At 40.7% G+C, this 120956-nt stretch overlaps 2 protein-coding genes across 10 annotated transcripts; one reads left to right on the top strand and one right to left on the bottom strand.

The window, feature by feature from the left end:
- Nucleotides 1–2017: 2017 nt before the first annotated feature.
- On the bottom strand, nt 2018–18376 carry LYSMD2 (LysM domain containing 2). 8 transcript variants are annotated; one of them, XR_012022451.1, is made up of 4 exons: nt 17952–18362; nt 17016–17489; nt 16450–16607; nt 3871–4007 (listed from the first exon to the last, which is right to left on the bottom strand). XR_012022451.1 is itself a non-coding variant. In XM_072808524.1 (3 exons), the coding sequence occupies exons 1-3, from the start codon at nt 17273–17275 to the stop codon at nt 2535–2537; spliced, it is 648 nt and encodes a 215-aa protein (XP_072664625.1). In that variant the 5' UTR covers nt 17276–17290; the 3' UTR covers nt 2018–2534. The 8 variants fall into 8 exon arrangements, 6 of the variants coding, with proteins under 6 accessions (XP_072664625.1, XP_072664629.1, XP_072664628.1 ...); XR_012022452.1 differs by lacking the exon at nt 3871–4007 and adding an exon at nt 12674–14626 and having other exon boundaries at nt 17003–17489; nt 17952–18367; XM_072808524.1 differs by lacking the exons at nt 16450–16607; nt 17952–18362 and adding an exon at nt 2018–2577 and having other exon boundaries at nt 3676–4007; nt 17003–17290.
- On the top strand, nt 17789–94120 carry TMOD2 (tropomodulin 2). Of its 2 annotated transcripts, none has more exons than XM_072808522.1 (10): nt 17789–17931; nt 48606–48800; nt 50612–50768; nt 55312–55434; nt 59599–59685; nt 64014–64144; nt 66035–66142; nt 73688–73831; nt 83385–83529; nt 85434–94120. In XM_072808522.1, exons 2-10 carry the CDS (start codon nt 48675–48677, stop codon nt 85466–85468), a joined length of 1056 nt encoding a protein of 351 aa, XP_072664623.1. In that variant the 5' UTR covers nt 17789–17931; nt 48606–48674; the 3' UTR covers nt 85469–94120. The 2 variants fall into 2 exon arrangements, with proteins under 2 accessions (XP_072664623.1, XP_072664624.1); XM_072808523.1 differs by lacking the exon at nt 17789–17931 and adding an exon at nt 35607–35756.
- Nucleotides 94121–120956: the final 26836 nt, after the last annotated feature.

Below are 120956 nucleotides of genomic sequence, written 5' to 3' on the forward strand. Positions count from 1 at the left end.
GAGGGCTGGGGAACTTGTAATGTAAGAGGCTATTTCTCACAAGTAGGAAACCATTGCTCTTCCTCCCCATCCTCTCTAGAGTTGTAAAAATAAACAAAAACCAAAGCTTGACACCCACAAAAACTAAACTCAGTATGTTCTAGAGAAGCCAGTACTCCCTGGTGAGCAGCAAGAGGAACTAAACACACCTCTGCCCAAACTATCTTTGCCAAACACAGTGAGTCAGATTGTTTTAATGTCATCTTTGATAACATGACCAACTACTTCACCCCTGTTCTATAGTCCAAATAGGCTGCTCGTACATCAGGAAAAAAAAAAAAATCTGGCTACAATTAAAGCATTTGATCTATTTACTTTTCTACAATTAATCTAGATATCTATGCAGTCTATTTTTAAATAAGACATTTGTTTAGGGGTTTATTGTAGTTTTCTGACACACATTCATTAGCTCCCGGCAGTAGCCAAGACAAAAGGGAGATCATCAGCCCTGTTTTAGAAATGAGGAAAGTGGTTCATAAAAAGAAGGGCACAGGGTGTGCTTAAACTCGGGTGGCCAGTAAGTGGTTAAAACTGGGCCTCAAACCTGCTTTCTTGTGACTCAGTCCATTCCTCCAAGGCAGTACTAAAGTCCTCTGACCCAACACAGTTCAATTGTGGCCACAACAAATCCTGAGTTTTAAATAACTTGAAGGAGAGAGAGGTGTTGGCCAGACACTTCTTAGAGTAGACCTTAGGCAACAACGAAATACTCAGAAGAATATTTTTTAAGATGGTAGTCTTAATTTTAAATTTCTGCTTATAGTACATCTTTTAGGTAGCATTTTTGGATTTTTATCTTTTGGGTTACTCCCAAGTTTAAGATCAACTCATGTTAAACAATATGATAACTTTACATTTTTTAAAGTTCTTGTTCCTCCAGAAAGGCCTAGACCTTGCCTTGCATACACAATGTTTTCCCTTCGTTTTTCTTTTTGTTTTCTCCTCTGCCAACTAACTCCCTCTCATCAGGTAGTGGCAAAGCACGATCAAGAGATCACCCTATATCAAAGATGATAACAGCAAGAGAAGTCAAAACACCAGGGATTATGTCTATTATGAACAAACGAGAAATTCAAGACCAGGGCATTCGACTACTGTTTCCCACGCATGCACCTCAAGGGCTGGGTATGTATAGTTCTGGTCCTACAACCTCTGCTGCATTGACATCTATGGGCACCGGTTTCTTGCTTAAGGGAAGACCTGGAGGAGCAAGACGGGGAAAAGAAAATGAAGGAAGAATCCTGTTTGCCCCCACAGAAAGTACATTCCTTTGGGGATATAGGGGATATTGTGGAAGTTTAAAGATTTATCTAACCTGGTACTTGAATAAAAACTAAGACTCCGCCCCCCCAAAATTAATTGTAAATAATATTTTGCTTAAGATTTACAGCTATAACCTGTACATACATGTGATAAAAGATAAATTATGTGAATAAAAACTTAACCCTCAATCCAAATGAGCACCATGACTACAAAACACCCTACAAAATGACTTATTAGTAAAATCTAAACTAGAATTCACCAATGCATCAGAGCATGGCATTTTTAATTTCTCCTTCTGATCATATTCTATGTTTATACCATATCTCAAACAAATCAGGTCAAATATTATGAAAATGCAAAGGTTACTAATACCTATAATCGATTTGCTTTTAGATTATTGAAATGTTTTTAAAATTCCAAATATAATAATAAAGCAATTCAAATGGAGGAGAAGCTGTTACTATTTCAAAAATAATTTAAAAATTGGGACGCCTGGGTGGCTCAGCAGTTAAGTGTCTGCCTTTGGCTCCAGGCGTGATCCTGGAGTCCTGGGATCAAGTCCCGCATCAGGCTCCCTGCATGGAGCCTGCTTCTCCCTCTACCTGTGTCTCTGCCTCTCTCCTTCTATGTCTCATGAATAAATAAATAAAATCTTTACAAAAAAAATTTTTAATTGATTTTACTTTTCCATTTGTTAAAAAAATGACGACTCAAATATGAAAACATAATTTATTTTCTCATTCAGGCTTTTGTAGTTTATTTTACAAAATAGCAGACAAAATTTGGTTCTTTATATTAATACAGAATATGTAATACATATCGAAATATATATATATAGCACTTAAGTTATAAATACATAGCAAAATCAGCATCACTTAAACAGCAACCATGTATTTCACATACTTAAGATTTCTCAGACGACCAACATTGTTTTCAGCTTGAATATGTATATAGTCTTTGATGCTTTATGTTAACTAGTATTTACAAAAACTAGTCTAAAAACTACCATCACCTACAAAAGTGATGAGCTTTAGGATATAATTTTGCTCTCATGCCATAATAAAGACTTAAAATTATAGAAAGCCAGAGGGAAATAATCATTTCAGTGCAATTGCAGTAGGTGGAACTACTAAACTGTGATTTAAAGGATGTATGCTTTTGAATCTTCAGTTGTTGTTTTCGTTATGATCCAAACAGCTCTCAATCCAGGTTAGATTATCACCCTTGATCATCTAACTGTGATAGAGGGAAGTTGCATAGGGACTTTCTTCATCTCTGAAAAAAAGAAATTCAGCATAAATCAGTGTTTAAAAACGATATTCAGAAAACTAATACATATACTTATATGTAACTTAATATCCACTTGCCAAAGAAGGGTAAGAGTTTATTATTTATAATATTTTGCAGGTCTGGGAAGTTGTATGAAATGCAAATACTCATACTCATACTCAAATACTCATTTGGGTATACCATATTATATTATATTATATTATATTAAATGTAGATTATATTATCTACATTTCATTGGCATCTCAGTTATTGGAATAAGGAAGGGTACTTGTAAAAAAAAAAGAATGGTACTTGTTATATATTTATATTTTTCTATTACATTTTTAAAAAACATTAAATTATAAAATTATTATATTCATATTTGTTTATATTTGTTTACATTCCACCTTTTTCTCAAAAGGACTTGATGTGCTAACAACCAAGGGCATACATATAATAAGATGAATTAGATAGAAATAAAAAAATCAGGATTAAGGGAAGGAGAAGGATACAAATTTATTAACCATAAGAAATACTGTAGTAGTTGAACTCAAAGCCAGTTTTACTTGTAAGCTTCCTGACACCCATGGCAAAAAAGGAAATACAACAGCTTGTGCCATTCTTGGAATCATAAAGGAAAAAGAAAACCAATTCTGTAGAAAACTAGTTGCCCTAGTATCAAATTAAAGAACAAAGAAAAAAGTTCACATGAAAAACACCCAGTAACAAATAATGGACAATGTCTTTGACAAATTGCATTAGGATCATGTTCCCTCGGGCACTGCTTCCTTTGAAGGGGTAAACTAGATGTTTCGCTTGGCTGCTATCCAGAATTGCTGGCTGGACAGTTATGCTACTAAAGCAAAGAAGCAAACTTTTTATAATAAGTAACAGAGACAAAAACAAGTACATTGCAACAGATAAAGCCCTAAGCAGAATGTAGTAGCTCTTTTTAGACTTCATATGTTGAAAATGACTTTCCAGAGTTAAAGTTTTTAAAGAAAAAGAAAGAGAAGAGCAAAGAAGAGAAAACAAAACAAAACGTAGCTAAGCAAGGACATTGTAATTTATTCAGCCTCTGACATTTTACCAGCGTATTTTTACCTGCTCTCTTCTTTTAGTTTCTTGGCTGCCTGTGTTGACAACTTAATCTGCAAGTCTAGTCTCTGCAGGAAATCTCTAGCTGATACTTCTTCAGGCTGTACTGGCTGAACGTCGGATTCTTGAGGACTAGGAGGAGAGAGGTCTTCCCCAGCTGCTGTCGGCTCTTCTTCATGAGAAAAACTGCTACCAACAGTTTCACTTTCTGGAGAATCTATTGAGTTAAGCCCATTAAACGACAAAGGCTTCTCTGATATAACTGGGATGTTCAAAGTTTTTTTCAGAAATATACAATCACTGGTAAACAGTTTATTTGCCCTTTTAATCTGCTCCATCTAAAATAGAAAAAAACAGTTATATGTAAATAAATCCATTAATAGGGTTTATTACACAAATAGAACTAAAAATATCCAGGCTCAGAATATGTGCAATGCGTTCTCTGGATTCCAGATTTCTAATTTGGGGTTAGTCACTGAAAAGTCTAATTTCCCCCACTAAAATACTTCCCTTACGACAGCTTTTACCAAGCAGCCTTAGATTCCTGAAGTTGAAAAATGTAGAATTTTTAGCACTTATCTAAAAAATTCCATTCTTGTTTAAACATTTCTATCATTTGATTAAAAAAAAAAAACAGTACTGTTATTTTACTTACAGAGTACTTCCGCTGTCTCTGGAATTATGTTTGGTAAATAAAATGGATACAGGAGCTGGTACAGAGATAAACACAACATTGCACATTGCACATGCAAGAATGGTGTAGACTGGGGCTCCAGGCATTAAGAAAGGCCTCACCGAGAAGGTGGGGTTCCAATTTTGATTCTTTTGACTTTAGATGGGCCCTGAAGAACAGGTCCAAGCAGTACAGGTAAGGAAAAGAAGAGGGGAGTACATTACATACAGTATATCTCATATTGTTGTGTCTCCACCCACCCACCCATGGAGTAGCATTTTTTTTATTTTTATTTTTATTTTATTTTTTATTTTTTTGGAGTAGGCATTTGAAGATCCACTTTACAGGGATGCCTGGGTGGCTCAGGGGTTGAGCATCTGCCTTTGGCTCAGGTAGTGATCCCGAGGTCCTAGAATTGAGGCCCACATTGGGTTACTCTCAGGGAGCCTGCTTCCCCTTCTGCCTATGTGTCTGCCTCTCTCTCTGTGTCTCTCATGAATAAGTAAATAAAATCTTTTTTAAAATTCCATTTTACAAATAAAAGAAACAAAACTCAGACAGACTGTGGACCATCGAACCATCATCATAAGACTAAGAAGTGAGAATTTAATATAATTTCTATATCCTCAAACTCTTTCCTAGCCGGTGGCTGCCTCCCACAGAGCCAGAGATGGGGATGGGAGGTGGGGCTGGAAAGGGAGGATGGAATCACACACGTGGTCTCATTTAACCTTCCCACAGGCTTGGGAATCTGGATTTCAAATCCCAGCTCTGCCAACACCAACCATCTCCACATGAGCTTGCTGCTTCTTTCCCTCAGCCTATGTCCTTGTGTGTAAAACAGGTGTCACCTACCTGTCACAAGGTTGTCGGAGAGATTAAATGAGAGATCATACACATACTTGCATAGAAGAGACTGACAGACACATGGACAGACAGGATACAGGTGAGAGAAAGAAAATATTTAGCAGAGCACCTGGCAGATGATATTACGCTGTTTTCCAATGAAGAAATAAAGGCACACAACAGATGACTGATTGGACCAAGGGCCTATGGCTCTTTAAATGTGTGAGCTGGAGGGACACCCGGATCACTCAGTCAGTTAAGCATCTGCTTTGGGTTCAGGTCATGATCCCGGGATCCAGCCCCACTTTGGGCTCCCTGCTCAGCAGGAGGTCTGCTTCTCTCTCTCCTTGTGCCCCCCACCCCGCTGCTGCCATATTCTTGCTTGATCAAATAAATAAAAAAAAATCTTTAAAATAATAAATGTGTGAGGTGGGATTTCTGTCCAACTCTGAAGTCCATACAACACCAGGATAAAAGCGCATGACTAATGGGACCAAGTTATGGGATCCTTTAATGCCAAGTTGATTGTGAGTGAAAAAATTAGATTTTTTTTAAGCGCCAGAAACAAACTATAGTTGATTACTAAATGAACCCTGTATCTCCTGATTTTTTTTAATTTTTATTTATTTATGATAGTCACAGAGAGAGAGAGGCAGAGGGAGAAGCAGGCTCCATGCACCGGGAGCCCGACATGGGATTCGATCCAGGGTCTCCAGGATCGCGCCCTGGCCAAAGGCAGGCGCCAAACTGCTGCGCCACCCAGGGATCCCTGATTTCTTATTTTAAGCTGAATCTACGCAAATGGCACACTTAAAGCTTTTTTTTTCTTTTAAAGATATTACATTAACCTATCTCTTGGGTAGGGTGGGTAGGGTGGGGTGGTCTTTTGTATTCTAGTATCTGGCTAAAGAAGAAAAGGGTGAGAGAGAGGCATGGATAGGCAGGTGCATTTAGAAGACAAAATTAAAATCTGTAAATCCTAGGTATCTCTGGTCTTTGATTTGAGAGATTTAAATAACTTGGATACCTTATCCATAGCAGGTTCAGGTATATTCTACTCTGTCTTTAATACCCCTTGTTTTTTGCCAGCTAGCATCCACATCCTCCATCTTAGTCTGTGGGCTTCCAAAGGCATTGGCAACCCCCTCCACACACACTCCAGGGTGAGCTTATGACTCATTCTTGCCCTTTGGAGTGCCACAGTGTCCTGGCTTTCATGATAGGTCACAGTCCCAACATGGAACAATTCAAAGATGCAAGGAGACTTTTTCTGGGTCTGGGAGGGGAAAGGTCCTTATTTTTTCCACTGGAAAGAGCATCCATCCCTCCACTTCATGGAAACTGACAACAAGGCCATCTTGGAGGAGAGCAATCAGTCCTCTGAATCAAAGCCTGAAGCCAGAATACCCTAGGGTCTTTCAGTTCCATGAGCCAATAAACACCATTTGTGTTTGTTTTTTGCTTAAGCCAATGTGAGTTAGGTTTTCTGCCGCTTGTGAATCAGAGAGCCTTCGTGATACAGCACTCTCTGAAGTGCTTATTGGCAGGGGCCTATTCTTTCCCAGAATAATGATGGAGGACAGAAACTGACAGGAACACCAGATCTGATTGTTGAGGCAGGGCTGAGAACATCATGCATATACTGTGAGTGCCTTCAGGGCAGCACTTTTATTTCTGTAGCTTCCCTGGGGCTAAAAAGATCTTGGACACCCCTAAGTGCTTAAGATAGAAGGATGGATAGATGGATGGATGAATTAATTAAAACAGGTCAGAGAAATAGGCATAAAAGATGAACCCACGGAAGTAACCAGAAAGGGACAATAAGTCATCTGTTGTGTTACTCTCCCTCTCAACACACCCCCACCACCCCACCCATCCCCAAGTCTTCTTGAGCCTGTTTCTGAATCCCAAGAGGCTGACCTCTTAAGAGCTGCATTATCTAAGCCCCCTTGTCCTTGGAATTCTGGTGGGTGTTCCAAAGGAAGTTATCAGCAGAAAGATACAGCACCATGCAGGAGTCCAGTGGCTGCATTCCCTTATGGCAGAGTTCCTGCCAGGTATATGGTCACTCGTCCAAGGCTCCAGCCCTCCTCTTGGCAGGGACACCACTTCTTCCCCTTGCCCTTCAAGCCTAGGGGTAATGTCTCCCAGCTACTGCTAGTCTCAGATCCTTCACCATCCCTTGTTTCCATCAACCCTGCTCACACTTCTATAAATGTTCCTTAGCTAAATTCTCTTTGGCCACACACCAACCCCCCCCTGCCGAGCACACTGTTTCCAGCCAGAACCCTGACCCATACATCTATCATTAAAACAAGACAGGCCATCACAGCCAGGAAAAGGGCCAATGATGGAGCATAAGACAAGGTGACTGAGTCAACAGCTGGGTGTAGTCAAGGAGCACAGGGAATGAAGGGCAGGGCTCCCTTGGTTCCTGTGCATCATCCCATGAATTCACTCATCGATGTGCATCTTTAGCCTACGAGTTTCCTCAAGCCAGATACTGTGCCATCTCCCTGTCAGTGTCAGCAGCAAGTATGTAAGATGTACATTCACCCTATGGTCTAGACAGGACATAAGGGATATCCAGATACAGTTAGCATCAAGGTGGGGACCAATCTAAGGACTGGCAGTTTTGAGCCTGAAGATGAAAATAGGTAAATGAACTTAGTACAAGGTAGTAGTTAGAAACATGGGCTTCAGAGCCATACTTTCTGGGTTCAAATCCCAGCTCTGCCACTTTCTAATCATTCCCTCTTCTGTTTTCTGTAAAGTAAGGATACACACAATAGGATCATTATGAGGATTATGCAAATTAACTCGTGTAAAGTATTCAGAACAATACATAGCCCCCGAAAGTCCTCAAAAATGATAATAGCTACTATATTATTATTAAATTGGGTTAAAAGTGAGAAAGTAACAAGTAAGGGCAGGTCCTAATATGTATTCAGCAAATGAGAAGGAGAGAGGTAGGAATTTCTCACAATAAAAAATATTTCTCCTACAAAGTAAGAATACATAAAAATATTTTTCATAAGACCAAGCCCAGATAAATAACATTATATGTTGTTGCCCCGAGGTGTGTAAGCTTTATGTTTTTTTTTCCCCCCACAAAGGTGATAAATTTGATCTTAACTTGTTCTCCTTTACAAGTAGTGACTTAAACCAACTGAACAGGCTGCAAACTCAGGATTTGTAGAAAAGTTAAGGAATAAACCAGCCATGCAAAAAGCCAGGAAAAGAAAAAAAAAGCATTCCAGTGAGACAGAAAGAGCAGCTGCAAGACCCCAGCCAGGAAAAAAAAAAAAAAAAAAAAACAGTGTGGCTGAAGTGTAGGGAGTAATGAGCAAAACTCCAGGCCACATACGGCCTTGAATACCAAGGTAAAAAATTGGATTTTATTCTATTTATTTTTAAAGAAGTTATTTATTTATTTATTTATTTATTTATTTATTTATTTATTTATTTAAACGACAGAGAGAGGGGGCAGGCAGGGGATGGGGCAGAGAAAAGAGAATCCCAAGCAAACTCCCCACTGAATTTAGAGCCTGATACAGGGCTCAATCCCAGGGCCCCAAGACTATGACTTGAACTGAAATCAAGAGTTAGACTAACCGACCAAGCCACCCACATGTCCCAAAACTTGAATTTTATTTTAACTGTGATGAGAAGCCACTGGAGGGTGAAGAAAAGGAGTGACACAATCTGATTACAGCTAAAGATCATTCCGGCAGCTTTGTGGAAAATGAATTGGAAAGAAAAAGGCATTAATGGAAACAGGAAGCCTAGTCAGGGGGAAAACCTCACCAGCACAGACAAGAGACTAGAGATAATCTCAAACAGTGAAATGATGTTTTAGGAAGGTTATATACTTTTATCTGAACATAGATGGATCTAATGTTCTGGGAATGTCACCTCACATTAAGCTGAGTCATTAAGCTGATCCAACCCAAGGAAGCGCTGGAAAATTCTATGACTTTCCCACCTGCCCTCTGTTCAACATTTCCCAATACCCAAATTTTATTTTATTAGTTATTTATTTAGCCAAGGACAGAAGTAGCTCAGATGCTATCCTATGAAAGTTTGAAATTCCTCTGAACTTTTGTCTCCTAGGTTCAGAAATAGAAACCTGGGGTTGAAAGATCCTGTTAAAAGTTAAAATTTTTCAGATCAACTAGGTGGCTCAGTCAGTTAAGCATCCTACTCTTGATTTCAGCTCAGATCATGATCTCAGGGTTGTGAGATCAAGCCCCATGTAGGACTCTGTGCTGGGCGTGGAGATTCTCTCTCTCTCTCTGTCCCTGCTCCCCCCTACCTCTTTCTCTGTCTCTCTCTCAAAAAATTGAAAAAAAAAATTCAATACATGAAGAGGCCTCTAACAGATTTCTTCTGTGTACAAATGGGCTTCCTAGAGAAATAAAGAGGAGCCTTCATTAAATCTCATCCAGTGCACACACACTTGTCAGGAATGCTACAGAAAAAAATTTAAACACTAAAGCTCTAGAACTACTCTAACCCTGGAAGTCCACCATTACCAAGACTAAATGATTACATTAATGGTAAATGTCCCAGTGAGTTCAAATTCTGCAACTGTAATAGAAGGTCATCAAGTTTTGTTGTTAAAAACATGTAGAGAATAACTATAGTTGCCTCAAGTTTTGGATATCACAAGGATTTGATTTGTTACAGCCTTTGAAAATTGCAGTTTTCTGGCAAAGTCACAATGCAGACCTGGGTTGTGTCAGGAACACACAAAGCAAAGAGCAGTAAATTAGAACTCTTAGAAGACATTATGATCCCTTTTCTCCATTCTCCTCAATATATAATCTTTCCTCTACTCTGTTGCTAGTTATCCTTCTAAAACAAGATTGGATCACACCAGGCCTTGGGTGGATGGTGGAGAAGGGATTACCTTTGGGGAAACCATGCTGCCTTCAAAACAGAGCCCAACTCCATGGGCTTTTTAAAAAAATTATTATTCAATTTATTCAAACTAAAAAAAAAAAAAATTCACCTACTTCTCCCACCCCTCTGTTCCTAATTTCTAATACCCAATTAATGTTGAGAATAGAAAGTGTGACCTTTTTAGAGTGACACAGAACTACTCTCTATTTCTCATAGGCAGATGAATAGGGGGTAGTTATAGCAATCATATTGCTTTCATTTCCAGTCTCTCCCAACCAGGACTGAATAGCTAATAGGGAAAAGGATTTATTACTTTTCCATACTATCTCAGAAGAACATAAGAGATTCCATTTATATGAAATGCCCAGAAAAGGAAAATCTATAGATTAGAAAGTATATTTGGGGTTGTCTGGGGCTAGAGAAGGAGACAGAAGTAAGGTCAATGGCACAGGGTTCTTTTCAGAGTGATGGCACTGTTCTAAAATTCGATTGTGATGATGGTTGCACAACTCTGTAAATGCCCTAAAGGTCTTTGAATTGTACACCTAGAATGGTCGAATTTGGAGGTATATAAATTATACTTCAAAGAAACTTTTTTTTAAAAGATTTTATTTATTTGAGAGAGAGGGAGAGAGAAAGAAAGGCAGCATGAGCAGCCGTGGGTGGGTGGTGCCAGAGAGAGAAGCAGACTCCCTGCTAAGCAGGGAGCCCAATGCAGGGCTCAATCCCAGGATCCCAGGATCATGACCTGAGCCGAAGGCAAACACTTAACCAACTGAGCCATCCAGGCACCCCTCAATGAAACTGCTCTTTAAAAAGAATACATGAGGGGTTGCCTGGGTGGCTCAGTCAGTTAAGCATCTGACTCTTGATTTCAAGCTCAGGTCATGATCTCCAGGTTGTGAGACTGAGCCCCAGTGGGGCTCTGTGATGGTTGTGGAGCCTGCTTGGGATTCTCCTTCTCCCTCTGCCCCTCTCCCTCTGCCCCACTCCCTCTAAAAAAAATGAAATAAAATAATATAATAAAAAGGATATATGAGGATCTATTAAACTCCAAGCTACTAAAGGCAATTTTATCATACCTCTCACTACAATTTGCACCACTTATTTATGGTTCTCTTGCCTTTGATCAACAAGGATCGGCAATATCTACCAGCAGCAGGGGCTAACATCATGAACACGAAAGATTTACATACATTTACATTTCTAATTCGCAACGCTTGTCCCTAAAATGACAATCATTTCACCTTTTCTCAGCAAGGTAACTTCTTTTCAGGGAAGTGTTAGGAAGTGACTAGGGCTAGCAGCTTCCTGGAAGAAAGCAAGAAGATCCTGGGAATAAAACCAGACACGAAGTGATTGAGGGCGTTGGCCTCTGGAGAGGAGAGAGGACAAGTAAGCTTCCAGGAGGAAGCAAAGAAACAAAGAAAAAGTTTATGCAAATAATAGGTTCCCCTCACTGCCTCCTGTTCATTTTTCATTTGAATACTGTTCTCTGGATATTTTTTCAGGGTTTCCAAATAAAAAGTCCACAGTGGCTGTCTAGAGCCGGTGAGTTTCCTCCAGAAGCTTGCATCCGACTGAGAGGAGCAAGGATCACCACAGACGCCGCCGCCGTAGGTAAATCTAGAGCACGGGGTTAGGGAAAGGGCCTTAGTGTCTCAGTAGTGATAGGCAGAGCCAGGGAAATTCCAGCCCAAGCAAATTCAAGTCTGAGAGCTCAACTGTATTTAATAGTTTCTCAACTCAGCCCAAATAGTTTCAGTTTCCCAGACCACTTCCTCAAAAGTCTCTTCAGTAGAGATACTCAAATATAAACCTATGTTTAATTCAATGTTGGGGGGATGGAGTAACTGGGTATCGGGCACTAAGGAGGGGACTCGATGAGATGAACATTGGGTGTTATACTACATGTTGGCAAACTGATTTACATAAAATATTTTTTAAAATAGTAATTCAATGTTAAGACGTCCTGCTGGTAGAAGGTAAGAAAACCAGCACCATTCTTTCTGTAGACTGGAGAGCCAGCCTCAAATCACACTTTGCAATTCCAGTCACTCAATCCCTAACCTGGGCTCCGTCTTTCAGGGTCTGTTCAACTCCAGGACTTCATGATTTCACACCAGTCAGGCCTTGGATTAGATCTATACGTGTGGGGAGGGCCCCCCATGTGCCAGACTCAGGCTAGGCACAGGATGTACAGTGATGAGTCAGACAAGCAACCTGCTTCTCTAGTAGCTACAGGCTAGTGGAAAGCAGTTAGTAGATAAACTCACCATGAATAACAAGAGGACAGCATGTATCATCCTGTAGCCCTAACGTGTAACACAAGGACTCAAACAAACCAGGCTCAATAAAAATAGGTAAAAAATAATTTTTAAAATGCCAGTTATTAATAATTCATAATGACTTTAAAAAGGATGTGGGAAAGGTCCTTCAGATGTTTTCTAAGGCACTGACAGAAGAACTGGAGTCCATCAGGTGTCAGAGCTGGCCAGGTTCTCGAACATCTGCATTCTTCTTTCCTACAGAGAAGCCTCCTGGATCCCTGGTCCCATTTCTAGGGCAGAGATACTCAAATGAAACAGCAAATAAATAAGCAGAAAATACACAGCATATTGGCAAATCATCTAGAATCCAACCTCTTCCCACCACTGCCTTGTCTGCTGCTTTGGTCTAAGCTGCCATTTTCTCACCTGCATTATTACAAAGCTTTCATCTTATCTGGCCTCCCTGCCTTGGCACTTGCTCCACTACAGCCTGTTCTCAAAGCAGCCAGACTGATCCTCTTAATGCATAAATCAGATCATCTAATTCTGTTCAAATTCCTCCAACGCTTTCCATCTCACTCAGAGAAAGAGCCAAAGTTATTCAAGTCCTCCAAGGCCCAAAGTGATCTGGTCCAAACACACCCTATTGCACTCTAAGCACCAGGTATGCTATTCCTGGAACCCGCCAATATGCTCCCACCTCAGGGCCTTTGCACCACTCACTGTTCCTGCTGCCTGGAATGTTCTGAGATGTCTGCACACCCTCACCTCCTTGCATCCTTCTTGGTGAGGTCTTCACAGCCACACCATTTTAAATTACGGCCGGCTCCAGAAGCCCTCCTTCTCTCCCTTCCCTGGTTAATTTTCTTTCATTTTCTTATCAGTACCTGACATGTAACATATTTCCTTTGCTTACTTACGGTCTCCACTGACTAAGATATAAGCTCCATTAGGGCATGGATTTCTACTTATTCACTAATGTATTACCAAAAAGAATCTGGAAAAAAAGGAAAATGAGATGAATAGTAAATACTGTTGGGAAAACAAGACAGGGAAGGGGAGAGGGTGTGTAGAGGAGGGCTGTATATTCACAGAGAGTAGTCAGGAAGGCCTCATGGAGGAGACATGTAAGCAAGAACTTGAAGGCAGTGAGGGAGCTAGTTACAGCCAAAATCAGCTCCATAATTTGCAGGGCCTAGTGAAAAGTGCAAATGCGGGGCCCTTATTCACAAAGTATTAAAAATTTCGAGATGGTGGGGTACCTGGGTGGCTCAGTTGGTTAAGCACCTTCCTTCAGCTAAGGTCATCATCTCCAGGTCCTGGGATCAAGCCACACGCCAGGCTCCCTTGCTTAGCAGGGGATCTGCTTCTCCCTCTCCCTCTGCGTCTTCCCTCTACTCATGCTCTCTTTCTCTCCCTCTCTCAAATAAATATTTAAAAAAAAACTTTTTTCAAGATGGCAATAGTAGAGCATTACAGCAAGTACAGGGCTCTTCTAAGCACGGGGCCCTATGTGACTGCACAGGTCATACACCCATAAAGTGAACCTTCCCTGCAGCTATCAGGGAAAGAGTGTTCCATACAGATGGAACAGCAAGTGCAAAAACCCCAGGAAGGGGACGCCTGGGTGGCTTAGCGGTTTATGGCCTGCCTTCAGCCCAGGGCGTGATCCTGGAGTCCTGGGATTGGGTCTCACTGCGCTCCTTGCATGGAGACTACTTCTCCCTCTGCCTGTGTCTTTGCCTCTCTCTCTCTCTCTGTCTCTCATGAATAAATAAATAATCTTAAACAAACAAACAACAACAACAACAACAAACCAGGAAGGACAGTGCTTTGGGAACAAGAAAGAGGCCATGCTTGTAAAACATGAAGATTCCTGGATTCCTTTTCTGGGTATCCTGATTCAGTAGGCTCAAGGTCAGATAGGATTCTTTATTTTTCATTTGCCCCAGGGCATTCTCCTATTCAGGCAAGTTTGAGGAACACATCTATTCCCACATCTTGGGATGTACCCTGCTGTTGCCGGCCATTGAGCATCACTTCAGATAACCAGTGTCCAATTTGTTCCCCTGGAAACCCAGGGTTGACAACCAGATAGATCTCCATCTTCACCCCTTGTCAGAATATTTGTTCTGGGAACATTCTTGTACCTGGTTCTTAGCAGTCTCTCTGTGCTGATGGACTGAAGTTGTGCCTGGATTCCCTGCTGGGGGGCTGGACAGCTGTCATCAGCAGACAGGCTTCCCTGAGAGCTCCTACTCCTCTAAGTAAGACAGCAGAGCCATTGGCTTTTGCCAGACATGAGATGTTAAAGCCAAAGTTCGCCTGGACTGATTCTTAATTTCCAGGTGTACTTTCTTGGGTCTCTAAATCTGCAACATATCATCACCTACTCCTTTAAACAATAATTTAAATATGCTTATGACCTTGGCAGTCAATATGAGAAACTTAACGACCTCAACTTCTTTCTGTTCAGTCAGGAACAGAAAAAAAAACTTTTCTGTCTTTTTAGCTTCCACCTCAAATCTCAATAATGAATAAATTCAGCTGATATCTGCATATGTTAATTAAAGCAATACTATCACTTCACTGTGAAAGTAAGAATTATCACTCTCACTAGCTCTACGTAATCAGTGGGAGAGTCTCTAAAAATGTCATCAACTATAGTTCAGGCCCAAAGTAAGTGAAATACATGTAATAAACCAGTGGTTCTCAATGAAGAGTGAGTTTCTTCCTAGGGCACATTTGGCAATATCTGGATGGGAGTTGGGCGTCTTACAGGCATCTAACAGGCAGAGGTCAGAGATGCTATTAAACTTCCTACAATGCACACAGCACAATCCCCACAGCAAAGAATTACAAGGTCCATAAGATCAGTTAGAAGCTATTTGTGGCTATATGTTACAGTTTCCAATTCATTATACTGGAGCTTAATATCTTTAAATCAAGTCTTGATGAAAGTAGTACAAATCTGGTTTATGCTTTAACCAAAAGGGGTGATAAGGTTATGAGTAACAGGATCTGTATCAAGGGAAAACACCGATGAGAAAGCATTTGATCAAAGGGAGGGAACTGTCGTGAGCGGATGTTTAGGAGCTCTAAACCACTCTGGTGCAGGTGCAGAGGACTTTGGGCTGCAGGGAGACGGCTGTGAGGTAGGGACCAGGGAAATAACACTTTTCTAGATATTGTGGATTCCTGGCGCAGTCTCCCTGGCCCAGTAGGTATGACACATAGAAACCATACAGAAGAGATGTTCCTTCTTCAGTAACCAAGGTGCTAAGAGAGCTTTTGCTAAGACTGGGATAGAAATTGCGGTGGAAATCAGAAGTAACGTCTTGATAAAAGCAAATGCTTTATCACTGTGCTAATTCAAGCTGCTCTCAATGGATAAACATTTTCAGATAATACCCTTACCTCTCATCTGTCTTTCCTACTGTAAAAAGGTTAATTACTCCCACCTCCAAGGCTTATTAGGATAATCAAATTGAAGAAAAACAAGATGGAACAGGACATATGTAATGCCGGGCATGCAGCAAGGCATTCAGCAGAAAGTGGCTATTGATATTCCCCAACTCTGCTTCCCTTTGACCCTCATCCGAACCAGGCCTTACTGATGTACCCAAGAATTGTAGTTCTATGTTCACATTTAGAAACTCCCAGGAAGAGGGAAAGGGGCTATTCCTGGCATGATAATAGCCGTATATGCCTGCACAGTGAGATCCCTGGTCTTAAAATGTTTAAATCGTAAGACCCGCTGGATCAACATACAGCACCAAGTCAAAGGTGCAAAATAAATTAGTCTCTGTCATTCTGTGAAGGGCCAGAAAGTTTCACTTTAGGAGAAGGATACAGATAAGATCGCCTTTCTTCCCATTGCTGTCTAAAGTGTTTCAGGAAAGAACACTGGAAACTGATACAGAACTCAATGTAAAGAGGCCGTCACATGGCTCAGAGTTAATTATAAGTAATTTTAATGCGACAGTGTGTTCCCTCGGATTTCCATGTTCTTCCCAGAGGTGTAATGCAATATACCTGGGACACACACGCTTATAAATGTATCATAAGCACAGCTCTCCAGCTCACCTAGAGCTCAGTTCTGGGCTGCTGCTAAGCGACAGGTGTCACATTCACAGTTGCCAGTGAACCCAGGGGTGTAATTTCACTTCTAAATAAAGCAGCATAATCGATAGAACCAGAACCATCCTGCGGAAACAACTACCATCCCTGACTCAGCACAGCGCCTGTTTACAGAGAAAACAAAATCCTCTGGAGCCCGAGTGCACACCTCTCGGCTCGGCTTTGAGTAAACACGCACTACGGTGGTGTGATCCGGCCTGGAGATCGGGTGGTCGCCGCTCCCGGGTCCTCGCGGGCCTCGCTCACGCGTCCGGGCCGAGGCCGGGCAGGTCCCCCGGAGCTCGGTGCAGCGCCCTGGGCGGGGCGCGGGGGCTCTCGGCGGCGGGGCCCTCCCGCTGCGGAGCCGGCCCCCAGCGCGCGGGGCGAGCGCCCCCCCGGCCGCCGGCCCCCGCGCGCCCCCGCCCCGCGCGCCCCCGCCCCGCCGGCCCCAGCGCGCCCCGCGCCCCCCGGCCCGCGCGCCCCCGCCCCCGCCCCCGCCCCCGCGGCGCGCCCCGCTCACCGTGACTCCGTACTTGAGCGCGATGCCCTGCAGCGTGTCGCCGGCGCGGACCCGGTGCTCCACATGGCGCTCGATGACGCCGGCGCCCAGCGGAGCCCGCACGCTGGCCGTGCTGCCGTACGAGCGGGTCTTGGTGCGGGCCAGGCTCAGCGACAGCTCGGCGTCCTCGGCCTCGGAGCCCGAGCGCGGGCGCGGCGGCGGCGAGGGGCCGGGGGCCCGCGGCGCTCGGGGGCCGCCCTCCCGCGGGGACGGCGCGGGCGAGGAGGCCGCCATGGGTCCCGCGGAGGCCGCCAGGTCGCGAAGCTCGCCGAGGGGGCGGCGCCTCGTCCGCCGCCGCCGCCGCCGCCGCCGCCGCCGCCGCTTCCTCCTCACCGGGGCTGCGGCCGGCCGCTCCGCGGGGGCGGCGGGCTGGAGGCCGCGGCGGGGGGCTGCGGGCCGGGCATGGCGGGCGCCCCCTCCTGCGTGCGCCGCCCCTCCCCGGGCGCACCTGCAAGCGGAAGAGCGAGACGGGCTCCCGCGGCTGCCGGGCGGCGCGGGCCGGGGGGCGGGGGGCGGGGGGCGGGGCGGGGGCTCTGACGCCCGCGGGCGCGGGGGGCCGGGGCGGCCTGCCCTCCCCTCCCCCCACCCCTCCCCTCCCCCTCCCCCACCCCTCCCCCTCCCCCCCCTCCCCGGAGGGAGCCCTGCCGCGACCGCCTCCCACGTGGATCCCGGCAGGCAGGCGCCGGCCCTCTCGGCCCCCCAAGCTCTCCGGTGAAGGAGGCTTCTCTCCCCCCACCCGACTGCCCTGATGACCTCAAAGTCCACGTCACAGAGAAACATTAAGGCCATTCATTAAACACACAGTTTCTCCAGGCCCATCTCCACAGCCTAGAGGGGCCGGGCCTTGCAGCATCACAGCGGGAGGGCTAGGCCTTTCAACACTACGCCAGGTGGGTAACCTCCTACTAACCCTCCGGCTGTTGGGGTTCCACGCTTCCCTGCACACCAGTGCCAGTTGTGGTCCTGAGCGGCCTGGAATGAGTGACTAGTCAGCCAGTTCCCCAGGCTCACCGCGTACATCCATTCTCGTGGCTCCCTACTTAAAATGTGCCATCTGCACCCATCATTTTTTTTCTTATCAGTTTCCTCTTTAATATGCTGAAATCATAACTCTTCAAAGTATTATCATTAAATCCACCAAAGACCTCTTATCTGTATTCTTCATCTGAACACTCTCTCCTCAACACTCCGGTTTCTGACAGTACCCTACACAGAGTGGAGTGGGGATGCATTTACTAGAGTCTGAAGCCGTGAATCCTGTTGTACTCTGGACAGCTCTACAAGAGGAGGTACTCTACATGCAAGTCGGGAGACTGGATGTCACTGAGCTGGACAGAGGCAAAGGCTCTAGAGCTTTGGAGACACCACAAAGGATAGAAGAGCAAGTGGTCCTCACATCACTTGCTCCCACTCAAAGATCCTTCAAAGGCTCCCTGTGGACAGCAGCACTAACATCACTCACATTGGCACCCAAAGTATTTCTACTTTTATTATCCATTCTCTGGTCATATCCCATCTACAATTTATCCTGTACACATCCTGCCAGACAGAACCACTTGAACTTGCCCCCTCTTCCCTACCTTCCTGTTTGCATATGTTATACCCCCACACACCTGTAATGCCCTGTCTCTATTTTTTTTTAAATAGGCCCATCCCAAATGATACATCCTCCAAGAAATCTTTTCTGATTCTTACCACGTGTTTCCCTTCCCTAACTACTCAATTGTTTCTTCATTGAATCCCGAGGTTCAAAGGTAGTTTGTACCTCTTGTTTAGCATTTAACTTCAGCTTTATGTCATGTACTTATTTCCTCTACATGTTCTCCAGTGTGGTGTAACTAGATCTTATTCATCTTTTTAGCACCAGCAGTGCCTATCTCAGAGCCTCTAATAAAGCATCAAAAGTAGTTGGAATGAGATATAGTAAAAAGATCTTGAAAACTGAATTGGATTATTTAGCAAAATTGTCCATACATGATCTCTTGAGTGGTATCCATTGTGCCCATCGTGGAAACTATAAGAGAGCATGAAAGCCAGAGTTTTAATATGTAATGAAATCAGGAAATACCTCAAAAAAAAAAAAAAAAAAAACTGTCCTCAAAGAATTTACAACTTAGTAGTGAAAGAGCATATAGCATGTCTTCCACTAAGGAAAAGTTTACAAGAGCTGGACATTTTTGAAGATTAATGAGCTGGGTTATATGAGGTGTTATTAGGTATTCTTTGGAAAAAGTTCCATGATCGATCAATTAATTGGGGAAAAACTACAAGCTATATTTTCCTTTTGGAGATTCACAATGCACATTAGGATACTGAAGGTTCTAGAAGGCCTACAGTAAAGTAAGCTATGGGTTTGGCTTAACATTGTATTTCCCGGCAGCCCTGGTGGTTTAGAGGTTTAGCGCCGCCTTCAGCCCCGGGCATGATTCTGGAGACCCGGGATGGAGTCCCACATCGGGCTCCCTGTATGGAGCCTGCTTCTCCCTCTGCCTGTGTCTCTGCCTCTCTCTCTCTGTCTCTAATAAATAAATAAAATTAAAAAAAAAAAAACATTGTATTTCCCAAACTCATTTGACCATGGTATCCCTCTTTCTCAGAATGTCTGTTTGGGAAATGCTAAATAGACGGGCAATACATAGGCCTAAGGGATCCCTGGGTGGCGCAGCGGTTTAGTGCCTGCCTTTGGCCCAGGGCACGATCCTGGAGACCCGGGATCGAATCCCACGTCGGGCTCCCGGTGCATGGAGCCTGCTTCTCCCTCTGCCTGTGTCTCTGCCTCTCTCTCTCTCTCTGTATGACTATCATAAATAAATAAAAGTTAAAAAAAGTAAAAAAAAAAAAAATAGATAGGTCTAAGTAACCAGGAAGATGACTTTGAGAAGAAAGGTATTACCAAAAGACAGAACAGTAGGTACCTAAAATGAGGGGCAGAAAATGAGCCAAGTAGGGGTAGGGAAAAGGCTAGTTGATGATCACTTAATTCCTTTGCAAAATGATCAAGGCCTCTGTAAAAGTGAAAAAAGAAAAAAAAATACAGAGAGATTCAAAAGACATCCCATTTCCCTCTGATAAGGGCAAGTTTCTAAGCTGTCCCTGTTATTTTCCACTTCTCCTGCCCTAAGAGATCCTGGATCATAAAACATCTCCAAAACAGTTGTAAAATGCTCTGAAATAAATCCTACACCACTCTCAGAATTTTCTCCATTTTTTGTGACTCCTTTTTTGTGATCTTCACTAGTGTCCTGTAGATCTCAGGAATTAATCAGCTTGAATTAACACGTGTTTGATATTTTATAATTAGGGCTCTTTGTAAGGTTTTTTTCCTTCCATATGGGGGCTGTTGGCAAATATTTAATCTTCCTGTAAACTTTATACTGAATTCTCCACAATCCAAATAATAAAAGTTAATATCTACAATTTGTGGCTTAGAATGAATTTTATGTATATTTATTTCTCCTCCTTCAACCAGAACTTCAATATTGGTGTTTTGTGTATTTATCTACAACACAGAACAAATCTCACAATTAATGGTGAAGCATTAGAAGCATCTCCTTTGGGAGTGCCTGGGTGGCTCAATTGGTTATATATTTGAATCTTGATCTCAGGGTTGTGAGTTCAAGCCCTACATTGGGCCCTATGCTGGGTACAGAGCCTACTTTAAAAATTAATTAATTAAAATCAAAATTAAAAGTTTTTTTTTTAAATTTCCTTTGAGGTCAAGAATAAGAAAAAGAAGCCTTTAAAAAAATATTTGTTTATTTGATTGAGAGAGCACAGCAGGGGAAGGGACAGAAGGAGAGACTATCCAAGCTGACCCCTGCTGAGCATAGAACCCGACCTTAGGCTCAATCTCACTGCCCATGAGATCACGACCTGAGCCAAAACCAAGAGTTGGACCAGCTGAGCCACCCAGCACCCCAGAAAAGAAAGCCTTCTAATGCTGTTTCTATTTAATTTTATTCTGGAGTCCCTAGCCAATGCAATAAGAAAGAGAAGAAAGGGAAAGGAAGATGGGAAAGAAATAAACTGTTGATTATTGATAATTGACAATACTAAAATGTCTATAGGCAATACAAATAATGTCTACATTAGAACTGTTCAAACTTCAAAGTTATAAGACAGAAAGAACATCAATATGCACATATCAATTGCATCAATCAATCAGAAAATATAATTGTGGAAAAGATGATCTAGATACCAAAAAAAATTACAAATAAAGTTATGAAAAGGAAGGCACGTTTACAATGAAAAAACTATAAAGTTCGACTAAAAGATACAAAATAAGATGCAAATAAAGCAGATATATACCACACTTATGGGTGAGAAGATGAAAAATAATGAAAATATCATTTCCTTCCTAAACTAACATATACTCATTGAAGTTCCAACAAAAATCCCTATAGGGTTCTTCAAAGGATATAACAGTCTTATTTTAAAATAAGATCAAGAGTTAAGAAGAGCAAGACAGTCCTGAAGAAGAATGAGAAAGGGGGAATTACCTTCACAGCCATCAAGACTTACAATGCAGCAATGAGAACTACACCATGGCAGTAGTGCTGCCAGGGTAGACAAACATAACAAAACAGCAACAAAGAAAGCCGAGAAACAGGCCCATACATATCAGAGAAAGTTAATCTATAGCAATAAATGCTGTTGGCACTGTTACCATGTGAAAAACAGAATCAAGTTATATCTCTATCTTATACCATGTACCAGAATCAGTTAGAGATAGAGATTATAATTGGGAAAAAACAAACTATAACACTCTTAGAACAATATCTTTATAACCCTGGGATAGCAAAAGATCTCTTAAGCAAGATACCAAATTACAAACCACAAAGAAAAGAAAGACTGGTAAATTCTATAATCAACAATAAAAATTTCTATGCTTTAAAAGGTACCTTAGGGCACCTGGACGGTGCAGTTGACTAAACTCAGTTCAGGTTGATCTCAGAGTCATATGATCCAGCTCTGCATCAGGCTCTGCGCTCAGGGAGGAGTCTGCTTAAGATTCTCTTTACCTCTGCACTTCCCCCTGCCTCTAAAATAAATAAATCTTTTTTTAAATAAAAGGTATTTTAAAATTTGAATAGATGGGTATAAAATGGGAAAAATATATGAATACATATAACTAAATATTACTATCCAGAATATATTAAAAATGCCTATGAGTTATAAAAAGACAAACACTAGAAAAAATGATCAAAATTTTTCAGAAGCTAAAATTCAAATGGCCAACAAACCTATGGGAAGATGCTCAATGCTATCAATAAGCAGAGAAATTCTATTTAAAGCTACAATTTTATAGGCACAAAATTGGTAAAAATTAAAGAACTAAATAATTCTAAGTACTGGTGAGACTGCCAAACAAAAGGAAATCTCAACCGGTGTTAGCAATCAATATAAATTGGGGCAACCACTTTAAAGAGCTATGCATCAGTATCTAGGAAAGTTGAAGAAGCACCTATCTGGAGTTCTGGTTCTGGCAAGCTAGAGGGTCTATCTTACATGAAGTCTTCCTACTACAAGTATTTTCAATTTGGATAAATTTTTTATTTTTTATTTATTTTTTTTATTTTTTTTTATTTTTATTTTTTAATTTTTATTTATTTATGATAGTCACAGAGAGAGAGAGAGAGAGAGGCAGAGACATAGAGGGAGAAGCAGGCTCCATGCACCGGGAGCCCGATGTGGGATTCGATCCCGGGTCTCCAGGATCGCGCCCTGGGCCAAAGGCAGGCGCCAAACCGCTGCGCCACCCAGGGATCCCTGGATAAATTTTTTAAATGAAATTCATAACTAAACTGGCAATTTAAAAAAGGGACAGCCTTATGTATCAAAACAAGAAGGACCTGAAAGCTAGAACATAAACGACTTGCCTAAATTAACATATAAATATATAGAAAGTCTGAATAGTTCTTATAACCATTAAGAAACCAGATCAATACTAGAGTTAAAAATCTTGGTACCAAAAAAAAAAAAAAAAAAAAAAAAAATTCAGCCTTGCTGGAAGATTTTGTCAACCTTTTCTTTTTTTTTTTTTTTAAGATTTTTTCCCTTGTGATAAGAACTTTTTTTAAAAAAATTTATTTTATTTATTTGTTTGAGAGAGAAAGAGCGAGAGAGAGCAAAGGGAGGAACAGAGGGAGAGAGACAAGCAGACTCTGTGCTGAGCACAGAACCCCCAGGCAAGGCTTGATCCCCCTACCCTGAGACCATGACCTGAACCGAAATCAAGAGTCAAATGATTAACCAACTGAACCATCCAGGCACCCCTTCTATCAACCTTTTAAGGAAAACAATAGTCCAATCTTATGTAAATTATTTCAGAGAACAAAAGAAGCAGGAACAATGCCCAACTCAATTCATAGAATGACCACACACCCAATCTAATGATATAATCATGACCCAAACCAGCTGAGAAAGGCATCACACTCAGAAACATGGTTGTAAGATCTTAAGATATTAGGAAGCCAAATCTACAATGCATACAAAAGATAATCCATTGTGAACAAGATGACTTTATTCCAGAAGTTCAAGGGTGCCTTAATATTAAAACATTAACAGATTATATGATAGAATAGATAGAACAAAGGAATGAATCTAAGAAAAAAATGAGTAAGAATTTATAAAGAGAAAAATTTAAGTTTACTCTGATACATTAAAGAAGACTGAAATGAAAAAAAAAAACTATGCCATGTTTCTAGACAGGAAGACTCAAAATCATAAAAAAAAATACTCTAGAAATTGACCCATATATTTTATGCAGCAGTAATTAATATCGCAATATGAGTTTGCAGGGAACATGACAGGCTAATTCTAAAGTTGATGGAAGAGCAAAGACCCATAGATAGCCAAGATGCTTCTGAAGAATAAGGAAATGGAAACTCTCCTACCAGATACTGAGAATTATTATGAATATATTATGAAGATATATATATTATGAAGAATATTATGAAGATATATATATATTATGAAGATATAATACTTAGGCTGTTATTCATGCTGGAAGACTAATAAACATCACTAGTGTACCCAGAAATAGAGTCACAAATGTATGAGAACTTCATCCATGACACAGGGACACTGCAGATCACCGGGGAATGGTCTATGAAATACATGATGTCAGAACAATTGGTCATCCACATGGATGGATCTCCTACCAAACAGAAAATCTAATTTCCAACGGATTACAGACTTCAAAATAAAAGATAAGACTCATTAAACTTTCAGAAGAATATATGGAAAAATATCTTTATGATCTCAAGATAAGAAAATACTTCAGCAAGACAAAAAAGCATTATTCATAAAGAAGAAATTGGTAAGCATAAAAACTTTAAAATTAAGATCTTTTGCTAACAAGAAGATACCTTAAAGAAAAATTAAATTGGAAACTAGGAAAGGTACAGGCATCCCAGGAAACAAAAAAACTTCGAATGAAATCTTTGAATTATACTTTATCATTCAAATGCCAAGCTAGCTTTTATATGAAAATCAGGAACCAAATAGATTCTGAAATCTAGGTACTCTTCATTATCTGAACTCAGTTATCTGAATTCAGAAACTGTACAAACACTGATAATAAAGAATGTTTAATTTGTAACATACACAACCAACCAAAGTTAATATCTAGAATATTTGAAAAGCTACTTCCTATATAACAACAACAACAACAAAACCCCAATAGCGTAACTAGAATTTTATAGAAGAAAAAAATCCTAGTGGTGAAAAACACAAAAAATGCTCAAACTCAGGGTGCCTAGGTGGCTCAGTCTGTCTAGCATTTGCCTTCCGCTCAGGTCATGATCCCAGGGTCCTGGAACCAAGCCCTGCATGGGGCTTCCTGCTAGCAGGGAGCCTGCTTTTCCCTCTTCCTCTATGACTCCCCCTGCTTATACTCTCTCTCTGTCAAATAAATAAATAAAATATTTTTAAAAAGCAAATAATGATATTTTTTAAAAAGAAAAATGTTCAACCTCATTAATAATCAGAAAAATTTGCTGTAAGACCACAAAGAGTAAACATTTTACGTTCACCAGATTGACAAAAATTAAGTTTGGCAAAACCAGTTATTTTTTTTTATTGGAGTTCAATTTGCCAACATACAGCATATCACCTACTGCTCACCCTGTCAAGTGCCCCCCTCAGTGCCCGTCACCCAGTCACCCCAACCCCCCACCCACCTCCCTTTCCACCACCCCTTGTTCAAAACCACTTATTGATGAAGATGTCACTTCTTAGTTCCAGGGTTTGTTTGTTTTCAATGCTTCTTTGGGGTTTTCTACATAGACAACTATACCATCTACAAACAAAGGCAGTTTTACTTTTTCTTTACCAATCTTTATACATCTTCCCTGCAACCCTTCCTGTCTTATTGCACTAACTAGGACTTTTAGTCAACGTTGAACAGAAATGGCAAGAGGGGACAACCTTGCCTAGTTCTGATCTTAGGAAGAAGGTATTTCCCTTCTCATCATTAAGTGTGATGTCATCTGTAGAGTTTTTAAAACTGCTATTTGTCATATTAAGGAAGTTCCCCTCTCTATTCCTAGTTTACTGGAAGCTTTTTATCATGAATGGATGTTGGATTTTGTCAAATGCTTTTTCTGTACCTATTGATATGATTATATGATTATTTTCCCTTAGTCTGTTAATTTATTTAATGGATTACATTAACTGATTTTTTTTAATGTTGAACCAGACTTGCATACCTGGAATAAAATCCCACTTGTCTTAATGCATAATTCTTGTTATACATTGTTGTATTAAATCTATTAACATTTTGTTGAAACCTTTCGCATCTAGTTTCTTGAGAGATATTGGCTTGTAATTTTTCTTTCTTGTAATGTCTTTGGTTTTGATATTAGGTTGATTCTTGGCACAAGTTAAGAACAAGTTAGGAAGAACAAGTTAGGAAGTATGTGCCATGCTTCTTTTTTCTGGAAGACATTTACAGAGATTTAGTATCATTTATTTCTCAAGCGCTTGGTAGAATTCAGAGTGAAACTGTCTGGGCCATGATAAAACTAATAAAGACTATAGTAGAAATAAATTAAATGTAGACTAGAAAAACAATAGAGAAAATGAAAAAAAAAAGTTATTTCTTTGAAAAGATTAACAAAATTGACAAACCTTTAGCTAGACTGTGACCAAGGTAGAAAGAGAAAAGACTCAAATACTAAAATTAGGAGTAAAAGAGGGGATATCACTATTGACATTACAGAAATAAAAAAGATAATATTATGAAAATTATATGCCAACAAACTAGATACCTTAGATAAAATGGATAAATTCCTAGGAAGACATAAACTATTGAAAATGACTTAAGAAAAAATACATATTCTGGGGATCCCTGGGTGGCGCAGCGGTTTGGCACCTGCCTTTGGCCCAGGGCGTGATCCTGGAGACCCGGGATCGAATCCCACGTCGGGCTCCCGGTGCTTGGAGCCTGCTTCTCCCTCTGCCTATGTCTCTGCCTCTCTCTCTCTCTCTCTCTGTGACTATCATAAAAAATAAAAAAAAAGAAAAAAAAGAAAAAAAAGAAAAAATACATATTCTGAATATATGTAGAAAAAGCAGTCTGAATTAAATTTAAATTATTATTAAATTATTATTTAATGATAATAATTATTTTTACATTTCTGAATTATTTTTAAATTTCCAATAGAGAAAAGCCAATGCCCAAATGGCTTCATGAGTTAATTCTACTTAAAATTTAAAGAATTAATTAATACCAATTCTTCACAAAAACTTCCAAAAGATAAAAAAAGAAGAGGGAACACTTCCTAAATCATCTATAAGGCCAATATTACTCTGATACCAAAACTAGTCAAAGACATAAAAAAAAACACAAAACTACAGACCAACATTTCTTATGAATATGGAAACAAAAATTCTCCACAAAATACTAGCAAACTAAACCCAACAACACGTAAAAAGGATTATACACCATGACCAGATGGGATTTATCCTTGGAGTAAATAGTTACTTGAACATCTGAAAATCAGTAATAATATACCATGTTAATAGAATAAAAGGAAGAACCCCATATGATCATCTTTACAGATACAGAAAAAAAGTCTTTGATTAAATCCAACACCCTTTCATGATAAAAATATCAAACAAAGTGGGGACAAAAACCTCCTCAAACTGATAAAGGATGCTTATGAAAGAATACCATCAAGAAAGTGGAAAAAAAAAAGACCAATCCACAGAAAGTTAAAAAAAAACATGCAAATCGCATGTCTGATAAAAGATATATAACCACAACATATAGAAAAATTTTCATAGATCAATAATAAAAAGATAACCCAATTAAAAAGAAAGAGACACACTGGGTGTTATTCTGTATGTTGGCAAATTGAACACCAATAAAAAATAAATTTATTATTAAAAAAAAGAAAGAGACATTAAGAAAATAATCCCATTTACAATTGCATTATAAAGAATAAAATACCTAGGAATAAATTTCACCAAGGAGGTGAAAGATTTGTACTCTGAAAACTATAACACATTGATGAAAGAAGCTGGAGATGACACAAATAGACATGTTATGCTCACGAATTAAAATAATTAATATCGTTAAAATGTTTATAAAACCCAAAGCAATCTACAGATTCAATATAATCCCCTATCAAAATGGAATAGCTTTTTTCACAGCACTAGAACAAAATCCTAAAATTTGTATAGAACCACAAAAGATGGGCAGCCCAGGTGGCTCAGCAGTTTAGCGCCGCCTTCAGCCCAGGGCGTGATCCTGGAGACCTGGGATGGAGTCCCACGTCGGGCTCCCCGCATGGAGCTTGCTTCTCCCTCTGCCTGCGTCTCTGCCTTTCTCTCTCTCTCTCTCTCTCTCTCTCTCTCTCAATGTCTCTCTGTCTCTCTCTCTCATGAATAAATAAAGAAAATCTTAAAAAAAAAAAAAAAGAACCACAAAAGATCCCAAATAGCCAAAGCAATCTTGAGAAAGACAAAGCTAGAGGTACCTACAATCCCAGATTTCAAACTATGCTACAAAGCTATGGTAATCAAAAATAGTGCAATATTGGTACAAACATAGACACACAGATCAATGGAACAGAAGAGAGCCCAGAAATAAACCCATATTTTTATGGTTGACTAATCTAGGACAAAGGAGGCAAGAATATGCAATGGGGAAAAAACAGTGTCTTCAATAAATGGTAGTGGGAAAACTAGACAGCTATTTGCAAAAGAATGGAACTAAAAAAAAAAGAATGAAATTGTGCCACTTTCTTACATCATACTCAAAAATAAACTCAAAATGGATTAAAGACCTAAATGTAAGACCTGAAACCATAAAGCTCCTAAAAGAAAAGTAAGCAATAAGCTCTTGGACATCAGCCTTAGCAACATTTTTCTGGATTTGTCTCCTTAGACAAGGGAAACAAAAGCAAAAATAAACAATTGAGACTACATTGTACTAAAAAGCTTTTGCACAACAAAGTAGACCATCAACAAAATGAAAAAGCAACTGACTGAATGGTAGGAGATATTTGCAAATGATATATCCAATAAGGGTTAGTACCCAAAATGTGTAAAGAACTCATACAACTCAACACCAAAAAAAAAAAAAAAAAAAAAAATCTGATTTAAAAATGGGTAGAGGACCTGAAGAGACATTTTTCTAAAGAGAACACCAGATGGCCAACAGACACATGGAAAGATGCTCAACACCACTAGTCATCAGGAAAGACCAAAACCCCAAGGAGCACCTTACACCTGTTAGAATGGCTAGTATCAAAAAGACAAGAAATAACAAGTGTTGGGAAGGATGTGAAGAAGAGGGAAAACTTGTGCCCTGTTGGCAGGAATATAAATTGATGCAGCCACTGTGGAAAACAGTATATGGAGGTTCCTCAAGAAATTAAAAATTGAAATCCCACATAATCCAGTAATGCCACTATTATGTGTACTAATACTTGAAGGAAAGAAAAACACTAGTTCAAAAAGAATATGCACCTCTATGTTTATTGCAGCAATATTTACAATAGACAAGATATGGAAGCAATCTAAGTATTCACAATAGGTGAATGGATAAAGAAAATGTGGTATATACACACAATGAAATATTACTCAGCCATAAAAAAGAATGAAACCTTGCCATTTCGCAAGATGAATAGATGTAGAGAGTAGGGCAAGTGAAATAAGTCAGAGAAAGACAAATACTGTATGATTTCACTTATATGTGGAATCTAAAACATAAAACAAAACAAATAGAAATAGATATAAATACAGAAAACAAACTGATGGTTGCCAGAGGGGAGAGTTGTGGGGGGATAGGTGAAACATGTAAAGGGGAATATAAGGTACAAACTTCTAGTTATAAAATAAATAAGTCATGGGACAAGTACAGCATCAGGAATATAGTCAATAATATTGTAATACCTTTATATGGTGACAGATGGTAACTACACTTGTGGTAAGCATTTCACGCATAGAATTATCAAATCACTAAGTTTTACACCTGGAAAAAATTAGCCAAAGGATTTAAATAGACATTTCTCCAAAGAAGATATAAAAATGGCCAATAAGAACATGAAGAAATGCTCAATATCATTAGTCATTAGTGAAATACATATTGAAATCACAATGGGATACCACTTCCATTCATTAGGATAGCTATAATAAAGACAAAAAAAGATAGACATTAAGAAGTAATGGCAAAGATATGGAGAAATTGGAACCCTCATACATTTCTGGTAAAAATGTAAAATTATTCAGCTACTTTGGAAAACGGTTTGGCTGTTCTTCAAACTGCTAAACATAAAGTTACCATATGACCTGCCAACGCTATGCATAGGTATATACAAGAGAAATGAAAATATGTCTATACAAAATATACACAAATATGCATAGCAGCATTATCCATAATATTCAGAATGTGTAATCAACCTAAATGCCCATCATTGGACAAAGAAAATATGACATATCCATACAGTGGAATGTTATTTGGCCATAAAATATGAAGTGCTAATATATGCTATAACACGGATGAACCATGAAAATGTTATGCTAAGTGAAAGAAGGCAGTCGTCAAACACCACATATTATATATCCTATTTATGTGAAATGTCCAGAGCAAGCAACTCCAGATAAGACAAAATAGATTAGTGGTCACCAGAGGGGAAGAGGAAGTGTCAGCTACTGTGTATGGGTTTTCTTTTTGCAATTTTGAAAATATTCTAAAGTTAGATTGGGTGATAGTTGCATAACTCTGTGAATGTACTAAAAACCATTCAATTGTATACTTTAAAAGGGTGAATTTATTATACATTAAATATATCTCCGTGAACCTGTTTTGAAAAATGTCCAGAGGGATCCCTGGGTGGCGCAGCGGTTTGGCGCCTGCCTTTGGCCCAGGGCGCGATCCTGGAGACCTGGGATCGAATCCCACGTCAGGCTCCCGGTGCATGGAGCCTGCTTCTCCCTCTGCCTGTGTCTCTGCCTCTCTCTCTTTCTCTCTGTATGACTATCATAAATAAACAAAAAGTTAAAAAAAGAAAAAGAAAAATGTCCAGAGAATGGTTTAATAATGGCCCAACATTCAGCTTCAACCATTATCAACTCATGACCAATCTTTTTCATTTATAACCCAATACTGCCACTCTACTACCACTCTCACTGGCTTATTTTTAAAAGTAAACCCCAGTTTTATTTCTTCTTCAAATATTCAGTGTGTTTTCAGTAGTATTCAGTATGTTTTCAGTAGTATTCAGTAGTATCTTTCTAAAAGATAAAGACTTTGTTATAAAAAAAACATGGTATCATCACATTTTAAAAATTTAAAATAATATCTTAATATAATAAATATCCTATATTCACATGTCCCTCAATTACCTCATAAATGTGATTTTTTTTAACAGCTGCTTTGTTCAAATCAATATCTACTACAAATTGCATTTGGTTGTTTGTCTCTTATGTGTCTGTGTATCTATAAACTTTCCCTTTTCTTACACTTTATTTATAGGAGAAATAAGTGATTGTGTAGAGTTTCTCATAATTTGGATTTTGCTGATTGCAAAATGTCATTTAACATGATTGCTATTATATAGTGATTCACTATTAGATGCTTGCTGCCAAATATACTATAAATGTGACTTAAGTCATAGCTCATCAACATAGTTGCCGGGCCTTAGTGCTTACTAGGCGTCATATCTTTTGTAGTATACTTGACACAAATTATCTCATTTAATCCATATAACAACCCCGTGGTATTATTATCCCCAGCTTATAGATAAAGAAAACGGGACTCAGAGAGGTTAAAAAAAATTTGTCACCATCAACCCCCGAGGCAGTAAATATCTGAGTTCAAACCCAAGTCTGTCTGATGTTACAGCCCAAACTTCTATCCTTTACATGATAATATCCCCATCCTTTGCCTGTGGCTGTGGTTGTTGTTTGTTTTTATAAACTCTGAGAAATAGTCCTTCAATTCATCCAATGAACTTACTTTTACATTTCATCTGTAACACTTAGGATACTTTCAGTTTCAAGTAACAAAATGTCTCAAATTGACTCACAAATAAAAATATATATTATCTTGGGACTCCTGGGTGGCTCAGTGGTTGAGCATCTGCCTTTGGTTCAGGGCATGATCCTGGAGTCCCGGGATGGAGTCACACATTGGGCTTCCTGCATGGAGCCTGCTTCCCCCTCTGACTATGTTTCTGCCTCTCTCTCTCTCTCTCTCTCTCTCTCTGTGTGTGTCTCTCGTGAATAAATAAACAAAATCTTTAAAAAAATTTATTATCTCACATAACAAGAAATCCAGGTGTGCCTGAGTGGCTCAGTTGGTTAAGCATCTGCCTTCAGCTTCCGTCATGATCCCAGGGTCCTGGGATTGAGCCCCATGTTGGGCTCCCTGCTCAGTGGGAAGCCTGATTCTCCCTCCCCCTCTGCTCCTCCTCCCTACTTGTTCTCTCTCTCCCTCTCTCAAATAAATAAATAAAATCTTTTAAAAAAATCCAGGAGTGGGACAGCAGCAGATATGATTGATTTCCTGACTTAACAACAACATCATAGACCCAGGTTCATTCTATCTCTTTACTCTGCCATCACCAATGTGTTGGCTTTGTCCTGAGGGTCAAGTTTCACATAACACAGCCAGATGCAACAACATCCAGTGGAGATTGTGGCATGTTTTCCTCTATGTCTCTGTTTAACAGCAAGAAAGTCTTTCCCAGAATGCCTTCATCAGACCTCTACTCAAGTCTCACTTACCAGAACTGGGTTGCGTGCCCACCTCTAACCTCTCACTGACCAGTCAAGAGGATCTTATTCCCTTTGCCTGTGATAGTTTAGGAGTGTACTTCTGAGATGGTAATAAGGTCACCTTCCCTAGTGGGTGAATACCTATATAGGCTTCTGTAAAAAAGAGGAAAAGGGGTGAATGGATGTTGAGTAGGCAAGAAACAGTATCTGCTACACACTCCTAATGAGGTGTGCTACACTGTGAATAATGAAAATACTTCATGATAAGTGCCACACAGAATTTTTTACTTTCTATCAAGTGACAGTTACTGTTGACATATCATCTTCCTTGCTTACACAAAGACACTAGATAATATTATATGTAAGGTCCCTTCTGGCTTGAACTGTTTCAATTTTACATTTTCATATTTGAAAAAGCAGGGTGAAAAATTAAACCTACAAGATATGGTCCAGAAATGATGATGGGTTTCAGCTGACCAGTTACAGGCATGACTGACATCCTTTCTCTCTGCAAAAGTTTTAGACATAGATAGCAGATGTAAAGAACCAAACAAACAGATCATATCTTTCCATTAAGTTTTAACATTAAAAATAGAAAGGTTAAATGTTCTACCTTCCTGCCTCTTTTGTTAACATCTCCTAGCTTTCTAGCCCTTGTGGTATAGACAGAGGAGACAGAGGTTGATTAGAGGTTCTTTTTCACAACTTCCTTCCTTTAGTTTGGTGTCAGCATCCTCCTGGAGCTCATACATGGCTCTGGGATTGTCATGGGGGCTCTCATACCTTTGCTTTTGCTGCCAACTATGACTTTACCTTAAGAAATAATTTCTATGCCTGCTACCTTCAGAGATTTCACCTGAAATAATGCTCCATTCATTTCATCACATGCAGGCATTTTCCTTGTGGGAAAGAAGAAAGACCACTGAGTATTGTTGTTATCTCAAACCTTTGCTATGCTTTCTTCCAATATGAATAAAATTGCTTTATTACTTTCAGCTTATGCCTACCATCAACTTTCTCTGGGAAAACTGCTGGCTTGATTTGTAAGCAGTCCCGTTCCTTTTTTTTTTTTTTTTTTTAAGGATTTATTTATTCATGAGAGACACACAGAGAGAGGCAGAGACACAGGCAGAGGGAGAAGCAGTCTCCCTGCAGGGAGCCCGATGTGGGACTCGATCCTGGACCCCGGGATCACACCCTGAGCAAAAGGCAGATGCTCAACCACTGAGCCACCCAGGCTCCTATTCTTATTTAACAGAGGCTATGATTTGTGATAAATGTACAACGTAAAAAAGTCAAAGATATCATGCCTCTCAGGACATTTGGAATAACAAATGACAGGAAAACTTGGGAGCATGATTTAAGTGGGTTTGGTCACACCTCCATTTCATTGCACTATTTCCAGAGCAAATGTGTCATTTCAGTTAGGAAGCGGAGGGTACAATCCATTACCACTCTTGAAAGTGGAAAGCACTCTGGTCTCTCAGCACCTCCTACGTGCCATTGTTCATCCTACTAGTTCCAAGAGCCATAGAGAATTAACTGTTTTTTGATTCAGCCCACCTTCTGGGGAAGCCATGGCTCTCTTTTGAAATGTACAAACGAAAGGGTGCTGAGAGTGTCTCCTTGGGGAAGGCTGAGAACAAGCAGGGTGGAAGAAGAGAAGATAGGCTTAATAGTCAACTGGATGACCTTGAGTAAGTTATATCATCTCTGTGCCTCTCAGAAATCTGGGGGAAATCCTTACTCTGTATCTCACAGATTGTTGCTGAAATCAAGTAAGAACACGAATAGGGAAGTATTTTCACAAACGCAAAATTGCGTTATCATTTTCAAATATGAAATTTCCTCTGCATTTTTTTTTTTTTTTTTGCCACATGATAACTGCAGGTCATGCCAGGTTCTGATGCTGTTTCACCTCCATTCACCCTGTGAGTATTTCAGGCAGATGACAGCAGCAGTGCTCCATCCATCTTTTTGGTTTATTTTCCTTCCACTGCAACCCTGAGAGGCAAATCTCACCATAAGGTGAAATACTGCATAGGAGCTACTTACAAAACTCAACATACTTAAACTGTCGAGATAAATGCTACATACAAGAGTGGCACTAGAAGTATGCAAAGGGTTCAAAAAGGAATGAGAACACATCTAATTGGAGAAAGCTTCTGGAAGATAATTCCATTATGCCATGTATTTTAGTAATTTCAGTCTTAGTCCTATGCCACCCCACCCCGCTTTCATGCTTCAGAGACAAGATCGTATTTTCTCTATCTTTGTAGCTCCCAAGAACCTGGGGGAAAGGACATTTCAGTACGTTTCCAGGATGAAGTGAACTGGCTAAATGGATGACTAACAAGAGAGGTGTTTTTTTTTTAATTTATTTATTTATGATAGTCACAGAGAGAGAGAGAGAGAGAGAGAGAGAGAGAGAGAGAGAGGCAGAGACACAGGCAGAGGGAGAAGCAGGCTCCATGCACCGGGAGCCCGACATGGGATTCGATCCCGGGTCTCCAGGATCGCGCCCTGGGCCAAAGGCAGGCACCAAACCGCTGCGCCACCCAAGGATCCCAAGAGAGGTGGATTTTAACATTTATTTACCCAACCCAACGAGGCTCACCTCGTTTTAACTTAGTAATATAGGTAGGACTTTGCAGGCAAGAAGTGTGCCCAGGAACACCCCTGTGACTCCCAAGGAAGGAGCCTTTGTGGCGGATGTAAGTGCCTAACACAAGGGCTTTCATATGTGCACCTGATACGGGGTTGGTTAGTCCTCACCACGCGTCTTCAGGCTTTAAGCCTGTTTTACAGATGAGGATGCCAAGACTCGGGATGGGCTGCGTTGTCCAGTCTCACGCCTAGTTAAAGCCCCTGCGTGTGCATGAGCCCTGCGATACCCTAACCCCAAACTTTAAATCGGCCTGGCTAAGCCCCACCTCGCTTACCGCGCTCCCTGCAGGCATCTACCCCAGCTGCTCCTCTTTCCCGGGTCCCCGCCCCAGGTCCCCGCCCCAGCCCCCCCCACCCCCCCCGCAATAACTAGGGGCTTCCGCGTAAGGATGCTCACTCACCCAACCGCTGCTCACAGGCTTGGAGAGCCTCCGCCGCCCACCCTCTCCGCAGGAGCCCCGAGCTTCTCCGAAGAGCCTGCACCGCTTTTCCCCCAAGGCGGAGGTCCTCGTCGCCCGCAGCGCGGTGACGGGGTCGGGGCGCGGGCTCCGGGAGGGGACACCTGCAGGGGAGGACCCGGCGGGGGGTCCCGCCTCCGCGCCGCCGCGAACTACGCTTCCCAGGCTGCCCCGCTCCGCCGCGCGCCCCCGCGCCCCCGCGCCCCCGCGCCCCGCGCCGCGCCCGGCCGGGAGCCGCCTGTTGATCGCCGCGCTCGCCCCGGCCGCGGCGCCGCCCCTGCTCGGCGCTCCCCGCCGCCTCGGAGCGCACGGACGGACTGACGGCCCGCACCGCCGGCCCGGGATGGGCGCACGGACCGGTGAGCGCGCGCTGGGGCGGCGGCGGGGCGGGGCGGGGCGCGCGGGGGCGCGGTCTGGGGACCCCGGCCCGCAGCGCTGGGGGGGGGGGGGGGGCGCGCCCTGCCCGCGGGCCGGAGGATGCTCGGCGCTCGGCCGGCGGGCGCCCATCCCGGAGCCGCGGCCCTGCGGGCTGTGCGGGGCGGCGCGCGCGGGAGGCCTCGCCGGGGCTCGGCTCCCCGCTCCGCACTGCGGCTCCGCAGCCCCGGCAGCCCTCCGGGCGGCTGCAGCGAGGGCGCGGTCTGCTGCGGGGCTGGGGTTCTCCACGCTGGGCTTTGTTCCCGCCTCTGCCCTCTGCTCTGCCCGTGAGACAAGCTCCGGGAGCCCGGTGCTGCCTCCGCATCGTTCCAGCGGGCGCCGGGGATCCCTGGAGCTGTCACCCGCACCCGCACCCGCACCCGCACCCGCAGGGCGTTTCAGCCTCCGGGAAAGCCGCGCTCAGGGAGCGGCCTTGATGCAGGTCCTCGAGACCTTTATTTTTTACCCCCTGGTCAAAGTAATGGTAGCATGTGCTCTCTGAATCTGCCTAAATTTTCCCCTTTGGTCCGCAGGAATGAAGATTGATTTTAAAATAATAATATTAATAAAAGGCTCTTCTTAATGGGAATTTTTACTCAGAGCCTTCAAAGGTGGGAAGGTGATGCAGGCAAAATGCAAATTAGCAATGAAGGAGGCCGTGAATGCTACTGGCTTCATCTTGCCGGTTAAACAGCCGAATCACAAGGCACTCGGGAAGGGAATGAAAAGAACATCAGAGGAGGTATTTTTCAAACCAGGTTCCTGTCCTAGCTCTACCGTTAAGGAGCTGAGGGACTCTAGGCATTCCCCTTCATCTCTCTGAGTCTCTCTATCCATTTAAAATGGGGCTTTTGAGCTACATGATTTCCAAGCCTCTGTTCTTCCAAGATTCTCCTATCAGGGAACTGGAGAGATGAGGTTGCTTCTGTTCAACACCATTACAAAAAGCCTGATTGTGACAGAACAAGTGGCTCTACCCTAGTGAGGAGGAAAGATTTCTCGAGGCTTAGGCAATCTGATTTTTAAAAAATAAAACTGATATTCTCCATCCACTCTCTTCCATCTAGCCCAATCAACATGTATTATAGACACTTTAATTTTTGCGGAGCTGTAAATTGGTAGGCAGCCTGTGTTTCTTTGTTTTTGTTTTAATTTGCTGAAGGTGAAGTCATGAGATCATGAAGGATCTGGGGAGAAGCAAATGGCACCCCCAGGTCTGGGCTAAAGTGGTCAAATGTGGTCAAGAAGAACAGTGGGGAAAGCCCCAGCAAGAAGTAACCAGAGAGCATATGCCCTGAGGAAAGAGAAGATGGGTACTGTTGGGTCATTGGTGAATAATACACAATAAAAGGACTGAAAGAACCAGAAAACCAGTGCTATGCAAACCCTAACATAACTGATTCAGGCAAGGACTCATCCCTGGGTTGAAACCCTTTGAGTGAGAGGTTGTTGGAGAACAGGATTATCTCACCGTAGATTACCTAGAGAAAAATGTATCCTTACAATGGAAAGATGAGGAGGTCATCACCTCAGCCTAGTGATCAAGCTTACCAACATCTATTAAGAGTTCCTGTTGGGATGCAATAAGATCATGACTTTGCCTATGCAGGTCCTGCCAAAGAGACAGGAAAGTCAAGGCTAGGAGGATGAGGAGTATGTAGATTAAAATACTCAAGTGAAAAAAAAAAACAAAATAAAATAAAATACTCAAGTGATGTAACAACCATTTGAGATGTGTGAACTTTGGATCCTAGATCAGAAAAAAAAAATCGCTCTAAAAGATGATTTGGAGACAATCAGAAAACATTTAACATGGACTGTATGTTAAATGATATTATGGAATTACTTTATCATTTTCTTAGGCACAATTGTGGTATTGTGGTTATGTAGGACACTGTCCTTTGTGTGAAGTACAGATGTTAGAGGAAATGTGTCATGACAGCTGCGACTTTCAGCTAGTTCAGGGGCAGAAAGTATAAGGGTGCGGGAGCAAGCCAGGAATGTGGCAAAATGAGGACGGTGAATCTAAGAGAATGGTATGCAAGTATTTGTTGTACTGTTCTTTTTTTCTTTTCTGTAAGTTTGAACTTTTTAAATTTAAAAAAGTGCGGGAGATCGTTGAAATTAAAGAGTAAACTAAGAGAAAGGATTGTAGAGAACTACGTGGTTAGTGACACACAACTGCGTTGAATCTGTGGCTTTGTGTTTCCAATATTTAAATCCTACTGGAGGTGTGAGCCAGCTCAGGGCAAGTTCCCTTTTTTTGGTTTGTTTTGGTTACTATCAATCATTTATTCTTGAGATACTGCATCTTCTGGGACACCTTGCTGGCTCAGTAGGTAGAAGATGACACTTGTTCTTGGGGTTGTCAGTTGGAGCTCCATATAAGGCATGAAAACTACTTTTTAAAAAGGGGGGGAAAGATACTGCATCCCCTAACTCCAACCTCAAAGTATTAATAATTCCCAAACCTTTGAAATGCTAGCTCTATTCAAGAACCATCCTGAAAGCACTGTCCCTTTACTCTCTACATTCAAGACTTGTGTCAGTATAGAAGGAAGTTCCTGGTAATGGTTCTTTTTATTTTGAGTTAGGGAAGCATTGGGGAAAGAACAGATCCAGCCTTTTGACAGAATAGAAGGTGTAGGGTTTCCTCTCATTCTCTTTATTTGTAAGTCACATACAATCAAATGGTTGCTTATAGACTGTAAGTGGTTCAAAGAAGTTCATAGAAGGCATGTGCAGAAGAGACTTCTGTTGCCACAACAGGAAAACAGAATCAACTCTTAAGATACAACCCAATTTTTTAAAAAGATTTTATTTATTTATTCATGAGAGATAGAGAGAGAGAGAGAGAGAGAGAGGCAGGCTCCATGCAGGGAGCCCGACATGGGTCTCGATCCTGGGTCTCCAGGATCACAGCCTGGGCTGAAGATGGCTCTAAACCGCTGAGCCACCAGGGCTGCCCCCCGCTGAGCTACCAGGGCTGCACCAAATTAAATCTTTAGAAAAGAAAGAAAGAAAGAAAGAAAGAAAGAAAGAAAGAAAGAAAGAAAGAAAGGAAGGAAGGAAGGAAGGAAGGAAGGAAGGAAGGAAGGAAGGAAGGAAGGAAGGAAGGAAGGAAGGGAAAGAAAAGAAAGAAAGAAAGAAAGAAAGAAAGAAAAAGAAAGAAAGAAAGAAAGAAAGAAAGAAAGAAAGAAAGAAAGAAAGAAAGAAAGAAAGAAAGAAAGAAAGAAAGAAAGAAAGAAAGAAAGAAAGAAAGAAAGAAAGAAAATAGAGAACCCATAGTGCTAGTCAGGAAGTGAGAAGCTGGGACGCCTGGGTGGCTCAGTGGTTGAGCATCTGCCTTCAGCTCTGGGAGTGATCCTGGAGTCTCAGGACCAAATCTTGCATCGGGGTCCCTGTGGGGATCCTGCATCTCCCTCTGCCTATGTTTCTGCCTCTCTCTCTCTCTCTCTCTCTGTCTCTCATGAATAAATAAATAAATAATCTTTAAAAAAAAGGGGGGGGGGGAGTGAGAAGCCGTCAATTCCTGAAGGCAAGGTGAGGGAATGTGACTAGAACCAAGAGGCAGTTAAAAATTAAAAAGACACAGCCACCCACGTGCAAGGCAAGGAGATGGAAGTCAGTAAATAGGAACTCCTCAGAAAACAGAGAATAGAGCCAGACAAAGGGATAAGGCAGCGGCAGGAAGTGCGACCTGCCAAGAGAATTAGAAACCAGGTAGCAGTCTGCACAGAGTCTAAGACTCCCAGGCTAACGAGCTTCTGCTGCAGCCAGGAAGCTTCTTGGCTGCTTCCTGCCCAGGTAGAAACCTATCTCCTTTGGCCAGCCTATACATGGTGGCTCACTACACCTGGCAATGCTGAGCTAGGGCTCTTAGAAGATGCTGCCTCTCTATATTCAGCAGATCCCAACAAGGATAACAGAGGGAACAAATACCCCAAATAAAAGACTATTCTGAGACCAAGGACAAAAGAGAAATGGCTTGCATGTGTGTGTATTCTTAGAGCTTACGTGTGTGTGTACTAGACATTGTGTGTACTAGTACATGCCTGTACTCATATCACTTTAAGCATCATCTCCACTTTCTTCTTCTTCTTTCTTTTTTTAAATAATTTTGTCCTGAAATGAGCCTAGCTATTTTTTTAAGGTTTTATTTACTTATTCATGAGAGACAGAGAGAGAGGCAGAGACAGGAGAAGCAGGCTCCATGCAAGGAGCCCTATACGGGACTGGACCCCGGGACTCCGGGACCACGCCCTGAGCTGAAGGCAGATGCTCAACCACTGAGCCACCCAGGCGTCCCTCCACCTTCTGAGATAAATACTGTTTTTTGCCTGTTTTACAGAGGAAGGAACAGAGGCTTAGAGAATTTTCACTCACACCTGTAACCATCACACCCAGGGGTGGTTGACTCCAAGGTCCATGCTTTGAGTCTTCTGAACCTGGTGAGGGGCTGATTCTGGTGGGTGGGCACATTATTTTAAAAGGAGACTGTTTTCAAGCAAAATTTGAGCAACTTTTGTGTGGTAAGTCTGGGAAGTTAAGACCAAATAGTCTCAGATACAAACTCTTGATTCTGGTAAGATCTGTTCCTCCTTCCCCTTTCAGCTTATTCCCTTCAGTTGCCCTGTTATACTTTTTTGCCTGAAATTTCTCCTTATCCCACCCCATTCTCTGTACCTTGTCACCTGCAAGTATTTCCCAGAATAGGACAGGAGCCATTTGGTTGTTGGAAGGAAGGAAGAAGGAAGGAAGGAAGGAAGGAAGGAAGGAAGGAAGGAAGGAAGGAAGGAAAGAAAAAAAGAAAAAGAAAAAGAAAAAGAAATAGACATGACTGGGCCATCTTCAAACAGCTAGATTTCAAAACACAGACTGTGTGTTTTGTACACATTCTTGTATGTGCCCACAGGTAGAAAGGAATTAAATATATAGGAACAACTCATGTCTTGTTGGAGGATATGTTGATATGCTGATTTTGTTCTGATTTACTAATTTTAGAAAATGTAGATTTGGCCTTTATGCAGTTTGGTTTTATGATTACTTAAAAACTGTCTTGAAATATTAAAGATTTATAATAAAGAATAATAGCTTTCTCATTTCTCTACTCCTACTTGGGAATAAATCATCGCCACTGTAGTTGAAGCCCAATTCTCCCATCCCACCCCCCACTTCTCCCAGGGTGGTATATGTCCTTTCACTGAGCCATCCTTATTGTAGCTTTCCTAGAAATGCAGGTCTTGTGGCACTGTTTTGCCCACTTAAAAACTTGTCACTAGGTTTTTAAGAGTATTTTTTTTGTTTACTCTTGTAAAAATTAGTCTTTGGTTTGGACAGGGTTTAATAAATAGGGCTGCTTGTTTTGGCTTTGGCTCCAAGTCTTGGTGTGTAGGCAGGGCCAAAGACTGGGCACTTGGTGTGGTATCTGTTTTTCCTCTCTCATACTGCATTCTCATACGAATTAGGTAGTGGAAAGAGAAGCATAGGAAGCTATACCCCTTGTTTTCCTTCATAGGGCCTGTGTCTTTGTGTCACAGAAGAGTTAGTGGAGGGCCCTGCCATTCTTCCTTCTGCTCGGGTCCTTACTGCTATTTTCTGTTTTCCTAACTGACTTAGTGTACATTCCCCCCTAGACTCCAGGAAGCCTTACTGGGCACTTGCTTCATTCCAGCATGTGCATTAGTATCTTATTGCATGTTGAGTGCTTGCCATGGGGCAGACTATGCCAGAGGTGAGGCTGCAGCAGTGCTTTGCAGACTTTCCACTGTGGCATCGCTATCAGGATGAGAGAACAAATGTGAACCCTTGTGGGGCCCTGGCGGGAGCTAAAGCAGGCCAGCCAGCCATGAGCCAGAAATCTGCAGTTTGACCTTAAAAGCTCTGTGAGTGCTGCATTCTTCTCCACAGTATATCTGTGTTTTTTTTTATTAAACAATAGTAACTGGCTCTCCCCCAAATCTTCAAGTCCAAGTTTTGCTCCAGGAAGATGCACTATTTTTTTCTCCTCTGGCTCTGACACTCACTTATTTATGCAACACATGCAATTTGTTTTAACAGGTACTGTTACATAGTATTAACATGTAACTACTTGCCAGGCTAAACTGTAAGCTTGGTTGGGGCACAGGATATCATTTGCTTTGTTGGCTGCTATTTTCCCAGCAGTATCTGGAAAGGATGAGCTTTCAGTAGATATTTGTTGAATGAATATACAAACCTGAGCTTGAGAAACCTAAGAATATAAAGAATTACGATGTTGTCCCTATGCTCTGGGAGTTCCTAGTATATATAGTTGGAGAGAAAACCTTACATGTAACAAACATGAAAAGACAGCAAGAGATGAACACCAAATTGGTGACATAGGCAATGTGAATTTAGGAAAAGGAGCAATATCGGTGGTCTTAGGTGGCCTCGGCAAGTTCCATGCCAGAGAGTAGAGCAGTGCATATAGTGGAATGAGCTCCTAGGCCAATGGGTCACTTCACCTCTCTGAGCTAATTTTCTTCATTTGTGTTTTTTGGATGCCTACTCTGGGTCAAGACTTGTGTTGGAAGCCAGGATTATAACAATGAATAAAACTGAGATAGTCCCCATCCTCACAGAGATTAGCAAGACAGAGATAAAACAAGCAATGGTAATAAAGTCAAGAGCTTTGATCAAGGTTATGACATGGGGGAAGGAAGTGCCCCAGACCTTGTCTGAACAAGGCCTCCCTGAGGAATTGAAGCTTACATGATACCAGAAGACAAAGAAGACAGCATTCAACTGAGAAGGGTGGGGGTAACTAGCTCTATGAGCAGAGTGAGCAACATAAGGCATGATCCAGGGATTGGAAGAGGTCCAGGAGGCTGGAGCCAGGAGGAGATGGGGAGTGTGGTGCAGGATGAGGCTGATGAGGATGACAGGCCAGACTGTGAGTTTGATCCTTATCCTCAAGGCAAAGGGAGGCCACTGGAGAATTTTAAAGAATATGGCAGAGTTGTCTAAAAAGATCACTTTGGCCATTTGTATGGAGAATGGATCGGAAGTGGGTAAGACTGGCTGTGGGGGTGCAGACAAGTTGAGGAGGTGGATTTTGACACATTTAGATAAGGACAGGATTTGGTGTTTGATGGGTGTGGAGGAGACATGGAAAAGAAGGTGTCAAGGATGGCTCCCTGGTTTCTTGGCACCAACTGGAAATTCCAGAGTAGGAGAGGCTTTTTGGGAGGACACATGATGAGAGTGCCCAGAGGTGCCTGAGGCAGCCAAGTAAAGATGTTTGTTTGCCAGTTAGAAATATCTGGACCTGGCCCTCAGGAGCAAAGTCTGGGACAAATATATGGATTGGGGGGCTTTAACATATGGATCATAGTTAAAACTTTGGAGGTGGTGAGTTCCCCCAGGGAGAATTACAGGGTGAAAAGAGAAGTTCTGAAACAGGACTTTGAGGTGGAGGAAGTGGAATTGCCAAAAGACAGCAAGGTAAAGTGATGAAAGAAAAGCTGTCTATGTTGCTGGACTGGCTGATTTCTCAGGCCTCAGTCGGCTCTGACATTCTATGGTCCTGCAGAGCTGGGATTTGAGCCAGGTCTCCAAAGCAGAGCACATGGATAGGCCATGAGAATAGAGAAGGGCATTCCGAGGAATATTACTCTAGCAGCCAAAGCCCCAACAAGAAACAGAGGACACACTCAAACTGAATAATTTGAAGAAGTTTAAATAAAGAGGCTATTTACAAAGATGTAGGGTGGGTTTAGAGAATCCAGTAAGGCAGAAATCTGGCACTAGCCACAACAAAGACCCATCACCGCCCCCAGGCCTGAACTCCTGGGGAGAGCCGCCAAATATAAAGAGCTGCCTAAGAGATGTGGCCTTCTGGACCAACCTTCCTCTCTCCCTGCCCTCCAGTTTCTTGCCAGGGCCTCCTGCTGGCCAAACATAAGCCAGAGAGCAAGAGAGCCCCGATGCAGTATAAATACATTATATTCCTGAGCACAGAGCAAGGTGGAGAGCGGATGTAGAGTGGCAAACAGAAGATACCCAGAACAATTATCTTGAAAAATGGAAATATGTAGGTAAGAGAGTGTATTCGTTTCCTGTTGCTGCTGTTACAAATCCAGTGGCTTAAAACAACAAGGATTTATTGTGTTACAGTTTTGGAGGTTAGAAATCCAAACAGGTTTCACTGGGCTAACATCAAGGTGTTGGCAGGTTTGCACTCCTTTCTGAAAGCTCTAGATGAGAATCCATTTCCTTTTCTTTCCCAGCTTCTAGAGGCGGGTCACATTTCTTGGCTCTCAACCCCTTCCTCTCTCTTTAAAGCCAGCAATCACATCACCCTGACCCTCTGCTTCTGTCATCACATCTCCTCTGGCTCTTCTGCTTTCCTCTTTCATCTTTTAAGAGCCCTTGTGATTATATTGGACACACCCAGATAATCCAGGATAATCTCCCTATTTTAAGATCCTTGATTTAACCCACCTGGTCCCTTTTGCCATGTAAAGTAATATATTCCCAGGTCCTGAGGATTCGCATTTGAACATTTGTAGGGGGTCATTATTCTGCCGATCTCAGAGAGCCAATGAGCCTTTTCGGCTGGAGTAGAATAACTCCCTGGGAAAGTAATAAAGACAGAAAACAGAAAGTGCAAATTGAAGCCAAATTATGGAAGTTTTGGATGCTAGACTGTCTGAACTTCATTCTGTAGACAAGAGGGAGCCATTGTAAGCCCTTACCCAGAGAAGTGGCTTGTTAGCAGTATAAAGAAAGATGACCCGATTGTGGTGCTCTGGCAGCTTAGAGGGAAGAAGAAAAATCTTTCAAGATGCCATTAGAAGAGGGGCCAGGCTGGCTTGGTCGGTAGACCATGTGACTCTTGTCCTCAGGGTTGTAAGTTCAAGATGCCATTAGAGTAGTTCAGGCCCAAAGGACAAAGGTCCAAAACAAGAGGGATGGGAAGGGGTGGTGTGAAAAGTTCTGTACATCTCCACAGGAGATGCTAACCAAGTGGCCATGGAAAGAAGAGAGAGAATCTAAGGGTGGTCTCAGTTTTTAAAGTGCATGACTGGTAGATTAATGGTATGATCTAGAAAATCAGGACAGCAAGTCAATTTCACAGGAGGATGTGAAATTAGGAGTATAGTTGTAGAATCCTGGACTAGAAATACAAATAGCTCTCAGGTACTACCGATTGTGAAACACGTCAATATTTATGTACCACTAAGGGAAAAAATGTTGCCAGCTAAAATATAATGCATGCTTTCTTTAAAAATAGTTTTCACTTTATTGAAAGAGCAGTTTTAGATTTACACAGACTCTTTTGAAATCTTTTAATTTACATACAACAAATTGCATTTGTTTAAAGTGTATAGTTTGCTAAGTTTTAATGTATGCATGCACCTGTGAAACCACTACAATCAAGGTAGTGAATTAATATATGTATAACTCAAAATTTTCTTCATGCCCTGTCATGATCCCTTCCTCTGCCCCTCCCTACTTCTCTTTCTTCCATCCCCATGCAACTACTAATATGCTTTCTGTCATATAAATTACATTCTCTAGGTGCCTGGGTGGCTCAGTCGGTTAAGCATCTGCCTTTGGTTCCGGTTGTGATCCCAGAATCCTGGGATCAAGTCCCGTGTCAGCCTCACTGCTCAGCAGGGAGTCTGCTTCTCCCTCTATCTTCCCCCCCAACCCCGTGCTCACTCTCTCTCATGCATTCTCTCTCAAATAAATAAATAAATAGTAAAATCTTTAAAAACATATATTACATTCTCTAGCATTTTAGATAGAGTCATACCATATGTATTCTTTTGGGTCTGGCTTCTTTCATTCAGTATAATTATTTTGATGTTCATCCATGTTGTTGTGTGTTTCAATACTTCATTCCTTTTTACTTCTGAATAGATTCCATTTTATGTATATACCATGATTTGTTTATTCATTTACCCACCAATGATCACTCAGTTTATTCACAGTGTTTGGCTATTTGAAATAAAGCTTCTATGAATAGATTTTTTAAATTATAGATCACCCTGGGGCATAAAGGGAAAATGCAAGTGAAAAGAATTGGTTAATATTCTTAAAAGTTCTTCACATTTAGAATGTAACTTTTTGAATCACTTTCTGATTCAGTCATTAATGTCTGTTTTTTCCCATGCAGTATCTCCTCTGTGCCAGAGTGGTAATTTTTTTTAAAAGCCTGTAAAAAGAACTAAAAGCCATTAATGCTAGGCTCTTAAGCCCACTCTGTAATTATGTAGAACTAGCTTAATGTGGATCTTCCTTTGGGAGCATTGCTAAACATGCCTGAGTTGCTACCTCTCTTACTCCCCTCCCCATTAGGCTTTAAAAGAGTGGTCCACCATTTTTTAAAGTCCCTTGGATTTTTTTTTTCCAAACCCCTGGCACTCACCCTTCTAGTTTTGAAGTTGGTGATTTTGATATTATGCCTTTGTAGGCAATGTTGAGTACATCTTGACTGGTGCTGGGCCAACAGTAATCCTAGGATCATCAATTGTAAAACACACCTGAACTTCAGAATGTTAGATGTAGGAAACTGTGTAACTTCAAGTCCATTAAAAAGGATAGTTCAACCAGTTAATTTGATGAATAAGAGCCTGGCAGATTTAGATCTGTGCCCAGGGTCACATGATAAAGTAGTGGTATCTGAGACCAAAACAAAGTGCCTATGATCTAATTGGTCTCTGACTATAATGGGATGGTTTTGGGGGGAGAGTTTTGTTTGTTCATTTTACTGTACTAATAGCAATGGAAGCTTGAAAGAAAGCTGGCTAATGGGAAAGAGAGTTGTTATACATGGAAAAGACAGCCAAATAGAAAACCACAAACGTGAATGTGGTGAGCAGTTGAATTAGTAAGAGAGGGAAGCAACATTCTAATAACCCGTCAGTGGCTCATGTTCAACTGATCTCTTCCCAAACCGTTCTTCCCATTCTTCATTCTTACATTTTGAATTATTTATTTATTTATTTTTTAAAAGATTTTATTTGACAGAGAGCAAGCAAGCACAAGCAGAGGAAGAGACAGGCAGCACTGGCAGAGGGAGAGGGAGAAACGGGCTCTCCATGGAGTAGGGATCCTGACTTGGGGCTTGATCCCAGGACACTGGGATCATGACCTGAGCTGAAGGCAGACACTTAACTGGCTGAGCCACCCAGGAGCCCCTTGAATTACTTTACGTAAAAACGCAGTGTTTCTCAGATGATTCTTCTGCTTTAAAAATTTGTGGTGGCTCCCTATCTCCAAGAGAATAAAGCGCAGGTTCCTTGGCAGGGCTTATAGGGAAGGCGCTGCACACATGTCCCTTTCTTGCCTTTAGTTCTTTCCTCGCCCTGTAGCATACCAACCATTCACCAGCACACCATCAGACACCTTCTTATCTTTGTGCCTTTGTTTATGCTGTTCCCTTTTCCTGGAATAACCCTTCCCCACCCACATCTGCCTATGATCTCTTCCTTCAAGGCTCAAAGGGAACCTCTTTTTTAGTTTCCCCTCAAGCCTCCCCCTTACCTAGTGATTACTTCCTCATATGTTTTTAAACCTATTTTACACTTTACTTTTGTTATAGCATTATCGTGTAGTATTTTCTCTATTTGTGTGTCTCGGTGAGCTGTGCTCTTCTTGAAGAAGGAGTCACATCTTGTTTATCTTTGTATTACTGCTTTTAGATGAGTGCCTGGCAAATAGTAGGTATGCAACAAATATTAATTGCCTTGAAAGATCTGATTGAGTTTAGTACCGCCTAAGGAGAAACACAGTCAGCTAAGTACCTTGCTATTTCCTAATTGCAACATTATCTTTCTAGAGGAGAGATGGAAAATCCTCTGCAAGAAAGATGGGATTGCATAAGAATTTCATTTTGAGCGGAAGTCTAGGAGTGAGGTGGTATGAAGGAAGTATAACGAACTAGGCAGCATGACTAAGGAAAGGAAAAGGAAAAAAGCATGACCAAGGAAACAAAAAGGAGGGGCACCTGGGGCTCAGCGATTGAGCATCTGCCTTTGGCCCAGGGTGTGATTGGGCTCCCTGCATGGAGCCTGCTTCTCCTTCTCTCTGCCTGTGTCTCTGCTTCTCCCTCTGCCTGTGTCTCTGCCTCTCTCTGTGTGTCTCTCATGAATAAATAAGATCTTAAAAAAAAAAAAAAAAAGAATTGGGGCTAGAAAGAAAACAGGAGATGAGGGGGGAAAAAAAGAGAAGAGGAACGTGGAGAGTACATAGTCAGGATTTTAGAATCTTGGATTAATTGCAGGGCTTTAGTGGACAACGCTTTCTCACACAGACGTTCCAAACTCTCTTTCCTGAATGAACCCCATTTTGTATTCTTCACATCACTCTCTCCCTGAAGACACAAATGTGCTTCTTACAGCTGCCTTACAATTAGTTCATTGTTTTTCACTATTTTCTATGGAAAACTGGAGGAGGCAGAGTAGTGTGGTGGAAAGGCACCCACTATGCTGGGAGTCAGGAGACCCTAGCACATCCCAGCTCTGGAGCCTCGGGCAAGGCACTCAGCCACCTTTGCCTAAAAGTTTTATCTGTAAAGTAGCATATTAGTATCTACCCAGGCTTCCTCTCTGGGTTGTTTGTAAAGATCTAAATAGGTGAAAGAATGCATATGCAAACACCTTCTAAGCTGTCAACAGGGTTTTGCTCTGCCATTGGAGATGATCTTACCATTTCGTTGAATTATTCGTCCAATAAGGACTCCATTGGCAGATAGCAGAGCCTGGTCTCCTGTTAATAAGTCCTGGTTGCAGAATAAGATAACAGTGTTTCTTTCTTTTTGGTAGTATTCTGAGGTCTCAGGAAGCTGGCCTGCTTAAATGTTCAAGACCCATGAGAAGGGCAAATAAGAAGCCATGGCACTCCCTTTTCAAAAAGAGCTGGAGAAATACAAGAACATTGATGAAGATGAGCTGCTTGGCAAACTCTCAGAAGAGGAACTGAAACAGTTGGAAAATGTTCTTGATGACCTAGATCCCAAGGTTAGTGACCTGGAACTGAAGCCGAGTGGTTAATGGTAGTATGGGATAAATGGTGTGGCTTGCTCCTTAAACAATAGTTTAGAAATCCCTTACTCCAAATACAAATTCTGTGTCCTTCCCCTGATTGGTTCTGGCTCACTTACTCTGACAAATTCATAAAGAACCTTAGCAGCCACATCTATATAATATAATATATAATAAGCCATAATTTAACATGGTAAATGTATTTTTCAATTTAATGTCAATGGTAATGATTTACTACCATTAATAATGGTAATGATTAATGACCAATTTAATGTCAGTGGTAAAAGATTTTCCATTGTTTGAGAAAGGACTGGTCTGACTTAGGAAAGAAGAGGGGGAAGAGGAAAAGGGAAAAAAAAAAAACCAGATTTCTTCTGTGAGGTCATACACTCCACTGGGCACAGAGCCCTTGGGGTAAATTATATTATTCCCATTTCATAAATGAGGGGACATACAGAAGATCTCATTACTAGTAAACATTGGAGATGGTATTTAAACCAGGCCTTTAGGGACGCCTGGGTGGCTCAGCGGTTGAGGGTCTGCCTTTGGCCCAGGGCGTGATCCTGGAGTCCCGGGATCAAGTCCCACATCGGGCTCCCTGCATGGAGCCTGCTTCTCCCTCTGCCTATGTCTTTGCCTCTCTCTTTTTCTGTCTCTCATGAATAAATGGAAAAAAATCTAAAAAATAAATAAGAAGATAAATAAAAAATAAAATAAAATAGGCCTTTAAACCCTAAAGACAGATTTTTTAATCTCATTTTTTTAAAAAATGCATAAATAACTTGAAATATTTGGTGATCTCACAACAGATTTGAATTATTATAACAATAATATGTAAATTTAAGTGGAGATTCTAGTATTTTTGTGAGTTCTTGAAAAGCAAAGAAGTTTGTTACAGTGTTTGTTTAGCAGGTATTTTCTTTAGCACTGATAGTGTTACCTTAAAATTAGAATCAGAGGCATCCAAAATAGTGATTTTACTATAAATAAAAATCATTTATATTTATATTACTAAAAAGTTTTTATAATTACATTACTAAAAATTATTTATGTGATATCCAATATGCCAGACACTTAGGATATTTTATCTACTTTTTTTTTTTTAAATTCATGAGAGACACAGAAAGAGAGAGGCAGAGACACAGACAGAGGGAGAGCAGGCTCCATGTAGGGAGCCCAACGTGGGACTCGATTCCGGGACTCCAGGATCCTGCCCTGGGCCCAAAGGCAGACGCTCAACCACTGAGCCACCCAGGCGTCCCTATTTTATCCACTTTTTAAAACGTTTTTATTTTTGAAACTTAAGGAAGGGATCACTAAAGCTTAAGTAGGTATCCGCATCTACCCTAATATTTGCTTACATGCTTGGATGTTCTCCTAGGAGAGAGGCCAGAAATGGTGGTTCCTTGTTAGTCTCTGTATAGCTGCTTGGGAGCACCTCAGGTGCAGACCTGACCAAACCTAAATGTGATCTATGAGGAGGGAGGCCATGAAAGGTGACTGGCTTTTAGCTACCACATTCTGGAATGCAGCTGCAGAAGGCTCAGAGGCTGCTCTAGCCATCTGTGCTCTGCCTGTGCTCGTTGGGAGCCTTCCTCTCAGCACAGGATGTTAGAGCAAATAGGGCCTCGGAGACATGCCAGAGACCCCAGCTCTCAGTGTACACCTCTGCCTCTGCACAGGTCTCCTTCTCCTTGCCTCCCCAGTATACAGCAGGGCGGGGTTGGGGAGAAACAGAATCAGTAAGACAAACACCTTCCTTCCTGCTCACACCTCTGTCTCATCAGAGCGCACTGCTGCCAGCTGGATTCCGACAGAAAGACCAGACCCAGAAAGCAGCCACTGGCCCGTTTGATCGCGAGCACCTCCTCATGTACCTGGAGAAAGAGGCCTTGGAACAGAAAGACAGGGAAGACTTTGTGCCCTTCACTGGAGAAAAGAAAGGTAAGGGGCACAGATGTCACATTCTGGGACGAAGGTACTCCTCATACCTTGTCATGGGAGAGTCTAGCAAGGTACCTGACCTGAAAGTGGGAAATAAGCCCAGAACTGGATTTGTGGTTAAAAAGAATCATGGCTGGTAGAGATATGTCAGTATACATTTGTCCAAACCTATGGAATGTGTCCCACCAAGAGTGGACCCTAATGTAAATTCTGGACTTTGGATAATAGTGAAGTCAGTGTAGGTCCATCAGTTATAACAAACAGTACCATTCCACTGTAGGATGTTGCTGGGGGAGGGGGTTGTAAGCATGGGACAAGGAGTATATGGGAACTCTCTGTACTGTCCTCTATGGTCCTAAAACTCCAAAATAAAATAAATAAATAAATAAATAAAGTTTAATAATAAAAAAATTACAGCAGAATGTATAAGCTAATTAAATGAATACTTAGAGGGTAGAGGCACTCAAATTAGTCCTATGAAAAACATCTTAAGCCCCAAAGAACATTTTGGCAGTGTGAGGTAGTGTCATGCCTGAAAGAAGACCCTAGGGATATTGGTGTGTTTCTCTTAGCCTAGGGCTTTACCAGCAGCAGACGTCCCCTCAGGGCCTTTCTATTCCATTTCTGGGATTGCTGTGGCACCAGAACTCTAGCCTAAGATGTTACCCTTAGAGACTTAGAGACGAGAGCAGTCAACCATTCCCTCATCCCGCATTTACCAAGCACCCATTCTGTGCAGAACCATGTGACAGGTGCTGGCACCACAGTCAATAGGACCCTACCTTGGCCTCAAGGAGCTTGTGGTTTGGTGAGAGAAGCACTGTGACAGTCCTGGAGAGGCTCTGAGGAGCAAGGGGATGTTCCTCCATGCCAGGACTGAGCTCAGAACCAAGGCAATGAAAAGCCTCCTCCTCAGCTCCCAACCCCGGGCTCCAACAGCCTGTGTGGTTTCCTTAGCTACAGCCAAGGACTCGGGGCCCACAGGTACTAATGGAATCATCAATAACCTCATGGCAACTACAGTCTTTTTAAAATGCAAATCAGACCATGTCTCTTCCATGATTAAAGTCTCACATCTTCACTGTGGTCCTCATCACTCGGGAGAGCTCACCTTGCCCACCTGTCTGATCACCGTACCTCTTTCCCTTGCCAAGCCTCAGCCACACTGTCTGTGTTCAATTCTCCAAACCTGCCAAATTCTTTTCCCATCCCAGGGTCTTTTCATAATCTCTTTCTTCTGACCCACATCCCCATTTTTCACATTCTAAAAGTCTCAGTCTGCTTAAATGTCAGGGCCTCTGGCTTTCCCTGACCCTCTTCTAAAATAGATCCCTTCTTTCTGCCATGACACTCATTTATTGCTTTCAAAGCACTGTGTGCATCATTTTGTTGATTTACTCTGGGTTTTGTGTGTTTCCTACCTTAGATGAGATCTTCACAGTGGGACTGTGTCTCTCTTGCATCCCAGCATAGAAACTGGCACAGGGGAGGCACTTGATAAATACAGGTTCGAATGAGTGCCATCTGGGAGCTTCTGTATGGGACCACAGGTAGTAGGAGCACCACTCCTCAGTTGGCACGAGTCAGAGTGCTGCTGCCTTCTCTTCCTTGACATCTGGCTCTCCTCTGAATCATGCACATTTGATGGATCGTGCACCACTAATCACATCAATTTATTAAGAAAGTTAGACAGTGACAAATTGGGCAAATAACTAAGGATTGCCATAGAAATACAGAGCTATTTCTATGGCAGCATAGCTGCTGTCGTATTAATTTCATTGTGAAAGAAAAATTACAATGTCAAATCTTCAACAAAATCCCAGTTAACATCCAATATTAGGGTAGTGACAGAATAATAAGAGGAAAGCTATCGTTTCTTCTCAGATAGAGGTCTGAGGAGCAGCAGTTGTAAATGATCTCTCCATCCACATTAATCTACAGGTGATTCACAGGGGAGTTAGGAGTCCAGGAGTAGTTTGAGTAGTAAATGGGGATGCGAAAGGGGTACACAGTTGCCCAGTGTAGCTTTGGAGAGGGTTGGAAAGCAACACAGTTGGGCGAAATGAGCAGAGAGCAAGTTTTCCAAACAGAGTGGAGGGAACAGAGTAGAGCCTGCAGGGCCCCTGGAAGGACCATTGGGTAACCTGGAAGCAGTGGAGGCTGTCATAAAGGCCTCAGGGGAAGGGTTGTATAACCTCCGTTCTGAAGGCTGTGTGCTCTGGGCCCTTGGGTTCCTGGGCCATGTTTCACTCTCTGCAGTAGCTTTACCCATTTAGAACTTGTTTGGTTGCCCCCTCCCCACGTGGAATGGATGTGCGGCGGCAGTTGTCCTAAATTTTGACAGCTGTGGGCCACCTATGCACATGGTGTTTAGGGTAATCCTAAACATTACCAGGAGGGAGGAATGTAGAAACCTCTTTGACTCTAGAGCCAATAGAATCTGAGCCACAAAGAAAATGCTTCAGGCTGCAGATACTATGAAAAATAAGTCCAGGCTGAACCCCAGTATCTGAAATGTTATTGATTGGTTATTTTCTTCTCTCATATTCCGTCTTCTGGCCATTCTCCTTGTATTTTGCATCATTCTCCAGTGTATTTTCCTTCTTTCTGGGAAATGTGGCAGCTTTTGTGATGCTGAGGCAGGAAGCAGGCTGATGGTCAGTGGTGGAGACCTTGTAGCCAGGATACCCCAGACTGCCTACAAGCAGTGGTGTCTCTCTAGGGTGCCCAGCTCTGCCTGGTCCCTGATTACATATCCAGCCATTTGAAGATCTGGTCAACTGTCAGGAAGTCTGCAGCCCTGCAACCAAGGACATCTCTTGGAGAGGAATTCTAAAGGAGAATTACTGACTTTGGATTTGACTCTTACCATTCCAATGGTAATGAAGAAGGGCTGGCTAGCCAGAGAGACCTGGAAACAGTGTTGGTCTCCATTGGCTGAAGCTGGAGCCAGCTCTCTGTTCTACCCAAGGTGACAAAGAAAGGAAGGCAGAGGAAGGGCAAGTATTTAGGGAATTCCAAAGATCAAATTGGAGGAGACCAATTTCAAAGATTATGCCAAGAAGTGAGAGCAGCTCCAGAGAGGAAATCAAGAGTTAAAAGCTGGAAGGAAAAAAAAAAAAAAAAAAAAAAAGCTGGAAGGAATTGGAAAAGAGCGTAAGTAGGTCTGCAGTATTGCTATGGCAGCTCTGGAGTGTCCTGGGTTTCCCCTATGAGTCATTGAATCTGTGAGATGTGGGTGCGTTGACCTAGCTAAAAAATTTTTTTTTTTCCTAGCTAAAAATTAAGAGCAAATAACATGCCATCCTCTCAGCAATGTAATCTTTAGTTCAGAGGTTGGGGCTGAGGAGGTAGGGCACAGATATCAGCATATTCAGAAGTGAGTTAGGGGCAAAATAAATGGAATCTGACTGACAGGATGAGGCTGGAGATGATGGCAGGGTATGCACATATGGGAAGCACAGAGCACGTTGCTGCTCACAGACCTCCACAATTTCTAAGCATGTCAATCCTGATTTCTCCTTTTAAATCTGACTTCCTTTGGTATGCTCTAGAGAGGTAGCTGTGTCCACAGGTTACTACACTACTCCAAGTGATCCCAGATATAGCATCCCAGTGGTCTACAGTCTCAATCTAAGGGGAAAAACTCTGGGAGAGCACTAGTTTGTCCCTCAGGAACCCCTGGGGCTGTTTGAATGATCTCCCTCCAATATTTACAGGGTCTGAGGCAAGAACACAAATAGAAGCCCATGTGCCATCTTTTATAAGTATTTAAAAGCTAATGAACTGGTAAAATATGTTCTGTCCTCCTACAGATAGACCTAGAAGCCCAGGGTTCTTGGGCTTCCAAAAGTTCCGTGCTAGCATATGGGTCTGTCCTATATCCTAGGGCTTTACACATATTTGACACCCACCCTACATATCTGAGCTTCATCATATAAACCCACAAATGACCTCCCCTTGGCCTGGGGGTGCCCACTCCAGCAGTGTGACATGCCTTCAGGAGGATGAACATGGGGCAGGGAGTCATGTAGGCCCTAGAAGCAAGTTCTGAGTTCTTTGAGCAGGGAATTCCATGGTCTTAGATGCCTGGAACATGGCCTAGCAGGTGGCCTGGTTTCTGGATAGGAATGTCCCTTTGGCCCCATGACTCCTCCCTTGACATGGGGAGGAGGGAGATTGCAGGAGAGTAGGACCAGAGTGAGCCCTGTAAAGTGTGGGGCACATGGCAGGACCTCTCTTGCCCGGGTCTAAGGGCGATTGATGGTAGAGAGGTAGAAACCACCATTTCCTTCTCTGTTTAAGAACTGTAGTCTCCTCAGATCTCAGCTCTGCAGAACACAGGATTCCTCTTCTGACACTCTTTCCCTCCAATAGTGGATTACTGATACTGCCATCATTCCAGCAATGAAGGAATCCCATGGGTGTGCCATGGCTTAATGATTCGCCTCTTAGTGGCCAGAGATGCGTGGTCTGGTCAGTACTTTTACCCTACCCTGGTCAGCAGTACACAAATAGTTTTTGTTTTCCTTTTGATTTAAAGGGAGAGTCTTCATCCCCAAAGAAAAGCCCGTAGAAACTCATAAAGAAGAAAAAGTGACCCTTGATCCAGAACTGGAAGAAGCTTTGGCCAGTGCCTCTGACACCGAACTCTACGATCTTGCAGGTTAGTCCTCAGTTCTTGGGGTGGCTCAGTCAGTTAATTGTCTGCTTTTGGCTCCGATCATGATCCCAGGGTTCTGGGATGGAGTCCCACATGGTTAGGCTTCTTGCTTAGCAGGGGTTGGGGTCTGCTTCTCCCTCTCCCTCTGCCACTCCACTCCCCCTGTTTATACTCTCTCACAAGTGCTTTCTCTCTCCCGAGTAAATAAATAAAATCTTAAAAAAAATAGTCCTCAGCTCTGGGAAACTTTCCTGTCTGGCTCTGTGACCTCTAGGCACACACTGGCATGCATGGCAGCAGCCTTTGAGTTTCTCAGTAACTACTGCTAAATACTGCAATACCAGATTGACTTCAGCTATTACGTAGCTATAAGACTTGATGCAAGTGACTTCATCTCTCTGAGCAAATCTTATTTTGCTGTGTCTCAGCTATAAAATGTAAATTCTTATCTTAGCTATAAAATGCCCCAATAATACCCATCCTACAAAATACAAGAGTTTGTGAAACCAAAGAGAAGAAATCTAAAGGAGTGTTGAGAACTTAAGCAATGAAATAATAGCCCTTACTCTAAGGAGCTTTCACATTTGGCATTTTATCACATTTTATCATCAGAAAGTATCCATGAACTTCTTGGTCTTCCTCACAGTCACAATTCCATTTTGATTGCCACTAAGAGGTCTGTCAGCCTAGCCATGAAGCAGGAGTGACTTACCATTGCATCCACAAAGTAATTAAAGCCATTCAGCCCAATCTCTCCTCTTTTTCTAGTTTTCTTAACAATAGCAACAAAATAATATTTGATGGTGTGATTTGAATTGGTTATATATAGATGGACAAAACATAAATGGGTAGTCAAGATGGGGGTAGATTAGGGGCCAGCAAACTGTATCTTGCCTCCTGTTTCTGTAAATAAACTTTTATTGGAACAGAGCAACAATAACCAAAGAATATGTCATGAAAGTTATAAGTTTCTCACCCTAATCAAGTCCTCTCCCATTTCTACTATATCCTACAAGAAAGGTTCCATGAATATACCAGCATATTTGTGCATTAATGGAATGTGGTTTTTTTTCCAAGTGGAATGTAAATTTGGATTATTAGAGTTATTAGATCACTACAGAATAAAGGTGATTTAAAAAAGCAGCCCATACTGGGGTGTCTGGGTGGCACAGTTGGTTAAGCATCCAACTCTGGGTTTCAGTTCAGGTCCTGATCACAGGGTTGTGAGATCAAGCCCCGTGTCGGGTACGGCCTCAGTATGGAGTCCATTTGGGATTCTCTTTCCCTCTCCCTCCGTCTGTCTTTCTTTCTTTCTTTCTTTCTTTCTTTCTTTCTTTCTTTCTTTCTTTCTTTCTTTCTTCTTTCTTTCTGTTAAAAATAAATAAATCTTAAAAATTTTTAAATAAAAAAATAATAAAAAAACAGTCCACAAGCTTTAGCAAGAATCCTTACATCTTTATTTCACTGAAACACATTTGTAATAATAATTAACCCTCCCTGGGATCCCTGGGTGGCGCAGCGGTTTAGCGCCTGCCTTTGGCCCAGGGCGCGGTCCTGGAGACCCGGGATCGAGTCCCACGTCGGGCTCCCAGTGCATGGAGCCTGCTTCTCCCTCTGCCTGTGTCTCTGCTTCTCTCTCTCTGTGTGTGACTATCATAAATAAATAAATAGATAGATAGATAGATAGATAGATAGATAGATAGATAAATAGATAAATAGATAAATAATTAACCCTCCCTCCCAGGGGAACCATCTATACCTTATTCTATTAGCATGTCTGTCATCTCAGCTACATCTTCATTCCTTCTGTGATGATATCAGTGTTCAGTTCTAAGTTCATGTGTTTAAATCTCTCTCAGAAATCACTGCAAGAGGGGTACCTGGGTGGCTCAGTGGTTGAGCATCTGTCTTTGGCTCAGGTCATGATTCCAGAGTCTTGGAATCAAGTCCTGCATCAGGCTCCCCAGAGGGAGCCTGCTTCTCCCTCTGCCTGTGTCTCTGCCTCTCTCTCTCTCTCTCTCTGTGTGTCTCATGAATAAATAAATAAAATCTTTGAAAGAAAGAAAGAAAGAGAGAGAGAGAGAGAGAGAGAGAAAGAAAGAAAGAAGAAAGAAAGAAAGAAAGAAAGAAAGAAAGAAAGAAAGAAAGAAATCTGTGTGTCTCATGAATAAATAAAATCTTTAAAAGAAAGAAAGAAGAAAAAGAAGAAAAGAAAGAAAGAAGAGAAAGAGAAAGAAAGAAAAGAAAGAAGAAATCACTGCAGGAATTGAGGCACCTGCGTCACACAGTTAAGCCGGTGCTTTGCAATGGCCTTCTGTTGCTGTGGAGGGATCCTGTTATGGTTACTGTTCCTCTCAAGGGTTGTGTCCTGGTTTCTACTGGAATTGCCCAAGGGGAGAATGCAGGGCTGCATCACTCCCAGGAAATGCTTAAGAAAGGAGAAAGGGAAAAACACCAGTCATTTGGAAGAATCTAGATTCTGAAATTCATACAATAAAACCAGAGGAATAATTGAGATAGAAAACTGTCTTGTTCATCTCTATTTAACCTCACTGCCTCATCAGGTGCTCCTTCAGAACTCAGGAGGGGAGAAGCCCACCAGTGATTGGGTGACAGTATCTTCTCTAGGATGGTATTTTCTGGAAGATCAAGAGCAGCCCCATGAGCGGATGGGCGGGTAGCCAGTGAGGTTTAAATAAGAAAGAGTGCCACTGCCCCTCGCATGTTGTAATGGCAGGTAGACAACAGAATGTCATCAAGGGAGTAGCAGCTGACCTCCAAGACAGCACTTCCTCAAGCAACTATAGCTCAGCATGGTCCCCAGTTCTGCTGGTCTAGAGACTCAATCTTGTAGTGCACATAAAAGATGTCAATTTGGGGCTGACCCACTAGCCAGATTCATTGGAAACAGATAAAACAAGAATTACAACTTGGCAATGGGAGCCAAATTATAATTAGAAGTTGCTTAGTGGATATGGGGCCAAAACAAAATGCATTTGGATGATCTCAGTGGCTTGGGTTTATCAAATAGGATGTCTTCTCCCTCGGCAGTGCCAGAGACATAGTGACAAATTCTTACTTATTTAATAAGAATTTGTAAAGTGCTTAGAACAGTGTCTGGCACATAAGTCATTTGACCCTTGTAACACTTAAAGTATAATTATTATTCATCCCTACCTTACAGATGATGAAACATGGTCAGAGGCATTTAGTAACTTCCCAAGTCACACAGGTAGTATGTGGCAGAACCAGGATTCCAACTCTGGCTGATGGCTCCTGAGTGCCACTCTTAACCCAGAGCTTTTGGCTCTAAACATTTGCCCTTTATTGGGCTGTTGTTGGCTGCCTCCCTGCTCCTGATGTGTAGATTACAGTACAAATGATGAGGAGCTCTGAGATACTCTTCTGCCTCCTGTTGACAGATTACCTGTTCTGGGATCCTCCTCCAGATGGCCAATCTCATCCGTATAATTTCATTAGTAAAGGGGGCAGTTTGCCTTTCAGCCTGCGCAGAGCTCATTCTGGCCCAGTGCTGTTTCTTGCATCCTTTGCTGCCTCCTGGTGCAAGCTCCCCGTAATACAGGAGATGCAAAATCTCAGTATGCTTATCTGACCCTTTATTGCTGTTATCTCTCTCTTTTTCCCCCCATCCTAGGATGTTCTCAACTGGGGAGGACAACTCCTATTGGTACTGAGAGACTGAAGTGGCTTTCATTGAAAGAGGCCCATGATCTTTCTGCTATTTGCTGTAGTCTGTATCATGTTAGATCTTAAAGTATCCTTAGCCTCAGTCCCACCCTCACACTTTACAGATGAGAAAACAGAAATGTTGAGTCTACTTAACTAGGAGGCCTAAGCAAGTTTTCAGTAATTTGGGGACATAACTGGATCATTGCCATGCAGATCCTAAATGATTCTACCTGTATAGCCACAGAAAGACATGTGAAGATTGCTGATGGCAATGGAAAAGGATTGGGAAGTAATTTTTAAAAATATGTAAGCTCATTTAACACTATATGTGTCCCACACACTGTGCAAGGCTAGGAGGTGCTGGAGGCTTACTTTATGATATGAAGAATTGATCTTCAAGGGGCAAATTAACATTGTGGACATCCTAACATGCCTTCCCAAACTTAATATATATTTACTGATTATCTTTGTTTCTAGCTGTTCTTGGAGTACACAATTTACTCAACAATCCAAAGTTTGATGAAGAAGTGGCCAGCACTAAAGGTGGCAAAGTACCCGTGAGAAGTAAGTTGGTGTGGAGTCTGTGGTTTGTGCAACTTGGGAGCTCCAGGTGTTGTTGATAGGAGGGAGGCCTGTTAACTGGCTGCCTGTTGAATCCAGATTTCCATCTTGCAGGCTGTGTGGGCAGATTCTATCACTTCACCAAGGATCGATCACTGGGCTTTGAGCAGTCAAACCAGAAAAGGGAAGCCAATAATCAAAGTTCTGTTGTTTTGCAGCATAATGTACCAGTAGTCTGTGTGTTTTGCCCAGAACATACTTTTTGGTAGATCTGTTAAAAGTATGAAATTGCTGATAAAAAGACTGACATAGCATAGATTCCAGAGTTTCATGTTCCTAACGATATTTTTTAATCAACTATAATATTTTTGATAAGTTCCCTTTGAGTGTCTATTTTGTCTCAATAATGGATGCAGGTCATTAGAATTTGAATACCCACTTCCCCCAGACAGTGCGAAAGACACACTGGCATGAACTTACTGGCCCAGAAAGTGAGAGGCCACAATTCTCTGTATTAGCATTTCTTGGAGAAGTATACAGTTTATTAGACTCTCTCATGGACTCATTAATTAGTCATCTACTAAATACCTACTGTGTGTCATGAATGTTCTAGGCTTAGGTACAAAGATTAAAAATGGTCTCTGCCCAAAGGAACATATCTGTCCATGGTCAGGACAGACCAATAATCAGGTAATTTTGCTACAGTGTGATCCAGGAGCTGTAAAAACTTACAGAAGATCACAGCTTTTATTAGAATAATTATATTTTATTCTCTTTGAAGGAGTCTGAGCAGGTGCTTTCTAGTCTGAGCAGCATATTTACAAACTATCACTTATGCTGGGCTATTTATTCAGGCAATAAGCAATGTTAATTTTAAATGTTTTCTTTCTGGCTTCATTATGGGTGCAGATGAAAAATGTTTATACAGATGAAAAATGTTTATACTTTTTAACTTCAGTATCAAAGGGTAAGGGTCAAACTGGGTGGCTCAGCGGTTTAGCGCCGCTTTCAGTCCAGGGCCTGGTCCTGGAGACCTGGGATCGAGTCCTGCGTCGGGCTCCCTGCATGGAGCCTGCTTCTCCCTCTGCCTGTGTCTCTACCTCTCTCTCTCTCTCTATGTCTCTCATGAATAAATAAATACAATCTTAAAGAAAAAAAAGGGTAACATTCTGACAGCATGTTTGTTATTAAAAGTCTGATGTATTGTCTCCTGGGCTTTTATGCATACACAGATCATTAACTTTTTTTAAGACTGTTTTTTAAGGGAAATTTTAGGTACATAGCAAAATTGAACAGAAGGCACAAAGATTTCCCATAAACTCCCTGCCCCCAATTTGTACATCACCTCCCCCATTATGAACACCCCCCCACCAGAGTGGTACATGTATTAGTTAACTTGATGAACCTACATTGACACAGCATTATCACCCAAAGTCCATTGTTTATATTGGTGCTCACTCTTGAGGTTGTATGTTCTGTGGGTTTGGATGGATATATACTGACATGCATCCGCCATTATAGTATCATGCAGAGTAGTTTTACTATCCTAAAAATCCTCTCTGCTCACCTATTCATCTTTCAAATCTTCTCCTAGCTCCTGATGACCACTGATCTTTTCATTGTCTCTATAGTTTTGTCTTTTCCAGATTGTCATATAGTTGGAATCATACAGCATGTAACCTTTTCAGATTGGCTTCTTTCACTTAGTAATATACATTTAAGTTTCCTCCATGCCTTTTCAGACTTGATAGCTCATTTCTTTTTTAGCACTGAATGATATCTTATTATAGGGATGTATTTATCCATTTACTTGCTGAAGGATATCATGGTTGCTTCCAAGTTTTGGTAATTATGAATAAGGCTTCTATAAACATCCATGTGTGGATATTTTTGTGGGGTATAAGCTTTCAATTCCTTTGGGGGAAATATCAAGGAACATGATTGCTGGATCTTATAATAACAGTGTGTTTAGTTTTGTAAGAAACTACCAAACTGTCATCCAAAGTGGCTGTAACATTTTGCATTCTCTCCAGCAAAGAATGAGAGTTTCTATTGCTCCACTTCTAGTTAGCATTTGTTTTTGTCAAATCAGATTGTAGTTATTCTGATAAGCGTGTAGTAGTTTCTCATTATTTCAATTTGCATTTCCCCAATGACATGACATATTATGTGGAACATCTTTTCATATGCTTCCTTGCCATCTGCATATCTTCTCTTGTCAGGTGCCAGTTAAGGTCTTTGGCCCAGTTTTTAATCAGGTTGTTGTCCTATTGTTGAGTTTTAAGAGTTCTTTGTATATTTTGGATAACTATCTTTTATTAGATATGTATTTTGCAAATATCTTTTTTCAGAATAAAAAAATTTAATTTTGGTGAAGTCCAGTTCTTTCTTTCGTGGACCATACCTTTAGTGTTGTATCTAAAAAGTTGTTGCTAAACCCTAGGTTTATCTAGGGTTTCTCCTATATTATCTTCTAGGAGTTTTATAGTTTAGCATTTTACATTTAGATGATACATTCTGAGTTAATTTTTGTAAAGGGTATAAGTTCTCTGTCTAGATTCTTTTTTTTTTTTTGTTTTGTTTTTGCATGTGGTTGACCAGTTGTTCTCACACCATTTTTTTAAAGACTATCTCTTCCCCCATTGCATTGCCTTTGCTCCTTTATCAAAAATGAGTTGACCATATTGATGTGGATCTTTTTCTGGGCTCTCTATTCTGTTCCATTGATCTATTTGTCTAGTCTTTCACCACTACCATACTGTCTTGATTACTGTAACTTTATAGTAAATCTTAAAGTCTGATCGTATCAGTCCTCTTTGTTTTTTGTTTTCAGTATTGTGTTGGTTATTCTGGGTCTTTTGCCTTTTCATATAAACTTTAAAATTAGTTTATTATTACATACAAAATAACTTGCTGGGATTTTCACTGGGATCGCATTGAATCTATAGCTCAAGTTGAGAAGAACTGACATCTTAACAATATTGAGTCTCTCTCAATATCTCTCCATTTAGTTCTTTTTATTTCTTTCAGTAAAGTTTGGTAGTTTTCCTCATACAGATCTTGTACATATGTTATATCTATACATATTTCATTTTTCATTAGCTTTTTTTCAAATTGTGGTTCTCTTATCAGCACACGTAGGTTTGCCTCATTCTTTTACTGAAAAGGTAGCATCTTATTATGTAATTATGCTGTAAGTTATTTAACCATTTTCACATTGATGGACATTTTGTTTATCACTCTTTGCTGTCACAAGTAATACATCAGTGAACGTTCCTAAATATGTCTTTATGTAGTCATGCTATTTTTCTATAGATTAGACTTTTAGATACATAATTACTGAGTCATTTTACATTTTGATAGGTAAGGCCAAATTACTCCCCCAAAAAGTTTGCATCAGTTTATGTTCTCATGAACATGAGATGTGTTTTACTCCACATTGTTGCCAGCTCTACATGTTATCTCTTTTTACACTTTTTTGGCTAGCCAAAAGGTATTTTATTTTTTAATTTCACAGTTTAATTACTTTTTATATTTTTGGTTGATGGGCAGAGATTCTTCTGGTCATATTATTTGTTGATTTTTAATTGGGTTGTCTACTGAATTGTAGGAGCTCTGTGTATATTGGGATATTAACACTATGTTTGTTAAATATATTCCTGAAACAATTTCTGATAACTGTTTTTGAGAATTGTTCCATCTTTGCCTTTCTATCCCTTTCTCTCCCCATACTTTTGTCAAAATCAAAGATCTAAAATAGAAATCAGAGAAGGGTGAGGTATGGTCAAGAGGCCAGAGGGGGCACCTACCTGACTCAGTCGGTAGAGCATGTGCTCTTGATCTCAAGGTCATGAGTTTGAACCCCACATTGGGCACGGGGTCTATTTTAAAAGAATAAATAAATAAATATTTTTAAAAAAAAAGAGTCCAGAGGAATAGTATGGTTTTGGAAATGAAAAAACTTTCTTTTTTGCATCTCAAATCCAGTGGTTTGATTATTATAGTTTGAAAGTGGTCCATATACAGCAGCAATAACTGCCTGTGATTTTGGGAGTGGAGGTTGCTATAGGGCCTACTGCACTTTTGGTTCCATGTAGCATCAGCTACTGAGACTTCTCATTGGAGTTGAGAAACATCAGTCTCTGAAACTTTAACTCAGAACCATACCATTCCCATGCTTGCTTAGTTGAGAATAAACTTTACTATCATTGATATTACAGTATAATTGGAATCAGAGCATGGGAAGGAAGGGTCGTTTTGGGGGAAGTCACTTCCGATTTTGAGAGGAGAGCCCTTACATTTTCTTTTTAAAATTAAAATTTGTGTGTTAGATGTGGTCAAAGGTGAGAAGGTCAAGCCAATATTTGAAGAACCACCCAATCCTACCAATGTGGAAGTAAGCCTGCAGCAGATGAAAGCCAATGATCCCAGCCTGCAAGAAGTCAACCTCAACAATATTAAGGTATTTCATTATGATAATCAGTTGCTTGATGTATCATGAAGTTAGAAAATTTAATAGCATTGACTGCCTGCTTTCATGCCTGTTTCCAATCCCTGTAGTCACTGATGTTGAGACAAGGTATCCTATTCAAAGAAGAAATTTTTAAAAATTGATTTCTGGAATTCTTCAAAAACAATCATACTATTTATGTTAAAGGTAGAATATTGGTTATTTAGTGCTGGGTAATAAAATACCCTGAAACTTCGAGACTTAAAACAACAAACATTTGTTATTTCACACAGCTTTTGAGTGTCAGGAATCAGCACCTAGCTGGGTAGTTGTGGCTCAGGATCTCATGTGATCACGGCTGTAATAAAGCTGTCATCAAGGTCTGCAATCATCTGAAGGCTTGAGTGGGGCAGAAGGGTCCACTTTCAAGATGGCACACTCATGTGGCTCTTGGCAGGAGACCTCAATTTCTCACCACATGGACGTCTCCATAGGGCTGTTTCAGTGTCCTGGCATCATGACAGCATGCTTCCCCCAGAGCGAGTGGTTGAAGAGAAAAAGAAAGAGCAAGCAGGAAGCCACAGTGCCTTTTATGGCTTATTCTCTGAAGTCACACATTGTCATTTCTGCTTTATTCTATTTGGTAATTAGTCGTGTTACTCTCAAAGGGATGGGAAAGAAGGATGTGTGTGTGCATGAGAGAGAGAGAGAACATTGCCTGGTATCTATTTTGTTACTTCTTTTTGGGCCAACATCTGCCATTTAAAAATAATAACTGGCTTGTACTGAGTACTCACTGTGTGCCATGTCCTTTGCTAAATAATTGGAATTCATTACAGTAGCCCCCTATTATTGTAGTTTTGTTTTCCATGGTTTCAGTTACCCTCAGTCTGCCACAGTGTAGAAGTGGGTGATCCTGACATACTGTCAGAAGATCAATAGTAGCCTAACCCTATATCACAATGCTTATGCCATTCACCTCACCTTACCTCACTACAAAGGCATTTTATCATCTCACATCAATACAAGAAGAAAGGTGAGTATAGCTGTATTTTGAAAGAGAAAGAGAGACATCCATATAACTTTTATTATATTATATTATTACTATTATTCTATTACTAGTTACTATTGTCAATCTCTTACTATGCCTATAACTTATTAATTAAACTTTATCATATGTATGTACAGGAAAAAACAAATCTGTACAGTGTTAGTGCTCTCCATGGTTGCAGGCATCCACTGGGGGTCTTGGAACATATCCCCATGGATAAGGGAAGACCACAGTATCTCATTTAATCCTTGGTGGCACTTAAAGAGGTTGAGTTGCTCATAGCCACTCAACACTAAGTAAACTACAACATAATATGGCAAAACCCCAAATGTTGTGGAATTGTAGGTAAAGAAATTTTTTATCTTGCCTAGGAGAGTGAGTAAACAAAGGAGGTGATATTTCAGCTGGGTCTTGAAAGACAAATAGGAATTAATCAGAGGAAAGGACAATAGAATTTCCAGGCAAAGGGAAAAGCATACCTAAGAATGTGGAGGAGAGAAGGACCACGATATGTTAAGAGAATGGCAAGTAGGTCAGTCTGGCTAGAATATAGAGAATAAAAGAGAAAAGGAGGGAAGTTTGGTATGTGCATAATATCTTGGCCAGAGTGAACGGAAGGGTGATATACCAAAATGTTGTATTGTGTTAGATTCCCTCATTTGACACTATAGGGTGCTATTGGCCCAGGATGGCTCAGTTGCTGGAAGATGATGGGTAATGAGTCTTTTAAAAAGGATGTCTGGCACTTAGTCATTTAAACCCATAAAATATTTAAAAGCTGTGGGTCCTTGACTTGGGGTAGGGGGAGCTACAGAATGGTTTATCAACTATCCGTGTCTTCCTCATTTTAGAACATTCCAATTCCAACCCTGAAGGAATTTGCAAAAGCTCTAGAAACCAACACTCATGTAAAGAAGTTCAGCCTGGCTGCAACCCGCAGCAATGACCCTGTGGCAATTGTGAGTAAAATCTTAAGAAAAAAACTTTTTTTAGAAATATGACAATATTTAATTCAGTAGGAACTATTTTTATTTTATCAGTTAACAATTTTTAGATCTGGTAAATGTATTTTCTACGCAGTTAAATGTTCCAATGAGATAATAAAACAACTCAAAAGTCAGGCACTTTGAATTAACTAAAATTTTGTTAGCACTACACTTTAGAAGAAAGAAATAAGATTCAATTAGGCATTTAGCTAAATAAATATTTAGATTTTGCTCTGTGCTTTTGTATTTTCCAAAACTTTTGTATCTACATTACATTCTGTCATAGTTAATGAATATTATAAGACTCCCAAATCCTACAGGAACTCAGCACATATGAAAGTGTATTTCATTTTAATCTTTGAAATGGATTAGTAAATTTCAAAAATTTTAAACAGCCAGATCTTAAAACATTTTTTGACACTGTCAACCAGAATGCAAAAAAAAAAAAAAAAAAAAAAAAAAACCAACCAAAGCTCTGTTCCTTCCATGCATTTTAGATAATTCAGCTAAATGAGGACGCTCCTGAATCCAAAAAGTACTACAACTATTACCACCAGTCAGTGTTATTACTATTAATAGCTAATATTTTTTGGGCAATTAGTAAATGCCAGCAGTAATCTCTGTGCTTTACACACGTCAGCTCATCTAATCCTCACTGTAATACTATGAGGTATGTACTATTATTAGTTCTCACTTTAACAAATGAGCAGTCTGAGGCTCAGAAAGGTTAAATATCTTCCCCAAGGTAGCACAGCCAGTAAGTGGAACCACCAGGTTTTTCTGGTTCTACAACCAGGATGCTTTAACCATCAGCCTATGCTATATTTATACACAATGTGTCCTATCATATATTTGCTAAAATATGTCCGTTTGGGGCAGCCTGGACATCAGCCTGTGGTTCTATAGCATCTAATGCTCGGTTTTTTTGTTTTTGTTTTTGTTTTTTTTTAATTTTTATTTATTTACGATAGTCACAGAGAGAGAGAGAGAGGCAGAGACACAGGCAGAGGGAGAAGCAGGCTCCATGCACCGGGAGCCTGACGTGGGATTCGATCCGGGGTCTCCAGGATCGCGCCCTGAGCCAAAGGCAGGCGCTAAACCGCTGCGCCACCCAGGGATCCCTAATGCTCAGTTTTTGAATCCAGCTAGAAAAACAAGTTTTTTTGGCTTGATGATGTGATTTAAAGTCACATGTCTGTTGGAAGACCTAAAATAGCATTAAAACAGATAACATAGGGGTGCCTGGATGGCTCCGTCAGTTAAGCTTCTGACTCTTGAATTTGGCTGAGGTCATGATCTCAGGGTGGTGAGATCTAGCCCTGTGTCTGACTCCACATTTGGTGTAGAACCTGATTAAGATTCTCTCTCTCTCCTTCTCCCTCCACCCCAATTAAAATAAACAAAATAAAATGAAATAATAATAAAAATAAAAACAGACAACATGTAAGTAATAACTGCCTATCACAAAGCTGAATGTGAATAGATGTTTGAACAACACTTTAAAAAAAAAAAAAGATTTATTTATTTGAGAGAGAGAGAGAGAATGAGCCCACTGGATAGGGGAGGGTCATAAAGAGAAGCAGACTCCCCGATGAGCAGGGAGCAGGACACAGAGCTCCATCCCAGGACCCCACCCCTACCCCGAGATCATGACCCAGCCAAAGGCAGCCGCTTAACCAGCTGAGCCACCTAGGTGCCCCTGAACAAGGCTTATTAAATGAATGAATGAACATACCCTCTAACCTCTCAGCAATCCAGTATATTTCCATGATGACCACAGCAAATATAAAATAAGCACTCATGTAAGAGGGACTAAGCTACAAAATTGGTGTTTTCACTAGCAGTTATTACGTATGTAAATATGTAGATTGAAAGCAGTTTTGAGTTTGAAACCTGTCATTAAAATAGAAAAAGCAGAACCAGGTCACTGCTAAAGGTGAAATTAACAATTTAAGGATTTTTATCAGTATATGATTTATATAATCTCTGTCGTTTAGATTTGTTTTCAATAAAGCAAAATATTCACAGTACATTTTGTATGTAACTGACTAAAGGGATGAATAAATAAATGATTTACCACTTCAATGTAAAACATTACAGTAAAATTGCAGGGATGGAAATAGGTTATAGTCCATTTTCAGCACCATTAGCAAATAATCTCACTCTTCTACCCAGCCAAATAGAATAACTTGCTAAATGGACTAAATAAATTCCAAATCTAATAAAGTCTTTGATACTGTTTTTAATGCAATAACTCTATATTGAGTGCATACCATGTGACAAGCACACCACACAATTGTAAGGAACAGTTGCAGTCCTTAAGGGTGTGAAGAGACATGCCTCTCTGGCCTGATTCCTCAGTAGCTTCCTATGGCTCACCTTTCACCTGGCAGCCCTTGGGTGGTTCTCCTTTTAGTCATGCCAGAGTTGAGAAAGAACTTTTCTGTAGGTTGAAAATTGGTTGATTGCCCCAGAGGCAATAGAGATCTTAGTGATTATGACTAAATAACTTGCTGCAAAGAATTAAAGATGGGGGCACCTGGCTGGCTGGCTGGCTGAGATGGCACAACATGTGACTCTTGATCTCAGGGTTGTGAGTTTAGCCCCACTTTGAGTGTGGAGATTACTTTAAAAGAAAAAAAGAACTAAGGAGCAGTGCTAAAGCAAACAGTTTCAAGAGATTTTTCTTTTTAAGGTTGAGAAGCAGGGATGCCTCGGTGGCTCAGTGGTTGGTTGAGTGTCTGCCTTCAGCTCTGATCCTGGCATCCCAGGATTGAGGCCCACATCAGACTCTCAGCAGGAAGCCTGCTTTTCTCTCTGCCTATGTCTCTGCCTCCCTTTCTGGTCTCTCATGAATAAATAAATAAAATCTTAAAGAAAAAAAAAAGGTTCAGAAACAGATTCAGTGAGGCACTTCTGGGATTATTGTGAACATAGGCAAATTATGTGTATGTGAGATGGCATTATCCCCATTCTGCAAATGAGGCAACTGAGGCTCTTAGAGCTTGAGTAACTTAACTAAGATGACACAGCATGTAGACGAGCCAAGAAGTGCTTTTAAGTGACCTATTATCAGGCTCAGCTCACCATGCCCCAAGCACACCTGTGTGACCACATCTCTAGCAGGGAGCAGAAAAAGTCCATATACATTAAAAAATGCATTTGTTATTAACAACGATGTCAAGTAAAAATCAAGAGTTTAGTACAGCACTGTCCATAACAAAATGAGAGCCACGAATATAAACCATGTGTATGATTTTAAATTTTTCTGGTAGCCACATTAAAAAAGAAAAGAAATAGATGGGACTCATCTTAGTAATTTTATTTAAGCCAATAGATCCCAAATATTATCATTTCAAAATATAATTTGAAAATGGATTAAGGTATTTTACATTATTTTTTTCATACCACATTGTTGAAATCCAGTATGTGTTTTACAGCACGTCTCAATTCAGGCCAGCCATTTTTCAAGGGCTTAATAGGAACATGTGTCTTGAGGCTACCCTGTGGATGGTGCAGATTTGGACAATGCAGGAAACTGGATTTCCATATAATCCTGTAAAGTACAGAAAGCAAAAACCTTCTCTTAAAAAATGTATTTCTACTATAACTATTTATATAACATTTAAGAAATCTAGTCTTTGTTTTACTGATGTTATCCCCAGCACATGTAATAGATGCTTAAATATTTGCTGAACTGAAATTAACTTGGGCCTACAGCCCAGGGTTATGTTTGGCTGGGTCTCCCCTGTTTTGTTCAGTATGAGAAGAGTGTTTTCTCAAGTTTAAAAGAAAGTGGCAAGATCCTGGCTACTTGCCAGGAAGTCCTGCAACTTTTTTATAAAGGCCTAATTGCTCCGGCATTTTGTTATTCTAATAATGAACGTAAATCCTGAAGCCTGGAACGTCCATAAGGAACGCCTAATGCATTTCCTTCTGATGCTCTAATTAAAATGTGTACGTTTAATTCCAATTAAGGACCTAGCAGTGAATAAATATGCTTTAATTTACGTGGGGTACAATAATGTCAGTCCAAATCTTTGAGCTTTCTTTGCAGTTAAAGCAACTGCTTGACTAACACACAGGATTAGTCTTCTAGTCTGGTGCTTCTCAACTCCGTAATTTTGCCCTCCAGGGGACATTTGGCAGTATCTGCAGATATTTTTGGTTGTCATGACTGGGAAGGGTACTATTGGCATTTAATGGGTCTCAGAAGCTGCTAAACATCCTGTAGTACACAGGACAACATCCCACAACAAAGAATCCTCTGGCCTCAAACGTCATTGATGCCAAGGTCGAGAAATCCTGTTCTGGTCCCAAGTTAGTCCTTCTCTTTCTTCTTCCTGTGTTTTCCACCATAAAAACAATTAAAATAATTAAGAAGTTCCTTGTTCCATTCCCCAGAGCAATCAGTATTAATGATTTGTATTTCATTTTTCTAGTTGTTGTCTTTAGGACTTTAATTAAAGTGCTTGTCAATCCTGGTGAACATGAATCACCTGGAGAGCTTTTTAAAAACCAGGCACCCCAGAAATCCAGGGGTGCCTGGGTGACTCAGTTGGTTAGGTGTCCCACCTTTTGGTTTTGGCTCAGGTCCTGGTCTTCGGGTGGTGGGAATGAGCCCCGTGTCAGGCCCTGTGCTTGGTAAGGAGTCTGCTTGTCTCTCTCCCTCCCCACAGCTAGTCCTCTCTCTCTGTCTCTCTCTGTCATAAATTAATTAATTAATTAATTAATTAATTAATTAATTAATTAAATACATACATACATACTTAAAGAAAGATATAGCAGTCCAAGCTATAGCCTGAGATTCTAATTATCTGGGGTGGGGCCCAAGTATTGGTATATACTTTAAAGCTTCCAGATCATTCTAACATGTAGGCGGAGTGGAAAACCCCTTGGTATACATACTTTGATAATTTTTATTTCTCCATGAGAAAAGCTGAGAGTTCTATACCCTGTCTTCATCCCTCCTTTTTCTACTTCCAAATTGTAGTTATCCCATTTTTTTCACACATTTCAGCTTTATATGTTTTTTGCCATTATAGTCTGTGTTTTGTATATAGATTGCAAAAATCTTAAACTTTTCACCCATATTTACAAATTACCTGGCTGGGGATCCATGGGTGGCTCAGCAGTTTGGCACCTGCCTTCGACCTAGGACGTGATCCTGGAGTCCCGGGATCGAGTCCCACATTGGGCTCCCTGCATGGAGCCTGCTTCTCCCTCTGCCTGTGTCTCTGCCTCTTTCTTTCTCTCTCTCTCTCTCTCTCTCTCTCTGTGTCTCTCATGAATAAATAAATAAAATATTAAAAAAAAAAACAATTACCTGGCTATGTAAATGCATAAATCTCTGTCTTCATGGGCTTTATAGTCTAGTGACTAATGGTGGTCTGAGTCTTTTTCTTTGTAAGTAACTTCTTTTTTCTTGCTAGAAACTTTTAGGACTCTCTCTTTTCATTTGGAGTTCTGAAATTTCACTTGTATGTGCCCCACTTATGAGTCTTCTTTACTCATTTTGCAGAGCATCCAGTAGGTTCTTTCAGATAAAGACTCATAACCCCCTTCAACTCTAGGAAATTTTTTTTCCTATTATTTTATAATTTCTTCCCTTCTATTGTCTTTTTTTCTTTCATCCTTCTGAAACTCCTACTAGATGAATGTTGAACTTCTGTATCTTTCCCCATATCTTTTAATATTTGTCTCATATTTTCTATCTTTGTCTTTTTACTCTGCATTCTTGGGAATATCCCTAGATTTATGTTCTCACTCACCAACTTGGTCTTCAGCCATGCTCGTTTTGTAATTCTGGATGTCTATTATTTTTCTTTATTTCAATATAATATTTAAATTTTTCAAAACATTTCTTTGTTCATATTCCCCCCCCCCATAATAGCAAGTATTTATTTTATGGATACAATGTGTTTTCTTTCTTTTCTTTTTTAGGGCAAGAGAAGAGAGAGAATAACAATTGGAATTTTTATATTTGTTTCTGTTCCTTGAATAATCTCTACAGTATGTTGTCCTATTTGGTTAGCTTGGCTTTTCTCTTCCGTGATGTTGGTTTTCCTAATATGTCTGGCAGTCTGGTTGCCAGACTTGCAAATAGAGAACGAGGTTGTTTTGTGTAAACTAGGATCATTTCCTCTGCAGTTGTGTCAATCTGTTTCACCAACAGAGCTCTCCCTTAAAAGGGAGGGAGGGCCCTTTCTGTTTCCCATTTGTCACCATTCAACAGGCAATGTATTTTATTTATTAATTTATCAACTGCCCTCTTAGGAAAGGGATTTATGTTTTCTCTGCTGCTGGCTGCTATAGAAGCCCAATAAATAGTCTTTTTTGAATAAATGAATGAATGAATGAATGAATGAACGCTTTTGTAAGCAGGCAGGTGGACTGACTGGCAGCCCTCTCTGAAGGGTGTGCATGAGGAGCTGACAGGTGGCAGGGAGTCCCCCACAACTGTACAGCTAAGAGGGCATCACTCTGGGAAGGGGTACATTTCAGTATATTTCACTCCTGGACATAGCTGCCTCTCCTCTCTATTTCTCCCACACCATATCTGGTGAGAGGTACAGAGGTGCCTCTTTATGTACGGCTTCTGTCTCAGGTCCTAGCCTCACCAGAGTATCTTCCTGGAAAAGTTTTCTTGATGGTTGCACTGGCAGTGGTTTCTTTTCTGGGGAAACTGCAGGAGGGGCAATGTGCTATCCATCTAGTTGTTCCTCTGTTCTTAAGGCAGTTCTTTAATGAAATACCCCATTCAGGACTTACCTCTGGCATCCTGGGCAACAGCTTTTTTTGTGATCATTTCTCCACCAATGTCCTCTTTTCTGTATTTCAGCAATTCTTCAAGGTAGTGGCCCTCTCTTTTGTTTTATTTTTCCTGCACTGTGAGAGTTCCATTCACTTAAAAATGCTATCTTCCCTTCATAACAGTGGGAAATGTTGGGTGCAAGAGGAATAGGCAGGTGCATGTATGTATCCGTTGTCTTGAACTGGGAGTCTCCAGTGGGTTTGCCACTCTGAATGGTGATTATATTCCAAAAATCACTTTGAGGAATTCTGATTTATAGATGACCTAAACAATATGACTAGTGCCCACATGCCAGTCAACAGTAGAGTTTCTCTTATCCATTCATAGTAAAAGGCACAAAATTCTGAGATCATGTCCTTTCCACATTTTTTCCTAATATTAAAATGCCTTTTTCTCAAAACACACGCGCGCGCACACACACACACACAATAGAAACTGACAATGATAACAGATGGTAGTGGGATTTTACTCAATGTCCTTACTGAACAAAGTTGGTAATCCTATATCAGGATATTTTGGTTTTGGTTTTGGTTTTAGGTACATAAGATTCCTAAGTCTGGGCTGCTGGACTGAATTATTCTTAGTTTGACTTGACTCAGTTTTTCTTTAAGTTTATAAAAACCATCTGTGTTTAATTTGGGAGTGGGGAGTTCAGTAAATAAATCTTTAGAAGCATTAATGGTTAGTTCTTTTTTGCATCAAAGGCTTTTGCAGATATGCTGAAAGTAAACAAGACCCTGAAAAGCCTAAACATTGAATCCAATTTTATCACTGGGACTGGGATCCTGGCTCTGGTGGAGGCACTAAGAGAAAATGACACCCTGACAGAGATCAAGATCGACAACCAGGTAGGACTCCGAGGGTGCATGTGAAAGGGGGTGCTGTGGGCATCTGGGTGCTTCAGTGGTTGAGCATCTGCCTATGTCTCTGCCTCTCTCTCTCTCTCTCTGTGTCTCTCATGAATAAATAAATCTGAGAAACTTAAAAATTAAAAGAAGAAGGAAGAAGAAAGAAGAAAAAGTGTCTCGCAAGGCAGTGAGTTAAAAGCCAAAGTTCTGTTACTCTGAGGTTCTGGCTTCCCTGTAAGTTATACCAGCTTCTGGCCTGTAGAGGGTGTGTGGGAGCGCATGTCGGTAACTAAACACTACGCACAGTGAGGCCGCCCAAGACTGAAAGGGCTAGCTCTCCCCCAGCCCTCAGCTAAACAGGCAGCGGGGGAGAGAGGAGGTGGGACCACAGGTGTTGATAGCTGCTCTGTGCAGCCATCAATCACCCTTGCCTCCTAGCGGGAATCTCAGCCAGTCCTGTCCCAGCCTTACTGTTGCCTCTCACTGGGACTGTGGCTGCAAGGAGAAAGCACACTAGCCATACCCAGAGACAGACTCCTTGCTCTTGGTTGGAGGCAGCCAGAACTGAAAAAACAAAAACAAAAACAGGGAGAACTGGACTCCTGTAGTCTGGGCTGGCCACAGAGCCTGTTCAGAGGAATCCGGGTTCTAGAAGATGGTCTGGCTTAGAGAAGCAGGCCATACCCACAGTGTGATCACAGTCTCAGCCCTGTTGCAGTGTTTCTTAGGTTCCCATCAACAGCCAAAGCACACTGCTTTACTCTAGAGCCTCATCTTTCTTCCTGTACCCTGAAGGCCTTTTCCCAGCATCCGCCTGGTGTGCACTTCTGGTTGCTCTGCTAGCTTCCGCTGGCTCCTGCGGTTGGGCAGCAATTCTCAGTTCTCAGTGTGATGCTGTGTCCTGCCCCTTTCACCACGGAGAGCCGAGCTGTCTGCCATGGGACTCAAGTGAATCTGAAAGGTCCAGACACTGTCTAGTGGAAGAAAGGGCCCTGCCATGGCCCAGAAAGAGGAGAGAACACAGAGACTTTGTGCTGTGAGCATTCACTTGTGGGGTAGTGGCAGGGCCAGTGAGGAGAGTGCCCTGTTGAGAGTGCCCCCTGCACGTCTGGAAATTCCCTAGTCTGAACCCTCCAAGACCTGACAAAGCATCAGGACTCTACCCAGGATTTTGCTTAAGTCTGGAAACCCCCAGCAGGTCCCATGAACAGCTCTACAGTACTTTTTTTGTTAATTAGGACACATGGGCTGCTTTAGTGCAGGTCCTCTGCCCCTGGGCTCCTCCAGAGACTTGCTGCTAGGGGAGCCGGGGAACCTACCGAAGACAGGTGCTCCTTTACTCTCACCCTCCCCAGAAGGGATGCATCACCAACACAGCTTTCCCAAATGAAGATCTGTGAAGGGGATATACACACCCAGCTGTACACACTCAGGAAACTCAATGTGATTCAGGAAGCTGTGTGTACTGCTCCTCATAAATTTAAAAAGAGGCATCAGGGAATGGGAGAGTAGGAAAATGAGCCAGAGAGATATATAAACGGGAAGGTGGGCAGCCCCGGTGGTGCAGCGGTTTAGCACCGCCTGCAGCCCAGGGCGTGATCCTGGAGACCCGGGATCGAGTCCCATGTCAGGCTCTCTGTATGGAGCCTGCTTCTCCCTCTGCCTGTGTCTCTGCCTCTCTCTCTGCATCTCTATGAATAAATAAATAAAATCTTTTAAAAAAAATGGGAAGAAAAGAAGCAATAGCTCAGGAATATTTATCAAATGAACTAGTATCAGAAAGAAGTGAACTGAGTTCTTAGCATATTATTTCCAGGACATCTACGACAGAGGTGGATACCTTATTGCAAAGTATATTTAACCTCTTATGTTAGTTTAGGCCATTATGAAAGCCCATATCTGATATAATGTTCCAGATACTCTGTTCCTAGCTCCTTCTAAGATACCACCTAGTTAGGATTCCCAGATACAATATAGTTAAATTTAAATTTCAGATAAACAACAAATAATTTTTAGTGTATGTACCATCAAATGTTTGGCACATACTATACTAAAAATGTATATATTTCTTTTTATTTATTGAAATTATTTATTACTAGTAATCAAAATCCAAACTTAACTAGTGTCCTGTATTTTTATTTGGTAAATCTGGCAACGCTGCATCTAATGGATTAGAATCCTGAACATTGAGAATAGAGCGGCTTTTCATAATGCATGTGAAGGAAGAACCCTGACATACAAAGCCTGAATTTGCTCTCTCAAATCCCCTTACTTACATCAATCTTATCAGCCTTCTTCAGTCATCTGGGATAGAATTGTGTAGTCTTTCCACTTTATTCCCCAGTATGTTTCTGAAATAGCTTCTTTTCCCTTTTGACAAGAAAGAGGATTGAGACCTTCTAGAGCAATTGGAAAAATTTTTGCTTTATTCCAGGAAAGAGGAAATTAAGAGCCAGAACTTGATTTCCATCCAAATTTTATCAACTCATAAGCTATTTGAAATAGACCTCAGTTTCCTCATCTACATAATGAAGGATTTAAAATAAAATAATCTATAAAGATTCGAGAACTCAATGAAATAGAGACCAGAAGAACTGTGGAACAGATTAACAAAACCAGGAGTTGGTTATTTGAAAGAATTAATAAGATAGATAAACCATTAGCCAGCCTTATTAAAAAGAAGAGAGAAAAGATTCAAAATAATAAAATCATAAATGAGAAAAGAGAGATCACCACCAATACCAAGGAAATACAAATTATTTTAAAAACTTATGAGCAGCTATACGCCAATAAATTAGGCAATCTAGAAGAAATGGACACATTTCTGGAAAACCACAAACTACCAAAACTGGAACAGGAAGAAATAGAAAACCTGAACAGACCAATAACCAGGGAGGAAATTGAAGCAGTCATCAAAAAGCTCCCAAGACACAAAAGTCCAGGGCCAGAGGGCTTCCCAGGGGAATTCTATCAAACATTTAAAGAAGAAACCATACCTATTCTACTAAAGCTGTTCGGAAAGATAGAAAGAGATGGAGTACTTCCAAACTCGTTCTATGAGACCAGCATCACCTTAATTCCAAAACCAGACAAAGACCCCACCAAAAAGAGGTATAGACCAAAAATAAACCAATATCCCTGATGAACATGAATGCAAAATTTCTCAACAAGATACTAGCCAATAGGATCCAACAGTACATTAAGAAGATTATTCACCATGACCAAGTGGGATTTATCCCCAGGATGCAAGGCTGGTTCAACACTCGTAAAGCAATCAATGTGATTGATCATATCAGCAAGAGAAAAAACCAAGAACCATATGATCCTCTCAATAGATGCAGAGAAAGCATCTGACAAAATACAGCATCCATCCCTGATCAAAACTCTTCAGAGTGTAGGGATAGATGGAACATTCCTCAACATCTTAAAAGCCATCTACAAAAAGCCCACAGCAAATATCATTCTCAATGGGGAAACACTGGGAACCTTTCCCCTAAGATCAGGAACAAGACAGGGATGTCCACTCTCACCACTGCTATTCAACATAGTACTGGAAGTCCTAGCCTCAGCAATCAGGCAACAAAAAGAAATAAAAGGCATTCAAATTGGCAAAGAAGAAGTCAAACTCTCCCTCTTTGCAGATGACATGATACTGTACATAGAAAACCCAAAAGACTCCATCCCAAGATTGCTAGAACTCATACAGCAATTTGGGTTTTTTTTAATTTTTTATTTATTTATGATAGTCACACAGAGAGAGAGAGAGAGAGAGAGGCAGAGACACAGGAAGAAGGGAGAAGCAGGCTCCATGCACCGGGAGCCCGACGTGGGATTTGATCCCGGGTCTCCAGGATCACACCCTGGGCCAAAGGCAGGCGCCCAACCGCTGCGCCACCCAGGGATCCCTCATACAGCAATTTGGCAGTGTGGAAGGATACAAAATCAATGCCCAGAAGTCAGTGGCATTTCTATACACTAAGAATGAGACTGAAGAAAGAGAAATTAAGGAGTCAATCCCATTTACAATTGCACCCAAAAGCATAAGATACCTAGGAATAAACCTAACCAAAGAGGTGAAGGATCTATACCCTAAAAACTACAGAACACTTCTGAAAGAAATTGAGGAAGACATAAAAAGATGGAAAAATATTCCATGCTCATGGATTGGAATAATTAATATTGTGAAAATGTCAATGTTACCCAGGGCAATTTACACATTTAATGCAATCCCTATCAAAATACCATGGACTTTCTTCAGAGAGTTGGAACAAATCATCTTAAGATGTGTGTGGAATCAGAAAAGACCCTGAATAGCCAGGGGAATATTAAAATAGAAAATCAGAGCTGGGGGCATCACAATGCCAGATTTCAGGTTGTACTACAAAGCTGTGGTCATCAAGACAGTGTGGTACTGGCACAGAAACAGACACATAGATCAGTGGAACAGAATAGAGAACCCAGAAGTGGACCCTGAACTTTATGGTCAACTAATATTCGACAAAGCAGGAAAGACTATCCACTGGAAAAAAGACAGTCTCTTCAATTAATGGTGCTGGGAAAATTGGACATCCACATGCAGAAGAATGAAACTAGTCCATTCTCTTAGCCCATACACAAAGATAAACTCAAAATGGATGAATGATCTAAATGTGAGACAAGAATCCATCAAAATCCTAGAGGAGAACACAGGCAACACCCTTTTTGAACTTGGCCACAGCAACTTCTTGCAAGATACATCCATGAAGGCAAGAGAAACAAAAGCAAAAATGAACTATTGGGACTTCATCAAGATAAGAAGCTTCTGCACAGCAAAAGAAACAGTCAACAAAACTAAAAGACAACCTACAGAATGGGAGAAGATATTTGCAAATGACGTATCAGATAAAGCGCTAGTTTCCAAGATCTATAAAGAACTTATTAAACTCAACAGCAAAGAAACAATCCAATCATGAAATGGGCAAAAGACATGAAGAGAAATTTCACAGAGGAAATTTGGTCATAGACATGACCAACAAATACATGAGAAAATGCTCCGCATCCCTGGCCATCAGGGAAATACAAATCAAAACCACAATGAGATACCATCTCACACCAGTGAGAATGGGGAAAATTAACAAGGCAGGAAACCACAAATGTTGGAGAGGATGTGGAGAAAGGGGAACCCTCTTGCACTCTTGGTGGAAATGTGAACTGGTACAGCCACTCTGGAAAACTGTGTGGAGGTGCCTCAAAGAGTTAAAAATAGATCTGCCCTATGACCCAGCAATTGCATGCTGGGGATTTACCCCAAAGATACACATGCAGTGAAACGCTGGGACACCTGCACCCTGATGTTTATAGCAGCAATATCCACAATAGCCAAACTGTGGAAGGAACCTCGGTGTCCATCGAAAGATGAATAGATAAAGAAGATGTGGTCTATGTATACAATGGAATATTACTCAGCCATTAGAAACGACAAATACCCACCATTTGCTTCGACGTGGAGGGACCTGGAAGGTATTAGGCCGAGTGAAATAAGTCAATCGGAAAAGGACAAACATTATATGGTCTCATTCATTTGGGGAATATAAAAATTAGTGAAAGGGAATAAAGGGAAAGGAGAGAAATGAGTGAAAATATCAGTGAGGGAGACAGAACATGAGAGACACCTAACTCTGGGAAATGAACAAGGGGTAGTGGAAGGCGAGGTGGGCGGGGGGTTGGGGTGACTGGGTGATGGGCACTGAGGGGGGCACTTGGGATGAGCACTGGGTGTTATGATATATGTTGGCAAATTGAACTCTAATAAAATTTTTAAATAAAAAATAAAATAGCAAATCAAAAAAATAAAAATAAAAAATAAAATAATCTGTAAGACAGTTTCCTCAGGCAGGGCCAGCAGCTGAGACCAATTTAGCATCCTTGTGGCAGGCAGCTGCACCAAAATGAAGGCTTGCTGAGAGCCTGTCACTGGGGCAGGCTGCTGTGGCGAGGCTCCAGGTAAAAAGGTAATGATTTAATCAGATGCCCCCTATGAGAACAACAATCCATGATGCATATTAATGAAACAGATGGGTAACTGCTAAATAAAACCGAAAAAAGGTCATTTAAAAAAAAACCAGAAGAAATGTATGCTTAAACTTTTATTTCTCTCTTTGTATTTAGTGACTCCTAAAAGGGAAACCTATACAAATTATAAGAAATTCTGGCCTCCATTTGTTGCCCTGGGTTTATATAACACAAAAGACCCTAAATAAAAAGACTCAGGCTGAGAAAGAAAGGTGCCCTATGTTACATTACTTTCTCCCCTAATTTGCTATGCCCCTTCCCAATATAATTTTCTGCAGCTCCTATATCCTTTATATACCCATCAGATAGATGCCCATCCTGTGAATTACCCAAGCACAGGACTCCACAGTCTTGAGATTTGTGAGGGGAGGTAAAGGAACTTTTATGTCATCCCTCCCCATCAGCTACATCCACCATAAGCTCCTTCTGCCCCTGATAGCACCACTTGGCCCATTCCAGGGGCATAAGGCATAGCTATGGCAGCCCAACCTTAGCTCAGGTCTCAATCCTTAGTACAGCCCACTGTTCTTTTTTTTTTTTTTTAAAGATTTTATTTATTTAGTCATGATAGTCACACACAGAGAGAGAGAGAGGCAGAGACATAGGCAGAGGGAGAAGCAGGCTCCATGCAGGGAGCCCGATGTGGGATTCGATCCCGGGTCTCCAGGATCGCGCCCTGGGCCAAAGGCAGGCGCCAAACTGCTGTGCCACCCAGGGATCCCCTAGCCCACTGTTCTAAAGCATGTCGTGAGCTAAAGTTGGTCATGGAACTGTGAGGTCAGAATCTATTTTTTGCTGCCTCTCCCTCTCATGAGCTTACAATGCTAATCTCTACACTGGATACCCACAGTTGTTATTGTCTGACTGGAAATACCACATTTTATTAATTTCTTGGGGAGAGACTGGTTTGACAGGTTGTTGGGTGAAAACAAAGAAAAGGAGCAAAGAATTAGACCTTAGAACTCACCTAGAACACAAAAATTTCTCCCTAAACTTTTCTCCTTCATCTACTCAATAGTTAAATTTTCCAAAATTAAAAAGTGTATTTTTAAAATATAATAAAGCACTAAAAAATGATGCTGGCACAAAAATAGCCTTGGCAGAACAATGGATTCCAGAATCATATCCAAGTACACCTGAGAATTTTGTAGCAAAGTAGTATTTCAACTCTGAGAGGAAAGGCCAAAGTAAAAGATAGTGAAAAAATCCACTAGCATTTTGGAACAAGATTAAGTTGGGGCTCTATCTTGATTCTTATACTAAAATTCATTCAAATAAAATGTAGATTTAAATATGAAAATATATGAAATCATAAAATGGAAGAAATCAGAAGGATTTCTGATAGAAGAAATCAGAAGAGCCTAAACATGATATAAAATCTAGACCGATATAAATTTAGCCATATGAAAATGAAAAAAGAATCAAGAAGTCAAAAGACAAACTGAATAAAATATGTTCAACACATTTGATAAAAGGCTAATTCCTTAATATATAAGAAACTTAGAAATTATTTTTTTTTAAAAAAGGACCCGTAAGCTGGTAAACATACACACACACACACACACACACACACACACACACACATAACAGAGACTGGTAGTTTCCAAAAAGAGAAGTACAGCTGCATAAGAAAATTTAATTGCTCTTATTCATAATTTGAGAAATGCAAATTAAAGCAATGAAATAAATATAAATGAAATATAAATCTTCATCTATTAGGTTGACAAAAGTAGAAAAGATTGATAATATCCCATGTTGATCAGGGTAGGGAAAAAATCTCAACCACTGTTAGTAGGAGTAAAAAAACTTATATTTTTTAGGGTAAGTGAGTAATATATCCAAATTTGAAACATGCTTATTCTCGGGCCCAGCCCTAATTTGCCCTACGGGCACATTTGCAGAAATGTTCTAGGATATACTATGTGTACAAGGGAAGTTCACTGCAGCACTGTTTGGAATAGTAGCAATGGAAAGCAATGTAACAAAAAGTCGGTAGAACCTAGATTAAGTAAGTTATTCTCCATCACTACAATGGACGGCTGGACAGCTGTTAATAAGAATGAGATACATGCATACATGTGAAAAGGTATCCTAATGTTAAATGAAAAATAAAAATACGTTTCAGAACAATATGCTGGTATAATCCATTTATGTAGAAAAAAGCAGATATGTACCTATGATTAGGTAGACATATGAATGCATAGAAAATGTTTAAAAAGACCACATACCATATGCCAAACTGGCTTTCTCTATAGGGAATGGAAATACTGGAGAAGGGAGCTTTTGTATTTTACACACTTTTGTGTGTTTTTTTCTAAATAAGCCTATATTTTTTACTTAAAATTTTAAAATATATTACAGAAAAATTGAATTTTAATTTTTATTTAATTTTGATTAATTTTTAAACTTCTATATTTACACACCCCATTTAAAAATTACTTTCAGGGATCCTTGGGTGGCGCAGCGGTTTGGCGCCTGCCTTTGGCCCAGGGCGCGATCCTGGAGACCCGGGATCGAATCCCACGTCGGGCTCCCGGTGCATGGAGCCTGCTTCTCCCTCTGCCTGTGTCTCTGCCTCTCTCTCTCTCTCTCTGTGAGACTATCATAAATAAATAAAAATTAAAAAAATAAAATTAAAAAAAAATTACTTTCAGTTTTTTTTTTATTCTGATTCACTTTAAAAAACAAAAAACAAACAAACAAAAAAACCAGGAAGCTTCTTTTTACCAACTTAAAAAACTTGGGAATTTTTTTCCACAGCCTAATAACCCCTTTGGGGTTTCGTAATTCACCTGGCCATGGTTCAAACCACAGTGAAGTTTCTTTGGGATCTCCTGCTGAGAAAGAATGGCCATCTGGTTGATAACCTTTAATTATTTTTGGATATGGATCCTAGAATAGAAAATTCAGTAATTGGATTGATTGCTCTAAGACAGTTTCACTACTTAAAAACACCCTTTGTTTAAACCACAGAAACTGTGGGAAGCCTGGGTGGCTCAGTGGTAGAGTGTCTGCCTTTGGCCCAGGGTGTGATCCTGGAGTCCTGGGATCAAGCCCCACATCAGGCTCCCTGCATTCCCCCTGCTTCTCCTCTGCCTGTGTCTCTGCCTCTCTCTCTCTGTGTCTCTCATAAATAAATAAAATCTTAAAAAAACAAAACAAAACATGGAAACTGGGGTAAATTGAAAGCACCGAATATTAGTTTTGCTTTAATTTTACACGTGGAATCATGTTTTCCTTTCTAAATAATTTGCCTAGTCTTTCCAGTTTAGCACGCCAGCAGATTTGGCTGTCTGTTGGATTTTGCTTCTAGACAAGGAGCAGATCTCAAGTGACTGTATGGGAGAAAATACCTCAAGTGACTTTATTCCTTTCAGTGTATTTTATTCCATCTGTCCTTTTACCTTTTTGTGCAGCAAGCAGCCATGCATCTCTCCCATGCAAGTAACTCTTTCCTCTTTCTTCTTGGTCTTCTTGTGTATGTGTCTGCACCTGTACCCAGAGACAACAGTTGGGAACAGCTGTGGAGATGGAAATTGCCCAGATGCTCGAGGAGAATTCAAGGATCCTCAAGTTTGGATATCAGTTTACCAAGCAAGGCCCTCGAACAAGGGTGGCAGCCGCCATCACAAAGAATAATGACCTGGGTAATGCAGCCCTAATGTGTGCCCTTAGCAATTAGAAGAGCATGACAACTGTTTATTTCTCCACTTCAGATACAATATTGCAGACATTCTCCTGGCCTTTGGTGTCAGCCCTGGATCAAAGGCACATTATTATATTATCCTGGGAATTCTCATCAATTTCCACAGTGTTTCAGTTTTATTGTAGCATTCTCTTAAGAACTGTTTGTTCTTTTTTTTCAGATAGTCTTTGATTTCTGCTTGTTTCCTTTATATATTTGGTTCTCCTTTGCTTACTACTTACATGTAATCACCCTATGTTATCTGCACCAGAAGATGGATGCAGTGATGTGGAAATTCCCAGTTCATTTAAGTTTGACCCCTGACCATGCTTTTGCACTTGGGTTCAAATACAGTTATGTCTGATACATTGGTGATTTTTGTGGAGCTATGTTATAAGGGTAAAACTTAGAAGTAGCTTTTTCAGTGAACTCCTCCTTCATTTTTCCTGCTGCCCACTCTTTGCTGAAGATCCATGACATTTCTTCCATTAGGATGGGAGGGAGGATATCCTGGTCCACCATAGCACAGAAGAATGGGACAGATTGGGAAAGCTTGGTCTGGGCACAGCTCAGTCACCTGAAGCTGCATGGCAAAAGGACACCCAGGAGCAGTCACTTGGCAAGCAGTCAGCCAGTAGCAGAACTCGGTCCCCAGTTTGAGGTTCAAGGACAGATTGCCAGACCTTGGACGGGAGAACTGGTCACAGTGTTCCACCAAGTAGAGTACTGGCCACTGGGAGGATTCAGATAGTAGATGAGAAAGAAACAAAGAGTTGGAACCCAAAGGGGGGTAGGTAGAGATTAGTGTCCATCTCCCTGCCCGGGCATGCTTAGCCAAGATGCTGAGACTCAGCTGAGGTATGTTGTATGGCCTCCAGCAGCTGGCCAGGCAGATGGCAGTGCTTGCTGCTGGGCTGTAGAGGATGAGGCTAAGGGAGCAACCCCACAAACTAGGCTTTGAAAGAGGGTAGAGGCCGTGGTCAGAAGGCACCTAGGAAAACTGCATAGAGTCCACAGCTGCACAACACGGAGACCAAAGAGAAAAGGGTAAAAAGAAGAGGCTTCAGGTAAATGGAGAAATAATCATGAGCCCAAGAGTGGCAGCGGTGGGCAAGAGCTTTTGTCTCATTTTCTGCAGGCTGGGCTATTTAGAGAGTTAGGGCAGGCCCACAGCAAGGGTATCTTTTGCCCAATCCAGGAAGGTTAGGGTAACCCTCTTCCTATCCACCAGACAGGCCTCCAGGTAGAGAGGTAGAAGGGGGAAATGGGTTACAGAAACTGGGAATGGGCAGTCAGGGCAATTTTTTTGATACAAATTCCCCACTTAAGGGAACCTTTGTGTCTGAGTTTGCCTGCCATCTGAATCACCCCTTCCTGGGGAATGATACTTGGCGGTTTATGTTTAATCAGGTTTAGAAACTTTGAACATTTGTTTGCAACTCCTTCTGGTCTTCAAGCCATAAACAGAATTCATAGATCATGAATGTCTCCTCCTCAGGAGTTAAAGGCAGCTGAGGGTCAAGTGGCACAGAGGCTGAGATGTGCATGGATAAGCGACCATGGAAATATTCAGAAGTTCACTGTTTTACGGGTCTATTCTGGTCCTTGTACTCCATAAAAATTTCTCACATTCAAGTTCCCAAATATCAGACATAACTTTCTTTAAAATGTAAATTCCACAAGTCACTAGTTTATTATATCCTTTCGATTTAAATCACTTATTGGGTAATGAGTATTGAAATTTAAGATAACTATATCCTTAAATGTGTGGGATTGCTAGCTCGTGTGATTAATGTTGTTTGTCTGGAAGTTAAGGACCATTCCTTCAATTTATTTATTTTCTTCCTTTTCTTTTGACTTACCTAGTTCGTAAAAAGCGAGTCGAAGGAGACCGAAGGTAAACTTTCACAGGAGGCGGCAAAGTTTCACCATGGTGGCCATTGAAAAATAAGCAAGCAAAAACTCTTCTCCTTCCCCATCAGGACCATTTTATCCAAGGTTATGCATTTCCGTTAACCACACAGCTAAAAGTTTAATTGTTGTGTTCTTTTTTTAGCACTACTTATTTATCTTGGGTTTTTAAATATATACAATCGTTTCATTTGCACATGGGCACCTCTGGCAACTTGCACCAGTGGACTTCAGCAGACCGTAGTGGGTAATAGCAGTCGAAAAATTATTTAACCACTTCCATATTGGATTCTCTGGCTCTCTTACGTGAATTTTTTTTTAATCATTGAACAGAATTTAGTATATAAGTGTATTTGTAACTGTTGATTATGATAGAGGCCTATCTCTGTTTACATGCATAGCTTTGAGTTAGGCTAAATACAGCAGAAGTATTCTTCTGACCACATAAGAAGTTAGTATTGCCAATCTTTCACTGGGGGAGAAAGCACAAATTCTCTCCTAGTTCCAGAAAAATCACTAAATGCACATGTCCCGCTGTTTGAAGATCAGTGGTGTCATCTTCATTGAAAGCAAGGTAGCATTATGATACTTTAACACAGCATCAGCAAATAAGTATGAAACAGTAACCTATGAATAGTCTTCAAAGCAGACTTATAGGCAGCAAAATTAATTACCACACCTACCTTTATTGATTATTCAACATAAATTCGATCTTTAACATGACTAACAGATAACTTTTTACAAAGCTGTTTTAAACTTTTCCGGATGCAATGGGAAATTTTTAAATTTTAATAAGAGGGTAGCTTTTAAAACAGTACATTCCTAAATAAAACAATAATAATTGCACCATAGCCAGAGTTGTCTGATACATATGATTACATCATTTTGGCAAATTTTAGAAGCATTTATTGCTTTATCTTTAGTGTGACAAGATCACAGAATAAAATGTGAATGTTCATTAATTATACAGACATTTGTCCACATGGCATGATCTATCCAGACCTTTGCAAACATCAAAAAAAGATGTGAATTATCACTTATCCAGATGTTTGTCATCTCAAGGACAAAGCCTGTGAAAGGACAGTTGAGATGATCTCATGGTTGTGTTCAGTAACTTTTCATCTAGCAGTGCAACAGTGTGATGGTAAGCTAAGGAAACACAGGCCTACAGCCTTTGGCTCAAGCTCACATGCCTTTGGTGACACTGCCTGAGGCTGTAGTTGGTGGCTCTTTGACACTGCCTCAGGCACCTCTTCCTCTCTCCCTTTCTCTTCTTTCTTCTCCCCTCCTTTCCTTCCAACTCTTTCTTTTTTCCTCTTTTGTCTGAAATTCTGAGCCTCGTAAAGGTGACATCCCATGTGCTGGTGACACCTGGAGCTAAAAAGATTGCTGACTCGAGCATAAGATGGGCCCAAGTCGGAATTTGTTTAATAATTGAGTGTTCCTGGGTTACTTGGTAGTAGTAAAACAAGTTAATGGGAAAACAATATGTGCATTATTCTAGTTAGCTTGTAAAACACATGGAATCTGGTTAGGAGAGATAGCCTTCATAAAATTGGACATTTACATATATTATAAGAACTCACACATGTATTTCTAAAATCCTTTGAAACATCTCATTTTCTTGACAAAATTTTATATCTTTTTGCGGGAATGAGCAAAATATGTTGATATATTTGGAATCCTAAAAATCCTTCAATTAGCTTTTGACTGTCTGTAAAAAACATAGTAAATACCATTTGATGATTTTCAGTTTGATTTTTTCCATCCCTTTTACTCATTTAGGTATGATATGTTGGAGCCAATTCATACAGGCTTACCAACTATTAAATTTTCAAGAATTTTGCAAACTCGTTGTTAAATACAGCCATTATTAAAAATTGAATGGCATGCAGTTATAATTAAATTATTTTAAAAACAAAAGTAATATTCAAAAATCTGTTTTAATTGGCTTTGCTCTTGAGGTTATTTAGATTTCTTGTGTCTATATGACAGAAATGCTATATAATGAGGTGCTATTGTGCATCTCTTCCCAACTCAGAAGTTCAGAACTCCTTGTTGGTGTTTGAACTTGACTATGAACTTGAACTATGGAAATTAACAAATGTTACAAATCAGGACGTTTTCCCCGCTAGGTTGCAGGTTGATAAACATTCATCAGCACACCACAGGGTAGAATGTACACAATTCTTTTTCTGTATCATATATTTAGGTTACCATATTGCCAAAGGGAAGAACCTTTCTCTTAAGTGTCTTTCTCCTATCCCTTTAGATTTGTTGCAGATATATTATAAGTGCTGAGTCCCTGAAATGCCCTTCAAGCAAGACTTTTTCCTTTCTTTCTTCATTCACTCTCTTTCTTGCCTTCACCTCTACAAAATCCTGTATCCTACAGTGTCCCCCATAGCCCCAATGCCTGGGGGCTAAAGCAGTTCCTGACAAACTGACAGAAAGCAAGAAAAAAATGTCAGAATTTGATGGTGACTATGCTGTGGTTGTTGATAGTATTAAAGCAAAATAGTGGGCTATTGACAAAATTTAGCCCTCTTTTTAGCTTGTGAAATAGTTTGATCACACGTAATAGAGTTTATAAAATCAAATATTTATTACTAATTGGTTTACCAACATTACTTGTGTTTTTAAAGTCGCTTGTAAGGTGACATTTCCATGAGTATTCACATATTAAAGATAATTATTAGAAAATAAACTTATATTTGGGGAACCCTATAAATCATTGAATTAACCCAGGACTTCATTTCCCCATTTCCAAAGTGTGTAAGTAGAAGCTTTTTCATAATCCTGCACATAATTAATCCCTTACCGTCAATCATGGTGGGGCATAATGTATATAAAATATTTTTATATGTATGCATTTTGCCAAATACTACGCTGAGATATTTGGCAACATCTGGACAACTGATTGAAGGGAGATAATCTCTCCCCAGACCACCTCCTTTCCCCTTTTAGACTTGTACAGGCTCATGCTAGTGCCAGATCACTCATCAGAATTTGCAGGCTCATATCACCAGCACCCATCACAGCATATATGGAAGATGACTTTTTAGGAAAGAGTTTTGGAAGTCTGGAGATCATATAATTAATCCAGCACTACATTCCCCATCTGCCTGAAGTGTATAATGGAAGTTTTATCCTTATTAACATGATTAAATTCCTTCTTTTCATCTTGGTAGGGCATAATGTAAATAAATGTGTGTGTGTGTGTGTGTGTGTGTGTGTGTGTGTGATGTGTGGCCAAATATCTCATACTCTAATGAGGTATGTGACTTCATCTGGACCACTGGTTGAAGGGAGATGCTCTCTCCCCAGCTCCATTTTCCTACTCCCTTCTAGCATTGCTGCCAGCCCAGGTTCAATGTGAATCAGTCCCTGGACTTTGCAGCTTAGATCATCAAATTTCACAGCAGGTATAGAAGACCACTCTTAGGGAATAATTATTAGAAGCCTGGAAATAACTTTATTGTTCCAGCACCAAAACTCCTTATATGCCTAAAGTGTAAGTGGAAGCACTTTCATCTTCATCAACATGATTAAGCCCCTTCCTTCCATCTCGGTAGGGTAAATTGTATATAAATATTTTGTACATAAAGATCACCAAATACTGTAAGTGGTATTTGGCTAAAGCTGGACGACTGATTGAAGGGAGATGCTGTCTCCCGGTCCCTCTTTCCTTACCCCTCTTGGAGCTGCTGCGGGCCTCTGTTAGAGAATCACTAGCCTGAAGGGGCACGCACAAGCTCACCCATCTTAGAGTATTAGTTCATCTTACAATAAAAGCCCATCTCCATTTAAAAACTCAGAAATCATCCCAATGCCTATACTCCTCAGAACAATTTCCTTAAGGGAAGCTTGGTACACCAAACCAAAAGAACAGCTGCTTCTCTTCTAGACAGAAATGTGGCCCCTGGCAGGTCACCAGCATTAGGGAAACCAGTGTGCTCTGAAGAACTACCATGAAAAAAAAAAAAATTACCATGAGAACATTTCAGACACTCAAACTTGAAACTGGCATTAAGTATCAGCATGCTTTAAACGTAAGATAGCCCTTTAAATTTACAAGAGTTTGCATATACTTCCTTTTTTCAGGGATATGATGTCCTTAGCCCTCTCACAGGCAGTGTAAAGGAGACAGAGGAGAAGTATAAGAACTCTGGCTTAATACAATTTGATATGTGTTTCTGGATCTTGGGGTAGAGTACCTTTTTGCAAAATGGATACATACCATCTTTTGTTTAGTTCAGGTATTGATAGCAATAGTGGAAGTGAGTGGAGCGGGGGGCAGTAAGTTGTGAATACTGGGTTCTGTGGTGTGTTACCTCTACTGAGTTGGAATTGTTTCTGGTATCAGATTTTAAGTCATGATCCTGAAGCTTCCTTTCACTTTTCCACTAATGATGCAATCATAGCTATTTTCACTTTAATGAGCAGAGAATGAAAAAGGAATGTTTTAGCTCTGCCTTCCAGCAGCAGGTTCCACTTACTGTTCCTCACTTCACATATCCCTGCCACTTACCAGACTATCCTCAAAGCTAAAGGATTGGGACACATGCAAAGGCAAGGTGTGAGAATGCTTGGCCCCATCAGGCTGAGCCCTCTGGATTAAAGTCACATGATTAGGCCTCCCGGCAACAAGCTTAGAAGAAAAGAATGCCCAGAACCTCAAGATGTATATTTGTTGTTCTCTTGCTCCCAACTCTAGATTAGATAGAATTTTGTTTTTGTGGTTCAGAAGTTAAGTGAAGGGGCTGAGTGCGGTGGGGAGGAAGATGGAAATTAAAGATCTTTTTTTGCCTAAAGGGAGAAGTAAACCCTGCTCAGCTCACCACCTTCCCATCTGCCTATAACAAAAATAATTAAACATCCAGTAAATGGATGAAGGAAGTATTTGAAATTTGTAACCTGGCTCTGGGTACTTTTCTAGGAAGGCCATACACTTACCGGAAGTTATTTGAGTTTTGTGATGCATCATTGACTTGGGAGAGGGTGAAGGAGACCACACTTTTCTCTGACATCTTCCATGGTAGTCATTTTCAGCACACTGGCTCTGCTAGTTGGTATGGTGGAAGGGCACCATACTAACAGACTCGGAGGCTGACTCCTAATCCCATCACCAACACTTAGCAGGTATATGATCATGGGCAATTCATTCAATTGCCTGACAATTATAGACTACATAGGGGGAAGAGCACTGGATTTGGAGTCAAGAAACCTGGACACTTGGCTCCACACTTTCTTAGCTGGGTGACTTTGGGGCAAGCCACTTAGTCTCTCAAGCCTAAGATTCTTCAGCTATATTATAATGGGAATAATATCTTCACTAACTACCTCACAGAGTTGTGGTGAGAAAATAATCAGATAATGGGATGAAAACACTATACTGGAAAGGGCTATACAAAGTGGGAGATCATTTTCATCATCTATTCACTAATGTTTTCCACTGCCTCTTAAATATGTTTTATTTTCTTCTGACCATTGAGTATGAGCAATCACAGCATGGGTATGACATAGGGAACTGGAATTGAAATTATTTCATTTTTAATACAGAGACGGGAGAGGTAGTTGATGGATGGGTGGGTGTTATGTACCAGTGATGTGTATGGTAGAGCATTTTCCTGAGTCATCTTGACAGTACCCTAGGACATGGTCAGGACTCTTGCAGTGTGTCTAAGGCTGGACACAAGTGGAAGAGCAAAAGGTGATTAAGAATTGAGGGGAGGGCCTGGGGCACTGCTACCTTCCTGCCAGGCTCTGTCACCATAATGGTAGGCTATGACTTGAGGTGTGACAGGAGACCTAGGAGAGAATATTGTCCGTAAGGCCCTAGCAGCTGCATCATAGGCTCAAACCCTGATGGGGAAGGGGAGAAAGTGTCACCTGTGAGATCAGCTCTCCCAGGCAGCAACTGCCTTGTTATCACCAGCAACCTTTGCCCCAGTCAGTATTTTTTGTGCTAAGAAAGATATTGAAACATGGCCTCACAGGACTTTCATAAGCATGTGAAGGCAGGGACTGTCTCATAAATCTTTGTGTCTTCAGTAGCATCTAGTGAGGTGCTTTGTATATAACAGGTGCTTCATAAACACCCCACAAGAATTATACTTCATTTGTCATCATATAATATTTGGAAAACAGTACTGATTTGGATACCAACTGTGTGTGACTTTGGGTAAGACTTTCCATCTCTCTTGTCTTCATTTCATCTGTAAAATGAAATGAGTGGATTAGATGCTCTCTAGGTTCCTCCCAGCTCCCAAGCATTACAATAATCCTGTGATTCTGAAGTTTCTATTGCCTCTGAGCATGCCTGAGTAATGCCTCCATTGCAGCTCCATCTCTCTTGAGAAGGTTTTGTCCAGAGGAAGAGGTCTGAACACTCCACAGACAGTTATCTATTCCTCTTCAGCAGGTTTTACTGCTTCAGAATAGTTCTGGAGGAGCAACCTATTCTGAAAGGAAGTTTTAAAATTTATAATATTTTATCTGCAAAATTGGTGGAGGAGAATAGGAAGAAATGCAAAGAAAGAAACAGCACAGTAAACACAGCATGTTTTTAATAGGCTTTTACTTAAAGTGTGTGTGTGTGTGTGTGTGTGAGTGAGTGTGTGTTTCTGAGCACATATTGACTGGATAACAGAAGCCAATCAGAAATACACTGTGCAATTGAGAGAAGCTGGCCCAGGACTTAAAATTTCCCATGGATAATCTAAATGCGAATAGATAGGAATTGGCCATATGGTGAAATGAGTTGAATAGAAAATGTGCTTTTTAAGGAAATTTTATTTTAGTACCAAACATTGCCAGTGACAATCTTTAGTTAAATTATTCTGACCTAAGATTCTTATCTCTGCCATTTTGGTTTTAAAAACTCCACTATATTCATGGTATAATATTTATATTTTAATTAAGTCTTTATCTTAATTCTGTTTCATCTACTCAAGGAAAACAAGCAGCATTTTTCATTGCATTTAAAAATGTAAAATACTTGCATGCCACCAGTTGTAATATCTTACCAGTTTGAATGCCTGTAATGTGTGACCTTATGTGTACCTGTATTGTTTTTGAAGAAAACAAAGGAAGTAATACTTTGTAAACTGTTTAAACCTATATGGGCAACATTTATTTGGCTAAGCAGTTATCAAAAAATTCACATAATTTCATTTTTCGTTTTGAAACTTTTCAAAGGTAGACATTTATTCACTAAGGAATTAAAGACTAATTTGCCTTTAAATGTGAACTGGACATTGTGGGAAATAAGTGTGTGATAAAGCAAAATGTATGAAGTGTGAAATCCTTTTACCCTCATAATTAATAAGAATTCCAGTTGACACAAATAGGTGCAATGTTTGACCCTTTGGAATTAGCCAGCCAGATGTAACACTAAGGTAAATGTATACTGTTTTAATTCATCAAGATCTTTCTGCTTTCAAAGATATAATGTATTCACTTATGTCTGGAATAAAGTTTCCAAGTGTAAATGTACAGAACATTAGGAATTAATAAACTTTCCTTTTAAAATGAAAGCAAAGATTGATTTAAGCTAGCAAATTTTTAGACACGTCTTTTTTAAATGAATGTTTGGCACCATGTTCTCATATTAGATAAGTACATTTGCAGAAAGGACTATAAAGTGTCCTTATTATGAAGAAGATAAGAAGTAGACAACAAGAAGTAGCTAGAGGGAGAAAGAACTCATTATTAAAACAAATATGCATGTATGTGGCTAAATAGTTAAAAATTGTTAAAATAAATGGGAGCAGGAATATAGATAATCCCAATGGGTTCATTGTTTTACGTTGATTTTTTTATGTTAACTGTGGGTTTAGATTTTTTTTAATCTTCACTGGGATTGATAACACAGAACTCTAAAAATAATGACATTATATTGTAAAGATTTGCCCTAGAAAAAACAAAACAAAACAAAACAAAAAAACTATTTTTCCTGCTGTCCTGCCAAATTCTGCCTTGTTATTTAGACTGAGGGGAAAGTCCAAGAAGAAGCACAGAAGGCTGATGTCTAATTTTTGTATCTGCTGTTGCATACCTTCTTGTGCACAAGGAAATGTGGTAATTATTTTGTTTAAAGGGTTCCTTCGGGGCAGCCCCGGTGGCTTAGCGGTTTAGCGCCGCCTTCAGCCCAGGGCGTGATCCTGGAGACCCGGGACTGAGTCCCACATCGGGCTCCCTGCACGGAGCCTGCTTCTCCCTCTGCCTGTGTCTCTGCCTCTCTCTCTCTCTCTCTCTCCTCTGTCTCAAATAAATAAAATCTTTGAAAAAAAAAAAGGTTCCTTCAGGTTCTGGGGCTGTAATGAATAGGAACTACAAATATGTACTTTGACATCAGACATGCCTAGTTCAAATCTCACCTGTTAGTTATGTAAATTTCTGTTATTTCTTAGCCTCAGTTTCTTCACCTGTAAAATAGGAATCAGAATCATATTTGACAGTAGGGACAGTGGTACCGTTATGTGTAAAATGTGTAATTAATGTGTAAAACACTTAGGACAGTGCCTGACATGTAGAAGGCACTCAGGTATTACTATCCTAAACTGTGACTTAAATAAATATCCGTGGATATTAATGCAAATAAAGTTGTCCGTTTTATGCTGACAGTGTCAGAAATTTAAGCAGGACCATATCTTATTTTTGTGTTTCTACTGTCCGTTCCTTCTGGCAAACAAGCCCTCCCTCATCACTCCAGTAATTGAATATAAACAAGATAGAGCTGACTCAGGGGTTGCTTATGACATGCTCTCATTTAGCTCTGCTTCCTGTGACTTCCTTGTTGTTTTGTTTGTACCTGCTTTGCTTTCTGGGTACCTTCCTTTGCATTTGGTAGTCAAGCTCTAGGAGCAACTCCTTGACTTTTGGGTCTGTTTTGTGCTTGACTTGCCTCTGTTATGGACCTCCTTCTCTTGGGTTGTTTGATTATTCAGCCTTCCTCTGTGGCTATGAGAAGTGGTACCCCACGTCTCCTCTGCCCCAGTACTTACCCATGTCTTGTTTCCCCCAGCCAGGGAACACGATCAGATGCCCACAGCCTCTAGCAAGTGTCCCACATGTCATAGGACCTCAGTGGAAAAATTAGATGTATATGTGCTTGAATGAGATTGGGCTCTGTGTGGGGCCCAACCAACCTAAGGAGGTGAAATAGAAAAATCAGGTAGCTTCATGACTCCACAGGTATGTCTGTGTGTTGGGGGAGGGGGCTCTCCAAATTGTAGAACACTCAACTTACCAATCCTGCGCAAAAATTTAGAAAAATGTATTATCTGTGTTAGTGGGTTTTAGGCACTTAGAAGTGAAGCAGTGGTCTCTAAGATGCAGCACAGATTCATTTAGAGACAATAGAAAATCATGGGAGTCCAGGGAAAAGAACACATTGTATTTTTCAGCAAGACATTTGACAGTCTCACAACATCCTTGAGAAATGTGGGTTGCATAAATATGAAACTAAATAGTTAAATGACTGGTTGAAACCATCTTTTTTGACTCTTGATTTTAAGTAGATGCTCATGAATGGAAGAATTTCACCCAGAAGGGCTTAGTAGCCACCACAGGGCTCTTTCCTTGACGTGTTTGGTCAACAGTTTATCAGTGATTTGGAGGTATCCTGACAATACTGAGTCTTCAACTGATGGGTACTAGGAGGAACAAGGAATTCTTTGAGAGGTTCAAAAATAGTTGGACAGGCCAAAGTCTAAGCCCGTATGAAATCAGGTAAAATTTAATACAAGTAATGGTATAGTTGTCAACTTTTAATCCAAAAAAACAAACCACGAGGGGATCCCTGGGTGGCTCAGCGTTTTAGCGCCTGCTTTCCACCCAGGGTGTGAACCTTGAGTCCCAGGATCAAGTCCCATGTCGGGTCCCTGCATGGAGCCTGCTTCTCCCTCTGCCTGTGTCTCTGCCTCTCTCTCTCTCTCTCTCTCTCTCTCTCTCTGTCTCTCATGAATAAATAAATAAAATCTTAAAAAAAAAACTATGAAAGATAGAATGGGAGAAATATGACTTAAGTGCCGTGTGTGGATCAAAACTTTGGGCTTGCCTAAAAGCTTACCTGTGAAATAAGAAGTAGAATGTCCTGCCTAAAATCTAACACTATTCTAAGTCACTTTAGACAAAGAATCTTGATATTTGGCCAAAAGTCTATTTGTCCTGGGCTGGGCCTCAGCTTTTGGGATCGGTTTTTCAATATTATTTCCATTATCCTTGAACTTTGGCATGGTAAGTACTTATGTGTTTATAAAGGTTATTCTTATAGTTAATCAGTCAACAGTATCACTGATAAGAACAAAGTATGTAGTTTAGATTTACTGTTATTATATTAATACTCATTTTCAGATATAGGCAAGTGTTCTAGATATAATCTGAATGAAAAATCTATATTATTTATTTGTTGAAATTCTATTTAAGTATAAAGGTATACTAATTAGTGGATAAGTGAAATAAGTGAAATGCTGTAATAATTGCTGATTGTGATAGGTTTATTTTATATACAAAACTAATTTAAAAATAAGTTCAAAATTACTAAAAATTATTAAGAACTTTCAAGTAAGATAAATAAGTTGAGAGTAATACAAAAATATAGAAAGAATGCATTGACTAACTTAAGAAGAACAGTGTATTTTTTTTAGTCAACAAATGTTTATGAAGACTTAAACAACTAGCATTTATAATTTAAAACCAGAATTTAATTATTATTTAATTCCATTTAGGATATGGATCTTGTTCATCACCTTACATCAGCTGAATTTGACTCTATAGTGTCTTAACAGCTAACACTGCTGGGAAATCATTGTTCCTATAGTACGATGCTAAACTTTATAACTTTAGCACTAATAGTTTACATAATAATGTTAAAAGAATAATTTAACTTTTGGCATAAAATTTGAGGTTTATTTGTATATTCTAGAAGTTTATTCTTTGATAGTGGTATTTGTCAGCGACCTTGGCTTCAACTGAAAATTTTAGTTCTTGGCTTTTTGGCAATTGGCTGAAGTGTATATTCGGTGCACCTCTGGTGAAGGCATAACAGGACATGAAAATAGAAGGAACAGCAAAATTAATTCCAGCTGATGGCAGTAGGGAAGTTTGAGTGAGAAAGAGACATTTGAGATGCACAATGAAACATGAGAAGGCTTCTTTTTTTTTTTTTTCCCCCTGGAGAGGCTTCTAACAGACAGAGGTAGGTGATATAGGTAAGGACATTTCAAGCTAAAGAGTTCGCTTGAAAAAAAACTAGTTTGCTTGAATCCTTTCTATAAAACTATGTCCTAACCATGGTGTTTGTCTTCTCTGATTCCTACCTCCCACTTTAACCAACTCCAAGCTCCTGGAATGAAATCCTTACCTTTTAGTTTCATGTCTTTGGCTTAAGTTTTCTTAGCTCTCCTATAAAACACATGTTTAAGAAAAATACGTTAAGGGGATCCCTGGGTGGCTCAGCGGTTTAGTGCCTGCCTTTGGCCCAGGGCGCGATCCTGGGGTCCTGGGATCCAGTCCCGTGTTGGGCTCCTGGCATGGAGTCTGCTTCTCCCTCTGCCTGTGTCTCTGCCTCTCTCTCTCTCTCTCTCTCTCTCTCTGTCGATCATGAATAAATAAATAAATAAATAAATAAATAAATAAATAAATAATCTTAAAAAAAAAAAAGAAAAATACTTTAAGTATATCAAGGAAATTGTTTCCTAAAAGAACTTCCAGTGCTGCTGGCATTGATTTGCATATGCTGATTCAGTGTGACATGCTTTATGAGTTAGTCTGGCTGGAAGTTTACAGATTAACAGTAATTAGGGTTTACAATGTATTAAGTAGAGTTACAGTCATTTTTATCAATCACATTCACTCTAACCAAACCCCAAAAACTAATAGGAACCATACTCTTTCCCTTATTCAGAAATTTTCTTAACAGTCTCAGATCTGTTCTGGGCAGTATGCTGAATTTACTGTTTTCCATTTTCCAAAGGAGGGATTCACTGCATGGGGGAGGGGTGCCATATCACTCTTTTCTTTTCTTTTCTTTTTTTTCTTTTCTTTCTTTTTTTTTCTTTTCTCTTTCTTTCTTTCTTTCTTTCTTTCTTTCTTTCTTTCTTTCTTTCTTTCTTTCTTTCTTTCTTTCTTTCTGATTTTATTTATTTATTCATGAGAGAATAGAGAGAGAGGCAGGGACACAGGCAGAGGGAGAAGCAGGCTCCTCACAGGGATCCCTATGTGGGACTCATCCCTGGACCTGGAGTGATGCCCTGAGCTGAAGGCAGACACTCAACTGCTGAGCCACTGAGGTGTCCCCCCGCTTCTATTTCTATTGCCTTTCACTGAATAGGCATGCAGCACTCAGCTCTGGCTAGGTTGGTCTATAGTAACAAATAAGCCTAGATCTCAGTTTACTTCTTGTTCACATTTCATGTCAGCACCTGTGGTTGGCTGAGGTGCTGACCCATGGAACTCTTATTCTACAACCCAGCTCAAGCAGAAGGACCAATCTCCATTTGGGGTATGCCATTCTCTTGGTGGAGAGAAAGGGGAAGCATACTAGTGGGAAACATGAATGACTCTTAAAGCTTCCACTCAGAGCTGTGCTGTTGTTTCTTCCACTCACATTTCGTTGGCCCAAACAAGGTCTGTGTTTATAAACTTTGAGATTACAGTATGACAACATCTGTGTGAAGAAAAAAGGAAAAACACATTACCAGATCATAGCCAAGCCTGAGAATGTCTACAGGAAGGCGTTGCAAGTCACATAGCACTGGGTAGGGCTGTCCTGTCCTTTAGAGGACAGCAAATATTTGGGAAAAATATTTCAATCTACCACAGGCCTTCAGTGGATTTATCTTTTCACTAATTTATATAAATCTAATTTTCAGGTTTTTCCCTTCTTTAAGAATGTGTTTTTCTAACTGTAAGCAAATAGTAGCAAGCCATAAAGCATAGTCTTTTTAAAAAGACAGCTCTGTCTCCATTTCAGGATGAGCTTCACTGTGTCTTGTCCTGTGGAGCCAACCCTCTCACAGCTGGTGTTTATATCTGCATTAGGTCATTGGCTGGCATTTACAGGCAAACCCTCTTGTTCTATGTCCTATAATGAGAAGAGGAGAGGGAAGGAAGGATTCAGTATTCATATATTTACAAATATTTATTGAATATCCTGCTTGTGTCAGGTACTGTTGCAGATGCTAAAGATAGAGGGGTAAATAGCACAAAGTCCTCCATGAACTTACACTAAGTATACAAGCAAGATGATATTAGGTAGAGACAAGTGCTATGAAGACAGTAAGGAAAGGGGAGAAAGACATGGTAAGGTGATCAGAAGAGGTGACACTTGAGCAGAAGCTTCATTAAAATGAGGCATGAGCCATGAGTATTTGGGAGGAAAAGCATTCTCCTGTGTAGTGCAAAAATCCGAGGTGGGAAAGTACTTGATAGTATTGAGAAACCTCAGGGAAACCGGTGTACTGGAGCAGAGTGAGAGAGTGTGGAAGGAAATAGTCACAAAAGAACTTATAGGGGTGGTAACTTGGGATTTTATTCAAAATGTGATGGGAGGCCATGAGTGGTTTGGAGCAGGAAGGTGACATGATGTTTTTAAATCAGAAATTGCTAGTATAGAGAACAGATTGTAGCAAAAGTGGAAACAGGAAGGTTCTATTTTTTTTTAAAGATTTTATTTATTTACTCAAGAGAGACAGGCAGAGAACACGCAGAGGGAGAAGCAGGCTCCATGTAGGGAGCCTGATGCGGAACTCCATCCCGGGACCCAGGATCATGCCCTGGGCTGAAGGCAGGCGCTAAACCACTGAGTCACCCAGGGATCCCTGGAAGGTTCTATTTTTTTTTAATTTTTATTTATTTATTTATTTATGATAGTCACACAGGGAGAGAGAGAGAGAGGCAGAGACACAGGCAGAAGGAGAAGCAGGCTCAATGCACCGGGACCCCAACGTGGGATTTGATCCCGGGTCTCCAGGATTGCGCCCTGGGCCAAAGGCAGGCGCCAAACCGCTGCGCCACCCAGGGATCCCGGAAGGTTCTATTTTTTACAGTTTTATTCAATACGAGGATATTATTCTTAACACCTCTGGTCCCATGTGTAGTATTTTTTATTTATGTTTTAAAGGTTTGTTTGAGAGAGAGAGAGAGCATGAGGCAGGGAAGGGCAGAAGGAGAGAGTAACTAGCAGACTCTGTGCTCAGCGTGGAGTGCCACGCAGGGCTTGCTCTTATGACCCTGAGTCAGGACCTGAGCCAAAACCAAAAGTTGGCCACTTAACCGACTGCACCACCCAGGTGCCCCCACACATACACGTGTAATATTTAAATCACAGAGGTTCAGGAGATTCATGTCTGTAAACCTTGTGGTTATAATACATTACTATTTGTCTGAGGAATGGGGGAAAAACCCAGCACCAAATCACATTATTTTAGAAAAAAGCAACTAAAAAAGATTTAGACATTTGTAGGAAAAAATTAAAATGAAAGGAGAAAATACAAGGGTACCTGGGTAGCTTGGTTAAGCATCCAATGCTTGATTTTGGCTCAGGTCATGATCTCAGGGTCATGAGTTGGAGCCCTGTATGGGGCTCTATGCTTAGCTCAGCACGGAGCCTGCTGGAGATCCTCTCTCCCTCTCTCACTTCCCCAAATATGTGCACACACTCTCTCCCTCTAAAAAAAAAGAGAAAAAAGTACATTGAAGGTATTCTTAGCACCCCATATTGGAAGATTAGGGAGAGAACATGTCATAGATTCAGTCAGTCAAACACAGAATTAAAAGCCCTTTCTGCCTAAAAAAACCAAACCATGAAGATGGTTGTAGTCCTTTGCTTTTCTTGTTCAGGAACTCCATTTTGTGATTTTCTTCAAGGGTGATACCCCAGAGGTGTCAGAGGAATTCACAAGAGATTTGCTGGTAAGCCAAAATACCTATATATTAATTTATAATGAGATATAGAAGTATCAAATGAATCCAGATCAAATGAATCTCTCATCCAATCAGAGTACAATGTCCCTGGACTGTGTTAGAGAATTTTTTTTCACCTACCATGCACATGGTCACAGATTATCTTACTTTCAAGAATTTAATGAGATTTAGGAGACACAGTCTGATCAGCAGTGGAAAGCATGCTCGAATTTGAGTCAGGACACTCATGCTTTATTTCTGGATCTCCAATTATTGATTGTGTGACCTTGTGCAAATTACTTAACTCTTCTGGGCCTTAGTTTTCTCATCTGTAGAAACGGAAGATACAATATATTCTTTGTAGGGTTATTTTGAGGATTGGATGAAATATTATAAATGAAGTGCTGGTACAGTACTTGGTGTGGATTAAGTACTCAATATTCATTGAACCTGAGTTCTGGAGGAAGCTGTTCTCAGTTGCTGTCTCCAAGAATATCGAAGAAATCCGTAAACACTAAAATGCTATAGAAAATAAGATTAAAAAAAAAAGAAAATAAGATACAGCGGCTACAAGAGTTAATGTTGATGGTCTTCTAAGAGTGCTTGCAACCTGGAAGGGTTTTTTCCTTAAAAACTCCAAATCATCAGTGATTTTCACTTCAGGGATTAATGGGTACTAGTTGCACGAAATTCCAGGGTGTTTACTTTACCTAGGGCGCTTCTGCTCTAAAGGGAAGATGTAAATGACAGGAGAGTTTAACCATTAGTAGGTTTCCACACTAGGAGTAGCTGGAATGTACCTCAAGCAGGCATGTTGTCCTCTTCCTGGTTGCATTCTTCAAAGGTGTATCAAAGCTGAGCATTACTCCTGGCAATGGTTTAGTCATGAAGAGCAGGCCAGAAAAATTACCAACGAGTGACTAAGGGGAGGAATGGAAAGCCATTGCTGTTCCCTCTTCACAGAGCCCTGCCAAAAGGCAGCCGTTTTGTATGCCACCTTGGAACTGCCCTCTGAGGTATTCCCACTCTCGTCTTCCCCTCCAGGCTACCTATGTGTCCCACTTCCCTCCTTTGAGCAGCACTGCTGTTCCGCCCCCCCCCCCCCCCATATTAACCCAGTTTCACCACCTGCTGTAGAGCTTGAGGCTGAAATGGAAATATGGGTTGGGACCCAAACTGGGAATATAGGGGCCATCCCTCTGACATCATCCCTGGTTGCATGCCCAAGGAAATCACCAGGGTCACTACGCCCTTGAGATGAAATCTGCCTGATTTATGCCCCTAAGTGTCTTCGCCTTTGTCTACTTTTCCAGCAGTTTTTCATGACGAGTTTATTGGTCTCGATGTCAAACCCTCGCATTAGCAAGCAAGTGCACAATACAAGCCGTGCCTTGTGTGCCTCTTTAATAAAAGTGAAAAGAGGAAATCTGTAGAGCCTCGAGTTGCTGTTTATAGCCCCCAAGGTCGAGGGTAGATGTTCCCACTAGTCGAGATCGTTGTCCCCGGCTGGAGTAAGGCTTACTATCCGCAGTTTCTTATAATGTGGTGCCTGCCGATTGCAAAGACTAGGGTCGGCGCTGAGCGTCGCCCTCCTCGCTTGGACTACAACTCCCAAGATGCCCCGAACGCTGCGAGTGCGCACGCGCGCCTGTGGCGGAGGGGGAACCAGCAGCACCGACAGCGCGGTCGGGCTGGGGCGGTCGCGGGGGAGTGGGTCGGGCGACTCCCAAGGAGGCAGACGCAGGCGGACGGGCGGGTGCTGGGGACCGAGGGGCAGGCGGTCCTCGCGGGTCTGTGAAGAAGGTCGGCGGCCGCGGCGGGTGCCGTTCAGGTAAGCGCAGCCGGGTGCTTTCCGGGAAGTCCGTCTGCGGGCGCAGGCTGGGAGCCGCACCGGCCATGGTGGCTGAGGAGGGAGAGGCTGCTGCCTTGCACCGCCGGCCCGGCTCTCCCGACCTACCGGTGTCTCGGGGCGCGGGGACACGGTGGTGGCTGCTTGCGGTGGGGCGGGCCGGGCCGGGCCGGGCCGGGTGGGGGCTGCGGGGCGCCCTGGGCGTCGCCCGCGGTGGAGGCGCGCGAACCCCCGGTGGCCGGTGAATCACTCGGGGGCCCGGCCTCCCCGGGTTCGCGACCGGCCCCTTCCCGTCCCGCCGGAGCGGTGCGAGCCCGCCGTGCCGCTGCGCCCCTTCCACTCCACCGAGGCGCAGCTGGGGGACGATCCTCTGAAGGTTTCCTCGCCGAGACTCCTTCAAAGGCTTCTGCAAAAAGAAAGAAAGAGAAGAAAAAAAAAAAAAAAAAGCAAACCCCAAAACCTTTAGGTCACACCCTTTTGCGGGCGGGGGGGGGGGTGGGTGGGGATTAAAATCTGGCTTGTCTTGCATTCGCTGTTATTGATCTATATCCTCTGCCTTAAAATAAATTCCTGGCTCCTGTGCAGCACAGCTGGATCCAGCTGTAAAGTTTGTGTGTTGATTTGTTTTGAGGACGTGACTGGGTCGTTGTATTTCTTGCTTACAGAGTTGGTGTGTTTCCTCTGCAAGCCTGCAATCTAATTACAAACAAATGGGAAACAGCCGCCTTTTTTTTTTTTTTTTTTTGCCTTTTTTTTTTTTTTTTAATGTTTAGTTAAGAATCGCGTTTCCAACTTGCCCTTGGCCTTTCTTAAAACCAAAAGTCGCCTGGTAATGAACACTGCAGTAAAATTTATCCCAGGAGGTCATTTTTGAACAGGAAATAAGCCTGTGGAGATTTAAGTGAGTTCTGTGCGGTCTCCCTTGGTTTGTAACATTTTCGTGCAGCTCATGTTTCTTTTCCTGAGAATCCTTCAGTTTAATTTTTTGGCAGATTAGGTTGGTTGATTAATTAATTGGGCTGTCAAAAAATATACTAAGCTTGGAAAGATAGTTTTGTCCAGCCTCATTTACTCTTTGTAGTCTCTCCCTTCTAGTCCTTGGCACTTTTTACCCTACCGCTTCTTTCAGAATCTATAATCATTTCATTATATTTAAAATTTCTTATAATTTGTAAGAAAGAAACAATTAAAATGCGAGACCCAGTGTGTTCTGATTCTTTTAGCTTGCTTGCTTTACATCTGCTCCGTATTTCTAGTTTGCACATCTTTTACTTTTTTACATAATCTTTGCACCTCTTGTAGGGCTGGAGCCCACAACCCCGAGATCAGGACTCATGCTCTAACCACCAAGCCAGCCAGGTGCCCCAGGTTTGTTCATCTTTAAAATAGGGTGTGGTTTTTTTTTTTGTTTTTTTTTTTTTTAAGATTTTATTTAGTTGAGAGAGAGAGAGCACAAGCAAGAGGGGCAGGGAAGAGGGAGAGGGAGAAGCAGGCTCCTCACTGAGCAGGGAGCTCCATGTGGCGCTGGATCCCAGAATCCTGTGATCATGGTCTGAGCCAAAGGCAGCTACTTAACCAGCTGAGCCACCCAGGTGCTCCTAAAATGAGTTTATTAGGGGCTTCTGGGTGGGTCAGTCTGTTAAACATCTGCCTTCATTTCAGGTCATGGTCCTAGGGACCTATGATAGGGCTTCCTGTTATGCGGAGAAAATGCTTCTCCTTCCCCCCCCCAACCCCCCAAGTAAGTAAATAAATATTTTTAAAGATTTTATTTATTTATTTATGAGACACAGAAAGAGAGGCAGAGACACAGGCAGAGGGAAAAGCAGGCTCCTCTCAGGGAGGACTTTATGATCCCAGGACCCCAGGATCATGCCCTGAACCAAAAGCAGACGCTCAACCACTGAGCCACCCAGGCATCCCTAAAATCTTTTTTAAAAAGTAAAAAATAAAATGAGGTCATTGGACCAGATGACCCCAAGATTATTTTAGCCTTAAATATCTCTGATTTTTAAAATTCAGTTATTCATTCAGGAAACCCCACATTTGTCATTCCAAGCCCTGTGTAGGCCTAAAGGAACAAAAATGATTTCCTGAGGATGTTACTGTCCCGTGCTCAATTTCTTTTGATCATATTTTTATGACTAGTTCCAAAGTTTTGTGGTCTTTCCTCCAGGCCAAATTCTACAGTTTGAATAACTTCACCTAAAGTTAAATACATAGATCACATTAAACACATCCAAGTCACATCCCATTACAATGATCAATTTCACTCTAGGCCTGGGTGGCTCAGTTGGTTGAGCTCAGGTCATGAACCCAGTTCATGGGATGGAGTCCTACATCAAGCTCCTTGCTCAGTGGGGAGTCTGCGTCTCCCTCTGCTTGCCATTCTCCCTGCTTGCATCCCGTCCCCCCCCCCAATAAATCTTTAAAAAAAAAAAAAAAAAGATCAATTTCACTTTAATCAGAGATTTTTCAAGTCCCAGTACTGGTCCATTTAAATAAAACACAGGTTCAGTACAACAGAAAGGACCTGAAGGGTGTAGGGTGGTGCTTCTCAGACCTTAATATGCATAAATGACCCAGGATCTTGTAGGTTTGAAGAAGGTCCCTAGAATCTGCGTGTCACATAAGGAATGCTGTTGTCTCTCACACTTCAAATATCAAGGGGTTGGAGGTGTTTTAAGGTGTTTATAATGACTGGTACTGATTGCTATGATACTAAAATACATAGCAATAGCTTTTCCCAACTCTCAGTTTTTATTTTTTTTATTTTATTTTATTTTTTTTTAACTCTCAGTTTTTAAAAGTTATTCTGGTCATTCTAACAAAAATAAGTGCCTTCACAAGTTTTTTTCTCCTCTGTCCTTCCTTTCTCCTTTCTCTTTGCTGTGTTGTCTCAGCTTTTTTTTTTCTCATCTTCTTCCACCCTCCACTGTTCTCATTCGATTAATTCAGTAATTCACTAATTCAACAAATATGTGTTTTGTCCCATCTTAGGCTGATGGTGAATACAGACATAGAAAACATAGTTTTTGGGAACTTATTCTTTCTGATTTTAGGCATGTGTACTTGTTTAATAGTTTAGAGCACTATTGTAAGAGCCATGTGTAGGGAATAAAAGCCTGTAGTAGGTATTCAAAAGGAGAGATCTTTTACAGTTGTGGGGCTGGGAAACAAAACTATCTTTTTTTCTACTCACTGGTCATCGCTGCTTCCCTCCCCTCCCCCACCCCCCTAATGTTTGAGTCTATTGTGACAAATCTATATAAAAATACAGTACGATTTTGTAAATTTATTCAAAACTTGTGGTGAGCTGGCTATATGAAAATCAATTAGTGATCTCATAGGGAGGGTGAGGGGTGGTGGGGATAAAAGTAATCTGGATAGAGACCAAAAGAGGGAGAGGAAAAGGTAAGAAGAAGGAAAGACAAAAGAGATCCTAGTAAAACAGGAGAAAAGGGCTTTGTGGGTTTTTGGGTGTTAGTCTGATGTACCTAGTATATATTACTAATGCAATAAGTCTTGTTATTTAGGCTGTATTTTCTTTTGAAGATCCAATTAGTGGGGTGCCTGGGTAGCTCAGTCGGTAAAGCGTCTGCCTTTGTCTCAGGTCATGATCCCAGCCCCAACTGAGCAGGGAGCTTGCTTCTCCTGCTCCCCCCCTTGCTTATGCTTGCATGCACACTCTGTTTCTCTCTCTCAAATAAATAATTTTTTAAAAATCCAATTAGCTGACAAACTATCCATCATGCTTTTCAGTTCTTAAATTTAAATATGTATCGGCTCTGTCTTGATTAAAATAGTTGAGGAGGGTATTCTTTTTTAGGCTGTCATAGTGCCTAAAGTATTATTATTCTCCTTTCAGTGACTTTCCTTGAAGACGTTTGTCTTACTTAGTCTCAATTTTTTTTTAAATGTTGTTACTCTTTTTTTTTTTTTTTTTTTTAATGTTGTTCTTTTAAGTAATCTCTACACCCAGTGTGGGGCCTGAACCTGCAACACCAAGCTCGGGAGTCATGCTCCACCCACCCAGCCATTTATTCTCATCTTTATAGAAGATCCACTCAACTGTAAATCACAACCTTAAATTCATATTGAGAGGAAAATGCTACAGAAAACAGAAAAGTCTACTGGACTTCTAACAGTCCATTAGGTACATATTGAAATTGTGAAGAATCAAACCAAATCTGCTATTTATGCAATATTAAACATGAACACATATTCTAATATCTGTGTCTGTAATCCATTAGGTAATTTGCAGTAATGAAGGAATGGAGATGTGAATAATACGGAGTGGCAAATATTTGAAAGTGTATGTGTCTATTATATTGTAGAATTTCATTTAAAACAAAATTATGAACTTCTATCTTGAAGCAGAGTGCTACTTTGTATTTTTATTGAGGTATGATTAGCATTCAATAAAATACACATATGTTAAGCATCTAGTTCAAGGAGTTCTAACCATTTTATACACTGTAACTTTACCAAAATAAGATAGAAAACATTTTTATCACTGTAGAAAGTTCTCTCATGCCATCATTTTTCTAGTCATTTTTCTCACCCACTCTCCTCCAGTGGAAGCAACCAGTTTCAGCTCTGTATTTCTGACACCATAGATTTGTTTTGCCTTGTCTTGGACTTAACATAAATGGAGTCATACAGTAGTATATGCTTTTTGTGTGTCTGGCTTCTTTCATGTAATGTTTTTGAGATTCACCTGTGTTGTGTCAGTGGTTGGTACTTTTTAAAAGATTTTATTGAGAGAGAGAGAGTGACTAAGTAGGGGGAGGGGCAGAGGGAGAAGGAAAAGCAGACTCAGCTCTGGGCTCAACAGGAAGGGAGCTGGCGGGGTGGGGGTGGGGCTCAATCCCAGGACCCTGAAATCATGACCTGAGTCAGAGATGCTTAACCAACTGAGCCACCCAGGCATCCCACTTGATACATTTTTATTGAGGAGTAGTATTCCATTGTATGAATATAGCCTAATTTCTTTATGTTTTATCCTGATGGGTGTTTGGGTTTTTTTCCAGGATTGGGTTATTAGAAATAAAGTTGATATGAACATTTCCTTTACAAGTCTCTTGTGGATAGATATTTTCATTTCTCTTGATAAATACTTAGGAGTGGAATTACTGAGTCATAGGGTGGATGTATGTTTAACTTTATTTAAAAACTGCCCCACAGTTTTCCAAAGTGATTAGAGTTCCAGTTGCTTCACATTTTTAACGTTGCCAAATGTTAGTGCTGTCAGCCCCTTTTATTTTAGCCACATTGGAAGCTGTAAAATGGTACCTCGTTATTATTTTAATTTGTATTTTTTTGATGACTAAGGATATTGAATGCTTTACTGGGTAGTAATTGGCTTCTCTTCTAAAGTATCTGTTAGAGTTTTTGCCTATTTTTTCACCGGGTGGTTCATCTTTTTATTGTTTGTAGGAGTTCTTTATATATTCTGAGTACAAGTCCTTTGTCAAATATACAATATTTTTTACCTAGTCTGTGACTTTTCTGTTTACTTTCTTGATGTTGTGATAAGCAAAAATTTTTAATTTTTATGAAGTCCATTTTATCAACTTTTAACTTTATGGTTAGTGTTTCTTATGCCTGTCCCCAGTGTTGCAGAGAGATCCTGTTTCCTTCCAAAAGCATCGTTGTTCTAGGTTTTACATTTAAGTCTGTGATCTGTCTCAAATTAATTTTTGTGTTAAGATGGGAGGTAGGGGTTTAGGTTCATTTTCCCTTCATACAGATATCTGTGGTTCCAGCAACATGGGTTAAAAAAATTTTTCCTTTCTCGGTTAGATGGACTTGGAATCTTAACTGAAAATCAGTAGAGCTATTTTCTATTTTCCTTGTGCTTTTATTTTTAGTTTCTTAAGCATGGGCCCTATATCTTTAAAAACAAAAGGAAAATACAAAAAAAAAAAAAAAACCTTTTATGCCCCTCTTCCAGACTGCAGCTACCCTGAGATTGATCCAGAGCTGGTTACCTTATATTTTCTGATGGAGGAATGCTAATAACGAATTTGAATTTGAAATGGCTTTCCTACTCCAGTTTAGTCCTTTGTGTCGCATTAATTCCTGAATTTGTCATGTAACAATTTCTAAAAAGGTTGGTTATTTTTTCTCCCAGATTGTATTGACTGATAACATAAAACAATATTATTTTTTAAAGAGTGTCACCTCAAATGTGAGGTAGGAAACATGTTGGGATTCGGAGCGAATGGCCAAGAAAGATTTCTTGAGATGTCTTTGGTGCAAAACAGTGTTTGTTTAAGCACGAAGATGGGACATGGGCAGAAAGCTGCACTGGGTCATGAGGAGTGGCCCATTATATACTTTCAGGTTGGGAGTGGGTTAGGGATGACGTAAGTCTCTAAGGGAGTTTGGAAGCAAGGTTTCCAGGACCTTGATGGGGCTAGCTATTGTTAGGAAAAGGTCATTTATTCCTGTCCAATAAACCTTAGTCATGAGACCCTTCATATCGGTTGGTTATATGCTTGGAGGTGATTGCCAACATACATCTTGGCGGGTAGAGGTAAGGGAAATTTCCAAATGAACTTTCATACTCTAAAGTAGACCCACAAGATCCTGGGGGTTGAGCTAAGATTGCCTTTTGCCCCTAGCAAAGCATTAACATCAAGGCAGCTGAGTTCCTAGAGAATTGTCACTCTGCCTATCTTAAGGACTTGTCAGTGGGGCTGCAAGTAGTAAGGAAACTTAGTTTTCCTTTGCCTTTGTTTCCCACATCCCACTCAAATTTTCACTCCAATGTAACTATTTGAATTTTTCCTCATTTTCTTCCAGATTTTGTTCATCCATATCCATGTTTTTCTATGGATGTAACCACAATGTACCCGTTCTTTTCAAACGCTGAGCAATAATCAGTGAACATTGCCTTCCACGTGTGTGTTACTGTTGTTAGTAAAGACAAAGCTGGAGACGGAGAAAAGACCAGTTAGGAGACTTACCAGTGGGGAATATTGAATCCAAAACTTAAGTAAAACAGAAACGAAGATTTTCAGATAGATTATATTTCTATGGAAATATGGGACAGCTCTGGTTTCTTTATTTTCTCTTTATTTTTTAAAAAGATTTTATTTATTCATCAGAGACAGGCAGAGAGGCAGAGAGAGAAGAAGACTCCCTGTGGGGAGCCTGATGCAGGACTTGATCCCGGGATCATGACCTGAGCTGAAGGCAGACGCTCAACCACTGAACCACCCAGACACCCCTTATTTTTTCCTCTTTAATATATAACATCTTTATTGAAATTCACACACCACACAATTCACTCATTGAAAGAGTACCAGTCAGTACCTTTTAGTATATTCACAGAGTTGAGCAGCCATCACCATAGTCCATTTTAGAACATTTTCATCACACCAAAAAAAGAAACCCCTATTTATTAGCAGCTGCTGCTGGCTTTCACCAGCTTCTCTTGTCCCTCACCACCCCCACCCCCCAGGCAACCATTAATCTGCTTTCTGCCTATTCTGGATATTTCATTAAAAATGGAATCATACAGCATATAGTTTCTTGTGACTGATTTCTTTTGCCCTTATACTCTTAATAGTTTGAGAATCATTGAAATACAGACAAGTTTCCCTCACAGATGTGCACACTTTTTGACCTGTAAGGATATACACTCCCTCAGGTACATATGCTCAAACACCTACGCCTACTCACTAAAGTACACAAACACACCAAGACAGACTTGCAAACTAAGGTACTTGATACACAGAGATAACCCTTTACAAATAAACAGTTTTCTATCAGAGCATATCTAAGCACTAAGATCACCACAAGTACATACAAGTGAATACAGTTTCTGAAGTGTGTGAGAAAACATGGATGACAACATGGCAAGCTGTGAGAAAATGAGGGCTCAAGGGACAAGAGTGAATGAGAGTGCGATGGCAGTTTGAATTTATTTCGCGTGTAATCTCTCTGGGTGTTTAAGACACTTCCTAGAGCTTTTAGTTGTTTCAACCAGAAGCAACGGTCTGACACTTATATATTATTTAATATGTATATAGACCTATAGGCAGGAGTTTTGGAGTTCCTGAGCCTATTGCATAGCAGTCCTTTTGAGCAGGAGGTTATTAATTGATATTGTAAGGTAAGGGATTTCCATATGGAAAACAGTAACTAACAAAATATTTTGGTTCCGGGATCCCTGGGTGGCGCAGTGGTTTAGCGCCTGCCTTTGGCCCAGGGCGCGATCCTGGAGACCCAGGATCGAATCCCACGTCGGGCTCCGGGTGCATGGAGCCTGCTTCTCCCTCTGCCTGTGTCTCTGCCTCTCTCTCTCCCTGTGTGACTATCATAAATAAAAAATAAATAAATTAAAAAAAAATAAAAATAAAAATAAATATTTTGGTTCCCTCAAATATATTTAAGTCTGGCATCTATTCAGAAAGGCCTTACTCTAGGGCAGGTATGGCAAAATTTGAAATAATAAACCCCAAATTTATTTTTGTTCATGTCAGGTGAATATTAACCAAAGTTAGTATTCTTAAAGTACTCTTTCCTGTTTCTTCTTTAATATGGTCACTGGGGTATTATAGCTGCTTAGTGGGGGAGTGTGGGAGTAGGTGGGGTGGGATGGTGGTAGGGAAAAATGCTTCCTTAGATTGGCAAATACTAGGACACCTGAGTGGCTCAGTGGTTGAGCATCTGCCTTCCCGTTCAGGTCATGATCCCAGGGTCCTGGGATTGAGGCCCACATCAGGCTTCTCTCTCCGCCTATGTCTCTGCCTCTCTGTGTCTCTCATGAATAAAGAAATAAAATCTTTAAAAAGTATATTGGCAATTGTCAATAAGTATGTGATTATTTGTAAGTCAAGCACATTTTTTCACCTCTGCAAGGCCTTGTTCGTACCCCCTTTACACCTGCCTTTACTTTGTCACTTTGAGCCTCCATTATTACTCCTCCTTGTCAAACAGCCGCCTTTTTTTTTTTTTTTTAAGATTTTATTTATTTATTCATGAGAGACACAAACAGAGAGGCAGAGACATAGGCAGAGAAAGCAGCAGGCTCCATGCAGGGAGCCCAATGTGGGACTCGATGCTGAGACTCCAGGATCACGCACACCCTGTACCAAAGGCAGGTGCTTAACCGCTGAGCCACCCAGGTGTCTCTCTTTTTTGTTTTTTATTTTTTATTTTTTATTTTTTTTTTTAATTTTTTTTTTTTTTTTATTTTACTTATTAATGATAGGCACACAGTGAGAGAGAGAGAGAGAGAGGCAGAGACACAGGCAGAGGGAGAAGCAGGCTCCATGCACCGGGAGCCCGATGTGGGACTCGATCCCGGGTCTCCAGGATCGCGCCCTGGGCCAAAGGCAGGCGCCAAACCGCTGCGCCACCCAGGGATCCCTCTTTTTTGTTTTTTAATTCAATTAATTAACATATAGTGTGTTTTTAGTTTCAGAAGTAGACTTTGGTGATTCATCAGTTGCATATAATACCCAGTGCTCATTCCATCAAGTGCCCTCTTCAATGCCCATCACCCAGTTACCCCATCCCCCACCCACCTACCTCCCCTCCAGCAACCTTCCGTTTGTTTTCTAGAGTTAGGAGTCTCTTATGGTTTGTCTCCTTTGCTGATTTTGTCTAATTTTATTCTTCCCTTCCTTCCCCTATGATCTTCTGCCTTGGTTCTTAACTTCCACATATGAGTGAAATATAATTATCTTTCTCTGACTGACTTGTTTCACTTAGCATAATACCCTCTAGTTCCATCCACATCATTGCAAATGGCAAGATTTCATTTTCTTTCATGGCTGAGTAATATTCCATTATGTGTGTGTGTGTGTGCGTGTGTGTAGATATATACGGATATATATATATCTATATAGATATATATATACAGATAAATATATCTACACACAAACAGCCCCCACATCTTCTTTATCCATTCATCTATTGATGGACATCTGGGCTCTTTCCATATTTTGGCTATTCAGACAATCTTTCTACTCTCCTAAGACATTGTACTGCATCCCAGGTGAACTCCTGGGTATAGTTTGCTCTCCAGAGAGTAGCACTTTTCACTGCATTCAGCTCCTTAGCCTTCCTCCTGCCGTATCCTCTTTTCTTTCTCTCTTTTCCCACTACCAAAACCTTAGTACTGGCATATATCTCCTTTTGAGTAGGATACCAGGGAAGCCTCTTCAGATAAATGTTGTTTGAACTGTCCCTGAAAGATGTGAAAGGACTTAAACCTGAGAAAAGGGGAAAGGTGTAATGAACCGTGTGATCGGAGGGTTGGAAACAGAAAAACAAGAAACCGTATGACTTTGACCAGAACACAGGGTGTGTGAAGATCACTCTTTCTGTTTTACTTTTCTTCCTCTTCTTTTGCTGGCTCATTCCCATTTGTTCCCCACCTGCACTGTACTTTGATCTCTTTCCTTAGTATATACTTCTCCTCTCTCTATCTAGCTAAATCTGTCCTTCCCTGACCACCCACAGTGATCTCTGAACTTTTGTAGCGCTATTTACCAATCCCATTCTTCTATCAGTTAATTTTATATTGCTTTGATTTTTTTTAAATAGCTTTATGTGCATGTTTCATTTTCCAAAATAGAGTGTATTAGTCAAGGCTCTGAGGTCTTAGGGAACACAACCCACTTAAGCTTCCAGAAAGTATGGCAGGGCTGGGAGTTGTAGTGGATTGTTATTGTAGACCACTGAGCTCCCTTACAGCTGGGTTCTCAGCTGGAACCCAGAGAAGGCAGTTGGAAAGCTCCTGTACTCTTTCCTCTGCCTTCAGCTTCCTTTTGTGCCTCTGCTCCATTGTAGGACATTAATTTGGATTTTTAAGAATACTATGCAGTACAATATTTACCTATCTTGATTACTGAGGTGTTTCTTGTTTTGTTTTTTGTTTTGTTTTGGTGTCCTCTTAAATCATGCACCCAAAACAAGTGCCTTTCTTCCTTATCCTAGACTCAGCCCTGCTCTATCCTCTCCTTTTTGGACTGGCTTTCTCTTGGTTTTTGCTTTCCCCTTAGCTTCAGCATAAATGTGACTTAAACTTGCTGTGATGCTGACTCCAGACTGGATGACACGTGAACTCTCCATTTAGTAAGAGGCGAAAGATTTATACGATCTGAAGAGAAACCAGAGTATTGAACTCTCCATTTAGGTTTTGTTTCCCAGCTTTCCGTATTCCTGGTGAAGAATTGGATTGCTCTATCCTGCTAGGACTAGGGATATCCCCTACACCAAATACCTATGAGAGAGGAGGCATTAGTGGTTGGTTGCTTAGACCTTATACTAAACAGGACCCGGGATAAGGGTGGTCCCAGACAAGGACACTTAGGGTTGGTCATCCCCAAACGTGCTTACTTTGGTACCTGACATCAGAAGAAAGTGACTGGGCCTTTACTTTTTTTGTATCTCTACTGCATCTAGCAGATAAACAGTTAAAAAGCGCTGTGTTTCTTATTTAGTATCTATGACTTTCTGAACATTTGACCATTAGGATTAAACATGAGCATAACAGACCAATCAGAGCAATATTCCATTGTATACCACATCTTCTTTATCCATTCATCTATTCATGGATGTTTGGACTGCTTCCATATCAGTATTTTTGTATCCTTTGGGTAAATACCTAGTAGTGCAATTGCTGCTATATCATAGGGTAATTCTATTTTTAACTTTTTGAGGAACCTCCATACTGTTTCCACTCTGGCTGAACTCTGCATTCCCACTAACACTGCAGGAGGGTTTCTTTTTCTCCATATCCTCACCAACACTATTGTTTCTTCTGTTTTTTTTTTTTTTTTTTTAATTTTAGCCATTCTGACAGGTGTGAGGTGATATCTTTATGTACTAACCCTATATCAGATATAGCTTCTGCAAATATCTTCTTCTATTTAGTAGGTTGCCTTTTAGTTTTGTTGATTGTTTCCTTTACTGTGTAGAAGGTTTTTGTTTTAATGTAGTCCTGATAGTTTATTGATAGTTTATTTTTATCCTTGTTTCCCTTGCCTCTGGAGACATATCTAGAAAAGTGTTGCTATAGTCAGTGTCAGAGAAATTACTGCTTGTGCTCTCTTCAAGGATTTTAATGGTTTCAGGTCTCACATTTAGGTCTTTAATCCATTTTGAGTTTATTTTTGTGTATTTGAAAGAAAGTCCAGTTTCATTCCTTTGCATGTAGCTGTCCAATTTTCCCAGCACCGTTTGTTGACAACTGACCTTAAATGGAGTCCTTCAAACTTAATTTAACTAAGATGATATGGAGGATATAGAATTTAAAGTTCATTGTGTGCATTGGATAATATTCTGTGCCATTGACTTGCTTTCTGTGGTTGTTGATGTTTATAGGTTGTTGGTTATTGCATTAAATTGTTCCACAGTTTTGTGTTTTAGTTATTTTATCCTTCTCTTTTGCCTCTAGCTGTGGCTTCTTGTTGCCAAGTACTGTCCCTTTAGTAATTTGTTTCTGTTAATGTGTGGTGTGTTGTAATATAAAAGTAAAATCACAGTAGAAAGTATTTTATAGAGGCAGTGTGTTGCAGTGTAAAAAGCGTGAATTTTGGGGTCAGGCTCAAATCTCACATCGATGTTGAGAAAGAAGTTATATATCCTTGGGCAGGTACTTTATTGTCTCTGAGTCTCAGTTCCTTCATTTATGAAATGAGGATAGTAGTATTTTGCAGAATTAATATGAGGAGATGTATATGGTAAACTACCTGGCGTATAAGGGTATGCAAATAAAAGGTGATTCCTTTTTTCCCCTATTATATCGGAAAATGGCCAATGGCTTCTTGTTTATTGGAGAAACTCAGATAAATGAAAGAAATGTGTTTTTAAGATGTAAGATAAAGACCGTCTTATTCTATCACTTAAAAATATTATTTTTCAGTTGGTGTTATAAGTGTTAATTTGAGAATTATTATCCTGAACTTTTGTTTTGGGTCCTCTCAGCAACCTCCTCCTCTTCCTTGCATTAAATTGCCTTTTCTTCTGTGTGGCTTTCTTGATTCCCCTTGTTTGCTATTAAAGGAAGACTGTCGGGACGTGTGGGTGGCTCAGCAGTTGAGCGTCTGCCTTTGGCTCAGGGTGTGATCCTGGTCCAGGGATCAAGTCCCGCATCAGGCTCCCTGTGAGGAGCCTGCTTTTCTCTCTATTTCTCTCCCTCTCTGTGTCTCTCATGAATAAATAAATAAATAAAATCTTTAAAAAATAAATAAAGGAAGACTGTCCATCAGCCCCTTTTAAAAGAACCTGTGTCAAGGCAAACCTTATGACCTTTAGGGCAGTAAACCAGGCTTCTTGGCCAATAGCAATGATTTCTAAGACTTCCCTTCTTTCATCAGTTCTGCTTTTTTTTTTTTTAAGCTACCATCTTAAATAGCTAGTCTTTAGCTAGTCTTAAATACTAGTTTTTCTTTTCTTTCCCACTCCCTTCCATTTTTCTGTTCTCAGGAACTATTCCCATTAACTGTATGGTCCTCATTATTTAGGTAGTTTTATGTAGTTTGATTTTAATAGTATGTGTATATATACATTTTTCAGAGGTTATCTTTTTGTAGTTTTCATTATTTATAGGGAACTCTCCTATCTTAACATCATGAATGTTTCAGTTTTCTAACCAGACATTTTTTGCCTTCTGTCTTAAAACCCCAATAAAAACCCGCGATACCCTCTCTTTACTGGACTGTTGGATGCTTCACCACATGCAGACACTCCAGTTCAAGTCACCCAATCTGTTTTATTTTTTATTTTTATTTTTTATTTTTAAAGATTTTATTTATTTATGTGAGACACAGAGAGAGAGAGAGAGAGAGAGAGAGAGAGAGAGAGAGAGGCAGAGACCCAGGCAGAGGGAGAAGCAGGCTCCATGCAGGGAGCCTGATGTGGGACTCGATCCCGGGTCTCTAGGATCAGGCCCTGGACTGAAGGCAGCACTAAACCGCTGAGCCACCCAGGCTACCCACCCAATCTGTTTTAAGCAATGTTATTGAGGCATAATTTATACCATAAAATTTATCCATTTTAAGTGTACAGTTCAGTAATACCAAATATTCCTTTCAAAAACTCTTCAGGGCTACCTTTGGTCTAGAAGATGGTAGTCAACTTGTTCTTTTCCATCTTTTTTTCCCAAGATCACTTGCTTGGAATGTGTGGGTGTTGCTTCTGGGTGCCACGTGTTTACTTCCAAGTACTACATCTGTTGGTTATTCCTTCAGTTACTCATTCTAAATATTATAGTAACTTGTTAAGAATGAGGTTCTCTACACTTGGGATTCAGGGTCAAGGTTGGAGGGCAGGGAGAGTAGTGCCATTTTCTTGAAGAATGGCTCCTTTTTGCCTGTTGACTGATGGAACTCATTCTTAATATTCTCTACCAGAAGAACTCCAGGGCTTATAGTCTCTCTGATTGGTACTGTAGTCCCCATCCCCCCCTTGAAACATCAGGACACATTATGCATATTGTAGGCACGTGCCTTTTTAAACATTATAACTGCTTTTCCTTGTCAGTCTGAAAATTAATTTAATTGCTATAGCAAAGCTTGGTATGACCCCAGTCTCCTGAAATTAATTAGAGTAAAACTTGTGGTGTCTCTGAAACTCACAAGTGTGCTGTTTCTCTGAAGGCATATGAAGTGTCTTTACCATACAGGAGTGAGGCATGGTCGGGAGGAGCATGAATTTATATCAGTCAGGGCACCCAACACCTTGAATCGATGGCAAATATTGGGGCTAAATGGTGTGGTGCACCCAGAGCGTTGTTGACCTTCAGAGTAGAAAAGAGACTAAGCAGGGTTAGAAGAGCTAGGAAGGGCTTTGGAGAAGATGGATTTGAGCCTGTGTGTCAAGGGTATGGAGGGTTTGGATAGAATGGAGAAGTGAAATTTGAGGCCCTGGTAGCGAGGATTGTTGAAGAGAAGTATACACCCACTGTGGGAAACAAATGAAGCAAAGGGATGTAGTGAATTTACCTGTGAGACCCTGAGGAAGCCAGCCAGATTACAGCAGAGGATTCCTAGTAATTCTTAGCAAAAGTAGGAAGGTGGAGTTTTGTCAAAATCACATGAGAAACTGTCAAAATACAAACAACTAACAAAGAAAAAATTCTAAGCAAAGAATGAAGTGTAAAAGCACTGTAACAGACTGTAAACAAAATCATTAGAGCAGGAAAACAAGAGCCTAGAGTCAGGCAGGGAGTTTGCTTGTCCCTGGGAGAGAGGGCTTGGTAAGGCATTGTTTTTACTTCCTCTCTTTATAAGGCTCCAGAAATTTCACTAGGTATTGGAATTGTTCCTGGGAAGGGGCAGGGTCCAGATACACAAGGCTTTGAGGGCCTGAGCAGAACTTCAGAAAAGTTGAAGTTCTTTCTCCTGATGTTTCTTTAGGGAAAAGGAAAAAAAAAAACATCCTAAAACTGGCCCCAGTCTAAGTTCAGAGTTTTCAATTATATAAGTAGGGCCTTTGGTCCCAAGCTGTGAAACTTGAGGGAATATATGATCATCTATCTCTTTAAAATGGTTTTACTATTAGTCTCATAGATTGTTAGTTTTTTTCTTTTACTTTATTTTTTAAAGATATTTTTCCTATTTATTAGAGAGAATGAGAGAGAGAAAGATCTCAAGGAGAGGGGAAGGGCAGCAGAGGGAGAAGTAGACCCCCGCTGAGCAGGGAACCCCATGAGGGACCTTGGTCCTGGGATCGACACTGGGACCATGATCTGAGCCGAAGGCAGATGCTCAACTGACTGAGCCACCCAGTTGCTCATTAGTTTTTTTCTTAATTAACATTTTGAAATTGTTTTACTACGACTCTGATGGCTAATGTTTTTTGTTGTTTTGCTTTTCTACCAAAGTACTTTCACTGTTTCTGGGAGTATCATGCATAATTCAAAAGTCAAAGACAGTGTTACTGTTTTTTCATATACAGCATCACAATGCAACAAATGATAGGATAGATATATATATATAGTGACTACTGAATAAATGTGTCTTTAGCTTTCTGGTTTGTCTTTAGTTCTTGTGAATCTTTCCAGAGTTATTCCCAAAGCACTTATTTTTTAAAGTTGAGTGATCTTAGACTCTTACATCTGGAAGGACCTTAGGAGTCATTTGTTAACCCTTAAAATTTCTTGTGCTAAAAGGAAAAGTGGACCACATTTGAGGAATAGATATGGATGAATAACGGGGTTGGGTGACCTAAAACTCCTTAGAGTATCACCATCTGAAACTGTTTCTCTATAAAATCTGTTTCCCAAAGGTCTCTTTCCTGAATTCCAAATCTATTTTCCCAACCGGTTTTCCTTACTGTAAAGTCTTTGGAAATATCTCCCAATAATGTCGTATTCTTGAGTATCTTGATTTTAAAATTTAATAAAAATAGAGATAATATGTAGATTTATTTATTTAAATTATATTTATTTATTCACAAGGGACACAGAGCACGAGAGAGAAGCAGGCTCCATGCAGGTAGCCTGACTTGGGACTCGATCCCAGGTCTCCAGGATCACAACCTGGGCTGAAGGCGGCGCTAAACCACTGAGCCACCCAGGCTGCCCCGTTTAGATACTTTTAAATTTAAAAAGAGAAAACGAAATAAAGAACAAGGCAGAAATGAATGTGCTACTCTAGTATCTTTATTAATAAAATTTATATTTTGCAGTTAGTTTTTTTGCATTCATTTCTATGATTTATAATGTATTGGGAATATGTATTTTCATAAACCATTTCTATTTTATTACAGGAAAATAGAAAATGATAGAAGTTTGCTTTATTTGGTGACTTTTCAGGAAAGCATTTATTAATATGGTCATTCCACTTTAACTTCTTTTCCTCTATTACACAACATTGGCCCATGTTTGACTTCGTTATTTATTCTTTTTGTTGTTTAATCTATCTGTTCTGGTTTTTCAAGTTTCTTTTCCTGAAATATTTTACTCTTTATTGTTTTTGTGCTTATCTACCATGATTCAGCTTTCATATATTTCCTTCCTACTTATATATTGTTCATTTTGGCAATGATGAGGACAAGTTACTATTTTTTTCCAAGCTTGAGTTAAGTAGGGTTTCCTTAAGATGACAGACTGTTAGAGCTAGAAGAGACCTAAGGCCCTTGAGCCCAGGGGTAAAGTGACCAAGCTTCATCCATTGGCCACTTCTCATCTGTTGATAGTGGCTGTTTAAGGACTGAAGCGGAGTCTGTGCGCCCTGGGGAAAAGGCTGATTTGCAGTGTCTACTATATGTGGATGTGGATGAGTCCATTGTCAGAACTGGAGCCATAGTTTAGTCATTTACCTAAGCAAACGGAGAAGTGAAGTGAATTGCTCATAGTCACAGAGCTCTTCAGCCCAATTCAGTGCTAGGAGCGAAGTGGTAGGTGTTTTCTCCCTAAGAATGCTGGTATGCATTCTGGATTTTTTGTTGTCCTTTTTCCACCTTGAGTAAAAACTGAATTCTGTCAGGAACTTAAGTTTGTCAGTTTGTTGTATCTTTAGGAAAGACTGAGAAGTATTCATCAGGTGGTCTAAAGATAGGATTGTCCTTGGTCTAGCAGAGAAAAGCGGCTGAAGTTACATAGTCTAGCTAAAATTGAGAATTTGCTTTTTATTTAAGACTGAAGGCTTTCTATTAAAACTTAAAAACTTCGTACTATCTTATCCCTGTAATAATCCAACCAGACCCACCCTTCCCAAAAAGGAGGGAAAAGTAGAATTTTATTAGAAAGAATGAATTTTATGTAAAGATCGATTGTTCAAAACAAAATTTGGTCATGAAGGATTAAAACACTAGTAGCATGAGACAGGATGGGGAGAAACTTTAAGAACTTTTCTTTTTTAAAGATTTTATTTATTATTTGAGAGAGAGTGGGTGAGAGAGAGCAGAGCACAAACTGGGGGAGGGGCCAAAGGGAGGAGCAGACTCCCCCTAAGCAGGGAGCCCAATGTGGGACTCAATTCTAGGACCCTGGGATCATGACCTGAGCTGAAGGCAGATACTTAACTGACTAAGCCACCCAGGCAACCCAAGAACTTTTTATTTTTAGGCATTTGTCTATTGTAATGCTTGCCATTTTGGTCAAGATAGTGCATTATCTTACAACTACAAATAACACAATACACACAAAAGACAATAGTAACTCTACACTGTGTCTACGTTAGTGTTTTCTTAATCATTGATTTGGGATATCTTAATATAAAAAATACTCTGACATTGTCCACATCTTGTGGGTTTATTTTGGTGGTTTAAATTAGTTGTGGCAATCCCCTTAGAGCACTTCCTCCCATCCTCCCATGTTTTACCAAAACCTTAACTTTTTTTTTTTTTTTTAGGATTTTATTTATTTATTCATAGAGAGGGAGAGAGGCAGAGACACAGGCAGAGGAAGAAGCAGGCTCCATGCAGGGAGCCCGATGTGGGACTCGATCCTGGGTCCCCAGGATCACACCCCAGGCTCCAGGCGGTGCTAAACTGCTGCGTCACTGGGGCTGCCCAACCTTAAGTTTTTACAGTCTCTAGAATGCTGGGTCAACTTTCATACAAATTATTTCAACGCCTTATTATTCATCAGCAGGCGTGCAGGCATTGCTAATAACCATTATGTATATCTTCATCTAGGTACATCTTGTTGATTTCTCCCAAGATAGTTTCCTCACTTGGAAATATATTTTTCTACAGTAAACCTGTTTTCAGTTTAATAGCAGTTTGCTTCTTAATCTTTACTGTGG

This window comes from Canis lupus, chromosome 32 (genome assembly GCF_048164855.1).
Source record: "Canis lupus baileyi chromosome 32, mCanLup2.hap1, whole genome shotgun sequence".
NCBI lineage: Eukaryota > Metazoa > Chordata > Mammalia > Carnivora > Canidae > Canis > Canis lupus.

Excerpts from the sequence above, each read along its gene's own strand:
- LYSMD2 (XM_072808525.1), bottom strand. The coding sequence starts at position 18,061 with ATGTACGCGGTGAGCCTGGGGAACTGGCTGACTAGTCACTCATTCCAG. Across the intron at positions 17,490-17,951 it reads GGAACCCCAACAGCCGGAGG|GTGCGCCCGGGGAGGGGCGG; the intron begins GTTAGTAGGAGG and ends TTCCGCTTGCAG. Across the intron at positions 12,654-17,002 it reads CGCTCAAGTACGGAGTCACG|AAATGGGACCAGGGATCCAG; the intron begins GTGAGCGGGGCG and ends TCTCTGCCCTAG.
- TMOD2 (XM_072808522.1), top strand. The coding sequence starts at position 48,675 with ATGGCACTCCCTTTTCAAAAAGAGCTGGAGAAATACAAGAACATTGAT. Across the intron at positions 64,145-66,034 it reads TCAACCTCAACAATATTAAG|AACATTCCAATTCCAACCCT; the intron begins GTATTTCATTAT and ends TCCTCATTTTAG. Across the intron at positions 66,143-73,687 it reads GCAATGACCCTGTGGCAATT|GCTTTTGCAGATATGCTGAA; the intron begins GTGAGTAAAATC and ends TTTGCATCAAAG.